General features: G+C 38.6%; 4 protein-coding genes across 8 annotated transcripts; 3 read left to right on the top strand and 1 right to left on the bottom strand.

Annotated features, from left to right (window-relative positions):
• The first annotated feature begins 1,755 nt into the window (after window positions 1–1,755).
• Window positions 1,756–8,342, top strand: LOC104612956 (cytochrome P450 714A1-like). The gene is made up of 5 exons (XM_010280625.3): window positions 1,756–2,202; window positions 4,920–5,146; window positions 5,380–5,627; window positions 7,120–7,507; window positions 7,639–8,342. Exons 1-5 carry the CDS (start codon window positions 1,896–1,898, stop codon window positions 8,062–8,064), a joined length of 1,596 nt encoding a protein of 531 aa, XP_010278927.1. The 5' UTR covers window positions 1,756–1,895; the 3' UTR covers window positions 8,065–8,342.
• Window positions 8,343–8,990: 648 nt separating this feature from the next.
• LOC104612958 (cytochrome P450 714C2-like) lies at window positions 8,991–12,054 on the bottom strand. Its single transcript, XM_010280626.3, has 5 exons — window positions 11,656–12,054; window positions 10,794–11,020; window positions 10,184–10,431; window positions 9,735–10,098; window positions 8,991–9,618 (listed from the first exon to the last, which is right to left on the bottom strand). The coding sequence occupies exons 1-5, from the start codon at window positions 11,951–11,953 to the stop codon at window positions 9,190–9,192; spliced, it is 1,566 nt and encodes a 521-aa protein (XP_010278928.1). The 5' UTR covers window positions 11,954–12,054; the 3' UTR covers window positions 8,991–9,189.
• A 43,265-nt stretch (window positions 12,055–55,319) lies between these two features.
• Window positions 55,320–129,500, top strand: LOC104612959 (Tetratricopeptide repeat (TPR)-like superfamily protein). Of its 5 annotated transcripts, XR_016076157.1 has the most exons (14): window positions 55,339–55,799; window positions 67,182–67,333; window positions 81,433–81,574; window positions 82,282–82,398; window positions 92,164–92,665; window positions 97,309–97,347; window positions 97,637–97,758; window positions 109,019–109,165; window positions 110,313–110,402; window positions 110,529–110,653; window positions 110,838–111,043; window positions 111,788–111,912; window positions 128,824–129,109; window positions 129,207–129,500. XR_016076157.1 is itself a non-coding variant. In XM_010280627.3 (13 exons), exons 1-13 carry the CDS (start codon window positions 55,587–55,589, stop codon window positions 129,007–129,009), a joined length of 2,166 nt encoding a protein of 721 aa, XP_010278929.1. In that variant the 5' UTR covers window positions 55,320–55,586; the 3' UTR covers window positions 129,010–129,500. The 5 variants fall into 5 exon arrangements, 3 of the variants coding, with proteins under 3 accessions (XP_010278929.1, XP_088743589.1, XP_088743588.1); XM_010280627.3 differs by having other exon boundaries at window positions 55,320–55,799; window positions 128,824–129,500; XR_016076158.1 differs by lacking the exon at window positions 55,339–55,799 and having other exon boundaries at window positions 67,194–67,333; window positions 81,441–81,574.
• On the top strand, window positions 71,428–81,552 carry LOC148791951 (uncharacterized). The gene is made up of 2 exons (XM_088887464.1): window positions 71,428–78,366; window positions 81,420–81,552. Exon 1 carries the CDS (start codon window positions 71,442–71,444, stop codon window positions 72,762–72,764), a length of 1,323 nt encoding a protein of 440 aa, XP_088743590.1. The 5' UTR covers window positions 71,428–71,441; the 3' UTR covers window positions 72,765–78,366; window positions 81,420–81,552.
• Window positions 129,501–140,803: the final 11,303 nt, after the last annotated feature.

Raw genomic sequence — 140,803 nt, 5'->3', positions numbered from 1 at the left:
TTTTGGCCTGAAATCATTACTTTAATATATATATATATATATATATTAGATTAGTTTCAACCCAAGCTTGTTCCATTGACCCCTGTGTTCTTATCTTGTATCAATGGACCAGATATAGTCCAATTCAATATGTATCAGCGGACGGTCCAATCCAACCAAATTCATTTTGATTTGGACAGGGTCCACCTCAAATATGAGGCCCATCCTAATACTCCGGCTATATGTTCAATTATGTTAGCCTTTTATAAAAACGAAACCCTGAAATCGGACCCAGCCTGGCCCGTGATCACCCAAGGCCCAAGGTGGATGTAAAGTGCGAGGCATTTTTCACATTTGATTATTATTTGAAGTGAAACATGCAAATAAATGGAAATTAGATAATAGATAGAATAGAATAATAAGTTTGCTAGATAAGCATTCAAGGAATTGGCTGTCATGTTCTAACAGCTGTTTACACTTGCGGAAAGAAAAAGATTAAGTAAAAGCAAGGATTCCAGAAAAACGGAAAACAGCACTATTCATTAAAGAAGAGAGGCAGAAGTAACATAAAGAAGGAAAAAGAGAGAGATAGGGACGAAAGATTCCACAATCACCTGAAAGACAAAAAGAATTGAAAATTGGTTGATTGGTAGACACTAGAGAGAGAAATAGTAATTAAGAAAGGGGCAAGGAGAAAGAAAATACATTTACCATTCTTCCTCTCCTACAAATTTGTTTATAATATATGTGATGATGTATCATGCCATGCTCATGTCCATGTGGAAACTAGCATACAATTGTATATTATGTTTGTTTTTTATCTTTTGGAAGGAAAAGGCCAAGGCACAAGCTCTTGCCTCTTGCACCAGCATGCTGCATGCATATGTACATGCAAATTAGGGGTCCTCACGGTTCGGTTAAATGAACCGTGGGCCCCTTTTTGTAATCGAATTGGTATTACCGGTTTTTTGAAAATTGGTAATTGAAATTGAATCGGTTAATCGGTTGACCTATTTGATTAATCGTTGGTTTTCTATTTTATAAACATTATATTTTAAATATAAATAATATATCACATATTATAAATATATATAATACATATTTATTAATTTATAATATATAAAATATTAAATATATATATAATTTATAGAAATATATGTATACCGGTCGATTCGATTAATCATCAGTTTTCTATATTTATTAACCGAAACTGAACCAATACCTTCGATATTTTTAAAATACTGAACCAAAAATCAAATTGATCAATTCGATTAACCAATTTTTCGATTCGATTTTTTTGGTCAGTTGGGTTTTTCAGTTTTTTAACTTTTTTTACTCACCCCTTATCGCAAATTCAGCTACCAGCATCCACATAGGTAATAGAACAGTAGTTGTGTTAATTAATTCCTTGCATCCACACCCGAAAAGTCTTAATCCATCAAGGCAAAGCACGCGCCTTATCAAATCATCACTCATCTTCACATAAAATAAAATGAATGAATAAAGAAAAAAAGGTTGAGACCAATGCTTGTGAGTAGTGACCATTATCCGACCCACCACCACTACGTCTGGTATAAGCAAGGCATCTGAATTTAAATTTGCATTTGCATCGGTACCATCAATGGTGGGCATGCCTTACAAACCTGTCAGTTCTCCATTGGTTGTACATATACAAGCAACCTTGGGTCCTTATAGCTAGCTAGCTGCCAAACCGAGTCCAATCTTATTATTAGCTTCCACCCCTCAATATTATGACTACAATACAAATTAAAGGCTGCACCAGCACAAAGATAAATAAGCTATCATATATATGAAACACTCAGAGAGACGGAGAAGGAGAGAGAGATCTAGAGAGGTTTTCTGTTCTTTGGGTGGAGTGGGTGGGTGTTGAGCTAGGCCGGAGAAAAGAGAAAAACATGGAGGTGGTGTTTCTAACCGTGAATCATCTGTTTTGGTCCATGACGACAGTGGTGGTGGTGGTGGTGGTTGTTAGCTTGGTGATGTATGTGTATAGCATATTATGGTTAAAGCCTGAGAAGCTTCGGGAGAAACTAAGGATACAAGGCATAACAGGGCCTCCACCTTGTTTTCTGCGTGGGAATGTTCCTGAGATGAAGAGGATCCAAGCTGGTGTAGCGGCAGCCTCTCCCTCTGCTGCAAATTCTCCGCACGACTACGCCTCCATTCTCTTCCCATATTTAGAGCAGTGGCGAAAGCAATATGGTACATCTCTCTCTCTCTCTCTTTATATCTATATATCTATATATATATATATATAGTTTCTTAATTTATTGATTCATTGGCTTATTATTTATTTGAATTTGATGATATATTGATCATGTTGCACGCTATAAATTATAAAGTATAAACAAAACAAGCAAATGGTTGGCATTTCATTACTGTTCAAGTAGCTAGTAGAGAGTTGAAAAGATTCTGAATTTAAAAATGCTTCATTTAACTCAGCAAATGGAGAGCTATGATGAAGAATGGTGGGCACTGAGGTGATTATTTAATTTGTTTTTTGAGCTTGGACTCAAATCGATCCATTAAATTGGATCTCAAGAAATCGTATCTCCATTCATATTAGGATCAAATCCGGATCGGATCCAACCCAATCCAATATCATTAAGACCTGAGGCCGATGATATCATATCTTCATTAAAAGGCTTATTTGTTCAGCAAGTTTCATGAATAACTTTGTAGGTTTATCTTCTGAGCCATTTCTAATCAATAAAACATACTGTGCAAAATAGGATGGGACATAGGTTAGGATTCAATGAATCAATCCAAAATGGAAATGCCAGGGAAGATAGAGTGACGACTGACGAATAAGATAGGACGTATATACGGTATTGGTAATTTGGTATGGATGTCAGACCCGTTTGGTCGAAACTCAAAAAGGACAGAGGTTTCAATTGAGCAATAGTGGGCCCGGTTCATTGTCCATTTCTTAATTTTATTGGTGGGGATGGGTAAGTGAACAGATAGATGTATGTAGGTTTCCAAATCTAAATCTAAATCAGAACTTGGATTCTAACCGGTCCAATTCACTTGCTACTAAGGACCAATCTTGTCGTTATCTCAACTATTCATAATTCATTATCAATGCATCATCCAACCAAGTTCAGTTCACCATGGCTGTAGTCACGTGGCTATTTTTTATTTGCCCTCCAGCTAAGATGGGCCACTAGTACACCATGGTTGCAACCAAGCGAAAGCGAAATCTCCTGACCGGCTGACCGCCCACGAGGAGATGGTCCTCTGTCCTACAGCCCCACATTTAACAATCTTCCTTTCCTTTCACAAGGACAAGAGAATCTTAAGCTTCACATGTTATTGCGGGTTATTAGTTATGTGGCCCCGTTTTTGTCTTTTACACCCATCAATGTTATTCACAGGTGGTTTTAATTATTATTATTATTATTATTATTGATTTTCATTACTTGGGAATTGGGATAATTTTTTTATTAATATTTTTAGTAATTTTCAAGGTATGCATGCTTATATTTATATTAATTTTATTTTAATAATATTTTTACTAAAATAAGTCCTCCCAACATTGTTTCATTTATAGTGTTTAGTGGTGAGCAAATGGGTAGGCTTTACCCAAAATCGAATGAAATCAACCTTGAATCGGCCTTGAATCAACCTTATCCAATATGTTATAAAGTAGGGTCTGGTTCCAAATTCTTGGAACTAACCCCTACTTAGGTCAATTCTAGGGTCTAGGGGTTTATGTTATCGGAACTGACCTAATGAACTAGTCTTCGTTGGCCTTGATGGAACTAGCTTTGGAACCAAACTTGTCTTTAAATAAATCCCAAAATATTTTTAAGATGTGAAAATTTGAACCCAAGCACTTATGGTTACAAATGCCATATTCTCACTTTACCATTGAGTTAGTTAAGTGATTTGATTATTTGTTTTTATTTTAATATTTGAATATGTATAATAAATAATATAGAAGGTAATATTTACAAAATTTAAATTATAATGACACATTTTGAATCATATATTAATATATTTTGATAATCTACGTATTAAATTACTTGATTTAATCAATAAAGATAATACAGTTTTAAACTATACATTCAAGTTGTGCGGTGGGGGGAATTGTGCTGTGGGTGGGGTGGGGTAGGGGTGGGGAGATGTGAAGTCGAACAGGTCAAGTTGCGGAAGGAAGATTAATAAAAGTCTATATACTATTTACAGTATAAAATGAATGGACTTGTCAATATTGACATGGGAATCTGTAGTGGTTATGCATTAATAATAGCTCATGGACAAGTATGATGATAGTGATTAGACCTGTTCATGGGCCGGGCCGGGCCGGGTTCAGGTCGGGCTTTGATTCTTTATTGACAAAAAATGTTAGGCTCGAGCCCGAGTCCGGCCCGACCAACAGGCCTACAATTTGGGCCCGAGCCCGGCCTTGATAAAAAGCCCGAAGCCCGACCTAATAAAAGAAATTCAAAATTTTCTCTATTCAAATAGACATTATCTATTATAATTCAGATGTTTTTTTCCCCTATTTAAATGAATAATGGGCCTACAAGTGAATCAACAACCTTCTCAAATCAAAAAATTTATTCAAATGGACATCACATAGGGTATTTACTTAGGTTTAACTATAGGTCGGGCCGGGTTTACTTAGATTTAACTATAGGTCAGGCCGGGCTATTTTGGCAAAGCCCGAATTCGGCTCGAATTTTATGCAGGCTGGGCTTTTTGGCCTGAGGTTAAACCCGTGGGCTGAAAAGCCTATTCAAACCCGTCCAGGAATCGGGCCGGCCCATCGGGCCACCCGGCCCATGAACAGGTCTAATAGTGATACAAGCAATACATCAGTGCGAGCTCTCTATGAAGCAAAAGTGTTCATTAATTGCTTCAGTTGGCCCATTCCTCTTTTTTATTCAATGTAAAAATGGTTTTTTTCGCAGGTCAAATATACATGTATTCAACTGGGACACGTCAACACCTATTGGTGAACCATCCCGATCTAGTAAAAGAAATGAGCTTGTCGGTATCCTGGGATTTGGGCAAGCCTTTATACATGGGCAAGACACTTGGGCCTATGCTAGGCAATGGCATTCTAAGGTCCAACGGCAACATTTGGGCCCACCAAAGGAGAATTATTGCACCAGAATTCTTCATGGACAAAGTCAAGGTAAATCAAGTTTTAATTTCTCAATACAATTTAAAATATTACAACCGTTTAGTTGGAAGTTGGAACTTGGAAACTTTTGGGTGATGACTGTGTCGAGTGTCGACTGAGGGTTACTGAGCAACATCGTTGGTCTCACTTCTCAAGTCCGGTCGACGGTCGACGGGATAACGACGAGATGAAAACAATTAATTATTGACTTCACAAGTGACCAAGTGCTTTAATTAATTTTGTAGGGAATGATGGATGTAATGGTGGATTCTGCTTTATCAATGCTGAAAAAATGGGAGGATCGAGTGGAAATGGAGGGAGGGATGGCAGATGTAAAGGTTGACCAAGATTTGAGAAACTTCTCGGCAGATGTGATCTCAAGAACTTGTTTCGGGAGCTCCTATTTGAAAGGCAAAGAGATTTTCTCTAAGCTCAGGGCTCTACAAGTCACCCTGTCTAAGCAAGGTTTCCTTTTCTGGGGCCCTGCCTATAGGTATGTATGTATTCACCAGCTTCACCCATTCATTCAATGATGTTGCCAGAGCCAAACAAACATGATGAGCAGTCTTTGTCTACCTTCAATTCTTGGGGAGAAACAAAATTTACATCATTCAAAAGCCTAACTAAAGACAAAATTCTACCTATCCAGTTAAAAAAAACAGGAAATAATTGAGCTTTTCTCCCTTGAGGGCATCAATCATATTTTCAGAATCAAACAAGATCAGTAAAGATGTCCATCCTTGAGGACAATTATTAATTAGGACTGAAATGCACGCTTCCCATTATTTTCATGCATACTAAAAGCTAGCAGGAGTACTAGTAATGTCTATAAAAAATCGTACTAGTAATGTCATGTACTAGAAATATGGGCCTAGACTGGTCTGTGCTGTAGTACGGGGTTAGCCATAGGGGTGTCAGAAAAACTAAGAAATCAAATGCGGTTAACTAAGCCGATTGATTTGGGATTTTTGAAAAACTTAAGGATAGGTTCGGTTTTTGGTTAATCCAACCAATTTCTCTATATATTTTTAATATATGTCATATTTTCTATATATGTTATATATAAATATATACTTATATTACATTTATAATGATCTATTTTTAAATATATTATAAATATAAAAAATCAAATAATCGAACCGGTCAAAAACCAAAACCGATTAACCAGTGGTACTAGTTTGGTTTCTGTTTAGAGAATTGGAAAAACCGGTACCACTGGTTTGGTTTATAAAAAAGTGTCATGGTTCGGTTAACCGAACCGTGGACATCCCTAGTTAGCCAGGTTCTATCTCAATTATTAACTATTTATAATTTAGGCGGAGTGTAGGAGTTATTATTTATTTTTTTGAAAAAATACAAGTGTTTATTGAACAAAATGTTAAAAATAAGTGAATGAAAAAGTATTTATTTCAAATAAGGGTAGTATAAGTATTTTTAAAATGATGTGGTGGGCCAAAAAATGAAATAAGTACTTCAAAATAAGCCCAAAAAATGAAATTAGTACTTATTTTGAAATAATTACTTCAAAATTTGGGGTTTATTTTTCAAACACAAATAAGTACCCATTGGATCCTAAGGCTGCATTTGGAAGCGATATAAATCAATGACCGATGTAAATTTTACATTGGTATGATTTTGTAGGAATTTGTAAAGAGCGTATAATTATGATCGATGTAAAACTTCACTACAATTCAATTTTACACACATTTGGATGGAGTGGAATTTTACATTGATAATTGATATAAAACCTTATCAAGCATAAAGTTTTACATGGATAATCAATGTAAAAACTACATCCACTTTATTGATGTAAAACTTTACAGTCTTCCACCCATTGTGTTTTTAAAAAAGCAACAATCAGTCGATTGTTCAATGTAAAACGTTACCAGTATATTTTTACACCAACAATCAGTCTTTTGAGCACTGGCTTAATTTGAAGTCTCTGTATGTATGTATATATATGATGAATGTTACGTGCTGTGCAGAAATCTTCCAACAAAGAGAAACAGAGAGATAAGGAGATTGGAAAGACAGATCGAATCATTGATACTGAAGGTAATAAAGGAACGAAAGGAAGAAGCATCCTTATTGGGTTCATCAGCAAAGAAAGATCTATTAGAAATGATTCTGGAAGGTGCCATTAATGGCGATGGTCATCATGATACTACTTCAATTCCATGTAATCGTTTCATAGTAGATAACTGCAAGAACATCTACTTTGCTGGTCATGAGAGCACTGCAGTTGCCGCTGCATGGTGCCTGATGTTGTTGGCATTATATCCTCAGTGGCAAGACCGCGTGCGTGCAGAAGTTGTACAAATTTGCGGGGATCATCGTCCCCTCGATGCTGATGCACTGCAAAAGATGAAGACGGTACGTAATCAATCGGTGCTGTGCATTACATAACTCCATTCCATATCGTCGTCGTCTCTGGTTGTTACAATTAAATTAATTCTTCTTCTTGTTCTTCTTCTTTATTGTGAAATATATAATTAATGATGCAGATGAAGATGGTGATTCAGGAGACATTACGTCTCTACTCTCCAGCGCCATTCCTAGCGAGGGAGGTATTCCAAGACACGAAGATAGGGCATATCGTCGTCCCCAAAGGCGTACACTTGTGGACTCTAATCCCAACATTGCACAGGGACCCAGATATCTGGGGAGAGGATGCCCATGAGTTTAAGCCAGACAGGTTCAGCAACGGCATCTCCGAGGCTTGCAAGCTTCCGCAAGCGTATGTACCATTTGGAGTTGGTGCAAGAATGTGTTTGGGCCGCAACTTTGCCATGGTTGAGTTGATGGTAGTCCTCTCTCTCATCATCTCCAACTTTTCTTTCTCCCTCTCTCCTACATATCGCCATTCCCCTTCTTATAGAATGATTTTAGAGCCCGAATATGGTGTGCACCTTCTCATACGCAAAATATGAGACTCCTCACTCGCTACTACTCACTAGATATGCATTTTACTTTGCCTCCCTCCCTCCATCACTCAGTTGTTGGACTTGGGCTTTTGGATACACACACAGGACACAGCTGGTCAGGCCCAGCCTATCATTTTCACTTTTCAGTAAGTTATTAAATTGTTTTTCCTAGTAAATACTTGTTCTTTTATTTCCCGGGTAAATGCATTTATCCATATTCTTTTATTTCTCAGGTAAATACATTTTTGCTATAAAATTCATTATTAAAATGGTCATTTTTGTCCCGTTCAAGTGTTGATAACTTTCCCCCTATGTGCAAAAGTTATTTATCAATCTAGGAGATGAGTATCACTTTCCTAGGTAAGTACTTCCCAGGAAAATAAACTTTCCTTGACCCCCACATAAAACTAAAAAAAAGAACATTAAATTCTTGGTCAGTGGAAACCAAAATCCCATTAACCAACTTTTCCACCTCTCAAAATCCAAAAAAAGAATTCCCCCTTAAGGTTCCGTTTGCGTTCCAGTAAGTTATTTACCCGAATAAATGCAATTACTTGAGTAAGTTTTTTCTAGGAAATACTTCCCCGGGTAAGTGCATTTACCCATGTTCTTTTATTTTCGAAATAAATAAGATAATAACTATTTTAGTCATAAAAATCCATTATTAATAAGGGCATTTTTGTCCAATTCAAATATTAACAACTTTCTTCCTATGTGGAAAAGTTATTTAACCACCTACAAGATACGTATCACTTACATGTATAAATGATACCCAAGAAAATAAACTTTCCCAGATCCCCACATTAATCTAAAAAATGAACATAGGATTCTTGGTTCATTTCCCCCTCTCAAAATCTAAAAAAAGAATGCCCCCTAACAGCTACCTAATTATACTAGAACTGATTATCCATCCTTAAAGTGAATCCGACAAGTTAAAACAAAAAAAGTATCTGGACCACCATATTTTTACTAAACAAGATCAGTACATGACAAAAGATAGACATATATCATGAACACTAGAAATACAGGGGAAAAAACAAAGAAAGAAAACGAGAAAATTTATACAAGCAAAAGCCACTGCTTTATGTTATTTATGTCCGCCAATGTGTATGTGAATTAATGCATCGATCATCACTGTAGTCTTGTGATTAGAAGATCGATTCCATGCTCAGGTTCAATAACCAACCTAAGCGCAGGGGAGTGACGATAGTTGGGAGATAGGGAGAAAGAGAAATTGGTTAAAATGAGAGACAGAAGAATCTTCAATTCTTGCATGGCCAAGTTCTGTCCCAGACAAATGCGAGGTCCTACCCCAAAAGGCATGTAGAGGTATGGGAGCTTGCAGGCACCAGCGATACCATTGGCAAACCTATCCGGATTAAACTTGTAAGAATCAGGTCCCCAATATTCTGGGTCAAGGTGTAACCATGTCACCGAGGTCCACACGTTAACGCTTTCTGGAACATGAATGTCTCCAAATTTCATGTCTTTCAGAGCTTCTCTTGAGATTATTGCAACCGGAGGGTAAAGACGCAACGACTCGTGAATCACCATCGTCAACTGCATTTGCCATGCCATAACAATAACTGAGCAATAACAACTACTAATCGATCGATGATAATATATTTATACAGAATGAAGGAAGAGCTAAGGTATACAAAAATAAGGAGAAGTACCAATTTCATCCTGCGAAGCATATCTGCATCTGGAAGTAGTTTTCCTGATCCACAAACTTGCAATACCTCTTGGCGAACACGAGCTTGCCACTCAGGATGCGAAGCCAGAAGCATCAAGGTCCACAGAGAAGAAACAGCAGTGGTCTCATATCCTGCCAGGTAGATGTTCTTGCAATTGTCAACTATGAATCGATCGGTTGCCTCCGGACTCAGGTCACCCTCTTTCGCTCCTTCCAGAATCGTTTGCAACAGGTCTTTCTCCGGTTGTTTACTTGCTTCGCGTTCTTTCACTACTTTCAGTATCAGCCGGCGTATCTCTTTCTCTAATCGCCATATTTCTCTGTTGCTCTTTGTGGGAACATATCTGTCCGCCCACCACATTATCAACATATGTGTTTGATCGAGTGTGTGTGAGAGAGAGAGAGAGGGAGGGAGAGATTGATACATACCTCATTCCAGGGATCCCAGTGGTCAAACTTTTTTTGGACATGGCGTCTTGAAGAAGCCTCAGCTTTAAGAATATGTCCCTGGCTTTGGAGTAACTGCTACCGAAACATGCTCTTGAAATTACATCTCCAGAAAAACTTCTCAAATCCTCATCAATCTTGATCTCTCCAACTCCCCCACCGTTTTCGATCTTACTCTTCCATAGATTCATGAGCGAAATTGTAGACTCTGTTATCAAGTCTATCATGCCCTACAATGGTTTATTTATTCATTTGAGCTATCACCATTAATTAATATTAACGCTAGTAGAATCTCATCTTATAAATCAAAGTACGTATTAATTAAATAAACTATGGTTTTTAAAACCGACCAGGAGACCGAACTGGTCAGGGGTCCAGTTACCGGGTTAAACGGTCCGAATGTTTGAATCAAACGGTCAGTCCATTCTAATAAAAAAAATAAAAAACAGTCAAAATCATTAAACGGTTCAACCATCCAAATTAATGATTTGCTGATCAAATCAACAGTAGTTTTTTACAAAAAAAAAATCCGATTTTGACCTTAAAATAAACAGTAACAGGAATATATATATATATATATATATGTATATACCTTAACCTTGTCCATATACAATTGAGGAGCAATGATTTTTCTTTGGTGGGCCCAAGCGATCCCATTTGAGGTGAGAATGCCCTGGCCAAGCAAAGGCCCACGGTCCTTGTGTTGATACGAGGGCTTCCCAAAGTTTAGGGACGTGCACACGCTTATTTCCTTCACTATATCGGGCTGGGTCACGTGTAACAGTTGTGCGTTGCCCACAGCAAACATGAATATGTGACCTGTGAATTTATACACTAAAGTTAAAACAATTTATAGCTGAATTAATCCAATTCCAACGTTACCAATATTTTACCAGGAAAAAAACAAAAAACCTTCACCTTCTAGTATTTCCTATAATGAGAAAACGCCATATTTTAACATTACTTCAAATTATAATTTTTCAATTTTCAAGAGCACTATTTTTTATGAAAAAATGATTTTAAACAAACAGACATTTCCTAAAATGCCTTTTTTCCGATATAACACTGATATATCATCATTTTCTGGAGTAACAGCATCTATTCCAAACAGACGCCCAGTTATCAAGAGAGTGATCACGCCAGTCAGTGTTAGTTCTGTAATCTTGGATGTAAGCGATAACGACATCTCCTCCTACAGTCGAGTCCTCCCTCCTGTAGGAGAGATGACTGAGTGAAAGCTGAAACTGGCCGGTAGCTGCCACTTCCGGCCGGCCTCTCCAGTTTCCGACCAAATTAAAGCAGAGATGAGTAATTAAGAAATTAAAGAGAACCATGGTTGTGATGTGATCGATCAGTTAAAAAAACATTTGCGCGGTCGATTGTTGCAATTAATTAACCGGACCACGCCTAGCCATCTCTTAAAATTAAAGAGGGTGATAGTATGTTACTCATACCATATTGGCTTCGCCACTGCTCGAAAAATGGGAATAGCCTGGATGACAGATTGTGCGTCATATTCGATGCATCTTCTTCCCTCAAAGACTTGGCCACCGCCGACTGAGCCCTCTTCATGTCCAGAATATTCCCCAATACGAGTGTCCGAGGAGGACCTCTGATACCTTGCTTTCCAAGCTCTGAGCGGAGCCTCTCAGGCTTCACCCACAGAACGTTATACAGATGAATACACAAGTTAATAAACCCAACTACAACTATGGCAAATGACATCTTCAGAACAATCGAGAGTTCCACCATAGCTGATGGCTGGGGCCTGGGTGTGGTGACGGTGGGAGCTTCTTTCTCTCTCTCTCTCTCTCTCGATTATTGGGTTTGTTTTCACTTGTATATCTCTTCACGCCTCTGATCAGCTTATTTATACCAGAGTGGTAAAATTTTGTGATAAGGAAATGAGTACATAAATAAATGCATGCTTTACAAGATGACTAATTCAGGTTCTTATCTTTTAATAAATTTATAATCATAATAATTAGGGTAAAATATAAAAACTTTCCCTGATGTTTATGATAATCATAAAAACTCTCCTATAATTTTATTTTAGCAAAAACCTCCTCTAAATTTTAAAGATCTTGACAGAAACCTCCCTTCAATAAAATTATGAAATTGCCCCTAATTAATTATTAGGGAGAATAAAATATTTCAAAATGTTGGAATTACCCCTGTTTCCCCTTCCTCTCACAATAGAAGGGAACGACGTGAAATCCTTCCTCCGATCTCTCCTCATTGATTTTTATCATTGATTTCTTCTTCTTCTTCTCTCTCTTCCATCCCCACTGTCCCAACTCTCTTCCAAGTACACCGATTGCTCCGACTCAATCAACTTGATGGAAGAGAGTGGAAGTAGGGAAACAATGTGGGGAAATTGGGAGAAGAATTTCACGTCGTTCCCTTCTATTGTAAGAGGAAGGGAAAGCAGGGACAGTTTTAACATTTTGAAATATTTTATTGACTCCTCGACAATTAATTAGGGACAATTACGTAATTTTATCGATTTTCTATCTGATTCACTGACGGAAGGGTGGTTTTAATTTGTGAAGTCTTTAAAAGTTCAAAGGGGTTTTGGGTAAAGTAAAAGTACAGGATGATTGTCAGAAGAATATTTGACCCCAACAATTAATAATTAATAGTAAAATTTAATACGCAATTTCCGTTTATTTATGGGAAGGAAGACTGGAAGAGTGTGTGGCTGTCTGTGGTAACACTTGCTTTAGCATTATTTATTCACGCTTTGGTTGGTCTAGCAGACAGTCTGAATTAATTGCCTTCGAAACTAACAAAGTGCCAATTTGGGAGTGGAGGTGGGCTCCACACATAATGCCCAGAAAGTTATATTTGTTGAAAATCTGAAAATTCCATATCTATTCGGAATGGCAATTGAACGACCATAACAACTCTGAACGACCATAACTAATCTGAAAATTCCATACAGTTCAACGGTTCAACCTAAAAAAAAAACAGGAAATTTTCTTAATTTTGTCTTCGCCTCACAGCACAGGCATGTATAAAATTCAAAATTAGAAAATAACTGGCTTTAGTTGTTGTTTTTTTTAATTACACGAATTACTTTGACAACTTATAATGAGAAAATTGGGCTTAAAATATAATAGAAATTAAGAGAGTTTTAATTAAGAATGTCGTAAGGAATACGAGTCGCACAAAACCCAAAAAAAAGGTCAAGATTGGTAGGTCAGTCAGTCCATACCAGTCTAACCGTTAGAGTTGTTAGACTGATCCAATTTTTGAAAATCCAATCCCCAAGCCAAGAGATTAAATTGAATGAAATTGTACTCCCCTTCTCTTTCTGTAAGCCGTTTAATTTATAACTACTTGGATGAATGGAAGACTGACCGTCAATATTTGGCCAACAGCGTATGTTTTGGTTAACAGCTGTTGAATTCATCATATTTACATTATTTTGGTTAATAATCCAACCCCCAAGCCAAACGGTGGAGTCAAGAATTTTTTTTCTTGGGTAAAGGTGTAAAATGGGTCATGCTGTGTCGTCGTGTTGGCATGTAGGCTGCCATGAATCATGTCGTCATTCCTAGTGAAATTTGTGAGGGTCAGCCCGGCATGGCCCAAGCTTAGGTGGGTCCGTGCCGTGCCATACCAACGTGTGGGCCTGGGCTGGGCCGAGTTGTAGGCTATGCCGTGGGCTTGGGTCATGTCGGGCTGGGCCATAGGGCAGGCCTTGAGCCTGGGCCGAACCGAGCTGCATTATTCTTTTTGTTTTTTTTTAATTTTGATTTCTTTTTTAAGTAAAATTGTAAAACTAAAATATTTAACTTTCCTATGAACTTTGGGAATTGTGAATTATTTAAAATATTAGGAAATGAGAAATCTAAGTTATTTAACACATAAATGAAGAAAAAATACTTAACCAAATTGAAATAAGAATGATGGAATAACAAATTGGAAGAAAAATAGGAATTTTATTTCATTTAAATTTGAATGGTACAAATTAATGAATTACAAATACAATGATTGGATCATTGCATACTTGGATGAATAAAATACAAAAATGGAATAAATTAATAAAATATAAAAAATACAATATGATTACACATTGAAAATACAAAATTACATTGTTAAAAAATTAAAAAAATATATATCAAATAAATTAAATAAAATTTAAAAAATTACAATAATTTGAAAAAATGAAAAATTCTATACAAGTAGTCAAAATTCATGACTTTCATCATTTGCTTCGGGTGAAATGCCCGGTGTTGTATCATGTCCTCCCTTGTCTTGTAATTCATCTTCTGCATCTAGCCAATCCTTGAAGTAGATGCACATCTCTATGCTCTCATCATTCATGCAGTTTCTTTTGTCATCTAGCACCCTGATACCTGCACTAAAACAAGACTCCGATGGAACTATAGACACCGGAGGAGTTAGTAGATCACGTGCCATGGTGGCGAGAACCGGATAATTTTTCGAGTGTTCACTCCACCAGCCTAAATTATCAAAATTATTTGATACTTCATCTAAATTAGAAAAATTTTCTTTTAAATAAAAATTAAGTTCAATAAATGAACTTGTAGAACTAGCAAATTTTTGCCTTCTACTTATTAAATAAAAGAGTTTTTCTCTTCTACTACTGGGCTCAAGGTCAGAAGTAGAAGAAGAAGATGATGAATTTCCTACAACTTCATATTCATACAAACTGTAAATTTCAAATAATAAATTATTAATTTCTTTATTTTATTTCCTTTATCAATATTCATATTTTCACAATATGTTTCAAATAAAATATCTAAACCATCTTTCCTAATCCTAGGGTCTAATATTGTTGCTAAATAATAAAGGGGAGCAATGTTCACCCAATATTTTTTAAATTTATTTTCCATAATTTCGACAATACATTGAAATTGTGGATTATATCTATATTTAGCAAAACAATCACTAATTACCATTAATTGATATGGTAAATTACAACTAGTTGGATAATAAATTCCAAATAATTCATTTGTTACATCATAAAAATGTTTTAAAAAATCTCTTATACAGAATGTCATTTCCCAGTAAACCTGTTCATGGGCCGGGTGGCCCGACAGGCCGGCCCGACCCCTGGACGGGCTTGAACATGCTTATAGGCCTGTGGGCTTAAATTCGGACCAAAAAGCCCGGCCCACAATAAATTCGAGCCGAGCTCGGGTTTTGTCAAAATAGCCCGGCCCGGCCCGACCTAATATTAAACTTAAAATTAGTTTTGTGGTTATGTCTATTTGAATAAATTTTTTGAGTTAAGAATGTAAAATTGTGTTTTAAAATATAAAAGAAAGGGAAAAATACAATCTTGTAGGCCCATTGTTCATTTAAATAGAAAAAAAAATACTATCTGGATTTTTAATTCTAATTTGAATAGGGAAATTTGTTTTTTTTTTCAATTAGGTTAGTCTCGGGCTCGGGTTTCGGGCTTTTTAGCAGGGCCGGGCTCGGGCCCAAGTTATAGGCCCGTTGGTCGGGCCAGGCTCGGGATCGGGCCGAGTATATTTTCATTAGTGACAAGTGAAAGCCCGGCCCGAGCCCGGCCCGACCCATGAATAGGTCTATTTCCCAGTCTTCCTCAAATAGCATAGGTAGAATTCCACATATGCTTTACATCTAATATAAAGTGTTTATATTTTAAACCATAATTTTGGCATAAATATTTAAACTCTTGTTTTCTTGCCCTGAACTTTATATATATATATATAAAATACAATTTCTAATTTTTGAAATTTGATTTGAAATAATATTCAAAGCATCTTGAATACATAAATTTAAGATGTGACATGCACATCTCATATGAAATAATTTACCATTTAAGCATGGTTTTAATTGAGATTTTAAAATATTTATTGTAGAATCATTATTGCTAGCATTATCAAAACTAATAGAAAACAATTCAAGCCTAGTAAAACTTAAAATTCTTTTATTCAAAAGCCAATTTTCGTTAATGAAATGGCCGGTAACACAAATATAACTAATATTAAATTTAGATGTCCAAACATCCGAAGTAATTGCAACTTTAGAATTAAGATTTGATAACAAAGAAATTAAATTTTGTTTATATGAATAAAAAAATTTTAAAGCATCAATTCTTATAGTATTCCTAGAAACTTTTTTATATTGTGGGTTTACAGAACTACACAACCATTTTCTAACTTTAGATCTTCAGTTAATATAAATGGTTGTTCTGCATGTACAATATACTTAACAAGTTCTTGTCTCATTTTTTCTTGTGAGTATCTAAAAGTACCAAAACTACTCCCCCTCCCAATTTCTGTTTGGGTTGTTTCTCTCCCTTCATCTTCCTCTCGCTCTCGTGTGAGCAGATGTCTGCTCAAATGACACGTACCACCCTTGCTACAATAACTAAAGTCTTTCCTATATTTTTGGCAAACGACCCTTTTCTCCTTACCATCAGTATCCTCTACTTTGAAATTTTTCCAAATCAGGCTACTCAGCTTAGAAGCCCTCCTTTTTCCCCTAGTATCACTACTACCGGAGGTGAAAGTTCCACTTCCATCGACATCAATCGCATCAGTGCTAACATTATCGTGATGCGATTGAATGTTATCCATGGTGAACATGTTGGGGAATCGGTTTTCAGAAGAGCTGACCATCAATTCAAACGCATCGGATTTTGCCAGTTCAAAATCTCAACTTGATTTCAATGATTGAAGCCTTTTAACATCCAAGCCTTCCGAATTGAGATACTTGAGTTGGTTGAGCAAGCCTTCTTCTTGTTGAAAGTCAAAACTTTGATTAAGTTGAGACTTGAGAATTGGAGAATGCAGAACTAGACAATCAGCTAATCAGAATTTCTCAGATTGCAGATAATTGAGAATGTATGATTATGAGAGAGATATAAAAGAGATAAAAAGAATTGTTGAATTGGTGTGATGAGAATGGTTGAGAATAGGACTATTTATAGGAATTGAACATAATTCAATTGCCCAAGATACCCAAAAAACTATTTGTTATTTAGTTGTTGAGAGGGGTATTTTGGTAATTGTAAAGTTACTTATAATTTTACCCAAAATGCTCCCCTAAACTAGTTGTTATATAGCTATTGAAGGGCATTTATGTCATTTTCTCAACCCCATAAGCAAAATACACAAATACCCCCTAATATGGTTGTTTATAGTTGTTGGGGGTATTTCTGTAAAAACCCCCAAAAAAAGCTGAAACTAGCCATTGGGCCCCCTCAGGCAGGCCGAGCGCGGCCCACTACGGGCCTGGCGGGCCGTGCTTCGTGTTGTGCCTTGGGCTGGGCCGTGTCGGCACGTGGGCTATGTGCGACACTACATGTGTTGTCCCATACCGGCCCATGGGCCCTGAACCCCCGACCAAATACGACACGGACCTCCGTGCTAGGCCTGGCTGTTAGACAGTGTATGCCCTTAGCTCCAATCAGAATGATGTACACTATGACATTTAATGTAAATGAATAAAGTACTTATTTGATTCATGTTATCATGGTGTGTTTCTGTGTAATACTCTTAAACTGGACACATATGAGACTCGTGTTAGTTTAGAATCTTCATAGTCGGTGGATAGATCTGGAGAGATTTATCTTGCCAAAGCTGACACTGATGTGCCGCTAAGTTGGTTGGGGTGGCTTGTCTCATCCAACAGGGTGAGACCTGAGGTACATGCAATGTGGGTTTTCTTGAAACCCTTAATCGAACCAGAATTCCAATATTGCCCTGGACCTTGGAGATAGATGGGCAAAACTGGAATGTTACACCTAACCCCTAGACTCGATTATGATACTACACTAGGTGTTGGATTGGGTTGTCTTTGATATGCCAATCAGTGAGATCCTTAGAGGGGGTCAAAACCTGGGTATGTTGGGACAATCCGAGAATTCATCTGAGTCGGTGATCATAGTGACAGGATCAGCCCCTTTGTTGGACAAAGTGAATGATCAGGGATGCACTCTCTCTAATGGAAACCAAAACTGCCAGCAGTCGATTTCAACCGTTGAAATTTATTTTGCAAAATATATTTATATAGAGATATACATATATATTATGGTTTCAAAATGTTTGCAAAAGGTTCTAATTCTCGGGATCCATGTGAGTAGAGAGTGCAGCACTATACCTTGCAGCTAAGGGAGAGGTCATCTCTTGTCGGACAGTGTTTGATCATTATGGGCTGCGAGGTTAAGTGTAAGACCATTGAGGGTAATACCTGATGGGCTAATCTTGCATCTGCCCATAGTCCTTGGATTTTTATAAGGTGCTTGACCCAAGGACCATTTAGTGTAAATGTTGGGTCCATTAAGAGCCCATGGTGATGGACTCAGGGGTTCACTATCTCCTATAGTGAATTCGGCTAGGCCCTGTAACAAAGGTTGGGTTGAACCCATGTGGCTGATGTGTAGATCAATGCTTGGGTCCCACGCCATACAAGGATGACCAACTGGGCAGCAGTTTGGAGGATAAGTGAGCACATAGACTTAATGGGCCTAAAGCCCAATTCAAACTGGCTTAATGAGATTAATTAAAGAGAGGCGCTTCTGGGATTCAGATCAGCAGATAGGATAACGGATTATCCCTATCCACTAAGAGAGTTCAGATCCAAATAGAAATTTGGATCAGGAAACTCCTAATTAGATTAGGAGGGCTGATCTTTATCTGCAGATAAGATAAGCGATTATCCTTATCTCTTAAAGAGAATCCAAATCCAAATACAAGATTTGGATTAGGAAACTCATAATGGGATTAGGAGAACCTCTCTTTAAGGCTATAAAAAGAGGAGCAGGGTGAACCTCCAGTTCATCCATCACTCTACTGATTTAAGAGAGAGGACAGCATAAAGTTTGACTGTTTCTGTCTTCTGCTCTTGCTCTCTCTTGCTATTGCCGCCATACCAATTCGATCTCCACTGTGGGAGCAATCAAGAAGGGTTCTTGATATTACCTTTTGGTAGAAAAGGTAATCAGAAGTCGTGCTCACTGTCCCTCCATCAGATTCTTGCTGAAGAATCAGGTTCTTGCTGAAGAGCCATCCTGTTGATTCTGCTTCATCCTGCACCGTGTCATTTTCGGTGGGAGCAGTCTTTAGATCTTTCCTTGGGCGTGAACACCTTCATTGGAGGTTATTGTTACTTCGTATCAGGTATAACCCACTACTCCCTTTTGGTTTCGGATCTGGTCTGGTTTAGGTTCAAGATTGATCCTTGAAAATGCAGTTTTCTAAAATAGGAAATGTGATTCCCACGTGGAAGAGAGAGATTTTTGAAATTTCACCCAACCTTCTTGTAGGGTTTGGCCATCCATATGATGGATCTCTCATCCCTTCACTGACATGGCTTATGGGCCTTCATGCCATGTCGAGCTGGGCTGGGCCGGGCTGGTCCAAAATCTAGCACGGGCCGGCCCGATTTACACCTCTATTCTTGGGTGCCAAAACCTTACATAAATGAGGGAATAAACATGAATAAGACCATTTGGAAGGCCAACCATTTGGGTCCAGTCCGGTTTTGAAAAGATTGTGTCGTAGAGTTCTAGTATTCAACATTTGCAAGTCTTATCCTCACCCGACTAGATCGGACGAACTCGATAAGTCTTATCAACTCACACGAGGTCCACCTTCGAGTGTAGAATGGATTCTTAGTAGCACGGGCCGGGAAAACACACCAACCCCAACGTCACAAGGTACGCACGATTATTTGCTCACTAGCCTTCTAACACACAAACTTTTAGCTTACATACTAGATAAATAGTTTAAGCATCGAAGCACCTACACCAAATAAGTCACCCTGAATCCTCTGAGCTAGGGTTGTTTCATAAGAAGACCCAACCCAACCAAACCGACCAATCCGGGCCGACCCAACCCGACCAAACCAACCAACCCAGGCCAACCCAACCCGAATCGGTAACCAATTACAATTAGAATTATGTGTCCTTTTTTACTTAGATTAGAAGGTTTCTTAAAATATATAAATTTCAGTATTCTTTCTCTAACATAGCTTGACTTTCTATTTCCTTGATAACTTCTATTCTAACTTGGTCCGCCCCTACCAATTTCAGTCTTCTTTCTCTAATAGAATTATGTGTCCTTTTTTACATCAAATTTCAATCTTCTTTCTCCAATCTACAAATTTATTACCATGGTTGAACTTAGAGCCGAAACCGACCCAACACAGGGTCGGTTTCGGTTTCAATTTTAGATAACCCAACCAAGTCGGGTCGGTTGAAAAAATCTCAATAAACCAACCCAACCCAACCGATGAACAGCCCTACTGTCCAATGAGAATTCAAGTCGTGCACCATCAATCATGAATGCCAAGTTGACTCTAATATAGGTGATATTATTGCATTGGTTAAACAGCTAGTTTAATTAGCACTGTATGATAATACCTGATCCTAGTGTCAGTCATAAATGCCAAGTTAACTCTAACATGGGTGGTATTATTGCATTGGTTAAAACAGTTAGCTTAATTAGCACCATGTGATAGTACCTTATCCTGGTGTCAGTCATAAATGCCAAATCAACTGCTGACTCTGGGTGTCATTGGTCCTAAGCAATGTTTTCAAACCGTAGTTGACTCGGACGGGTCGACTATTCGGCTTGGGAACCGTTTAGACAGGTTCTATTTTATCCCAAATTTAGAATCTGATTTAAAAAAAACTGTTGAAAAAGTTAATAAATCATTAATTTAGGCGGTCAAACGTTGATTTATTAACCCGTTTAATGGTTTTTGATCATTTTTTATTTATTTAATTATTTTTAATTTTATTGTTAAAACAGATTATCCATTCCAATCAGATTATCTAACCATTGATTTAAAAACTGTTGCCCAAAACGGTTCCGTTTCTTTAAAACGTTGGTTCAAAGTCTTAACTCCTAATAATTGAAGGATCCAATCCAACCACCAACTCACTAAGTCTATCGCTCCAGTAAATAATCGGTGGGCTGTTGTTTCGGCTTAATTTCCACACTTGAGGCGGTCATCGATCGTCAAGTTAAGGCGCCACCACTCCGTCTCCCGCTAACATCACATTTCATCAAAATCAGCTTTGATCATTTCCTAGTTTTTAACATGCATGTCATGAAAGCGCCATCATCATGATTCAAGACTTTGGAGCTTGGACCGGCTGGCAGTTGAGCTGTCTGTCTGTTATAATATCCATTGGCAGAATTAGAGAATTAGGCCAAGCCGTGAAGTTGAGGGCAATAAAAATTGAATTTTGGATTTTGGACCCGGACCGAGAGGGGACCAATTAAAAAAAAAAGAATTTTGAATCTCTTATTACACATGACATACCTAACTATATAAACATCAATCTCCTATGTATGGGACCCGGTTATTTTTGTCCTCAGAGCCCAATTAAAGGTAAATTTTTGGGAGAATGACGGTTCAGCCCAGCTCAGAATTTGTAGGCCAAAAGTATTGTTAGGATAGGTGCCATTTCGGAATTGATGCTAATTCATGGGTAAGCGTTGATGCATAGAGTGTTGATTGTTGACATTTTGAATGTTTATAATTCTGCAGTGAAAATCAGAAACCTGAATTGGGCTTGTCCGTACTTTTCCGTAAATTTTTTGGTTAAAAACCGAATTTTTAAAATAAATCAGAAAATTTTTTGGTTTATTTGGTTAAAAACCGAATTGAATAAATAAAATTTTTAAAAATTGAATTTATAAAATATAAAACCAAAACCGAATTTTTCGATTTAGCTTTCGGTTATTTTGGTTTAAACCAAAATTTATTAATATTATAATATATGTGTATATTAATGTATATTATATACATATTATAATATCTTATGTTTTACATATTAATAATATATATTATATTATGTATGATGTAACCGTTTCCGATCACGTATCGTTTTTTTGGCTAAGTACCTCGTCAGCTCCCAAGTGGCCTGTGACTCAGGGGCTGAAGTGGAGCTCCCTTGCGTAGTGCAACCCAGCTGCTCCCTGCAGGAGGTGATCTGCTCATCTTTGTAAGCGGCGGGAGGTGAGGGACCTGCGAGAACTAAATCAGAGAACCCGGCGAGGTCACTCTGATGGCTGTTAGTACTTAGTGGAGAGCTGAGAATGATATTAGAGAATGAAAGAGCTAGAGAGCAGAGGTTACCCATCCTTTTTTCGCCTCTTCTTTGCCTCTCGGGGTGAGGTCTTTATATACTGGAATCCTTGTGGGTTAGGTGGAGCAGTTCCTGGATTCCCGTTGTGATGGGACCTGCTTTCGTGTTAGGTGGGGATAAAGCCACCAACTGGTAAGGTTGCCCATTTCTGCCTGACTCGGGGAGTGGGTGAGTTAATATAGCCGCTATAAGTCGCAATCCCGTAAAATGCGGGGTACGGTGGTGAGCTCCTTGGGATTGTCAGGTTGGCGCCTGTGTTAGGCCGCCAGGTCGTGCTAGGGCCATGCCGCCAGGTCGCGCCAGGGCCAGGCTGCCAGCTCATGCCAGGGCCAGGTCACGCTAGGGCCAGGCTGCTAGCTCGTGCTAGGGCCAAGTCACGCCAGGGCCAGGCTTCCAGGTCGTGCCTGTGCCAGGCCGCGCCTGGTGGGACACCACCAACTTAGCAAAGGCAAGTTGTTGTCAAAGTGGTCTCGGGTGTCGCCTAATTGTTCTGAGGTGCCAGGCTACATGGTGGCGAGCTGCCTGTAGCGAACTGCCTAGTGGCGAGCTGCTTGTGAGGGCTGCATGGTGGCGAGCTGCTTGTGGCACGTTGCATGATGGCGAGCTGCCTAGTGACAAACTACCTGAGGCGAGTTCGAGCTGTCTAACTGTCAAGAAGCTGCACTTAGTTGGCATGATGTGCCAGGTGTCACAATGTCATTGGAGGGCCAAATCCGCCTTCATCAATGTATATAATAAATTTTGATTAATCAGATTTCAAATTCTAAAAATTGAAATCGAAACTAAAATTTTTTAAAACCAAATTAATCAAACAAACCTAGAAAACTTTGATTCGATTTTTCGATTTTAACCAAATAATGCTCATCCGTAGTTCCAGCCAATGTTCTCTCCAACCAAAAACCGAATATCTTTATAATTAAAGGGGACGAAGGACGATCATGCAGGCCTGTCCCCATCATTTGCCACGTATGACACCGTTCAGCCATCCCTTTTTAGATGGATGAATATACGTTTTGTATATGCGCCAATAATGGCAAAATCAGATGGCCAAACCCCATCAGATTAGACTTATTACTTCTTCGTAATTAATTACCATAATATAATGCATTTATAGTTTATTCGGTTAGGTCTCATATTTGAATCCAAAGTCAGTTTAGTATTATATAAATCCAATGATTTCAGTTACATTCAGTAAAGGCAATGTCACAGGGTTCAATACACTCCAAACTTGAAAGTTGAAATAACAATAGCTGCAACTGTATATGTAATCATGGTTTTTAATCGTTTATTATTTTTTTTTATTGTCAGAATAAGTCATTCATTCGAATCAGACAATCAAACCATCAACCCAAAACCGATGGCAAAAAAAATTTCTTTTTTAAAACCATGGCAAAAAGAGAAAGAGAGAACGCAATGTCATGTTGTTAAGGTTGACACTGAAGAAATGCTTATCACAGCAGGCTTTCTCACTTTATCACATGGCAGGAGCTGGATAAAAAAAATGAAAAGGAGAAAGAAATCCGGTGCCTCCAGATAGAAAGGGGAGAGACGGAGAGTTGTTGCATTATAAACATATGAAAAAGCGATTTGAGATTGGGACGCATATCCTCATATGGGCTGTAATTCTTTTAATCCTTATTTTTGGGGCATAGCGCAATAACACATTAATAATTCTCTTTCAAAGTTAATGGTAGGAGGAGGACTCACATCTACCAACTAATAGTGAAGGTTTAGAACTTAGAACTTGAAAAAAAAAAATGAAAGTTGAGATAGTTAAGGCAACTTGAGATGTTCCAACTTCCAAGTCAACACATTAACTCTCATTAGTTAATTGTTGATTTGCAAAACGTGTAAGAAAAAATTATTCTCTCGCTGAATTGCTGATACAATACAATTGGGGTCAGGTCACCACCCCAATCATTTGATCGAAATTAACGTTTTGCGTAGTTTCTAGTGTGGAAACGGGAAAACACCAAAACGTAATTAATTTGCTTTTTTTATTTTCAATAATAAAAAAAAAGGGTAAAAGAAAAACTGTTCCTGAGTTCTCATAAACTATTCCTTTTGTTGGTATCAATGTGAAGTGTTTGAACGGCTGCATCTCTCTCTCCCCAAAACCTGTCAACCATTGAGTCGAACAATCAATCAATTAGTCTTAATTACCAGTAAGAGCTAATTAATACTATATTTTTCTACTTAGAACTTAGAACTTAGAAAGAGGGGGCAGACCGGCGCGTGTGTCAAGGGAAAGTGTGGGGAGGACAACTGGACAACCCATTTTTATAAATGGGAGCTCGAATCCAGTGGACCCGTTGGTCCACAGTCCTTAATTTGCCATGACTTTCAAATAACTAATTCGTCCACAGTTCATAATTGCCAAGGCATCCTTACATATTGGCTTTAAGATGAATCCAGATTTCATACTTACACGGGGGTGCAAATGTGCAAATGGATCGGATCATTCCGATACCCAATCCGAGATACATTCTTATTTGATCAAATTCGGATCACCCCTTTCAGATCGGATTTGGATTTCCTATCTGATTCGATGTGTTATATATTTATAAATATAAATATATATGTTATTTTTTTGTAAATATATTATTTATATTATATTTTTATAAATTTGTTATATTATTTATTTTTTATACAATATATATATATATATGTGATGAAAATAATTAAAAAATATTTATATTTTTTGTTTTTTCTTTGCTTAAATTGGTATATTTTATTTTTTTCTTGAAGAAAATAAGTCAGATCAAATCAAATCCGTTATCATATTTGATCAGATCTTCGGATCAGATCAGATTTGATATGAATAATGTCGGATCAGATCCAAATATTCCCTAATTCAAATCCAATCCAATCTGCTTGCATCCTATCCTTACACAGTCCTCAGTCTTCACAATACTTCAGCCAATCTGCATTGGGAACATATTCCAATCCCATGAACGAAAATATACAAATAAAGAAATATTCTCAATGCACCATTGCAATTGTTGTTATAAGGACGATGTGAGAACAAAGTTTGTGAGAATGAAATCCAATATGACGTATAACTGACATCACCAAATGAATTTTTCTTCAATGACTCAAGTAATAAGACAATTTCTCCAAATGAATTTTTCTTCAATGACTCAAGTAATAAGACAATTTCTCTTTTTTTTTTGTTTTAATTACATTTCAGACTCATTTCCAAAATGACGCAATCATCATCCTTATCACCTCTCTCTCTCTAAAATAATAATGATATAATGTAAACATATTTTGAATTCTTGGAGTTTAACAATTGCATTGGACAACCGGCCTTAGTTTTTTGAAAAATAAATAATAAAGAAAAAGATTCCTAATTACTTTCTTCTAAGTCTGAGCTATATGTAAGGATTAAAGTATCGGTATCGAGTATTGTATCAGATCACTTGGATACGAATATGGGTACGCCTTGGAAACTCATGGATACGAATAAAAAAAATATGGATACACTTGGGTACAGTAGGAAATGCATATAAATTCCATAAATATATTAATAACATTATCTTTAAGGTCAAAATAACCATATTGATGTATAGATATAAAGCAAATGTATATTTTAATGGCATGTGTGAATGGATATATTACAATTACTATAGCGGGATACCTAAAAATCAAACAATTTGTTAAGTAAAAATTTCAAATGTTTTGTAAACAATATTTTTATTTTGTTAAACAATAAACATGTTATTATAAAATTAATTAATAATTTATAAAAATACATAATCTCTTAATATATCAAATATATTAAAATTTATACGATACATATCATATGAAAATTCATAGATTTTAATTACTAAACTAATTATTATATTATTAATATTTTTATTTATATAAATTTTATGAAATAAAAAAATATTTTTGATGTGAAAGTAAATTAGCGGATTTGACAAATTCAATTCAATTTATATTATATTCTAAAGTATTTTATAAATAATATTTGTATTTTTTGTAAATAATAAATATGTTGCTATTTAATGTAAATTAAAATATTAATTAATATTTTATAAAAATTTTAAAATACACATCATGTTCAAATTTACAAATTTTAAGTAGTAAAATAATTATTCTATTATTAATATTTTTATTTATATTAATTTATTGACATTAAAACAAGTTTTTGGTATAAATGTGGATATGAGAAATCATTTATTTTATTATTTTATAAAATAATAATTTCGAATAATAGGATGTCATCTTTAGTTGATGTTAAACATAAATATAATTTATCGGGATAACATTTAGATGTTTGAATGGATAAATGTTATTTTGTATTTCATTAATTATCACAAGATCAAATGTGGCCTACTGGTTGAAGATCCAATTTAAAGTTTGCATGCTAGTTGAGGGGTCGAATCATCCCAATTTGAAATGTATGTATCGACCAATATAATACGATACGAGTAGATACAAGTACATATTAAAAAGATACATACTATTCAAGGGATACAGGTTGAGTTATAACGTATCTAGTATCAACTTGACCCACTGTTTTTAAAACCGGATTGGATCGGAAAAAATAGGAATCGGTCACCTGACTAGTTTCGTTTTTCTCTAAAATTGCTTTTTTCCCTAAAACCGTTGATTTTGATCAACAAACTGCTGAACAAGCCAGTTAATTGTTTAAACCGTTTGAACTGTTTAAATCATTCGAACGGTTTTAACCATTTTTCAAATTTTTTATTTTTTTATTGGAACAGGCCGACTAATCGAGTTGAACGGCCAGACCGTTCAAACCGATAACCGAACCCTAACCGATTCAATCACCGATTCGTTTTTAAAAACCATGACTTGACCGATACATACGCCCCATATCGATATTTAAATTCTTAGTTATATCTTATAAATAAACCCAAATGACCAAATCGTATGCAGCGGGGGAACACCAAATTTTAAAAGCCTGAAGTCCTCTACTAATCTGAAGTCTATACAATCAATCCACTTGATAGGGCGTCAGGTTCTTGTTTTGTGAAATTCCAATCATTCCCAACTCTATCAGCTGTCATTCTTGGGAATCGGACGAAATTGAAAGTTTTGATTATCTCGAATTTATCCAAACAATTTTATCAGCGGGAGAACACCAAATTTGAAAAGCCTGAAGTCCTTGCTAATTCGAAGTATAAAGTATAAACAATTAAGCCACTTGATAGAGCGTCAGATTCTTGTTTTGTGAAATTCCTGTCATTCTTGGGAATCGGGCGGAATGGAAAGTTCTGATTTTCTCGAATTTATCCAAACAATTTTATTAGCAAGTTCATTCCCAATTCCACCTCAGAATTTTCATTTGAACTTCATACCTCCAATCATTTAAAATTTAAAACAACTTCTATAACATCAGTTCCAAGTTAACATGAATACTCGTCAATTCCAAGTTAATATGACTGGAACTTAATATTTCTAGTGAGTCAACATCTCATCACAAATCCAAACCACCATATCATATTTCATTCTGTGATTATAAGAGACATAAAATAGATTTTACTAACTTTCCTATTTACATGTAATTTTACACGAAAAACACCTCACAAAAGCAATTTTATAAAATAATTTTATGAAAAGTACTTTTACAAAAGCAATTTTATAAAAGTACTTTTACATAAAAGTACTTTTATAAAAGTATTTTTTACGAAAGCACTTTATTAAAGTACTTTTATGGAAACGTTTTTATGAAAGCATAAAAGCACTTTTATAAAAGTACTTTTATGAAAACATAAATCACTTTTATAAAAGTACTTTTATGAAAGCACTTTTACACAAAAGTACTTTTATGAAAGCATAAAAGCAGTTTTATGAAAGTACTTTTACATAGAAACACTTTTATAAAAATACTTTTATGAAAGCACTTTATGGAAGTACTTTTATAGAAGTACTTTTGTAAAAGTACTTTTGTGAAAGCACTTTTATAAAAGTTGCATGTTTTGCAATTTTTCTGAAAATTTTTGGTATTTTTTTGCATTTTCTACAATTTTTTGTGCTTTTTTGCATAGTTTCTGCATTTTCTTATATTTTCCTGCATTTCCTATAATTCTATATTTTTTTGCATTTTTTATGATTTTTCTGCAAAAGTTCTGCATTTTCTTCAATTTTTTTGGTATTTTTTGTAATTTCTACAATTTTTTCTGCTATTGTCTGCATTTATCTACAATTTTGCATTTTCGAGTATACGGGTTAACCTGACTTGTTTTTCTTATGTAGTAGTCTTGAGAGAGATGATTCTCTCAAAAATGTTTTTTTTTTTTCGGATGTATAGATTAACCCAACCCATTTTTGTCACGGGGTAGTCTTAAAAGAGATGATTTTCTCAAAAATGTTTTTTCAAGCATATGGGTTAACCCGACTCGGTTCTTTGAGAGAGATTATTCTCTCAAGAATTGTTATTTTTTGGTATACGAGTTGCCCAACCCATTTCTACCACATGGCATTCTTGAGAGATGTTCCTCTAAAAAAATTGTTAATTCTAGGTATATGGGTCAACCCAACCCGTTTTTGCAATGTGACAACCTTGAGAGAGAGAGACAGAGACAGAAAGAGAGAGATGTTCCTCTTAAAAATTATTATTTCGGGTATATGGGCCATCCCCACCCATTTTTGTATTTATAGGTAATTATAGATGGTTCAGAATGGGTGAATGGTGGCTAAGGGTCAATATGGATGGATTAGGTTAGAATGGGTTATGACCCTTTAACAAGAATTGAAGGTGGCTAAAGCTCAATCCACCCATTTGCCACCCCTAGGTGGAGCTAAGATTTCTAAGGGTGGACTGAACAGTAAAAACCCCTATATTTTAATGCTTTTTCATATATATACATACACGAATAAATATATACTCATATACATAAAGTTTATGTATATGTATGCGAGCTGGGTTATCCTCCATTCAGTCCATTGTGTGTAGTGTCCTGGTTTAATTAAAAAGAAAAAAAAGAAAAAAAAAAAGTACGCAAGTATATAAATGGGTAAAATACAAAAATTTCCCCTTAAGTTTTATTTTTACAAAAATCTCTCTTGATTCTTGAACTTTTGAAAAAATGGACAAAAACTTCCTTTGTCATTGATTCAAACGGATAACGTTAAACCGATGTATCAATTTTTTCAAATACCAATTTTACCATTTTTTAAATTATGCATTAATTTCTAACTACAGGCCCTCGCCCCCCGGTCGTGAATGTCAGTGGACCCAGCCAGCGTCCCTACCTACCTCTTATCCTCTAAACGAGTTGGATTCTCCTCCCAAGAAACTGCCCCAACTCTCTTCCAACACGATTTATATCCGCTCCGCACATATAAAATTGAGACCCACAGAAAATACGATGGCCGACATACTATTAACTAGTCTATCATCACTTTGGTTGGTTTGTTTGTAGCAATGTCGGAGGAGGACCGATCCATGATTCTTTTTTTTTATAAGGCTCAGTTCGAAAGGAATACAAATATAAATATTTACAGTGCAAATATATACAAAATAATATAAAATATAAAATTTTTACATTTTACAAATTTGTATTTATACTTCTTCCAAACTAAGCCTAAGTAAAAGATAGTAAAATAAGCAAACAAAAGATTTACAAGTCCTCTGCATAGAGAAACAGATTCAATAACAACATTGTAATAGCTTCAGATTATAGCTTCAGACTTTCTTGAACAAATTATATACATTTGAGCCAGTCCATGAGCAGCAAAAGTAAAAGTTGTAGGAATATAATTAAATTTAACATTAGCAAAAAAATTTCACAGTTGAAAATATTTGATCCACACAACCATGCAACCTCCAATCCAAGCCCAAATTCCCCGACGTCAAAGACGAGACCACCATCTTTGCATAAAAAAAATAAGGGGTAAAAGACTTAAATCACCCTCGAGATTTATGGTAAATACTAAAACCACCCCTCATTTTTAAATTGGATTAAGGCCCCTCTATCAATATTGTTACTAGAGATTGACCCCGTACTAAGTATAAGGTAACTAAATGTGTATATAATTTAGTTTGAAACTTACTATTTAGTTATAAAAAATTAAATTAAATAAATAATATGGGTCTTGCATCTTTGTAATTGACAATCTATTCTAATCTATTTTATTTGAAACCTATTATTAATTTATGTTATTTTTAATTTGATTTAAGATATTAAATGAGATCTTATTGGTAAACAATAACCCACTTTATTTGGTATTTACTATTTATCTAATAAATCTATTTTGAGTTATTTATTTTGAAAAGTTAAATTAGGTTGCTTACTAAAAGTTAAATCAAGTTTGTAGTTAACAAAGTATTTTCTTTTTGAAAAAAAAAACATTTAAAAACAAAATGGGTTTATGGTAATCTTTTAATGGGTCCCACCATTTGTATTTAATAAACTATTCATAAACATGTGTTAAGCTAATAAATAAATGTCTATTGAAAATGTTTAGGAGTGAAATTACCCACTTTTTGAATCATATTTCTTGAATTAATAGTATGTCACGTGTCTGAATGGTGGTAGTGGCCAATGAACTTTAACATCAATTCCTCGGAAAGTGCCACATGTCTAGCTTTTCAGAAAAATGAAAAGGCCCCATGTTTGAATGGTGGGGGGCTATAGCCTGGTAGTGAGTTGTAGGCTTTACCAGGAATTTCTCAAAAATTGCCACATGTCTATATTTCCAGAAAATGAGAAGGCCACTTGTTTGAATGGCGGTGGTGGGTTGTGCGCTTTAACATCAACTTCTCAAAAAATGCCATGTGTCTAGATTTCCAAAAAAAAAAGAGAATGCCCCGTGTCTGAATATATATATATATAGTATCATTAATATATTAATAAGATATTACTAAATATAATATCAATAATTATAATAATATTACAATCATAATAATAATAGTAATAATAATGATGATACTACTACTATTATTATTATTTTTATTATTGTTATTATTTATTATTATTATTATTTGTTAAATAATGAAAAAATAAGTAATTAATTAATAGTGAGTAATTATATGTAATTAATTATTATCAGTAATTAATTATAAGTAATTGTTATCAGTAATTAAATATTTCCATTAATTACTTATCACTGTTAAATATCAGTAATTAATTAAATAGCTATAATTAATGTTCAACAAAACGATTAATTAGTTGTAATTAAGTAATAGGAATATTAAATAATGATTATTAATTTTGATAGTAATTAAATATTTCCATTTATGGGTTTAAATGCATTCAACACGTGTATTAATAACAGTTCGGAATAGTGAGGTTTTTCATGTAAACCGAAAAGTTGTAATCTAGGTCAACCCAACCCGACTCAATTAACAAATTACTTCATCTTTTTAACCCAAACAATGCACTTTGTCGCTCGATACAACGATGAATTTAAAACTGCAACAGGCATCAACTGCCAACAGATGGGTGGTTTACCGCCCATTTCAACCAAAATATAGTAACTTAAACATACCAAGAATGAAAAAACTAAGAAATGAAGAATAAAATGTACAAAAAATTTGAAGAACAAAAACAAGTCGTCGATTGCCCACAACCTTTTCTGTAGACTAAAGACCGAGCATGAACTCTATCCAATAAACAGAAATCTGCAACGGCTAGCCATAAACGATCGCTGGTGTTCGGCGATCATTAAAACACATATTGAAATAAACGTCGAATGGCCACAACGGGTTTTGTAACCTGATGGCCGAGCATAAACTAAATATATCCTAAACCAAATCTATCATATTAACACCATGCCACTGTGGCTGGCCATAAACGAATGCTGGTGGCCGGCGATCATTAAAACAAAGATTAAAATAAAAAAGAACTATAACAGAGAACTACTATATAGAGAATGAAATAAGTATAAAACAGAGAATTTACTAACTAAAAACTATTGAAGAAGCAAAGATAATACACTAACCGATTCGAAGTTAGTTGAACCGGAGACCTTCAATCCAGTACCAATGCTGAAGTTAAGAATTTTCTGAGTAACAGAGTTGTTGTAGAATTCTTTGAGTTGCAGACTTATGAAGTTGGAGAGTTCTCTGAGTTCTTTGAAGTTGGAGACTACAGCTAGAAAGTTTGTTAGACACCTTGAGAGTTATCTAAGCTCCAGACTTCTCTAAAGTTCCAAGTTCACAAAGCAGATTCCTTGAGAGTTTGGTAGAGACGATTGAATGTGCAGAAAATTCAGTTAGAGTGAATGTGCAGGAAGGTTGAAAATGGCTTCATATTGTGCCATTTTTTAGGGGCTTTGTTAGTCTGCAAGTTAGTGGTCTCTCTTCTAGGAAGGACAGGTGTCTAAAATCCTTCCTTTAATAGTGGAATCCAACGGCCGGCAGTGATTGTTGACTAGTACGAATAAAAAACAAAGCGACTAATTGTCTATTTATTTGCATGAAAAAGCTGTCCCGAAAATATAACCTATGCCTATAGATCCACCATGTTCTCAACAAAACCGAAAGAGGGAAGGAAATATTAAGGAGAAATAGAGAAAATAGAACAACCCAAAATGAAAATGAATACAAAAAAGTTCTCGGCCATTCTCAATGGCGCAAAAAAATTGTTATCCCCATCATTTGGAAGTGTTTAGCAACTACTTTATAAATACTTCCAAATCCTCCACTCAATACATGATCTGGCCTGAAATTCTTTGTTTTTATCTTTAGCTCATCGTAAGAGAATGCAATCAATGGATTAGTTTACAACAAAATCATAACGTAGGTCCTCAACATGGAATAAGAAACATAGTCCATTGTTTTACTGGTAAAAAGAAAGTAAACATAAAGAAATAACAGTATCATAATAGAAAAAATAATTAGAAAGGAAAAAAAAAAAAACATCTCCATCTAGAATAAGTATCAAAATGATATCTACTTTAAATATGATAAAAATCAGTCTAGAAGACCAGATTCAAAACGAGTTCTAATCAAAGTCTGCTTATAGAAAATTAGACTAAACTTCTAAATTTTAAAAAGTGTTCATAAAGGAATCAAAAGGTCCCAATAGTTGAACAAAATACAAACTCAAAGATTTTGGGTAAAGTTCGATGTAGGAGTCACTCGAACCTTGTTTCATTTATACTTGTAGGTACAAGAGTTATAGTGGGAAACAAAAGCGTAAAAACAGGGGAGATAAGAAAGATTACAATATAGGAGATAAGATAAACACAATGGGAAACAAACAACGTGATACGTGATTTACAAAGGAAACTGATTCAAGCCTATCTGAAACAGGGATCGCATATCTGATGTGTCCAATACGCTCCCTCAAGCGAAACGAGCCAGAATGAAAGTGAAGCTTGGATCTTAGGAGCTGGAACCGAGAGGAAGAAAGTGGCTTTGTAAAGATGTTAGTAGGCTGGTCCATAGATGAAATATAACGAACTTGTAGCTGATTTTTGAGAATGAGATCTCGTAAAAAGTATAAATCAACTTCAACATGTTTTGTGCGAGCATGAAAAATAGGATGGGCAGCCAAATATGTCGCACTAATATTGTCACAATGTACGGTAGGAGTCGAGGTGTAGGAGTAACCGATGTCATCAAGATGAGAGCGCACCCATAAAAGCTCCGTAACTGAATTTGCTAGAGCATGAAACTCAGCTTCAGTGCTTGATCTGGCAATGGTGGGATGCTTTTTAGAGCTTCAAGCAATAAGGTTCTGACCTAAATAGATGCCATAGCCCCCTGTAGAGCGTCTATCATCAGGGCATCCAGCCCAATCTGCATCAGTGAAAACAATGAGTTGGCAATTAGACATGGACGAGAAGAAGAACCCGAGGTCCAAAGTGCCTTTCAGTTTACGGAGGATTCATTTAACAACAGTCCAATGATCCAAGGTGGGTGCTTGGAGAAATTGACACACTTTATTAACAGAGAATGAGATGTCATACCGAGTCAAGGTCACATATTGTAGTGCACCAACTACACTGCGGTACTCTGTAGGGTTAGCTAGTTCACCATGAAACTTACTAAGAGAAGTAGAGGCTTCCATGGGTGATGAAACAGGTTGCACACCCTCAAGGTTGGTGCGCTTGAGTAGATCTAGTATATACCGGCGTTGTAAGATAAAGAGGCCCGTAGATGATCGATAAGCTTCCATGCCCAAAAAGAAATGCAAAGGGCCTAAGTCCTTGAGTGCAAAGGTAGAAGACAAAGTGGTGATTAGTTCAACAATAGCAGCAGTTGTGTACCCATGACAAATATGTCATCAACATAAATCAAAACATATAGTGACAAGGAACCACGTCGAAGCATAAACAAAGAAGGATCAGCCTTGCTACTACGAAAACCCATATCAAGAAGTTTGGAACTAAGACAGGAAAACCATGTTCGTAGTGCTTGCTAGAGCCCATAGAGAGCTTTATGCAATTTACACACATGAGTAGGAAAATGAGGATCTTCAAAGCCTCAAGGTTGATGTACATAGATATCTTCATCAACCATCCCATGAAGAAATGCATTATTTATGTCAAGTTGATGAATGGGCCAGCCATTGGAAACTGCCAAGGCAAGCATAAGTTGTATAGTGACTGGCTTAACAACTAGACTAAACGTGTCCATGAAGTCCACACCCAGTATTTGTTTGAAACCTTGAGCTACAAGCCTAGCCTTGTAGCGTTCTAAACTACCATCAGCCTTTCTTTTAATCTTATACACCCACTTTGTACCAATTATATTCATAGAGGGATGATATGGAACAAATGATCATGTACCATTCTTGACCGATGCGTCAAACTCTACAGTCATGGCTTCACACCATCGGGAGCACTTAGATGCTTGAGTATAGCAAGATGGTTCTACTTCATCTAGATCAACATCAGCCAACAGTGCAACAGGTATATAATGCTTTGTGACCAAAAGAGAATGAGAAGAGGCCTATTGGGAGCCATCCATACTACAAGTAACCATGCCATGGCTCCGAGTAGCAGTTGTATAGGAAGGAAGCACTAAAGCAAGAGGAGGTGGTGCCACAGGTTCAGTAGAATCCAATAGTTCCTGTACAAGATGAGTTTGACGCAGGGCTGCACTCACACTACTGTCAGTAGGTACGAAAATATTTGAAATATCTCCTATACCCGCACTTGTATTAGATGGCATGTGAAGAGCGGCTGCATTGTTAGAGGTGGTGGGAGAAATAGTAGCAGTCGGGTATTGAAGCAATAGTTGTATTAGATGACAAAGTGACAAGTGGGTGTAGTTGAATACTTGTAGGACTGATAGCTAGAGTACGTGCTGAAATGATACCAGAAAATGAATCATCATCAAAGATAACATGCCTACTGATGTATACACAGCCAAAGATTGGTTCGAGGCAACGGTACCCTTTATGGACGCTACTGTAGCCAATGAAGACGCAGCGGAGAGATCCATATTGTAACTTGTGATTGTTTTATGGGCGTAAATATGGGTAGAAGGTGCACCCAAAAACCCATAAAAGAGTATAATCTAGCGGCTTCTTGAAAAGCTTTTCATATGGAGAAAGAGAGCCCAATGATCGAGATGGCAATCTATTAATCAGAAACACAATTGTCCCAGCTGCTTCCATCCAAAAACTGAGGGGGAGTGAAGAAGTGGCCAGCAATGCTAGAGTGGATCCAATAATATGCCGATGATGCCGTTCTACACAACCATTTTGTTCACTAGTGTGCGGGCAAGAAAACCGATGGTGAATCCCAAGAGAGTCCAAATAAGGAGTTAATTTGCAAAACTCACAACCATTATCAAACTAAAAAGTTTTTATTTTTGTAGAGAACAGAAGCTCAACATGCTTTTGGAACTTGAGAAATATAGAATAAACATCTGACTTCCGCACTAAAGGATAAATCCAAACAAAGAGGCTATAGTCATCAATGAATATGACATAATATTTGAAGTCTTTAGTAGAATCAACAGGAGTATGGCCCCATACATCTGCATATACTAATTCTAATGGACTCTTAGATATTTTATGAGAAGAGGGAAAGTGGAATCTATGACTCTTGCCTTTATTACATGCATCACAAATGGAAGGATTCACTAGACTAGTAAATGGAAGACCATACTTGTAAATAACACTACAAATGACTCTAAGAGCAGCATGTCCCAATATGTTATGCCATCCATGAATGGAAGGGCGTTCACCTACAAACCCTGCCTTGTCTTCAGATGACTCGACTCTATCATTGCTTGGAAACTAATAAAGTCCACCTCTTCTAATTCCTTTGAGTAAAGTTCTCCCCCAAGTAATCCTTAATAAGTATAAAATCACGATGAAATTCAAAGAACAGGTTTTTGTCTCTGGTAAACTGACTTACTGAAAGTAAGTTTTTAGATATCTCAGGCACATGATAAATAATATTCAACATAAATTGATTGTCATGATAAGAAATGGAAGAAGAGCCTATATGAGCAATAGAAAGTCCCATACCATTACCAATCTTAACTCATTCATTGCTGGAGTAATCAGATTTGGTTTGCAAATTCTCGAGCTCAGGAGTCAAATGATGGGTATTTCCCGAGTCTGGGTACCATGCTGGGTCAAAGCCAGTGTTGGTTCCAGTATGAAATACTACTGGATCAGTATACTGTTGAGATTCACCGTTATAAGATAAGTCAAACCTGTGTTTGCAAGTCAAAGCTCCATGGTTGGACTTATTATAGACTTGGCATATGATAGAGCTTTGAGATTTTCCTCGATAATTGCTAGGACCAGAGTTGTTACGCTGGTTATGGAACTGGCCACACCCCCTGCCTCAACCTTGTCCATAGTTATTGTTAAATTGGGCACCATGATGGGAATAAAAAGTATCATATTTTCATCCATAAATATTCATTCTTTTACATTAAATTAGCACTTAATTAAACTCATTACTCTTGTATTTCAATTCAGGGCAAGCAAGAAGGCGACAGGAGGAAAACAAGGCTAATCGGACGATTTTGTACAGTTTCGGCACCATTCAGTAATCTGGGAATAACTCTCACATCCGAACTCCGATTGGGATGATTCAAGATGAATTGGAAATATAAGGAAGAACTCTAAAACTTTCATGTTCTGGGTTTCGACAGATTCGGTCTAAATCGATGTCCAAATCGGGCCCAAAGTCGGAGAAAATTCGTAGAGAAGCCCAGCCCACAGCAGAAGCCCAATTCGCAGAAGAGCCTTGTAGCAGCCCAATTTATTGAAGAAGCCCAACTTGAGTTCAAGAATAAAGATTCCCATCAGATTTAAATTTCAAATGTAATTCTAGAAGGATAAAAAGATTTAGATAACTAGATAAGAGATAGGATAGGATTAGATCAAAATTGATTAGGACTTTCCATTTTTGAGGATAATCTCCTAAGAGGAGTTGGAGAGAGCCCCTCCTAAAGCTATATAAAGGGGGGGCGGACCAGCTTTAGAAGAAATCAAGAAATCCAGCAATCAAGCAAGCAAGATGTCCATCCATCTTGGAAGCAAAGCAAGAAGGAGACGACAATCATGAGCGGCTGAGCTTTTCTTTTCTGATTCAAGGGGAATTGTTGATTCGATTGTGTCATCGTGAGGTTATGTGTTTAATTTAATTTAATTTCTTGCTTTTAATTCAAGTATTCATTGATTCTTGTGCATGTTCTTATGGAAGTTAATGTTGATTACTCTGACAAATTAATTAATGTTGATCTTCCTACTGCTATCCATGATTCGATGATCCGTAATTGTCATGAATAGTGGTACAAGTAGCAATTAGGTTAATATCTTTTTGGGTCAATTGTTCGTGACAGCCTTTGACCAATGTATTGGCATGTTTTAACCTAAAGGAAATCAACGGAACAAGATTTAATAATTGCAGCTATCTCAATTATTTTTATTTTGGTTTAACTATTTTCACGGAGGTTATTGCTATCATTAATTGATATGGAACGCTATCGTGCCCAGTCGGTCATTGATAAGTGTTGATCGAATGCTGGGTTTGGTCAACTAAATTAGGAAAACACGAGGTTTATTATGGCTATCCTAAAATCCGAAGGTTAAATGCTTGAATTGCAAGACTGCTGATTTTTACCTATGATCGATGACCAATTGACTCAATTCGAACCCTTGGATCAGAGTTGGTAAGACTGAATATTCCTTGTTAGTTGTTATTTGCTCTTTTATTATTTTAGAATTTTAATTATTCAAATTTCCCACTCTTTAAATTGTCGCATTCGGCTGAGAAATTAATTACTAGCTCCCTATGGGATTCGACCTGGTACCACTGTTACTACAATTTTGTTGTAAGGTGGGACTAGAATTAATTTTGAGGGATTCAACAACCTGTCAAAATTTTCTTCGATAATTGCTAGGACCAGAGTTGTTACACTGGTTATGGAACTAGCCACACCCCCTGCCTCAACCTTGTCCATAGTTATTGTTAAATTAGGCACCACTATTCTGATTTTTTTTGCTATTGAGGAAAATTGTTCTTAGAACGAGACATGTTGGCTGATGGAGACATGTCATCTATAGTGACATTGTGTTGGGCAAGCCAAGTTTCATGCCTAAGGAGGAGTCCAAAAATATCATCTATAGTAAGTTGATCAGCATCTGGTCTGTTGGTTTTAGCAGTGACCAATGTCTCATATTTAGCACCAAGACCGAAGACAACATAAAGTATGAGATCTTGTTGGGCAACTAGTTCTACCACAACGGAGAGATTGTCAGCAATAGATTTTGCCTTATGCACGTATTCAACTACACTCATATTACCTTTTTTCAGAATTTGAAGTTGTCGGTGCAACTGGAGCACTCTGGCTCGAGATTAATTTGCAAAGGAGCAAGCAAGGGTGTTCCATACATCTACCGCAGACGAGAATCCAACAACTTGGGCCAAAACTCCTTCGGTCAATGAAGCAACTAACCAGTTGAGCACCAATTGATAGAGTTGGAGCCATGAAGTGTATTCAGGATTTGTGATCATTTTGTTGTTATTAGCAGGATCTGGAATTTCTTGTGGAGGAGCCGGTGACGTACCCTCGATCAAACCCATTAACCTATGCACACGTAGAATCGGGAGGAGTTGAGCCTTCCATAATAAGTAGTTCTCTCCATTAAGCTTAATGGGTAGGTAATGAGTTATGTTGGGCAGAGTAGGAAGAGAGGTCTGAATCAAGCTCCCAACAACAGAGTAGGAGCCTGACCCAATTGCAGAGGAAACAGAGTTGTTACTGTTGGTGGCCATATGGCCCTGATACCAAGTTGGACAAAATACAAACTCAAAGATTTTGGGTAAAGTTTGGTGTAGGATTCACTTGAACCTTGTTTCATTTATACTTGTAGGTACAAGAGTTACAGTGGGAAACATGGATCACATATCTGATGTAACACCAGTAGAAAAACAAGAAAGGAATAATAAAAAAAACTAGTCTAATTCTACGAAGAAAACTAAGAGCAGAGGACCAAGAGAAGAACAACAAAAACAAATACAAAACAAAAACCAAGTATCGAATTGTTATGAATTCACTTCAATCTAGTGACAAACAAAACATAAACAATATTGAATATTCTTCTGGAAAATAGACAAATCATATTGAAATTTCTTAGTTATTTTCCGAGTCATGGTCAAAGGAAAATAAATGAACCGACAAATTTGGGTTTTTGAAAAGTAATTAGCAACATGTGATATCACATGCTAATTGATGTGGACGTATTGTGAGAGAAGGGGGAGTTTTTGTTTGATGACATCATCCCATAGGGGATGTCTTAATCCAATTTAAGAAATGAAGGGTGGTTTTAGTTTTTATGAGAAAATTCAAGGGAGGTTTAAGCCTTTTACCCAAAAATAAGATAAAAATACTGCTCTTACCTTGATTTCTAGCAAAAAGAAGTGATCAAAAAACATAAAAACAAAAACATCCTTTAACGCTCCACTTACAAGACGAACTAGACCTACCACCGTAGCCATAAAATAGGCCAGAAAACTAAAAGGACCAGAGGTTTGCAAATAAGACTTCCCTCAAAGGAAGGACAAACACAAAACAAGTATACCAAGGACTATTCCTCTTGAGAACTAAGATTGCCCATAACCGTTTCATTACTTAAATGAACACTTTCTATTTCTCTCTTATTTTCTAGGGAAAATTTCTTAAACTATCCTTGTCGTTTAGCTAATTGACTAACTCTATCCTTACTATTTACATACTGTCTTAGAGCACCCTTAATTTTCTGACAATTGACAAGCTCTACCCCTAGCGTTAGTGTCGGTTAATATTCTGTCACAATCCATGCACATGTAACACCACTTGACCTATATTTTTTTAAACCCAATATTACCCTTTTCTTTATACATTTCACAGTTCAAAAGACTTGTTTCCAATGATTGCAACTCGGTTGAGTTTGGCGCAGCAGTGTCACCGACGCTGGAGAAGGTGGTGGTGGTGTTGTCATCGTAAGTTACACCACTACTTTCTAGGGGATCGAGAGGGTGCATCCAAAGGCATTCCTTCACTATGCCTTAAAGGTAAGGCAGATCAATTAACAAAACCCACAGGGAGGTGGTTTTACTATTCACCTTCTTCCCAACACTGAGCGGCACAAAGTGGTAGCACCCCCTTTCTTTTGATTTCTCTCTTTTCCCTCTCCCTCTCTATCCCCCCTCTCTCTCTCTCTCTCTTCTTCTCGTTCTTCTTCTTCTTCCCCCATCGGTCTCACCTCCCATTTTCAGTTTAAGACCACATCATCGCCGCTACAACTTTTAGCAGTGGTGGTGGTCTGTCACGATCCATCTGATATCAGGGGAAGTGGCGACACTCAAATTCCTTTTTCCAGGGGTTCCCTCTCCATCTGATATCAGAAACCGAGTCATTGTTGCTGACTGTCATGGTCAAATCTTTGCATCATCGAAGTTTTCCCTCTTGGAGATGATCGTGTGTGTCATCGCCGCCATCTCTTCTTCCGTCAATGTTGACACTCCATGGGGATCTGGATTACACTGTTGACCTTGTCGGTATTAGCAGATATGGAGACGAACTCCATTGAGCATTGCATCTCATCAAAAGCTCATAGCCGTAGGTATCGGTCAACTTCTTCTCGATCTTCATCGAAAATCATTCATTCCCTGCCCTCCTCATTTGCTCAAGGAATATCACTTCATTTGCTCAGGCCCTCTAAACAAAAATAAATATTTGTCTATACACCCACCTCTTTGTGTCTTTGCTTCATATTGTACTCTTTCAAACAGAACTCTCTCTCTCTCTCAAACAATCAATCGACTATACCCTCATCTCATCGTCACCACAACAAAAGAGAGAAAGAGAACTTTAGCGAAAAGATTCGCAGCTTTTTTTTGGCTTTTTATAGGACTAACCATTCAAGTTTGATATCTTACCTTTTTCTTGCCTTTTACATTATCATTTTTTTGACAATGGAATTGGTGGAAAGCATATCCATAGAATTTGAAGCCGCTAAGAAGATAATCCTCCACTAGGATTCAACCGTAATGGAGGAGGGTAGGGAACAAATGTCTTTGGTGAAGATTGGGAAGAAGCTAATCGATACCTACAGGGCTGTCGATGAGATCCAATGATCTGATGGAGTCTGTCTCCATATCTGTTGATCCCAACAAGGTCAACGTTTCAATCGTAATGGAGGAGGGTAGGGAACAAATGTCTTCGGTGAAGATTGGGAAGAAGCTAATCGATACCTACAGGGCTGTCGATGAGATCCAATGATCTGATGGAGTCTGTCTCCATATCTGTTGATCCCAACAAGGTCAACGTTGCAATCTAGTGACATGGCCCATCTTGAAGGCTAGTTGTGTAACATATTCATCAATTGGGTTTTATTTTAAAATTTTAAAGAATAGTGGAGGGCAAATTTGACTTTTCATATTTTTCCATTAGCATTTAACGATAATGTCAATTGGCAGAAACAATAGGGATACTTTAAGACAATATAAAAATAGTAAGGGTAAAGTTAGTCAATTAACTAAACCACAAGGGTAGTTTACGAAATTTGCCATATTTTCTATTGAGCCAACAAGCATAACCTCATTATTGGAAGGCCATTATTGAATTGGACTGGACAAGAAACACTTCCAATGAGTAGAGTATATATGCTCTAATTAGGAGACCGGATCTGCTCCTCACACATGGCGCCTCACACCGACTCACAGGCACATCCCATCGTGCATTGGAAACATCTTCCGTACTTATGTGTTATTATCTATGGGAGATATTCCCAATGCACGGTGGGATGTGCCTGTGAGGTCGATGTGAGGCGCCCTGTGTGAGGAGCATATCCCAATTCTCTAACTGGAAGCCCACTCAATTAAATAAAACATTGCAATGTTGGGCAAAGAAAGGGAAACCTAGCTTCAATATATCTTTAGAGAATTAAATGGATGTGTTGTGTGTGCGGACGCTTAGCAAAAGGGGTTGTAGAACAAGTAGAAGTATACGGAAATATTTTGCCAATCCTCCATACCAAGTTCAACATAAATTATAGCTATAGATATGCATGCATGAAGCTGCTACTCCTACGATCTATAGGATTGCTTTAATATGCTTTTATTGATCATCTAGATTAAAGCATCATAATAAGAAGAGGCAACATACCTTAAATACTTATGACGAATCAATTGGTATCATTAAAAGCTTCTACCAATCAACTATAATTCATCAAAATTTATGGAGGGGATCTAATTGGTCCAATGTTCATTTGGTAATTGCCTACTTATCAAGGTGAAACATCCCATACACAAGACAAGTGAACTAGATGACCAATCCAAATACGTCACAACTTCACAGCGAAAATATATGCAGATGACGATGGATGGTGCTCAAAAAATCAGAGCGGTGGTCCAATATTTGGTGTACATACATCCAATTCCTTTTTCTATTTAATTTGATTCCTCTAGCATAAATTCACCTCCAATGCTTCTAAGAAAATATCAGGATGGTAAATGGGGTTTACATGGCTGGTATGTAAACAACCTTATAGCAGATTATGTGTGAACGACGCTCACAAAATCAAATCAATAATGCAACATTTAGCATACATACAATTCCCCTTTCCACTTAATTGTATTCATCTGGCATGGATTCACCTCCAATAGTTCTGAGAAAATATCAGGATGGTAAGTGGGTTTATGTGACTAGTTAATCACAACCTTGTGGCGGGATACGTACGGATGGCGGCAGATGGCTCTCACAAAATCAAATTAGTGGTGCAACATTTGACATACATTAATTCCCCTTTTCAACTTAATTTGAATCATCTGGCATATATTCACCTCCAATGCTTTGTAGAAGATATCAGAATAGTAAGTGGGATTTACGTGACTTGCTCGTCACAAATCCATAATGGGATACATGCATATGGCAGCGAATGATGCTTACAAAATCAAACCAGCGGTGCAACATTTGACTTACATCTAGTTCTCTTTCCTCTTAATTTGATTTCTCTAGCATTGGTTCACCCTAATTTTTTGGAGAAAATATCGGGATGGTAAGTAGGGTTCACTTGACCAGCTCGTCACAACCCCACGATGAGATACGTGCAGACGACAGTAGACAACACTTACAAAATCATATCAGTGGTAAAATATTTGACGTATATCTAGTTCTCCTTTCCACTTAATCTAATTTGTCTAGTATGGATTCAACTTCACTGATTCTGAGAAGCTATCAGGGTGGTAAGTGAGGTTTGGGTAATTGGTTCATCATAACCCTACATCGGAATGCGTGCAAACAACGATTGACAATTCTCATAAAATCAAAATAGTGGTGCAACATTTGACGTACTTCTAGTTCATTTTTCCACTTAATCAGATTTCTTTGGCATGGATTCACCTTCAATGCTCCCAAAAGGAAATCAAGATTGTAACTGGGGTTTACGTGACTGGTTCATCATAACCCCACATCGGTATTAGTGTAATGACACTCACAAAATCATATTAGCAGTGCAACATCTTATGTACATGTACTTTCTTTTTCCACTTAATCGGATTCCTCTAGTGTGGATTCACCTCCAATGCTTCTGAGAAAACATCAAGATGGTAAGTAGGGTTTACGTGACTAGTTTTTCACAACCCCGCGATGGGATTCATGTGAACAGCGTCAAACGATGCTCATAAAATCATATCAGCGATGCAAAATTTGATGTACATCTGGTTTCTATTTTCACTTAATATGATTCCTTTAACATGGATTTCCCTCTAATGTTTCTGAGAGGATATCGAGATAGTATTTACATGATTAGTTCGTCACAACTCTCAATAGGATACGTGCGGATGACACTTATAAAACCATATCAGTAGTACAATATTTGATGTACATCCAATTCCCTTTTCCACTTAGGCCCTATTTGATTTCACTTCTATAAGTACTTAAAAAAAGTGTTGGGACCACACATGTAGTGATAAATAAGCACTTATTCCTAGTTAGCAAATAAGTTAGAAATAGGTGCATACTTCAAGAAGAAGCACTTTAAAAAACACTCTCGAGTGGTTTTCTTAAGCACTTGTAAAAGAAGTGCGTATTCGAATATGGGACAATCTAGTCCCTACATATTTTATATAAATGTTGAGGTTATCCCTACAAGGAGAAAACCATCATCCTTCATTCCAATAGAACACACCCTAAGTAGCAGTGTACCAAGCTTCATTGCGATCGACAACCACCGACACGGCAAAAAAATGCCAATGATCAAGTCGGCGATTACTAACAAGTGCTTATTTCTCAAAACATAGCTTTCGTTTATTTCCTTGAAAATTCAAAGTCTAGTTTTTTTTTTATCAAATTCCGAATATTACTCAAGAACCTACAAATGAATCATTATGAACATGATCATTATGAATCAATTCTGTTTTTCCTCCCCATTTCAAAAAGAAATGCACTTTGCAAAAAACGAATTGCAAAAATCTTTTCATTCATTTTAACAATTGCATTTTGGTTATGACACCTTTATTCTTCTTAATATATTAACAACATAGCACTACTTTTTGGTCTGCAATTGTTTTCTCTTGTGTGTCATTCAGGGTTGTGGCCCAATGAGTTTGGGATCTCAATGGCACTCAAGGCATGTGGAGTTACAAGCAATTTGCTGATAAGAAAATTACTTCAAGGTCAAACACAGAAATATGGCTTTGAACTATGCTTCTTTTGTAATACCTCAATTTTCAATATGTACGTAAAATTTGGAGAAGTGGATGATGCACATATTTTAAGGAAGCCACGTATCAGGGGCTAAGGAAACCATTTTTTCCACCAAATGCTACATTCTAATGTATCACCAACATGTTTTACTTATTCTATTCTTATTAAATGATGCATAAACTTATAGAATTTCCTCCTGGCTAAGTTTTTCCAAGGCCGTATTATTAAGGTAGGCTTGAAAAACCATAATTTTGTTGGTGGAGCAACGTTTGACATATATCTAATTCCCCTTTCCACTTATTCCGTTTCCTTTGGCATTAGTTCACTTCTGATGCTTCTAAATAGTTATTGGGATGGTAAGTGGGTTTTATGTGACCTGTTCATCCCAACCTAGTGGCTAGATACATGCGGACGACGACAGGCGATACTTACAAAATGAGATCTACAGTGCAACACTTGACGTACATTTTGTTCCCTTTCCACTTAAATTGTTTCCTTTGTATTTGATTTACTTCCAATGCTTCCAAGAAAACATTAAGATGGTTAGTGGGGTTTATGTGACTAGTTTGTCACAATCACATGGGGGGATACGTGTAGACGGAGCTCACAAAATCATGTCTATGGTGCAACATTTGACGTACATCTAATTCCCCTTTTTTGCTTAATTTGATTTTTGTGGATTTGATTCATCGCTAATGCTTTAGATAGGATGTCAGGATGATAAGTGTTGTTTACCTGACCTGTTCATCATAACCTTGCATCGGGATACCCGCAGATGGTGACAGATGGCGCTCACAAAATCATATCAGTGTTGTAATATTTGACATATATTAAGTTCCCCTTTTCACTTAATCTGATTCCTCTAAATGGATTTACCTCCAATGCTTATGAGAAGATATCTGGATGGTAAGTGGAGTTTATGTGACTAATTAGTCACAACCCCATAGTAAGATATGCGTGGACAGTAGTAAATGAGCTCAATAAATCATATAAGTGGTGCGAAATTTGACAAATATCCAGTTCCCTTTTGTACTTTATCTCATTGTTATGGCATGGATTCACCTCCAGTGCTTTTAAGACAATCTCAATATGGTAAATGGGGTTTACGTAACCGGTTCATCACAACTTCGCAATAGGATTCATGTAGGTAGCGATGGACGAAGCTCATAAAATCAAATTAACGGTGCAACATTTGACGTGCATGCAATTATCCTTTCTACTTAATTTGATTCTTCTGTCATGGATTCACCTCTAATGCATCTGATAATATATTGGGATAGTAAATGGGGTTTATGTGGCTAGTTCATCACAACCCCATAGTTTGATACATGCGGACGATGCTTAGAAAATTAGATATGCGGTGTAATTTTTCTAATACATCCAATTCCCCTCTTCACTTAATCTGATTCCTCTAGCATTAATTCATTTTCAATGCTTCCAGAAAATACCGGGATGGTAAATAGAGTTTACATGACCAATTCGTCACAACCCCACAGTGGTATACGTGTAGACGATTGTAAACAACACTCACAAAATCATATCAAGGTACAACATTTGGCATATATCCAATTCCCCTTTTTCACTTAATCTGATTCCTCTATTTTAAATTCACCTCCAATGCTTCCAAGAGGATATCGAGATTGTAAGTGTAGTTTATGTAACCCATTTGTCACAAACACGTAGTGAAATAGATGCAAATGGGGGCAGACGACGCTCACAAAATCATATTAGCAATTAAGCTCCTGAAAAAAAAAAAAAAAAACAAAAACAAAAAGACAGATAGAGATAAACATGTTTAACTTCTTGTTGGTGGCATTTCACCTTTGAAAGCCCAAGAAATTAAATAGTTCCACATCACCACTACTTTTTTTTGAGAGAGAAACTTGGTTCAAGGATTTATATTATCACCATATCTTTTTTTTTTTCTATTTGTTATCTTTATCACCACATCTTCTTTTTCTATATTATCATGTTATTATAACATCACATATACATTAAGAAATGAAAAAGAAAATGGAAAATTCCTGATCAGTGCCCTATACTTGGCTCGAGTGACAATTTGGTCCCCGAACTTTAAAATGCGACATCCAGTACCCGATTTTTCAAAATGTGGCAATCCAGTACCCGAACTTTCAAAATGTGACAATTCAGTACTTGTCGTTAACCAGTCCGTTAATCATCTGTTAAGTGGCTTTTGAAAAGTCAAAAATGCACTTCGAATGCCATCTAATTCTCTTTGTCAATCATCCAAACATTGACAATAAAATGAATAGTCACAAATTCTAGATTCCTCTAAACAGTTACCAATTTCTTTGAATAGAAGAGGCAAAGAGTTGGGACTATTTAGTTTTTTGTCAACATTTGGGTGGTTGATAAAGGGAATTTGATGGCATTCAAAGGGCAATTTTGACTTTTCAAATGTCACTTAACAGCAGATTAATGGACTGGTTAACGATAGGTATTGGATTGTCACATTTCAAAAGTTCGGTATTGGATTGTCACATTTTAAAAGTTCAGGTACTAAATTGTTGCATTTTAAAGTTCGGGTACCAAATTGTCACTCGAGCTAAAATACAGGGTACTAATCGGGAATTTTCCCAAAAGAAAAAAAGACAAAGGAAACGAAGATGGCAATATAGAGATATTCATTCTGACCTTTTATAGATGTTATAAGCCATAACAATTAGACCTGTTCATGGGCCGGGCCGGGCTTTCACTCTGGGTTAATAGAATTTTCTAAGGCCCGAGCCCGAGCCCGGCCCGACCATCGGGCCTACAAATTGGCCCCGAGCCCGGCCCTCATAAAAAGCCTGAAGCCCGGGCCTGGGCCCGTGCCCGAAATTTAGCCCATACTATTAGCGGCTGAATAGAGAGAGAGAGAGAGATTATAAGGAAAAGAATAAAAAATGTATATATTAAATTATAAATATATATTTTAATAAATATTATATTATTTATATATTTTATATAATATATAAAATACATTATATATTTTATAAAATATATAATGCTGAGTTGGGCCGGGCTTTTTTGACAAATCTCGAGCCCGACCCGAAACACAGTCGGGCTTACTGTGTTAGGCCCGAGGTTAGGCCTACGGGTCTAATTACGTGACCAAGCCCGACCGGGGTGCGGGCCGGGCCTTCGGGCTATCTGGCCCATGAACAGGTCTAATAACAATGGATGCAACTGCCCCAATGACTACGACAACGGCTAGAAACATCTCTGTCCCATGTTTCCATCCATGCTGACAAGCTGCACAACCTATACTTTCCATTTAGTTTATTTTCAATCCCATTGTTTTCTTCCTTTCTTTTACCCCTACAACAAGAAAACCCTTTGGTACCCTAGTAACAACTTAAATATCCTTTATGTTTTCTTTGGTATTGCTTCCTTGGATCTCTTTCTCCCTTATCTCCAAACCGTCACTATTCAGATATGTTGTACCACCATTTTCCTAAAGCTTTAGGTCATCTAGTTTTCTCTCTTTAGAATAACTTATTTGGCCTTGCAATTTATTCCTTAAAAAAATATGCCTTCTCTTTGTTTACCATTAGCACCAAGATAATGAAACAAAAACACCCATAAAAAATTAAAATTTGCAAAATTAGGTAGGAAAATATAAAATTACCACATCCATTACAACACTCAATAAATATAAATTCATATAAATAAAGATGTAGAAACACTTAAAACTCTTAAATTCCCCAAACCTTAATAAAAAATGGTAGTATAGAATTTCACAAAAAAAATACAATCATGAGTGTTGTTGTTCAATAACCAAACTTTCTAAATGCTAGGATATGGTTGGGAACCCCAAGTAGTGAAAACCCATAAGTTAATTAAATTGGTCCCCATAAATTCTACTTCCTACATCATTGTAGGCAAACAAAGCCCAATGGTACCATTATGCATTGCAATACGAATGTCTTTAAGGAAATGGAAATCCTCATTAATGATATGAATGAAGGCAAAAACATGTGAAGAAATCAACAATCTTTTTATCTTACATAGAAACTATATCTAATTAATTAAGAAGTTGCGGGAAGAAATTAAACATCGTGATAGGCAACTACTTGAAACTTGTAAACCATATCTACCACTTTTAATTAATAGCCTAATCTCCATATGAGGTCATAATAAAAAAATTGCTACTTTCTTAACTATTTCATGAAACAACTCTAAACTTTGAAATGACAGGATACAAGTGATGCAAATATAGATCTTAAAGACTAAAGAGGTTAAGTGGGCTCCACATCTTGAACCTAGAAAACATGATTTCAGTGCATTCATTTGGAATTTGCAATGTTGGAGACTTCTATAGTAAAATCTCCCCCTTTGATGTGGAGAGAAGGGGGATAACCCTTACAATAAACATCTCACAAAAGTTGACAATCTATTCTCAAATAGAGGTTCCTCAATACTTATCCAAAGGGAATTAGTTGATCACGAAACCCATTGAATAAACATATCATGCAAGTGGCCATATATCAACCCACTCATATAAAGTGCAAAAATTGACATGGAACACCAGAAAATCATAGTCAAGACCCCACAACATGAGAGTCTCCTTCAATCAATATTATATATAGTCCCTTGAATCTTACTCTGAAACATAGTAAAAGTGATAATCTTTGTTCTTACAGAGTTCACTTCCCCAATTGACCATCAATATGCTATAATCAACTCTCCCAAGTGAACGTTGGCCCTTAGTTGCAAAATGAGCACCAATCAAATTTTAATTTCACTTGTCCCTCTAATAGTAGGAAAAAAATTATGGAGATGACATATTTTGGTGTAGTCACTTGTATTTTTACCCTTTGTTTTTATTTGGTTTCATTATTTACCCCCATTTGTGTGGGTAGGGTTGCCCATTGTAATTTATATGACTATCTCTTGCAAAATAATAAATACATAAACAAATAAATAAAAAAGACTGACCACTCATACTTAGGGCTTCGCAAATACAATTATAAATTTCTAGTGTTGCCATTGGGTGGTCTGTCGTATTGTTTTTCCTTGGATGGATCAACACTATGTGGTGCATCTTTATCGCAAATCAATTGAAACATAGAACAATGATTGGTGGCATACCTAGGTGAATTATAGGCAATATAATTAATCTTATTCCGTAATATTTATGCTCTAACATCTCATCGATTAACTCCAATTGTATCCTAAAATTATTAATAGATGATATAAAATTGTTGCTTGATTAGGTTCACTATATATTGATGAGAAATTGAATGTTGAGGACCTAAAATGGTAACTCATGTACTTTAGGACAAATACATAGTCATCACCCTTGCAAGCAAAATAGTGACACCCATATTTAGCAATGGATTCAATAGACACGTTAGCATATACATGTTGCAGAGATGGGTAACAACATGTACACTTTCTGCTGGGACCCGAATAACGGGCTTATAAGGCTACCCACCAATGTCATTTATAATTTTACACAAGATCGACTTATAAAATTCTTGCTATTTTATCAACATATAAATCCATGTTAAAGAAATACTCTGACAATTCAAACATATAACACATAAACAACGAGAAAGTAGCATACCATCATTTCTGCAAAGCGCATGTAGAATGGCATTTATAAAAGTGAAATTTCTTCTTCACAAGTTCTACTAGCAAGAGTTACCAATGTGAGCGTTCAATGATGGAGGTGAATACCTTTTGTACATCACATTTTCCAGTAGGTGCCAACTATTGATCCAACTTTGTTGCCATTTCAACATTTGCATACCCCTAAAATATACAATCAGAAATTATAATAAATACTTCATCATATACATACATACATATATATGCATATATACACACACATGTACATATCATACAAATAATCGATAATGTCACACCATATTCAACATGTGATAATGTAGGCACACAGTGAAGTGAAATTTCACTATATTGCATCTCATCGGTTTAAGTATGATAACACATGTATTAATGACCTATTCTAAATGGGCAAGAATGATTGATCAAGTTTTTCAAACATGCAAATATCATTGATTACAACTTACTTCATAAAAAATAAGTACACAAGCATTAATGTTTGCCTCTTTGGACAACCATACATCCATTTTAAAAATAGGGAGGATGTTAAATTTACTTAGAGAAAGATCGTCGATCTTCCACACGTATTCATCCATATTCAATGTATACACAAGTTTAAGTACATATGTGGCATGGGTGCTTGGCTTATGTAGTAAATGAAACATATTGCATTATTACTACCTATTGTCCTTGTGCGAAAACTTCCACATTAACTCCAAGTCATTCGTAGACAACTATTTTTATGATTAAATGATGCTTAGGCCAATGCACCATTTTCGATCTGCCATATTAAAACTATGCATGAGTAAACAATAAATTCATAACATTGCATGAAATTTACATTTCACTTCATCTTTTCCATACTACTCGAGTAGCACAAGCCGCAATGGCAAATTCCTTATCCACCTTCCGACCATCACTCAAAGGTCAACAAAGGGAGACAACAACACTGTTGAGAAAACATTTTCGCTTTTCCAAAGTGTGCCCCATCTATACACACCCAAACCACAAGTATTGGGAGAAACAATAACGTACGAAGCAAGAAAGCTATCCTTAACTGACTACGGGTGAGGCAAAATGTTAGCCAATAGGTGGTGAGGTCAACATCTCATCGTCGAAGGGTGGTACCTCTTCCCTCTGTATTTCATTTGGTTGATCAAAGTCTCTACGCTAGGTCGAACATCAAGATCAATGTCATTTGCTACCAATATTCCGCGCAGTCGATCAACCTCATCCTGCAATTGATCAATCTCTCTGACACAAGAGTTTGCCTAATTGGCATTCTGGCTCAACTGCTCGAACTTAATCGAATCAACACATCATGGACACATGCCCTACAACACCAGGAGCATCCGTCCAAATTAGTTAAAGTAAATAGGGAAATAAAATTAAATAATTCTTCATAACTTTTGCATACCACTGTTATGCTCAAAGTGAGATAACACTTACATGGTTCTATGTGCTTGGACCATCATCAACCTATGCAGTGGAAATAGGCAAGAGGGCTTACATAACAAGGAAATTAAGTGAGTGAAACCAAACCCTCCATATAGACAAATTTTATAAACAAAATCTAATTATAGACTTGGAATGACTAAATTTTATAGCATCATGATCTTCACATGAATTGCCACCAACAGCACCACATGAATCACAAGTGATTAATATGTGACAACAAAATATTTGAATGATGTAATATAAGGTGTTCAGTATGAGATTACAAATGAATTATCCATCTCATCTCCTAACAAACCAACACTGAGCAACCTCAATTTATAATCTACTAGGGTTAGGTTATCAATCACTTGAGAAATAAATAGGGGTTTTTATTATAAATACTATAGTCATAATTTGGGAAAGACCTAAATGAAAATCAAGGCATTACAAATGATAATATGAATAGAATATACAAGGGTTCATATATGGCACTTACCATTCCGGTGGTTATTTTTGTTAAGAAGTTTGTACTGTTGTTACTCCAATTACACATTAAATCGCCCCGTTTGAATAATCGTGGCATGACAGTGGGGTCTGTAGACTTGAACGTTGTACTATGCTTGTACAACTATGCTTGCAAGTGAAGAGTACCAAAGATTTTACTCTTCTAGTAATAACAAAAACAAAATTGTTCAACGCCATATAACATGAGAAATTAAACTAAAATATATATGAGAGAGATTAGCACCCGCTGTCAAAACAACAATATAACCAAACACATAGCCTAAATATAGTGCTCAACCATCGATACTAGACCTATGAACACTATTAGCAACTCTATTAAGGGCATGTAGTATGGATTGATACACACAACACACCTATGAATAATCCCAATGTGCACTAGGTCATTAACATAGTCCACCCAAATAAGGCTCACCTTAGGGCCACCCTAAGAGAACAATACCGAACCAAAGAGATGCAAACAAGCAACTTCACCACGCATTTAATGGCTTCCTATGACTACTTATGCACTATACCCAAAACCTTACTCCACCAAAGTCAATAATAATTGTGTTGATGCATTAGCATTACCACCAAACAAGTGACGAATGAAGTTTGAGTTCAGAATATCCATTTTTGTATCTATGAGTTGTTCGTGTAATCTCAGGCCCAATATGAGCATAATGTTGCACTCAATGAAAGGTATAGATTCACCACCTAGATTGAATGAATTATCCAAATCCCATCACTGAACTAGCTTAAGAATAAGCGTCTTATCAAATGCGATATACAGGATGCACAAGAAGTGTTTGCAAAACCTTCCATTGCTTCGACATGCTTTGTTCTCAAGAACAACCTTGCAATAAGTTCCCTAAGCTGTTTTAAGAACATCTTATGCCAATTCCTCCATATGCCATTGTTTGTAAGTATTTCCTTGACGCATATAGATAATTGTAAATCCGTACAACAATTTACAACCGAATAATATAATGTATCTTATATTTCTTTTAATTTGGTTGTACATATTAAATGGTTGATGGTTAAGCTTATTGATTTAGGGGTATATTTATTTTATTTCAACTAAAAAATAGGACTAATTTACTTTTTTTTTTCCAAATTGCATGCGGATTCAATGGGATTCTAGGAAAAGCAACGAAAGATTAAAGAAAAAGACTAGATGCATAATCCACCACAAAAATTTGATGTAGAACATACATTTGAATTCAATTGATATGTTAAATGAATTCAAAAAAACCCTATGCAGTAGGTATGCCCGTTGTTTGATTGTGTTCCGACGAAGAAGACACGACAAAAAGAATGGAGGGATATATCTCCGCTCTCGTTGATATGCACCAATGAAGAGAATTGAAGACATTGTTGATTTTCCCACAAAGGCGCTGTATTTTAGACTTCAACGGGGGAAGAGGGAGATATCTACGTTTTCGTCGGTGTGCATCGGTGAAGAGGATCGAAGGCATTGTGTTGTAGATTTTTTGACGAAGATGTTTAGGCTGTTCAATAGGGGAATAGGAAAGGGAAATTACTGCTCACTTGCATCTCAAATAGGCATTTTTTGTATTTTAGAATATGGGGTGATGTAGCATTTGTCGATGGGCATTTTAGGTATTTCATAACACATGAATGGCATGGGATTTCTGTAAGTGGAGTGAATTGAGTTTTAATATTTCCATTTGTGGAATCGGGATATTTCAATCGTTGTACACCGCTTTCGACGATAAATATTTATGTGGGTGCCTAGTGTGTAAATTTCCCAAAAAAGAAAAAGAGCTGATCTCACATGAATGTAAGAAAAATGTGTTTGGAAAAATTCCAAAAAATAGATCATCATATTCCAAAGTCTAAACACAAAAATCACGATAATTACCAAACACACACACACAATTCCAAAGTCTAAACACAAAAATCACGATAATTATCAAACACACACACACACAAGAATCACAGTTGAAATAAGCAGGTAACCTTTCGAGAATATAGATAACTTAACCACCACACTGAATCAAGGCACATCGACTCCAACGCACAAGCCCTCCCCAAATATAGATAACTCAACAAATATTTGTTGAAAATAATCAATCAATGCTATTGGGAAAAAATATCTATGACCAGCTAGATTAACTGTGGACATTTATTGGGAAAAAATATCTATGCTATTAATTTGTTTGCAAAACTGATAAAAGTAATAATGAGTCTGTTTATGGACACTTAGGCGCCATTAGGAGTTATTAGGCATCGTATCAGCGTTTTTACAGTTATTAAGGCATGTTTTTACAAGTATCTAATGCGAAAATGATGAACTGGCACGTATGTGGCAGCGTTTATATTCAATAAACGCCCGCGATTCGGATCAGTCTCTTTTTTGCCGAAAAAAAGAAATATTTAAAAGGAAAAATAATCAGTCATTCAGACCAAGCAGCCGTTATCGAGCGCTTTGAGCTTAAAAAGGTCCAAGGTCGTTGATAAGGAGGTGCAGGTGCAGCCACAAAACAACATATACACTCTCTCTCTACAACACCCCACCGCAACCCCGTCCGTCGTCGTGTCTCTTTGACTTCTGCAATCATAGCTCTGTTTCCCGCTATTTTCTCTACCTCTCCATGCGAAAACCTTTTGGCGAACCCTAGCCGGCCGTAAAATTTCTTATTTTACGGCGAAAAATGGAAGCTCTGGCCGAGGGACTGTGGGGCCTCGCCGATTTCCACGAGAAGAAGGGGGAAATCGGGAAGGCCGTCAAGTGCTTAGAAGCTATATGTCAGAGCCACGTATCATTCCTCCCGATTATCGAGATCAAGACTCGGCTTCGGATTGCGACTCTTCTGCTGAAGCACACGCACAATGTCAATCACGCGAAGTCTCACCTCGAACGATCGGTCAGTTGTCAGCGCTTGGTTCAAATTCTCTTGTTTGCATCTTTTTCCCCTGTTCCGTGCAGTCTCTCGTGTTCTCTTATGTTGCTATTCTTTAAAGACTCGAGTATTTTGACGGAAATTTGTGATGCTCGGGATAAGGTTCTGTTTCTGGGTTGTTTAAGGTGTCTCTGGATTATGTTGAAAATGAAACCGGGGGAGCTAACTCTGCAAATTATTTGTTTTCTCCATTACTAGTAGATTTTAAGCATTTGCTTCCATATTTTATATTGCGGATTTTATGCTTTCAATTCCATTTTCTTTCGCGGATCTCAATGTCCATCGGAGAATTGGCTCAGGAGGACTTGGGGGCTGGGGCCAGTCATTTGAACTAAGATAGATTGGGTTCACTTTACTTATGAACTAACCTTGAATGACAATTTTTACATCAAATGCTCTTATTTGTGTACTCCTTGCTTTAAATGGAAATTTTGATATAGTGATACAATCTAGCATATTGAGTGACCTTCTCTGTTGTAGTAACGTTGGCAATTGGCATGTATTTAATCTAATGAAACCTTTTCTGATTTTAGCAGTTAATGGGTGATTTAAAGCTTATACTCTTTATGACCCCATATGAATCCCACTTATGCAACCAACTTTTACTTGTCAAGTGAGATGAAAAAATTATTGTTGTCCAATTTCCAGTTCAGCTGTTTTGGGTTATGCTATTTTTCGGTAATGTGAGTTGTGGGCCATGTTTCTTTTACAAAAAAATGGTTGCTGTGTATTCATTTCTTTTGTCAAATTTGGTTGTTATGTACCATTTCTTTAAGAAAGTGTGAGGTATTGTATTAAAATCAAGAAACAAAAACAGCCATTACAACTAAACACAACTGGGAGCTGTGCATCCCAATGCTTTAATATCAATAAGAATTACTTTACAAAAAGAGTATCATGAACAAAAATGATTATATGGAGTGTTCCTGAACAATCTGTGAGCTGCCACTCAAGAGTGCAATCTTCCCCATAGAGCTTTTAAAATGTCTTCTTCCCTCTTTTTGTTTCCTTTCATTAATTCTTCCATTTCTTTCCTCCCAGACAGTCCAAATCAGCACTAAAGGCATGATTCTCCAAACCACTTTTCCTTTCTTACTCAAGCTAAATAAATACCAGCTTCTAACAGCATCCTCCATGGTTTCAGGAAAACACCACTGTACCTCAAAAAAGGTCAAACAACCTAGCCACAATCTTTTGATAAAAGAACAATGCAAAATTGTATAATTTACTGTTTCCATCTCTTCTTTACAACAAACACAGTTTGTATCATCTACATGGCAACCTTGCTAGAATAAGTTATCAGCAGTCAGGAATTTGTTAACAGTCAATCAAAATAAAAAGCAACCTTTGTGGGAGCTCCAGTATGCCATATCCTAGCTCAAGGAAAATTAGTTTCCTCAAATACAGCGAGCCACTCATAAAAAGTTCCGACTGAAAACATGCCATCCTTGCTCCATCTCCAACTTCTTTCATTGCTTTCATCTGTGCTTGCGCTAATAGAGTGCAGATTTTGCAATAACTCCAAAGCTTAAACTCTTTAACTACTGTGGCCCAAGACATCAATCCACTCACAGAACTTCAAATTAACTCATCCACACTTTTTTCTTTGTTACAGAAGACTCGGTTATTTGTTTCTGCCCAAATAGTTCCAAGGACAGCTGCAGGAATGGTCTTCCAAACATATTTCCCTTTCTTGTTCAGACCTGGCAGCTTCCAACACCACAATATATCTTTAACTGAGCAAGGAATAACCCAACTAATACAATTTGCTTTGAGGAAATGCTCCCAGATTTTGGAAGAGACTGTGCAATGAATACGCAGGTGATCAACAGAAAAGTGATTCTACTTTTTTGGCATATTTTTCAAACAATTAAATATAAATATGAGGCTAAATATATATAGAAAAGTAATCCTACCCTATTTTTAATCGGTAGCTACTATATATGTACCTAAAATATACAATTTACCACTTATATAATAGGAGTCTAAGATGATATAATCAAGTTTGGTTTGAAAGTAAAATAACCTACATTCAGTGGCTCTTTATCCTACATATAATGGAAAATAAACTCAATATGTGTGGTCCTACATAATGTAAATAAATCAATATCTAGTAAGGCCTTTAAAACAAGTCACCCTTGACAAATCTAAAATACTAAGTATAAATAAAACAAAGTGACAAAGTATAGAACTAATTCTTAAATGAATTGATTTGAATTGTAAGAATCCCATAAATTGTAAGATTTATGAACCAAATCATAGGATTTTTGCAAAAAAGGATTCAAACATAAGATTCAAATCAAATCCCTTGGGATTCATGGTTCAAGTTGTGAATCGTATTGTAAATAATAAGATATTGGTCCAAATCTTCATTATGTCTCCAAAGTGCTTTCTTGAATAACTTCAACCTTCTTATACCCAATCCCCCCTCCCCCCATTTCGGGCTACAAATTCTGTTCCAGTTTACTAGGTGTTTTTTTTTTGTCATTTTCACACTCCTCCCATAAAAAATCCCTCAACAATCTTTTTAGTCTCTTGGCTACATTGGAAGGTATAGGGAAAAGGGACAGACATAAGTTGGAAGAGAGCTCAAAACACTTAGTTTTATTTTTATTTTTTTTATCAAGGTGACTATGCTGCCTTTTGAGAGGCATTTACTCTTCCATCCAGCTGATCTTGTCTCCACCCTTTTGATTACAGGATCCCAGATAGATTTGGAAACACATTTCTCCCCCAGTGGCGGGCCTAAATATCTTGTTGATAGTTTCCCAACTTTACAGCCAATTGATTCAGCCAACATATCAATGTTCACCCCATTGCATAAAGTTCACTTTTGTATAGGTTAATTTTTAAACCTAAAACCACCTCAAACCATTTCAAGATATAGCTTAAATTTAACACTTGCTCCCTGTCAGCCTTACAGAAGAAAGTGTGTTGTCTGCCAATTTTAACAAATGGATAGTCCTATCATCATTTTTCAAATCTTCTAACAAGCCTCTTTCTGCTGTTTTTTGAACCATTTTACGTAAAGCCTCCATCATGCAAATAAAAAGGAGGGAAAGTGGATCCCCTTGTCTTATTCCTCTTGAGTTGAAAAATCTATCATGTGCACTACCATTGATAATCCTAGAGAAGCCCACCACGATCACCATTTTGACCCAAAATTAATTCGTTTTAGCATATAATCAAGAAAAGACCAATTAACATGGTCATTGGCCTTCACCAAATCAGCCTTGAGTAACACACCTTCCCCACTTCTTAATCTAGAACCAATCAGCTCACTGGCAATCAAAACGCCCTTGGGTCTTTGAAATTACCTTCCCTGTGACTCTCCTAATCCTTGTGGCTTACAGCTTGGCTACAAGTTTGTAGACTATGCTAATTAAACTAATTGGCCTGAAGCCCTTCAATTCAGCCGCCACTTCTGGTCATTTCAGTTGTTTCCCAACATTCCCATCTCTTGTCTTACAATTGTCTAGAACCTCCCTGTTTTCTGCAAGCATTTCCCTCCGAGGCAGCGTATCGCTTCTCTCCACCCTTCCCCTGAAACAATTCCTGCTTAAGGCGACAACAGTGGGTGCATTCTGGCACCTTCCTCTATCCATCACTAGATTCTTTAAGTTGTTTGCTGTTGCTATTCTTCTTTGAAAATTTAGTCAATTTTCATAGGTATTTTTTAGTTCCGTGCATGCTTCTTTTATTTTATTTTTTGAAATATTTTAATTGTTTAGGGTTTCTTGTGGTAAAATTTCGTACCTACAGAAAAATTTATTCCATTTGTGCATTCTCACACTAGCGGCAGAAACATCTTTAAGGTTATTATTAATAATCCTTTTCTGATATTGTTACTGTTAGCGTAGGGGTATTTCTGTCTTTATACTTAGATTAATGTTGCTGATCTGTAATGTTGTGTTGGAACTAGTGCTCCTAACTTAAATAAGGGCATATATGTATTTTCAATCAGTTTTAATAATATAAGTTTTGTCTGGCCGACTGGGAGAAGGTTATGTTGAGACTTCCAGTTCGAACCAGAATTTCCCCTTCTCTCTTTCTCTCTTTCTTCCACCTTTCTACCTCTTTCTACCTAACCGATCTCAGACAGATAGAATTCTAAGGCAGGCCGAATCATAACATGGTATCAGAGCTGATTGAATCTGCCTAGATTTCTATTCTCTTCGCACCCTATATAGGGTTTCTCCTTTTTTTTTTTTTTCTGCATTCGACTGGAGATAAGGGAAAGGGATGAAAAGGAGTGATCGCCCTCTTCCCTTGGAGGTTTCTATGCCTCTAGTCAGGTCGTGTGTGGTCGGTTGTTGTGGTTTCTAAGATCGCCCTCCCCTAATCGATGAAGAATAGAGGGCCGATCTGTGTGGTGCAGTGGCTGTCGTGTGTGGACTGATTTCCTGCTCGTGTGGTTATTACTTCTGTGATAAGGTAAGAGATCTTAGTGTATGATATCTGTTATGGATCAAATAGGAAGTGTGTTTCAGACCATATGCTAGGGTTTCAGACAGTAATGTGTTAGGGTTTATGCTGGTTTTTGTGTATTTCGAAGGAAGAGTTATAATCATATAGTGGTGAGATTTCAGGTAGTCGTAGGAGTAGGGTTTGTGGTGTAAAGAGCACACTTTTTAGCAACAACAAGTGCTGAAACCAGTGTGATAGGTGTCATCTAGTTGTGTGCAGTGTGCAGAATTCAGTGGTAATAGAATTCAGCAAGTGTGCAGAATCGGTGATAACATAATGGGAGATAACGGTGATTGTAAACCTAGTGTGATGGTGCCTACAGACTACCTGAATGTTCAGATGACCTCCATTAAACTAAATGGAGAGAATTATGTGCCTTGGGCTAAATCCGTCGAAGTCTTTCTGAAGGCAAAGAAGAAGGTAAAACACATAAGAGAGGAGAAACCCTCCACTGACTCTCACGAGTCTGAGGACTGAGAGCAAGAGGATGCTCAGATCATCACATGGTTGTGGAATAGTATGGAACCCAGGATTAGTGTAAACTTCACGTTTCTTGACACTGCCAAAGATGTGTGGGATCATGTGAAGAAATTGTATTCGGGTCAGGAAAATACAACCAGAGTGTATCAGCTGTATCAAGAGTACTTTAACCTGCAACAGGGCAATCAGAGTCTTGAGGAGTACTATGCCAACATGAGAAACATACGTAATGAGTTGAATGTCTATCACCCTCTCACTTCTGATGTCAAGATTCAACAACAACAGAGAGGACAACTTGATGTGACTAGATTTTTGGTGGGACTGAAGTCTGAATATGAACCAGTACGGGCTCAAATATTAGGAGGATCAGCTCTTCCCTCCTTAGAAGAGGTATTTGCTCGACTCCGGAGGATTTCTATCGGATCTACTGAGAACTCTAATATCTCAGATGGATCTGCCTTAGCTGTATCGAGAGGCCGTGGTACTAGAGGTGGAGCTAGGGGAGCTGTTGAAGGGGATGAGAGATCCATCCTATGGACGCCCAAAGATTGCGGAATAAGGGGCGAATTTCAAAAAATTTATCTCTCCCTTCAACTGGGAATCGTATTCCCTATTTAGAAAACCATATTTTCAAGGATCAATCTTGAACCATAAACTGAATCAGATCTGAACCAAAAGGAGTGGGAGAGGATTATACCTGATACGGAGAAATACTATCTCCCAATGGAGGTGTTCACGCCCAAGGAAGGATCCAAAATCTGCTCCCACTGAAGATGGCGCAGTGAAGGATGGAGCAGAATCAACAATGTTCTTCAAAAGAACTTGACCCTTCGCAAGAATCAACTGGACGGCTTGTGAGTACAGCTCCAACCAATCTTTTCCCAAAAGATTGAGATCAAGATCAAATCTTGATTGCTCCCAAGAACTGGAGATCGAACTGAAGGAATGGCAATGGCAAGAAGGTGGTGGCAGGAGAGAATTCGCAGTATGCAGGAAATCTCTCAATCTCTCTTTCTTCAAAGAGAAGAATGCCGTTGATCATGTAAAAGGCTGCCGCCCCCTTCCCCTTTTATAATCTCAAAGGGATCAGCTCCTAATCAGATTAGGAGTTGCTAATCCAAATCATATTTGGGTTAGAAGTCCCTTAGTGATAAGGGATAATCCTTATCTTATCTGCAGATCAGATCAGCTATCTCCTAGTCTAATTAGGAGGTTTCCAGATCTAAATCTCATTTAGATCTTGGACTCTCTGAGTGTATAGGGTCTAAGCTCAATCCTTTTAGCTGACCCACTTCAGAATTCGCCCCCTTTAAATGACTGATCAAATCAGCCCAGTTCGAAATGGGCTTAAGGCCCATTTAAGGTTATGTACTCAAAAAGCCTTCCAAACTGCTGCCCAGTTGGGCTTCCTTGTATGGCGTGGGACCCAAGCATTGATCTACACATCAACCACATGGGTTCAGCCCAACCTTTGTTACAAGGCCTGGCCGAATGCACTGCTGAAGACAGTGTACCCCCTGAAACCCATCAAATGGGCTCTATGGGCCCAACACTTACACTAAGTGGTCCCTGGGCCAAGCCACCTTGTAACACCCAGGGACTGTGGGCAGATGCAAGATTACCCCATCAGGTGTTATCCTCAATGGTCTTACACTTAACCTCTCAGCCCATAATGATCATACACTGCCCGACAAGAGAGGACCTCTCCCTCGGCTGCAAGGAACAGTGTTGCACTCTCCACTTATATGGATCCCAGGAATTAAAACCTTTTGCAAACCTTTTAGAAACCATAATATATATACTTTTATATCTCATATAAAATATACTTTGCAAAAAACAAATCTCAACGATTGAAATCGGCTGCCAGCAGTCTTGGCTTCCATCAGTGAGAGTGCATCCCTGATCATTACCTTTGTCCGACAAAGGGGCTGATCCTGTCACTATGATCACCCACTCAGATGAATTCTCGGACTGTCCCAACATACCCAGGTTTTGACCCCCGCTAAGGATCTCACTGATTGGTACATTAAAGATAGCCCAATCCGACACCTAGTGCAGTATCATAATCGAGTCTAGGGGTCGGGTGTAACTTTCCAGTTTTGCCCATCAATCTCCAAGGTCCAGGGCAATACTGGAAATCTGGTCCAGTTCAAAGATTCAATTAATCCTACACTGTATGTGCCTAGAGTCTCACCCTGGCAGCTGAGACAGGCCACCCCAACCGACTTGGTGGCACCACAGTGTCAGCCTTGTCAGGATAGGTCTCCCCAGACCGACCCACTGGCTGTGAACATTCTAAACTAACACGAGTCTCATGTAGTGTCCAGTTTAAGGGTATTACACAGAAACATACCAAGGGAACATGAATCAAATATGTATCTTTATTCATTTACAATAAACTCATAAAGTACATCATTCTGATTGAAGCTAAGGGCATACAAAACTGTCTAACAGCTGTCTGGCCGTGGTGGTGGTAGTGGTTCTGTGTATGGCCGAAGTGGCAATGGTGGGCCTACTTATAATCGTGGTGGTGGTCGTACTGGGCAGAGATTCAGGGGGAGCCCGTGGTAGAGGGCGTGGCTCAGGCCCGAGGAAGTGCACTCATTGTGGTATGGATGGACATACCATTAACTATTGTTATGATCTACATGGTCCACCCTCAACCTGGGCCAGTCATGCCGCGACCGGTGACTCAAGCTCTAGCTTTAGACAGGAGAATCATTCATCTGATCAGATACCTCCTACACCCACAGATGGTCCCGTGAAGGAGATGGTGAGTGTTCCCCGTGATGAATATGAGAGGTTTATCCAATCACAGCAGAACACGACGACTTTCGCTCACTCAGGTATGGTTTGTCTGGCATCCACACCCAATCCCTGGATCATTGACTCTGGAGCCTCCGATCACATGACTGGAACTCCAATCTGTCACCCTTGCTAATGGTTCCACATCCTTAATTTGTGGTGTTGGTAATGTTGACCTAGATCCTGTATCCCTCTCCTCAGTTTTGTATGTTCCTAAATTGCCTTTTAATTTTATGTCTGTCAGTAAGCTGACCAAATCACTTAATTGCTCCATTACCTTTTATCCTTCTATGTGTGTTTTTCAGGATCTCAAGACGGGGATGAAGATTGGTGGAGGGCATGAAGCTGGTGGACTGTGTTATCTTGATGGTGGTGGTGGTAGAACTTCAACAGCTCTCCAGTCATCCCTTTCTCCTCTCTAGTGGCACTGCCGATTTGGTCATCCGTCGCTAAAAGTCTTGAAGTCTTTGGTTCCGTCCTTGAGTCAGCTCTCTGTTTTGGATTGTGAGTCGTGTCAATTTGGGAAACACCATCGTGTTCCCTTTAGTTCTAGGGTTGGTAACCGTGTGTCGAGTCCTTTTTCTTTAATTCATTCAGATGTTTGGGGTCCTTATAAAGTGATGTCATATAATGGATACAAATATTTTGTCATTTTTGTAGATGATTTTTCAAGGATGACGTGGCTCTATCTAATGAAAGAAAGAAGTGAATTGTTTACCATTTTTCAGAAATTTTATGCTGAGATTCGTAACCAATTTGGTACCCACATCAAAGTTTTTCGTTCTGATAATGGCCGCGAATATTTATCCTCATCATTTCAGGAATACCTGGACCAACACGACATTATACATCAGACCTCATGTACCTACACCCCACAATAAAATGGGGTGGCTGAGAGAAAGAATCGCCATCTCCTGGAAACAGCAAGATCCCTCATGCATCACATGCATGTTCCCAAACCCTTTTGGAGTGATGCAGTGCTTACCTCGTGCTTTTTGATTAATTGGATGCCCACGCTCATCCTTGATGGTCATTCTCCGTTTCATGTCTTGTTTCCCGCTTTGTCTCCATTTCCTCTTATGCCGAGGGTATTTGGGTGTGTCTGCTTCGTCCATAATCTGGGTCTCGGGAATGACAAGTTCGATGCCCGTTCTCTTAAGTGCATCTTCCTTGGCTATTCTCGGACCCAGAAAGGGTATAGGTGTTACCATCCTAGTTCTCGACGGTCCTTTGTGTGTGCTGATGTCACATTCTTTGAGTCTACTCCGTTCTTTTTGGGGTCCGGTGATGCTTCTTCCTCCTCATCACCTCCTCCTCTTCCACTTCCCGTTGTCGACCCTCTTCCCTTGGTTCCAGCCGTGACCAAACCCTTGCCTCCGGTGCCACCACCTGTTGAACGCCCACCTATCCGTCATGTGTATACACATCGCCCACGCGTACCAGCTATTACTCCTCTGGCTACATCTCCGTCGACGGATCCAGCACCAGACCGACACTTAGCATCTGAGCTTGACCTCTCCATTGCTTTGCGGAAAGGTAAACGCACTTGCACCCTTCATCCTATTTCTAATTATGTTTCACTTACTCACCTTTTCGCTTCCCATCGCCAGTTTGTCACCTTGTTATCATCAGTTGTTGTCCCTAAGGATGTCCAGGAAGCCCTTGCCTCTCCAGGGTGGTGCCGAGCCATGGAAGAAGAACTCTCTGCCCTTCATCATAATCATACTTAGGACCTCACTGCTCTTCCTTCTGGGAAGCAAGCTGTTGGTTGTAAATGAGTTTATACGGTTAAGTATCTGCCTGATGGTAGTGTTGAACGCCTGAAAGCGCGATTGGTTGCAAAAGGGTACTCCCAAACCTATGGTACTGATTACACAGAGACCTTCTCATCGGTTGCTAAGATAGGGTCAGTTTATGTTGTGATTTCTCTTGCAGCCATGTATGAGTGGCCACTATATCAGCTTGATATCAAGAATGCCTTTTTGCATGGTGACTTTCTTGAGGAGGTCTACATGGAGCAACCTCCAGGGTTTGTTGCTCAGGGGGAGGATGGTAAGGTGTGCAGACTAAGGAAGGCTATATATGGGCTTAAACAGTCTCCTCGAGCATGGTTTGGTAGGTTCAGCGAGGTGGTAAAGAAGTTTGGTATGAAACAGTGCAAAGTTAACCATTCTGTATTTAGTCATGACTCTCCGGGAGGAAAAATACTATTGGTGGTGTATGTAGATGATATTGTTATTACTGGAAATGATAACATGGGTATTGACAGGCTGAAGACTTATCTGCAGGATCATTTTCAGACAAAGGATCTTGGTAAGCTGAACTACTTCTTGGGGATAGAGGTAGTAAGATCCAAATATGGTATTAACCTGTGCCAGAGAAAATATGTGCTTGATTTGCTAGAAGAAACAGGCTTGTTGGGTGCCAAACCAGCTGAAACACCCATGGACACAAATACCAAGCTAAGCAGTGATATGGGCGAAGTGTTTGAAGACCCTGGCAGATACCGCCGACTTGTGGGCAAACTGAAATACCTAACCATTACTAGACCAGACATCTCATTTGCGGTTAGTGTGGTAAGCTAGTTCATGCAAAAATCTCTGATTCCTCATTGGAATGCAGTTCTGAGAATTGTGAAGTATCTAAAAGGGGCTCCGGGTCGCGGTCTGATATACAAGAGTGGCGGAAAACTTGAATTAGAAGGGTATTCTGATGCTGACTGGGCCGGTTCTATGTCTCATAGGTGGTCTATTACAGTCTATTGCACTTTCCTGGAGGTAACCTGGTGACATGGAAAAGTAAGAAGTAGACGGTTGTGACAAGAAGCAGTGCAGAAGTAGAATATAGGGCTATGGCGCACACCGCTTGTGAATTAGTGTGGCTAAGGAACCTTCTATAGGAAGTAGGGTACAACATCAACACTCCAATGAAGCTCTATTGTGATAATCAGGCTGTATTTCATATTTCCTCTAATCCTGTGTTTCATGAAAGAACCAAGCACATTGAAGTTGACTGTCACTTTGTGAGGGAGAAGGTGCTGAATGGAGAACTAGACACTACACATGTTAATATAGGAAATCAGTGGGCTGACTTATTTACAAAAGGCTTGAGTCGGGGAAGAGTGGACTACATATGTAACAAGCTGGGAGTATATGATATATACTCACCAGCTTGAGGGGGAGTATTAGCGTAGGGGTATTTCTGTCTTTATACCTAGATTAATGTTGCTGATCTGTAACGTTGTGTTGGAACCAGTGCTCTTAACTTAAATAAGGGCACATATGTCTTTTCAATCAGTTTTAATAATATAAGTTTTGTCTGGCCGATTGGGAGAAGGTTATGTTGAGACTTCCAGTTCGAACCAGAATTTCCCCTTCTCTCTTTCTCTCTTTCTTCCACCTTTCTACCTCTTTCTACCTAACCGATCTCAGACAGATAGAATTCTAAGGCAGGCCGAATCATAACAGTTACCAATGGAAAATACTAGTACAGAAGTTGCTATTTGTAGTTCTGTCATGCTTTTTGCTAAAGTATATGGCATATACTTTGTTGCATAATTTCATTTGTTCTAACAGAACATTTATATTTGGACAGCAATTACTTCTGAAGTCCATTCCTTCATGTTTTGAACTGAAGTGTAGAGCATATAGCTTGCTGAGCCAGTGCTATCATCTTGTGGGTGCTATCCCTCCACAGAAACAGATCTTAAACAAGGGTCTAGAACTTGCAGCATCTTCTGGAGATGGGTATGCAATTCTATTATGCCACTTATTGATTTTTGTGCTTAGTCGAATTCATAGTAAAAGTGGTGCTCATAATGTATTTATCCTTCTACATTTTCTGTCCTCCTGTAACCTTTGTATACTATTGTACAGTGCTAATGTAAGTTGTATATTGATGACATTGTTTTTTAGATTTTATTTTTTTCTTATATGAAGAAATGTTCTATTTTGATATACAGTTCAAAGTCATAACTTTTGAAAGTTTCCATTTTTTTGGATATTCCAAGATCACTGTATTTAGTGCTTAAGATAGTAATTCTGTGTTTTTAATATACAATTAAAAGTGCTTATGAAAGGAGTCATTTCTAATTTCTTTTTTTTTTTCCATGGCGGGTTGAACATTTGGAGCTATGTTTTTCATAGAGCACTTCTAAGGAGGGAGGTCATGTGTGTTCCTTCTTGAGAACTTGGAGGATGCTCCTTTATTACCTGATCAGTCTGATGAGTTATTGTAGAAGGAAGAACTAGTAGGAAAAATTTCTCTCTCATCATCTTTCTACTTGCTCTTAATAGAGGGGTTACGGAATCTATCGAGGTTGGATTTATTTGGGGTAGTCATGTGTCCCTAAAGGCTTTTTCTCTCAGAGGTTCATTGCTTGTCTCTTGCTTTTCTATCTCCAATTTGGAAGTTTTTCTGTTCCTACTCAGTTTTAGTTGGGCATATCTATCTCTAGTTTGATTATAGTGTACTGTGGTTTCTTACACGTTTACTTTCGAGAGAGGTCGCACCTCGTGCCTCTCTTTGGGGTGCTGTAACTTTGCTTACATTTTGGTAATGAAGTAACTTTTCAATTATCAAAAAAAATAAAATTCCTTTAGATGTTCACTTAGTCTTGGCCTTCTATTTAGATGTAAAACTGTCCTTCAAATCTGATAATTAAACCTGATTACAACAATAAAAAGAAAAAGAAAAAGAAAAAGAGGTGATTACAGCAGAAGGAAGAAGGAGATGGAGGAGAAGAAGAAAAAGGAGAAGAGAATTCAATGGTTTACTCCTCTCTTTCTTAATCTTTTATTAAACTCACTTAACTATGGCTAATTACATCTTAGCCCTTAAATGGGCGGTCAGCACTTAAATAACCTAAAAGAAACACAAAACAAGTTAATAAGCCCATGATGAAAAAGGCCCATTAACACATAAAATGTAAACATGATGCTACTTAAAACATAAACAAGTACTAGGGCCCTTTTGGCCGAGTCTGTCTACACTCCCCCTCAAGTTGAGCATAGATGTCAGTCATGCCCAACTTGGTTATATAGTGAGTTATTTTTCCTTTTGGAACACCCTTGGTCAAGACATCAGCCAACTGCTCTTCTTAAGTAATGAATGGCAAGCAAACTTCCCCCGAAGCAACTCTTTCCCGTATAAAGTGTCTGTCGACCATTATGTGGTTAGTTCTATCATGCTGGACGGGATTATGTGCAATGTTGATAGCCGCTTGATTGTCACAATAGAGCATCATTGGCTTTTCATAATCAATACCCAATTCTCCCAAAAGTGATCTCAACCACAATCATTCTGACACTTCCATGTGCCATTGCCCTGTACTTTGCTTCAACTGAAGATCTAGCTACTATAGACAGTTTCTTACTCCTCCATGAGACAATGTTCCCCGCTACCAAAGCATAGTATCCTGAGGTGGATTTCCTATCATCAATACATCCGGCCTAGTCAGCATCAATGTATTCTTCCAACTTCACATGTCCATGTTTGGACTGCGTTTCAAGTAATATAAAACTCTTTTTGCAATTACTAAATCTGTATCTCTAGGAGGATGCATAAACTGACTAATGACACCCACTATATAGGAAATATTTGGCCGAGTCATACAAAGATATAGCAACTTCCCAAACAGTCTCTGGAGCACTCCGCTATTAGAAAACAATTCACCATCAGTAGCAGAAAGCTTGTGGTTTAAGCCTATAGGGGTGGAGGCCAGTTTAGCACAAAGTTTGCCAGTCTCTACAAGAAGATCAAGGACATACTTGCGTTGAGAAATGAAGATACCATACTTAGATCTAGCAACTTCAATTCCCAAGAAATATCTGAGATCCCCCAAATCTTTGATCTCAAACTCAGTGTTAAGAAACCTTTTGAGCTTAACCACTTCCTGGGTGTCATTACCAGTAACCATAATGTCATCAACATAAACAATAAAAAAGGTGACCAAGGAATTACTTTTCTTTACAAATAAAGTATGATCAAACTGAATCTGTGTGTAATCAAAAGAAACAAGGGCAGCTCTGCATCTCTCAAACCAAGCTCTAGGAGATTGTTTGAGACCATAAAGGGACTTTTTCAATTTACACATCTTCCCTTGCATTTCCTTTCCATACACTCCTGGAGGTAAAGACATATATAGACCTCTTCATGTAGGTCTCCATTCAAAAAGGCATTTTTAACATCAAATTGATGAAGGGGCCAATCAAAGGTAGCATCTAGAGATAACAAAATTCGAACTGAAGTCATTTTAGCCACAGGAGCAAAGGTCTCAAGGTAATCAATACCATACATCTGAGTATAGCCTTTAGCAACCAATCGAGCATTAAACCTCTCAACAGTACCATCAGAATGATACTTGATAGTAAACACCCATTTATAACCAACTGGTTCCTTACCCTCAGGCAGGTCCACAATATCCTAGGTATGGTTCTTATGCAAAGCAATTAGTTCAGTCATCATAACATCCCTCCATTCTGGTTTGGATAAGGCTTCTAGTACGGACTTGAGAATAACATGTGTAGAAATGGAGGCAAGTAAAGAATAATAGGTTGGGGAAAGAAGGCTGTAGGATGGGTGTTTGGAGATACAATGTGCTATACACTTCTGCTTGCCTTTGCGAAGGGCAATATGAAGGTCAAGGTTTGGAAAGGTAGTAGATGGGTTAGAGGAAGGCTGGCCTGTGACCTTAGTAGTGATGGGAGGTGCATGAGGCTTTGTGGAAGGAGTGGAAACAACTTGCCCATACCTGAGTCTTTGTCTTTGGTACCACCTTTGATAAATAGGATGTGAAGGAAACGTGGGAGGATTAGCAGGAGGAGGAGGGGTAGGAACACGCGAAGGGGACATAGTGGGTGGTGTAACAGAAGTAGATGACTCCATAGAAGACTCAATAGGAACTGGAAGAGGAATAGCCCGGGACATAGCAAATGGCTCCTTAGAATGCTCCCCCTTAGGAGAAGTACCAAAGAAAGGAATAGACTTAGCAAATGTGACATCCCTGGAGACAAAGCGGGTGCCACGAATCGAATCAAAACAACAATATCCCTTCTGTGTGGAGGCATATCCTAAGAATACACACTTGTGTGCCTTAGGCTCAAATTTGTGTCTCTGATGGTTTGAACAAGCACATAACTAAAGGTGTAAAACGGGTCGTGTTTGGCCCATGGGCCAGGTGGGCTATAGGCTATGCTAGGCTAGACCATAGGCTAGGCCTTGGGCGTGGGCCGAATCGGGCCAGACTGTTTTTTTTTATGTTTTTTTGACATTTTTGATTTTTTTTTTTATTTCTTTGCTAAGTAAAACTAAAATATTTAACTTTCCTTTGGGAACTAATTGAAAAATAAGAAATCTAACAAAGAAATGAAAAAAAAAACTTAACCAAATAAGAAGTCAAAGAGATAAAGACTCAAAGTGAATAACAAATTGGAAGAAAAATAGGAATTTTATTTCATTTAATTTTGAATGATACAAAGCATACAATGGTTAGATGAATGAAATATGAAAATTGGAAAATGGAATAAATTAATAAAATATAAAAAATACAATATAGTTACAAATTGAAAATAAAAAGTTACGTTATTAAAAAAATCAAATAAATTAAATTAAATTAAAACAAAATTTACAATAATTTGAAAAAATGCTATACAACTATTGAGTATACAAAAGATATTGACTTCATCATTTTCTCTTATTGTTCTTGACTTTGATCATTTTCTTCAGGTGAAACATTAGGTTGTGTTCTCAGTGAACAGAAGGCTATAGAACAAGCAAAGGGTGATATTTTGATTTTCACATCAACATTCAATCCAATGAAGAATACCATATCTGGGTAAGTGAAATAGTCTGGAAATGTTAGGGAGTGGTATGGAGGAAGGAGAGTTTATCATAGCAACAAGCTGGCGAAGGACCTTGAAGGTTGAGGCTAAGCAGTTTCCTTTTGAAAGCTTTAGGGCGAAAGGGAAGAAAGCTTTGAAAATCAGAGAACTAAACAAGGCCATGGTATTACTGGTCGGGAAAGAAGCTGTAGTTTTTTTCTGGACATTCTTGGAGAAAGCAGTTCAGGTAAGTGGAAAGTTAGAGTGCGAAGAATCAAAAGAGGTTAATGGTAGGAGATTTGTAGCAGAGAGGAGAAAGAACTCTAGAGGAAGGTTTATGGCTTTGCTGCAGTTTTTTGGGGAAGGAAAAAAACAAATGGTTTGTTTTCCTGAAGAAAAGTTGGTGGTTGGATGGAAAGAAGTGTCAAATGTTTTGAAGGACTTCTTTACCCGGGAGGGATTTGGAGAAGGTAGCAGCTCTGAGAAGGAAGAACATTTACAGGTAGGGAATGGAGTTGGTGGAGCTAGGAAACAAGAGCTTCAGGCAGAGGTTGCAGGTATACAAATTCTGGGTAAAGCAGCAAAAGATTGCAGAATGGTTTGCAATGAGCTCAAGAACGAGTGGGAGAAAAAGTTTATAGTAACTTCTACAGTACCTCCAAAAAATTGGAGGACAGTTGCAGAAGAGTTGTTAAAGAAATTAAACTTGAACTTTTCTATCATTTTAACCCCCTTTGAGTCTTGTAAGCCCTTGCTTGAGGTAGTTGGAGAGGAGTTGCAACTCTGTGCTTTGAGTTGTAAATTGAACTCAGCTTCTGTATCTATCACAAAATGGACCCCTCATTCAAACTCTAAGGATCTGCATGCAAGGGACAAAGTAATAGTTCGGATATTGGGTCTACTGTTTCATCTTTGGACCTCAGAGGTGTTTGATTCTATAGCTGCTCTGTGTAAGGCAAGATTGGAAGGTTCCTTTGTGGAAGACCTCCATTCAGCTGCAATTTGCTTGAGTAATGTGCATCTGGAAGATATCCCTCATTCAGTAAAACTGATGGTTGATGGAGTGCTCTATGTAGCCTGGCTGGTTACAGCCATTGAAATTGACTTGTGGAGTGAGGGGAGAAGGAAGAAGGATGAGAAGGTTGAAGAAGAGAGGCTATGTGGAAGTAAGGGATTGGTGTTTTCAAATCTGGTTGACATTTACACTAAAATGGTATTCTTGGGAAAGGATATCTCAAAAGGAAAGTTACCAGCAACCAAGGGGAAAGAGCCATTAGGAGAAGAGGAAAAGGAGGTGAGCTACAGGTCCTATGCTCAGGTTTTGACAGAAAGAGGAGGTAGGGAGAAGGCTACTTGACAGGTTTCACCAAATAAGAGGGGTTCTAGTCAAGGTGGAGAGAAAGGACTGAAACTTTATTTAAAAAAGCAAGGGGGTAAGGTGGTAAGAGAAGAGGGCCACGTGGGCACAAATAGGGAGGGAACTTGTCTTAGCCGTAGGGAGAGTTGTTCTAATGGGCCTAAAAAGAGTTTTATTGCAGCCCATAAGAGGGCAGTTGGGGTGGGCTGAGTTACATCAAAAGCTGATTCTCAATAGGCCCTTAAAGGTGTGTTTGGGTCCGACCCAGTCAGCCCATTTAATTTTAAGTCATGTGACCACTACCACGTGGGTCATCTAAAGGGACTGATGATGGACACTAACTTTTGTCCATCATCTTCTCCAATTCAAAGGGACGCAGGGAGGGGAGGTCCTGGGAGTCTCAGCTCGTTGCAGTGGAGACCTGTGTCAGCGCCGGAGCTGGGCTTGCCGGGAAGACGTAATCCAAGAAACAAAAGAGACGGTTTAACAGGGGGTGTAGCGGAGGAGGACGCTTTTTTGGAACTCAGTGAGGATGATTCTGAGTTTGACGAATCTGAAACTTCAAGTATTGGGAGTGTTCGGCCAGAGAAATCCCTTGGGTTTCAAGGGGATGAAAGTTTCGGCATAGAGCGACTTTTCTTGGAGGAAGACGAAGGCAAAAAAGATGACGGTGAGACTGTTATCATCTCCTCTGAAGCCGACTTGGAGGTGGGTAGGGAAGAAGAGATGCCAACCAGCCTGGGTACTGGACAATGCCTGGGGGATCCGGAAGCTATCTTGAGGTCTCAACAGGTGTAGGGTGGTGCGGTTTTGGTTTCTAATTGTTCTTAGCAGGGGTGTAACCAGTAAGGGGGCGTCAACCTCTTAAGTTCAGCCACCCTTTCAACCTCAGTCTAACACCAAACCTTTGGAAACCAGTTTTTGTAGGTCTAGTCCCAAGACAAAAACTTTCTATTGGTTGTCCTTCAACAAAACCCTCCTCTCCAGGTATGTTTAGTCTTTGATTTTAAGAATACTAATGAGTCTTCTATGAGTGCAATAGATTTCATCCAGTTCCTTCCAATGTCTGCCACAATTCAGCAGGTTCCGGTTAGAGATAAGGAAGAAGGGTTTAATGGAGGGTGTATGGAGGCTGAATGAAGGGCACAAGGTGATAAAATCTGGGATTTAGTCTGTGATTCCTTTGAGGAGCTGACTAGGAGAGAGGTAGAAGATGGTTACACTGAGGAAGACTTGAATCTACAGGAGGCTAGCCAAAGAAAGGGAATGAAAGGAATGAGGGTGAGGGAATGGGGAAGCAATCGATGAATCGAGTAGCTGAAGAGACTGAAATTGAAAGAAGTAGTGAGTATTATATCGTATTCCAAAAAGAAGGGGAAGAAGGAAAAAGATCGTCCAAGAAAGAGGAAGCTTTTGGAGGTAGAAAGATTAAAATCAGATGTTGCAGCAAACTTAGAGTTCAGTGCTAGGGGGAAAGAAGGAAAGGAGCCAAGTAAGGGAGGGTGGTGTCTAGGGTGGAAATTTAAGTAAGCCAATGAAGATTCTGAGTTGGAATGTTAGAGGGTTGGGCAATGCTAGGAAAAGGAGGGTAATAAAGGATTTGATTAGAAAAGAAAACTCGAATATAGTCTTGCTTCAAGAAACAAAAGTGGCAGTTTGGGATAGGAAATGGGTAAGAAGTGTGTGGTGCTTTAGAGGTGTAGGGTGGTCTTTTCTGCCGTCATGCGGGGCTTCAGGAGGTATTGTGACTTTGTGGAGGAAAGAGGTGGTGGAGCCTATGGAAGAGCTAATAGGTCGGTTTACGATTTCTTTCAAATTTAAGGGTGTGGGAGAAGAGTTTACTTGGGTGATGATGAATGTCTATGGCCCGAATAGATATGGAGAGAGAAGCGAAATGTGGGAAGAGCTCTATGATATAAGGGGTCTGTGGTGTTTAGGTGGGGATTTTAATGTGATTAGGTTTACAAATGAGACCAATAACCCAAATCAAGCGATCAAAATTAGCATGAGGAGATTCAATGAGTTTATTAATGAGTGTGGCTTGTTAGAAATCCCCCTCCAACAAGCCTTTTTCACTTGGTCCAACCTACAATCTAACTCGAGATGCTCTAAGCTGGATGGGTTCATCTTTAGTTCAGATTGGGGAGAACATTGGTTAGTTCTGTCAGTTAGGGCCCTGCCAAGAGTCACTTCAGATCATTGGCCGGTAAGCATTGGAACTAGGAATTTCTTGAGTGGGCCTAAATCCTTCAGATTTGAAAATATGTGGTTAACACATCCAGACTTTACCCTTAAGGTTAAAGAGTGGTGGAGTTTAGAAGTGGTGGGTACCCTTGGGAGGGGTGTCAAATTTCACAGGAAAATTCAAAGGCTAAAAGGTAAAATTAAAGAGTGGAAGATGGAGTATTTTGGGAGAGTGGAGGAAAAGAAATTAAGTGTTATTTCCCAGATTGAACTTTTGGATGAAAAAGGACACAACTCTCTTTCAGAAGAAGAAAGGACCTTAAGATGGACTCTAAAGGAGTTGGAAGAGATAGTGCCAAGGGAAGAGATGTGTTGGAGACAAAAATCAAGACATCAATGGATTAAGGAAGGGGATGGTAATACTAAATTTTCCATGCAATCGCTAATGGAAGAAGGAGAAAAAACTTCGTGGAAAAGTTAGAGATCAATGGCGAAGTTGTGGATGATCAAGAGGAGATTGCTAATGTTTTCACGAATCATTTCAGGGCAATTTACAAAAGACAGGGGGATGTGAGGCTTAGAGTGGCCTAGATTGGACTTAGAGGTGGTAAATCAGTTGGAAAAGGATTTTGAATTGGAAGAAATAAAGGGAGTTGTGTTTTCAATGGATAGATCTAAAGCTCCTGGACCTGACGGTTTCATTATGGCTTTCTTTCAGGATTGTTGGGATATCATCAAGTTAGATTTGTTGGCAGTATTTGAGGAGTTTGCGGAGACTTACTTTATAAGTCCAGGAATCAACTCCACCTTCCTGGCTTTGATCCCTAAAAAGGGAGAGGCTGATCAACCGAAAGACTTTAGACCCATCAGTCTAGTGACTAGCATTTATAAAATTTTGGCCAAAGTGTTGTCGTTAAGGTTAAAATCAGCCCTGCCAACTTTTATAAGCCAATCACAAGGGGCCTTTATTCAAGGAAGATAGATCATAGATCAAATCTTGATAGCAAATCAATGTGTGGAGGACTTCAAGAGAAGGGGGAAGAAAGGTTTTGTATGTAAACTGGACTTGGAGAAAGTGTCTGACATAGTCGATTGGTCTTTTCTATTGGAATCCCTGAGGAATTTTGGGTTAGAGAAATGGTGTGGCTGGATTGAGGCTTGTTTAAAAACTTTCCATTTTTCACTTTTAGTTAACGGAGTGGTTAGAGGCATCTTTCTAGATTCTAGAGGGTTGAGACAAGGGGATCCTCTTTCTCCTTTCCTTTTCACCTTGGTAGCCAATGTGTTTAGTAGGCTCATTTCGAGAGCTGATGGGTTGGATATATTTAGAGGATGGAGGGTAGGAAGAGAGGGTATTGTGGTGTCATACTTGCAATTTGCGGATGATACAATCATTTTTTGTGAGTCTGGAGATCCCTCAAAGGCTAGAAACTTGAAAGGAGTAATAAAGTTGTTTGAATGTGTGTCGAAGATGAAGGTCAATTTTGAAAAGAGTTGTGTAGTGGGGGTAAATTTGGAGACGGAGGAGTTGGTTGAGGTAGCAAAGTCCTTAGGTTGCCTTACAATCTAGCTGGCCCTTGAAGTACTTAGGTATGCCTCTAGGAGATAATCCAAGAGAAGGAAGATTTTGGAATTCGGTCATGGAAAAATGCACAAAGAAGCTGGCAGTTTGGAAGAGAAACTACATTTCCCTAGGGGGTCGGATCACTTTAATTAGAGCTACTCTTGCGAACTTGCCAACTTACCTTCTTTCCGTCTTTAGAATGCCACAAAAGGTGATTTTGAAGGTAGAGAAAGTCATGAGGGATTTCTTGTGGGATTCAGGGGAAGGGAGGAAGGATCATGTGGTTAGGTGAAGGAGTAGGGGGGTTTGGGATTAGGCAATCTAAAGAAGAAAAATACAGCATTACTAGGTAAATGGCTGTGGAGGTGGCCTCTAGAAAGGGAGAGGCTTTGGCATAAAGTGGTAAGGAGCGTGCATGGTGTGGTAGACAACGGATGGAATGCTAGTGTATCTCGGCGTGCTACACTGAAATCCCCATGGAAGGCTATTCATAGTATTCTTCCCGTTTTCCTAAACCTGATAAGGTATGATGCTAGTACTGGAGATAGGGTTTTGTTTTGGGAGGATGTTTGGATTGGTGACTGTGCCCTCAAGGACCTCTTTCCCTCCTTGTATTCCATCTCGTGTTTTAAAAGCGAGCCAATTCAAAGGTTCGTATCCTCTTCCTTTTCTTTTGGCATAAATTGGAATTTGGGCTTTAGAAGAAACTTGAGAGATTCTGAGCTTGACTAGGTTGCTTTGCTCCTTAAAACTATTGATTTCGTTTGCTTGGACCCTCCTTCTATAGATTCTCGTATTTGGAAGCCTTTACCTTTGGGATCCTTTTCTTGTGCTTCCTTCTTTGCTTCCTTGTGCTCCTCTCCATTGCCTCAACCTTTTCATGGCAAGGAAGTTTGGTCCAAACCTGTCCCTCCTAAAGTTGGAGCCCTTTGTTGGGAAGTCTCCCTTGAGAAAATCAGCACTTCGAATGTTTTGCAAAAAATAAGACCTAGTCTTTGTATCTCTCCTAATCGGTGCACCCTTTTCAAAGCAAACGAGGAAAGTTGCTACCATTTACTAAACACTTACCCTTTTGTTGTAGACCTTTGGGAAAAGCTTTTTGATCTTTTTGGGTGTAGGTGGACAAAACCGGTGCAGATTTGCAATCTTTTTGATCCTACAACTTTCAGGTGGCCAAAGAAAAGAAGAAGAGTTTTGTGGAGGTGTGTGAGAGTTGCTTTGGTGTGGACTGTGTGGGAGGAACGAAATGCTAGAATCTTTAATGGCAAGGAGTGGGATCAAACTTGTGTGTCAGAAAGTATCTTATGTAGGGCTATAAGTTGGGTAAAATCCTTGGATCTGTTCTCCTCCTACACTTTTGATGACATAAGGAGAAATTGGGAACAACTAGCTAAAAGTTCTGCAGTCAGAAGCAAGCCGATGGTGGATGGGAAGTCTCCTGATGTAGGCGTTATTAAACTAAATTTTGATGGCAGTAGTTTGGGCAACCCGGGGCCTTCTAGAATAGGGGGAGTCTTTAGAAATGATGAGGGTCAGATTGTAACTCTATTTTCTGGTCCTCTAGGGTGGGGAGACTCAGTAAATGCAAAACTCCAAGCTGCGTTACAAGGAGCAGAATATGCAAGAGAGTTGGTAGTGGAGCATTTAATGATTGAAAGTGATTCCAAATTGGTTGTTGGATGGCTAAAAGAACCAGAGACGAGCTTGGCCGTACAGGGGGACTTTGAGAAGATTTAAGTGGCTGACTTCAAATATTTCAGTCCCAGTTCAATGGGAAAGAAGATCGGCAAATGGGCTGGCAGACCTCCTAGCTAAACAAGGAGTACATAGGAATCAACTCTTTTGGGCTCAATTGTAAGCTTTATGATGTAGTTTGGAGGCTGCACCTCGCTCCTCTTAGTGGGGAATTGTATGATGTATACTTAGTTCTTTAATTAATAAAATTATTATTATCATTATCTATCAAAAAAAAAAAAACATTAGGTATAGTATCATGCCCTCCTTTGTCTTGTAATCTATCTTTAGCATCCAACCAATCTTTAAAGCAGATGCACATCTTTAGACTTTCATCATTCATACAACTTCTCTTGTCGTCTAACACACTAGTACCTACACTAAAACAAGACTCCGATGGAACTGTAGACACTAGAGGGATTAGTAGATCATGTGCCATGGCGGCGATAACTGGATAATTTTTTGCATGTTCACTCCACCAGACTAAAATATCAAAATTATTTGTTCCCTTTGAGGTGAAGGAAGAATCACCTAAAGTAGAAAAAATTGCTTGTAAATAAAAATTAAGTTCAGTAAATGAACTTGTTGTCGAGGCAGTGGATTTTTGCCTCTTATTAAATAAAGAAGTTTTTCTCTTCCACTACTGGACTCAAGTTCAAACATGGAATATGCAGCTGTACAAGTTTTTGAATTTTTATTATTCCATGTTACTTCAAATTCATATGAACTATACATTTCAAATAATAAACTATTAATTTCTTCTTTTTTCCAATTTCAATATTCATATTTTCACAATATGTTTCAATTAAAACATCTAAACCATCTTTCATAATCCTAGGATCTAATATTCTAGCTAAGCAATAAAGAGGAGAAATGTTCTCCCAATATTTTTTAAATTTATTTTCCATTATTTCAACAATACTTTTAAATTGTGGATTCTTTCTATATTTGCAAAACAATTACTAATCACCATTAATTGATAAAGTAAGTTACAACTAGTTGGATAATAAATACCCGATAATTCATTAGTTGCATCATAAAAATGTTTTAAAAATTCTCTTACACAAATTGCCATTTCCCAGTCTTCCTCAAATATAATATCAATAGGCATTTTTGCATTATAAAAATCACTAACAATTTGTTTGTGAGAAATGCAACTTTCTAACATAGCATAGGTAGAATTCCATCAGATTGAGTGTAAGCCCTATCATTCACTTTGTCCGACAAAAGGGCTGATCCTATCTCTATGATCACCCACTCAGATGAATTCTTAGATTGCCTCAACATACCCAAGTTTGACCCTTGATGGATCTCACTGATTGGCATATCAAAGACAACCCAATCCAACACCTAGTGCGGTACCATAATCAAGTCTAGGGGTTATGTGTAACTTTCCAGTTTTGCCCATTAATCTCCAAGGTTCAGGGCATAACTGGAAAATGGTCCGGGTTTAGTTTTTCATGCAAATACACACTACATGCACTTCTGGTCTAACCCTAGCAATTGAGACAAGCTGCCCCAACTTCTTTGGCAACACACCAGTGTCAGCCTTGGCAGAATAAACTCCCAAAGTCTATTCAATGACTGAGAGCATTCTAAACTAACACGCGTCTCATAAATGTCCAGTTGAAGGGGTAATTACACAGAAACATACCAATATCAACATGAAACAATAATGTACTTTTATTCATTTACAATAAATGTATCTATATATCAATCTGATTGGAGGTGAGGGCATTACACCGTCTAACAAAGCCAACCAATAACAAGCTTTGAGTCCCTTTCAGTTCTCTACATATTTAGCTCCTTGGCTTTCTGAATTCCTTCTATCATAGCATAAATTTGAGCTCTCAACGAGTCTCCCTCTTCTATAGGGACGAAGAAAAGAGCTTTTACGCCATCTTCATTTCTAAAAGCACCTTCCATGCCTGATGGTCTAGGATTGCCTTCACTACTACCATCAAAATTCAGCTTCATAAATCCAATGGATGGAGGGGTCTAGGATGTTCTAGTAACAACTTTCAATGGAGTAGAGTAAGCCACATTGAAATGGGAGATAGGTTGGGCACATGCCTGGTTACCATGGCCTAGACTTATCATGGGTTATGTTTGGTTCATTAGAAGCTAGGGCTGGGTGTGGGCCTAAACATAAGCCCAAAATTGAGTTTGGATTGGGCTCTGGTGGTTCTGAGCAAAGCATAGGGTATCCAGATTGTAATTTCAAGAAATGGTTGTTTTTGTTTGTTCATTTTTTTTTCATTTTCCCTTTTTATTCTTCATTTTGTTCTTATCTTATCTCTTATTAAAACACTCTTTATCTAAAACTAAATGATTTCCTATTTAACATCAATTTTATACTTGATATGTAGGGGTGCTTAGGGTTTGGTTAACCAAATTGGGCCTTTTTTCCAAACTGAACAAGTCTTTCAATTTTTGGAAAACTGAAAATCGAAACTGAACCAAAACCAATCGGTTAATTGGTTGATTGGTTTGGTTTTTGATTGTTTGGTTCTTCGGTTTTTCAGTTTTTTTTAACTTGTAATATATATTATCAATAAATATATAATTATATAATATAAATACTAGAAATATATGTAATATATTATATATTATAAATATATTTATATAATACATATACTGGTTGGTTCAGTTAATCAGATTTTTCAGTTTGGTTTGGTTTTTTGGTTTTTGGTGAACACCACTAGTAGTAGTTATTCTCCATATATTTTGTTTTTAGTTACTCCTGAAACTGGACCAAAATGTTGAGATTTGAAGTTTTCATCAAAATTTGTCCATTTGTTTTATGTTTTGAACAAGATAGTTGGATGTCGTTTTTATTTTTGTAAATTCCTTAATATTTATTGATTTTTTATTTGTTTAGTTTTTCTGTTCATGCTCAGGTTTTTATCTCTCAGCCAAACTTATTCCAAAACAAAGTTTCTAAGGTTTACCTAAAGAGGAAAAAGCCAACTCCACGAAGAAACCTTACTGACAAAGTCAAATCTAGTTGAATGAGTTTCCATATGTTCATATTTGTTTTATAGGTTACGAGGCATAGGGTATATAAGCTATGAATCACTTTTCAACCATTTTGAGAGATTTAAGTTATGTAAACTTATGTACATTATATCATCTACATCTATGCAATTTCATTTCTTACTATTGTTTTCTAGTTTTCATTTGAAGGTTTGCAGTGAAGTTGTGGACCTGTAACTTCAATTCACAGCTTGCAAATGCTCTGATAATTGAAGGTGATTACCGAAGTTCAATTTCTGCTTTAGAACGTGGATATATATGCGCCACTGAAATATCCTATCCAGAGCTTCAGGTTTGTGGAAGCATAATAAAAATTTTATATGGCAGTTGTGTGCCATCTTTTAATCTTCTTAATATACTGAATTCAGAGGGAGGCATGAGTAAAAGCTATCCACTCTCTCTCTGCTTTATGTGATGCAAAAACCTGGGACTTAGAATCTGTTGTTGATTTTCTTACCAAGTAGACTTTTTTATGTCAAAGTTTGACTTGATTGGTTAATCCTAACAATTGGGTCTGTGTATTTGGGAAAGTCAAGATTTACCTGAGGTGGCTTGAGCCCCACTGTTAGAAGGTCATCTTACACTGCACTTCTAAGAACCTAGGTTCAGACCATGATGAACTGGTTTGACCAGATGCGAAATTGTAAGCAAAGAACTTTGATGGTACAAAGACTTGAGATCTCCTTTGGGGCTACACTAGGTGGTGTGCAGATTCTCATATTTAATTTTCTGAAAGTACAAAGGAGAGCATATAATTTGAATGGTTCAATCAAATGAGTTCTTTTTATGATTATTTGTAAGCAATCAGATGAATCTATGTCCCAAGAGAGTTCCTTTGGTGATCCATTCATTTTTGCCAATTCTTTGAATCTGACTGGTTTCATTACAAACACATGCATATGGGAGGCACTTGGGAGTTTATTCTGTTATCTCCTTTTCTGTGTTGCATGGTGTATGGTTTTATTATTTCTGATGCTTTATCTTATGATGGTGAGCCAGATGTTTTTTGCTACTTCTGTTCTGCATGTGCACCTCATGCAATGGGATGATGTAAGTTTGGTTGAGAGAGCTGTTGAAAAATGCAATGAGGTCTGGGAGTTCATTCAACCTGATAAAGTAAGTGCCATTATTATCATATCTTATTTTTGTAAGTTTTTATATACATGCCTGATGTATAAATGCAATTAATAGATGGAGCTTTGATTGAAAGTTTATAACAAGAATCTTTACAGTTGGTGGTTCATTTGAAAAATATAATGTAAAGCTATAGCTGTATCCTCTAAACTGATCTTTAGGATAGTTGGTGCTTTATGTTTATTATTTTTTATTTGTAGATAATGCTTGATAATACCAATTTGGAGTTGGTATGTGAAAGGAACAAACTTATTTGTATTTCTCTTTGTATCAATCAAACTCAACTATTACTTCGAACCGATTTGACATCTTCCCTGGCTCAGCCAACTGATGGTGGCTCAGATCAACCCACCCCACCAACTGAGCCACCTTCCTTTTCCTTTTTTTTTTATTTATTTTTGATTGGTAACGTTTCAGGTTTTATTGAAAGATGATATGGTATTAGAGGAAGTCATGCCTTGCACCCCAAAATACATATGGGCTAGCCCTTGCTGCCTAACCCCTAAGTTCTTTTACTTGATTGATGGTCCCCCTTTACAGCTGGTTTCTGGTCATACCTTGTCTTGTCAATGTGTCAACTAAACCATTGGCTGATCTAGAGACCCCATGTGAAAGGTTGCTCTTATCTCCCTAGCTTATCATCTCACTTCATTAATTTTTGTTTTGATAAATAAGATAAGATAAATTTCATTAATAGAAAACTAATGCTGTTAGGAGAGGCACGAGCTGCATCCTCTCCTAACAGCAGGGAGAGTCAAAAGATAGAAAACAGATTCAGTCTACAATTGAGCCCAATACAAACTTTCCCTGTTTACCCCTTGTTTTGCAAGACCATCAGCCATAGATTTTGCTGATCTCCCCACCCATTGTATTTTTTTTTTTTGATCAATAAAGATTTCATTAATTCACCAAAGAGGTTACATAAGGAAGACAAACACACTTATCTTTCAAGTACAATCAAGAAAACAAAAGAATAGGTAGAGACAAAAAATTACAACTTAGCCCAAAACATTGAATCCCTTTCTGCCCCTTGTTTAACTAAACCATCAGCTAGAGAATTGGCTGATCTTTTGACCCAACACATTTTAACTTCCATCTCCTACACCAGCCACTCAAATTTCCTCCTCTGATTACTATATCTCCATAAACCGTTGCTGTCTGCATTCAGCCACCCTATCACCACCTCCGAATCCCCTTCAATTAAGAGTTTTCTGATGTTCATCTCCTTGGCTTTCTGGACTCCTTCCATAATTGCAAAGATCTCAACTCTAAGGGAGTCACCCACTCCAATTGGGCCTGAGAACAAGGCAAAAATGACCCCATTCTCATCCCTAAAGACACCCCAATCCCTGATTGTCCAACTACTCCCATCAAAATTTAATTTCATGAACCCAGCAGGTGGAGGTGTCCAAGACACACTCATTATTGACTTGGTCTGTGTGCACTTTGCTATTTCACCCCACTTCGTCAACATGTCATCCACTGTGTAACCTGTGAATAGTTCCGAAGATTTCAGCCACTGTACAACCCTAAAATGAATGATAGCCTTTAGTTCTTCCACCCCTCTCTCAGCCGCTGAGAATATCCTGAAGTTTCTTTCTTCCCATATTGTCCAACATATTGCAGCCCTCAAACCTCTCCACATAGTCCTTCCCCTTTTCCTACGCCACCTAAAAACAGAAGGGGAAAAAAGGCCCTGCAGATCTGATGAAGGGTTCCATCTACACCCAAAGAGGGAAAAAACCCATTCCCAAATTGACCTCGCAAAATGGCAAGACACCAGTAGGTGAAAACCAGTCTCCCCATCCGCTTTACATAGAGCACACCAATGGGGTGACAAGCAAGTATTGGGTCACTTCTTTTGGAGTAGATCACCAGTGTTGAATCTTTCCAGATAGGCTTCCCAACAAAAACTACTAACCCTAGGAGGGATTGCTCTGCACTAAACCTCATCAACAGGGAAAGGGGGAGTTACAAGACTGGTGGACTGGCTTAGGACTTTGAAAAAGGAAGCACAAGAAAAGAAGCCAGTGGGGGTAGGGGTCCAAATTCTAGAGTCCGCCCTTGTGGGTTCTAAGACAACATTATCAAGAAGTTCAAGAAGGCTCGAAATATTTGCAAAGTCTGAATCCCTCAAGGCCCTTCTGAGACCCAAATTCCACCCAAGCCCAGAATTGGAAGAGGACGAGGTAATGAAGGATGAAACTGGCTCATTTTTAAGATCAGATAGAGCATACAAAGAAGGAAACTGATCCTTTAGAGGGGCATTCCCCACCCAAGTTTGTTCCTAGAATTTTATGGAGTTACCGGAATTCAGATCATACCTGATATTGGGGGAGAATACTGGAAGCAGATCGTGAATCGCTTTCCAAGGAGAAAAGCTTGTGGTCCTAGCTTTGATTCCAACATCCCAACCATTGTGCTCCAACCCATGTATACTTGCCACTATTCTAGCCCATAGCTTCTCCTTCTCCAAGGGGAACCTCTACAACCACTTCCCTAGAAGAGCCATATTCCTTCTCCTAACATTCCCGAGCCCCAAATCACTACAAATTTTACTCCTGGACACTACCTCTTAGCTGACTCTATGATCCCTCTTCTCCTCTCCCGGGTAAATTAGCAAGCGTGGCCTTAATCAGTGTAACTCTTCCACCAAGAGAGAGGTAATTCTTTTTCCAAGAGACCAATCTTTTTTCAAACCTTTCCACCACCGGGTTCCAAAAGCTCTCCCTCGTAGGGTTGTCACCTAATGGTAACCCTAAGTAATTCAATGACCACCCTGACACTTCACACCCCAACACTTCTGCACTCTCCCTAATCTCTCCCTCCTCCATATTCACCCCTGCTACACAACTTTTCCCAAAGTTCACCTTCAAGTTAGACATTTGCTCAAACAGTTGTATCACCAACTTCAAGTTCCTGATAAAGCTCACACTAGAAAGGTGTTGTTGGTTCCAAAAAGTGTTTTGTTTGATCTTGTTGCAAATAAGCCCGGGAGTGAAATGGGACCAGTGGGAGGAGGTGCTGGAGACCCTTTCGGGGCTGGGACCATTACTACAGTTAGGTTGGATGGTGCAAATTACTTAGAATGGTCACAATCTGCAAAGATGGCCATTGGTGCTTGTGGGAAATTAGGGTATATCACTGGTGAAGAGGTGAAACCCGAAACTAACAACTCCTGATGGGTACAGGAGAATTATATGGTGATAACTTGGTTGTGTAATTCCATGTTGCCCCATATAAGTAAAATTTTTTTATGGGCAAATACAACTAAGGAAATATGGGATGGGGTTGCAGAAACCTATTCACAGAGGGAGAATGTTGCTAGGGCTTATCAGTTGTGAAATCAAATTATTTCTATAAGGCAGGGAGATAGATCTGTTGCAGCCTATTTTTCAGCCCTTAAAACCCTGTGGCAGGAGATTGACCATTTAGAGGCATTTGCTTGGGAAACCACTAAGGATGCAGCTACCTATCAGAAACATCTAGAGAAGTATAGGGTGTTTGAATTTCTTGTTGGCCTTAATCCTGAGTATGATATTGCACGACAACACCTTCTTTCCAGGGACAATGTTACTCTCTCCCAGGCATATGCCTTTGTGTCAGGGGAGGAGTGCAGGAGAGATGTGATGATGAAAAACCTTATTCCTGATCAGTCTGCCATGGTAAGTGTTGTGAAACCTAAACAAAGTGGAGATCGGGGTGGCAGTGAAATCAAGAAGGAAGATAAAAGAGATTTGATCTGTGACTACTGTAAGAAGCCTAAACACACAAGAGATACTTGCTGGAAGCTTCACCCACATCTTGTGCCGACTAGATTGAAAAATAAGAAGGGAAATGCACACATGGCAGTTACTGGTGACATTCCGGCCCCTCCTACTACAACTGCTCTGGAGTCTGTTGCAGCTGCTGCAATAAGGGCCGAACTTGAGAGGTATGGGCTACTTCTGAACCAGCGGGATACAACCAGTTCCAGTTCAGCCGCAAGCGAACAGCAAGGTACAGGTGGCATTAGTGGAGTCCACTCTACTTCCTTTGCTCACACAGGTAGTTCACACGTCACTGCAAATTATGTTTCTACTTCAGGTAAGGAGGGACCTCCTTGGATTATAGATTTTGGAGCCTCAGAGCACATGACCCAGAGCTCTACTATTTTTTCAACTTACCAGCTCTGTTCTGGCAGAGATAGGGTCTCCACAGCTGATGGATCCCATGTTCCTATTGCTAGGAAGGGATCTGTCAAGATTAGTGATTCTATTTCTCTACCCTCTGTCCTTCATGTTCCCAGATTGAACACTAATTTGTTATCTGTTAGTAGTTTGGCTAAGAACCTGAATTGCTCAGTAATTTTTTCTCCTGGTCATTGTATTTTGCAGGATCTAGATTCAAAGATGACGATTGTGAGTGGTCGTGAAGTGAATGGAATCTACCTCCTGGATGTCCTCCTCATCAGAGTCATCATGTCAGTAGGGATAGTGAGTTAGGGTTTGTGGGTCAAATTATGCTTTGGCATAATCGTTTGGGCCATTTACCTTTTTCTTCTTTGAGTTTTTAGTGCCCAAAACTTTTTGAGTCTGTTAGTTTGTCAAGTCTGGAGTGTGAAGGTTGTCAGCTTGGAAAGCATTGTAGACATTCATTTAAACCTAGTAATAAAAGATGTTCTTCTTCTTTTGATGTTATTCATTCGGATGTGTGGGGCCCTTACCATGTTCCTTCTATGGGAGGCTATCGCTATTTTCTCTTATTTGTGGATGATTTCTCACGATACTCGTGGATTTACCTGATGAGATTCTGCGATGAAGTACCACCCTTGGTGAGGCAATTTTATCAGATGGTACTAACACAGTTTGGAACAAGAATAAAGGTGTTCAGATCCGATAATGCCAGGGAATATTTTGAAAGACACCTTGCCTCATATATATTAGAATATGGTGTTGTCCATCAGAGCAGTTGTCCCTACAGTCCACAGCAGAATGGTGTTGCAGAAAGGAAGAACAGACACATTGTTGAGATTGCAAGAAGCATGAAGATCACATCTACAGTTCTGGTTCAGTTTTGGGGTGATGCAGTTCTCACAGTAGTATATCTGATTAACAGGGTGCCCTCTCGTATACTTGGATTCAGCACCCCATTCAGTCTCCTTTTTCCTCAGGGGGAGATGTTTCATATTCCTCTCAGGGTGTTTGGGTGTGTCTATTTTGCACATATCCTTGGTCCTCACCACTCGAAGCTTGATCTCAAGGCAAAGAAGTGTGTCTTCCTTGGATATGCAGAGAATCAGAAAGGGTACTGTTGCTATGATCCAGTCTCTAGGAGCCGGTTTGTTACCATGGATGTCACCTTTTTTAAATCCATGTACCTCTTCTCAAAGAGTCCTTAGGGGGAGTGTTTTGGGGAAGTGAGTCAGCAGTCTATTCCTCTCCCAGTTCCAGTCCTTGTGTCTACTCCTGTGCTTGACCACCACCCTGTGTCACCTACCTTGCCACCTCCTTTGCGTTCTGCTTCTTAGCATTACTTACGACAGAGACTTTACAAGGAGGTTGATTCCACTACAGCGGAACTCACATCACTTCCTGTCGATTCCTTGGAGACTCCAGATTCGGCTGACATGGATTCAGGTATTCCTCTTGGTCTCGCTACTGTTTCAGTTCCCATTGATCCTACTAACACTATTACAGATAACCTTGATCTCCCTATTGCTCTCAGAAAAGGGAAGAGAAGTGTACTGCTCATTGTATTTTGCTGTACTTATCCTACAGTGGACTTTCTCCTTCCTACCGTGCTTTTCTTTCCTCTCTTGATTCAGTGTCTATACGCAAGGGTGTTAGTGAGGCTTTCTCCAAACCTTAGTGGAAGACAACTATGTAGGAAGAGATGACAACTTTGATTAAGAATCAGACATGGGACATTGTGGATCTACCAGAAGGCAAGGAGACAGTTGGATGCAGATGGGTTTACATAGTAAAATATAAGGCAGATGGAAATATAGAAAGGTACAAGGCAAGACTTGTTGCAAAAGGATACACACAGACCTATGGCATTGATTACTTGGAGACCTTTGCACCAGTTGCAAAGATGACCTCTGTTCGGATACTTCTTTCTCTTATTGCCTCATACTCTTGGCCCTTGTTTCAACTTGATGTGAAGAATGCTTTCCTAAATGGGGATCTACAAGAAGAAGTGTATATGGATCTTTCTACTGGCTTTTACAATGATACTGAAAAGGGAAAGGTGTACAGGCTTAAGAAGTCACTTTATGGCTTGAAACAATCTCCCAGAGCATGGTTTGACAGATTCAGAAAGGCCTTGATTGCTTTTGGCTACACTCAGACTCAATCCGATCACACCTTGTTTGTGAAGCGAAGGGGATCTTTGGTGTCAGTCCTAATTGTTTATGTGGATGATATTGTTGTCACCGGGAATGATCTGAGTGAGATTGATGGTCTGAAAAGGAATCTACATAAAGAATTTGAAATTAAGGATCTTGGAGAACTGAGATACTTCTTAGGCATTGAAGTTGCAAGATCAAAACATGGAATTTTTATCTCTCAAAGGAAGTATGTCTTGGATCTCCTTCAAGAGATAGGGAAACTTGGAACAAAGGCAATCAACACCCCTATTGATCATAACCATAAAATCAATGCATTAGAAGGTGAACCAGTAAAGGATATTGGGAGATATCAAAGACTTGTGGGTCGGCTGCTATACTTGTGTATGACAAGACTAGACATTTCCTATGCAGTAAGTGTAGTAAGTCAATACATGCATGCTCCACGAGTCTAGCTTTGGGAGGTAGTTGACAAGATTCTTGCTTATCTGAAGGGACACCCAGGCAGAGACATATTGTTTACTGATCATGGACAGTTGAAACTAGAGGCTTATACAGATGCAGATTGGGTAGGATGCCTTGATGACAGTAGATCAACCTCAGGAGTGTGCACCCTTGTTGGGGGTAACCTTGTCTCATGGAAGAGTAAGAAACAAACAGTGGTGGCAAGATCAAGTGTTGAAGCCGAATACGGGGCCATGGCACATGGAGTTTCAGAACTTCTCTAGATCCGTTCCCTATTAGAAGAAATTGGTGTATAGGTAGAAGAACCTATGATGATATACTGTGATAATTAGGCAGCAATTAACATTTCCCATAACCCAGTCCAGCATGACCGAACTAAGCACATTGAAGTGGATAGACATTTTATCAGAGAAAGGGTAACTTCTGGAGAAGTTTGTCTTCAATACATTGCTTCTGATCTACAGTTCGCTGATGTTCTCACAAAAGGTGTTGCAAGGAACAAGCTGGAGCATGATCTATGCAAGTTGGGAATGTGTGACATTTACTCTCAACTTGAGGGGGAGTGTTGAGTTGGTCCGAGTTGTTTTTTATTTAGTTAGGAAGTTGTTGGGCTTTAGGCCCATTAGTTTATGTTTTTTCAAGTTGTGATTGTTCAGCAATATTAGTAGCCACCCTACTAAGGGCATCCTTGTAATATCTCATCCTTTAAGTTAAGTATAAATATAATGAGAGGTAGGCGGCTAGGGTCAATTCTGAATCCTGGTTGACTTCCTACTCTTTTCTTCTTCTCCTTTCTTCTCTACTGCTGAAATCTTCATCTTCCCCCTCTTTCCTTTCACAAGAAACTCGACTAAGTCTGCAATTAGTTATTTCTACTCTCTTATTTTGGGGGAAATTGGACCTTTCCAAACTACTTTAACTGGAAAATTAGCCAAGGGGTAGTGGAAGCCAAAGCAAAAAGAAAGAATGTCCAAGAGAAAGACTCAATAGCATTGGTAGTCCAAACTCTACAATCAGGTCTTATGGAATTTAGAAAGACTCCCTGCAAATACTCAAATAAGTTCCAAGATCAATTGCACTTCACACTATGGCCTCTCCGAAGTCCAATGTCCCAGGCAAATCTTGAATTAGATATGGAAACACAATATGGAATTGAAATGTTTGGTTGCATGACAGAGAGAGGTTGGGAAGTTTGAGCTATGGAGGCAAGGTCTTCACCATAGATCTTTCCACGATCTTATTTTATCCCTGCAAGAAACATCATACCATTCCTCCTTGTCTGTGCCTACTGGAACCATCACCAAAGGGAAAATGACATAAGACTAGTTGTCACCCCTCCTCATTATACCTTTTCTCTGATAGGTTCTATTGAGCTAAGTAGCCAACTCCTATTGCAAATGCTCTCTGTTTGATCATTGACTCTGTTCATTTGATCTTTGAAAACCCTGAATTCCTTTAAATGCTTCAATCTTGCCCCCAACAAAAGATGATCTGATATAGATCCTTTGGAATAAAAATCAAGGAATTTAATTCTCAATCATTTAAAGTGTGGCACAGATGAGGGTTCTAAACCACCTGGTCCCACACTAAGCCCCTCTATTTTTTTGGTGGTAAATAAGGTGTTTAAGAGAATCTCGAATAAAGAGGGATTTATGACCCAAGAAAAAAACAAAAATCCCCAATAGGATATAAAAAACACATTTCATCTCGCTCCAAGTAACAAAAAGCAGCCTCAAGCACAAAGGCAAAGCATAAAAACAATCCAATACTTGTCACCAAAACCAACATTTGCATCCGAAGCTCCATGCAATCCCACATTTTATCCGAAGCTTCATGCAATCCCACATTTCACTCCACCTTGACACATGCCAAAACAAACAAGCCCACATGCTGGTTTTCTACCCCCATCACCTCTCCCATTCCCCTAAAAATCCTAGAAGATCCATTCACTGTCTTGGTTAGAAGGCCAAAACCTTGGAAAATTCAGTCTCTGTTTTCTTCTTGCCTTTTCCTCTTGTCAGTTGTCACTTCTGGTTCCTCCACCCAGAACTCTCGAGACTGCTTTCTTTACAATGCACCTCATCAGTTCTAGTGATCAACTCCCTACTGGTCAAATGCTTACCCATCCTTTTTTATTCCAAATGTCTAAATGTGGCCTTGACATTCTCCTCACCTTCCAGAAAGAATTATCAGAGTGACCTAACCACAAGCCTTGTCCACTTGAAACTCCTAGCTATCACTCCATCCAGAGACAATTCAGTTCCTCCAACCTCCCTTCTATGATTTGTTGTAGGATAATAAATTTCTATGCATTGGAAGCACAGATATGCTTGAGTAATTTTCATCTTGTATTTTCTGCTTCCTTTTGGAAATGGATAATTAGAATGGCTGATGGATATAAATCCTATGTTTTGGTATGATCGCCTGTGTAAATAGTCCAGGTTGATGTGTATGCCAGTGTAATATTTGGTACAAGCAGCATACAGATAAAATTTATGTTATACTTTTCCTAGGTGCAACTTGAGACCATGGTTCAAGATATTGACATGCATTATACCAAAAAATGGGTATCATACATATTGATTGGTCAATACATCTTTTTTTTTTTTTTCAGCCTGATAATTGTCAGATAGGCTGATGAGGTTGTGTTCTATCATCACAAACATTCAAAAACCCCAAACCTTCTCTATTTCATCTCTCGGCAGCCTTCGAAACCGATATGATACTCCCCATATAGGTTTGAGGCAAATGATTTATTTCTTGTTGTGAAATCTGTCAATGTTCTGATGAAGAATGCAATGAGTATCTATATTCGGTCATCTCATTCACCAAAACTGTGCATTCATGTTTTTCTGCAGAATTTTACTGTTCACTTCATTGTAATATGATTTTCAGCAATATGGTTCTGATTACCTTTACCGACACTATATTCTTCATTTTTCACATTCAACCAGAGACATCAATGCCTTGGTTTGTTCTTCTACAATGAGCTGCTGCACATGTTCTATAGGCTCAGGATATGTGACTACAAGAATGCTGCTCAACATGTTGAGAGATTGGATGCTGCTGTGAAGGCTGATTTGCAGCAGGTGCAACATATCCAGGGCTTGATCACAGAGATAAATAACATAAATCGGAGCCTCTCTCGGTCTGACTTACATCCTAAGGAAAGATCAGCCCTGTTCCAAAAACAAAGTCAGCTTCAAGAGCAGCTGAGAAATATAACTGGATTGAGTTCAACCGGCAATGATTCTATGGAACTGCCTCATTTTGAAAAAGTGAAACAGAGATGGGGAGATAAGCTAGAGCTAGCACCTCCTCCGATAGATGGAGAATGGCTACCAAGGAGTGCTGTCCATGCACTGGTTGATCTTATGGTAGTCATATTTGGGCGTCCGAAAGGGTTATTTAAAGAGTGTGGAAGGCGTATTCAATCTGGATTGCATGTGATCCAAGGTTTATTTCTTTTCTTTTTTCCTTTTCCCCATTCCCTCTGGGCCACTTATATATTCCATGGATTTGGTTTGTCTTTATTGGTTTATTTGGTTGAGTTCAATATTTAAGCTTATAACTGAAGTTAAATCTCATGCTCATGTTTAATTTGTCATATTATACATTCCATGCAATTCCCCCCCCACCCCACACACACACACACTCCCCTAAATATAAAGTTCCATTTTCTGTAAATACAGCCTGTTGTGTGAGCTTAACTGGATGGTTGATTTGAGAGGTGAGATGGAAGGTACTAAAACTTAAGAATGGTAAAATGGTGGACAGAAGCCTGAGAATGAATTCTGGACCAGCTGGAATAGGTTGCATATTCCTCAATACCAGTGTATGCATGTTTCCAGCTTCCAGTGGTCCCATTGGAGGTTCCAACTCTACAGAAACCACTTTTAGAGCCCCTCCACATGGTGGTAGGTATCTGAAAACGAAATATATTTTCTTATACTAGGGTACTCCATGAATGCAATAAAAGGACTCAAAACATGAATAGTCCATTGGCCATGACAGGCTGGCTGTTAGTTGGCTGCAGAAGGAAGACTCAAGTCTGTGGAAATTCTTAAATGAGAAAAAGAAAGTTAACCAGCTAACTCAGAACATGGAAATTCAGTTTCAGTGGTCCAAGAGGAGTGCTAACTCTGTGGCAGATTCTTTGGCCAAACAAGGGGTGGGAAGAGTTAATCTCTTTTGGGCATTGCTGTAATTTGTTTTCTAATTTTAGGGAGGGTTAAGTGATTTTACCTCTCCCTGTTGTGACATTCTCTTTTCTATTCTTCTTAATAAAAGTTTCTGTTATCAATCAAAAAAAAAAAAAAAAAGAAAAAGAAAACATGAATGGTCCATTGTACTTGAAGCATCTCATCTCATCTCATCTGAACTCAAATCAACTCAGCTAATCCTTGTCCCAAGTTTATGTGGTCGGCTACATGAATTCTGTTCTGCCATTCTGCTTTGTTCAGTGCCATACTCGTTAAATTATTATCCCTTAAATTATTTTGCACTACTTCAACCCAAGTCCTTTTTGGTCTGCCCTTAACTCTTCTAGACCTTTTCAACATGTAATGTATCACTTTGTCTTCCCTATGCTTTAGTTGGTTTTCTCTGCATGTGCCCAAGCCATCATAAATCTACTTTCCCTCATTTCATCACCCATTGGAGCCATTCCTAGGTTCCTTCAAGTAAGTTCATTTTTGATCTTTTATCCTTTCTATTTTTTCCACTCATCCATCTCGATATTCACAATTCTGTCACTGAATTTCTGGATATGTTATTTCTTGACTACCCAACACTCATACAACATAGCTTGCCTTATAATTATGTTTTAGAAATTTCCTTTTAGCCTAAGTGGTATTCTCCTATTACAGATGACTATGGATGCACTACTCTGTTTTGCCTATTTTGCTCTAGTTCCAAGAGCAACATCCTCCTTAAGTTCGCCCTTATTATGGATTATCAAACCAAGGTAACAACAGTGGTCACATTGAGATATTTCTTGCTCTCCAATCCTAAGTGTACCCTCATTTCTGGCTATTATTAAATTCACATTCCTATTTTCTGTTTTAATCTACTTACCACAAAACCTCATCTTTTGATGCTAAATGAAATGAGGGAATCCTTGGGAAGTTTGCATTTTGGATTAGCTGGATCCTTGGGGTGTTGAATCTTTAGGAAGATGATCAGCAAGGAGCAAGGTCTGGGATTGGAATTTTTTTTAACCTGTATGGTGGCAGCACTGTAACTAGTTAGTATTTTTTTTATTGATAACCATGTATTTGTATTTATTGAGAAGAATGAATTTCTTTCTTCCCATAAAGACCAACATACAATCGCCCTAATACACCTCCACATGATCCTTCCTCTTTTCATTGGTTAGTTGCAGTAAGAGGGAGAAAACAGGCTTTGCCCATTCATTGGGGGGTTCCAACTACACGCAAAAAGGGAGAAAACCTATTCCCATATAGTTTTAGCAAAAAGGCAAGATAGCATTATGTGGTAACCAGTTTCCCCATCAACTTTGCAAAGAGTACACCTATGTGGGGATAAACAAGTTTTGGATTTCTTTCTTGGAAACCTATCACTTGCGTTAATCCTTTCCAAGGAAGTTTCCCAACAAAATCTCCCAACTTGAGGAGGAATGGACATACACCAGACCTCTTTAACAAGGAAGGACAGACCAGGAAGAGCAGCTGAGCAGGTGGCTGAGTTAAGGTTTTAAAAAAACGAGGCACAAGTGAAGGGACCCAAGGGAGAGGGGGTGACTAGAAGCAAGCGGCAAGGTGGGCTGGGGAATGGGAATATTAAGAAAAGGAATATGACATTATTGGGGAAATAATGGTTATGGAGATTTCCATTAGAAAGGGATAAACTATGGGCAAGGATAGTGGTTAGCATTCATGGGCTGGAGAGTAATGGCTGGGATCCGGAAATCCTGGCAAGGGCCACAAGAACTTCTCCTTGGAAGGCAATCCATAATCTCCTTCCAGTCTTCTCTCAATGGACCAAGTATGATTTGAATTCAGGTGACCTTATTAAATTCTGGGAACAGACTTGGGTAGGGGATTCTCCTTTGTCAAGCCAATTTCCATCATTGTATGCTCTCTCTGACCTTAAGAATGAGCTTATTTCTTCCTTTCAGTCCCTTCCGATACTTCCTCTGGTTTTGGATGGAATTTGAATTTGAGAAGGGCTGTTGGTGACATTGACTTAGAAGAAACTATGTCCCTCTTGGCAATCCTTGAAAATGTGTTTCTGAACCCCCAAAAGGAAGATTGCAGAATATGGATCCCATCCCCCTCGGGATCTTTCTCTTGTGCTTCTTTCTTTCAGTCCCTTTCTCAGCATCCTACTTCCCTTGGGATGCCTTTCCTTGTTAAAGAAATTTGGTGCAAGCCTATTCCACCTCGGGTTGGGAGTTTTTGCTGGGAAACTTTCTGGAAAGAATAAACACTTGTGATCTTCTTCAAAGAAAAAGACCCAAGACTTGTCTTTCCCCGCACCGGTGTGTTCTTTGCAAAGCTGATGGGAGAGACTGGGTACCACTTATTAGTGTCTTGTCATTATGCAACAACTATTTGGGCTTGGGCTTTGTCTATCTTTTGGGTGTAGTTGGATCCCCCCTTCGAATGCACAGAGTTTATTTTTCCCTCTTTTTTCAGTTGGCATGCAAAGAGGGGTAGGATCATGTGGAGGAGTGTTAGGGCTGCTGTATGTTGGTCTTTGTGGGAAGAAAGAAACTCCAGAATCTTCTCGGAAAAGGAGAGGGAAGCTGAGAACTTAATGGAGATTATCCACTTAAGGGTAGTGCACTGGCTGAAATCCATGGATTTGTTTTCAGACTTTTCTGTGGATATGCTGTTGAGAAATTGGAAAGAAATAGCAAAATCAGTCCAGGTCAAGAGGGTCATTAGTCCTTGGATCCCCCCTTCTGCTGGGTATATAAAGTTAAACTTTGATGGCAGCAGCTTTGGGAATCCAGGACAATCAGGAATTGGAGGGGTTTTCAGAAATGAGGAAGGAAATACTATAGCCCTTTTCTCTGGTCCAATTGGAGAGGGTGATTCTCTCAGGGCTGAGATATCAGCAGCCCTGGAAGGGATCCAAAGAGCAAGAGAACTGGATATTAGGAGGCTGATTCTTGAAGGAGATTCGGAGATAGTAGTAAGTTGGTTAAAGGAAGACAAGCCTGGGTTGTGGAAATACAACAATGAGAGGAAAAAATTTAAATGGCTGGCAAAAGATATTGAAGTTAAGTACAGCTTGGTTAAAAGAACTGCAAATGCCTTTGCTGACGGGCTAGCTAAGCAAGGGGTGTATAGGGCTTCATTGTTTTGGGCTTCTTTCTAATTTTGTTTTGTGCTTGTGGGGGATTTAAGACAGTTTACCTGCCTCTGTTTGATTGTAATACTTCCTAATTAATTCCAATGAAATTCTGTTATTGATAAAAAAAAAGAAATCTATGGACATTTTAAACCATGCCAAAAGTAGATCATACATAGAAAACATGGAAAAAATCCTATGTTTTTACCCCACATCTCTTATAGTGAGAGTCTGTTAACAGCTTTTAAGGATTGTCCTTTATTAGAGAAACTTCTATTATTCCATCTTTATTGATAATTCTGACAGTGCTAGATGCTAATATTTTCACAGCTTCTATTTTTCAATTCTTCCATACTGTCTATTAGATGGCAACTCTCATACATTTCCATGGAATCTTTCCCCTTCCCCTTCTTGGTGAGAAGAATGAAGGCTGGAAGAGTGTATTAATGTCTTGTGGTGGGGTCCACCTGGCACAAAAAAAAAATCATTCACAAATACTAGCAGCAGATGGACATGAGATTATTAAATAAAATGTGGACTCACAACTTGCCTACAAAAAAGCATGTTTTAATCTTTTTGTGATACACCTCCTAAACAACACCCCTTATCTTTGGGGGTGTTGAGCAACAAAGTCTTTGAATGTTGGCTTTCGCTTCTCTAGATGACTGTCTTCTTTGGACTTCTATCTATAAAATAAACCAGCTTATTCTTTACTTGTGAGATGATATAGATAAGTATTTTCTGCAGCCAAAGAGACTGACTTGCTGTGTCATGTGCAGAGGAGTTGGTGAAGTTGGGGATCACTGATGGTATGAGAGGTTAGTTTCCCATTCCCATATCATGATTGACAGTTCTATGTCATCCGACTCTGCCATCCTATTGTATGCAAAGGGAATATGAGCCATCTTTCCTTCTTGTATCTACCAGGCTAAAATAAATGCAACAATCAAAAACTTGGTATTATTGAGGGACCTAGAGTGTTTTGACACATGATCCTCTAAAATTTGAGGCTTTTGCGTTTCTCATCTTTTTCATGTCAGGACTCAAGACAAGCTTTACAATTTTAGAATAACCAACACTGGTTTCACAAAAACTTCTGTTGTGCAGAAGTAGATTTGCAGCATTCGGCCATCTGGATGGCAGGGGTGTATCTGATGCTTCTAATGCAATTTCTGGAAAACAAAGTTGCTGTGGAGCTAACACGGTCAGAATTTGTTGAAGCACAAGAGGTATGTGATAGTGATATGCTCCCAGAACACTGGTTTGCATTTGGTCCATATTCCCCCCTTTGTGGTTGAGTCATTATTATCATAGTAGTATAGTACTATGCTGGTTTTCACTGTTAGGCGAGAGCTTAGATCCATTATGATGGATTTAGAATCACTTTCTCTCGGATTCAAATACGTGTAAATTGCTTGGCTGATTCACTGACCAAACAATGGGTGAACAGGGTTCATTTGTTTTATTGTCACTTACACATAGAAAGCATGTAAATAATAAGGAAATGGATGAGGTGAATAATGCCAGCCTAAGCATTGTGGGGTTTTTCATGCTTGGCATGCTTGTAAATATTTAATCTTCCTATTTAATAAAATCATGCCAATTACTAAAATCTATTATTGAATTTTTTATAGAATTCTGAAGCTTTAAACGTATGTGTAAGAAATCTATATTTGTGGGTCTGGCCTTTTCTTTTCTGATTTAACCTTGTTTTTGAAGGAAAGTAAAAGATGTGATAACTTGGTCTATAGCATATGAGAAAAGACTAATGGGTTCTCATTTATCCAATGTTTTAATAACTCAATTCAACTCAGTCTTAATACCAACTATTTGGAGTTGGCTACACAATTACTGTTCGCCATTCTGCTCTATCTGACAAATTATAGCCTTAATTCATTTTTTATCACTTCTGACCACGCTTTCTTTTGTCTTCCCTTGGTTCTTTTAGAGCCTTCTACTTGTACCAATTAACTCCTCACTGCTGCAGTCACTGATTGCCTATGCACATGACTAAACCATCTCAACTAACTCTTCCTCATCTTGTCACCAATTAGAGCTACTCCTAAATCATTTCTAATAAACTTATTTCTAATTCTGTCTTTTCTAGTCTTGCCACTTATCGATCTCCACACCCTCTTCTCTGCTAAATTAATTTTTTGAACATATTTTTTGATTGCTCAACATTTTGCCCCACACAGCAATGCTGGTCTTATTACTGTCTTCTAGAATTTTTCTTTAGCCTAGTTTGTTTACAGTGCAATTCTATTTGCATTGATGTGAAGGTAGGGGAATGCAGATATTCTGAGCGCAAAATCTGATTTGTTTTTGTTTTAGCTTGTGTTACTTTGTTCGTTTACACGGCAGATGATGTAAAACTAAAACCTGAATCAAAGCAATGTAAAACCTAAAGCAAAGGGAACCAGAATTTGCGTCCTTGTCATTTACACTCTCATGCATTTTTACTAGTGTAAATGAAATTGCACTGCAAAAAAATGGAGCCTTAGTCTCCTTGGTACATTTAGTGGTCTAATCAACATGATAATACTTCATAGACTGCATGCAGGCTAAGATTTCTTTGTATCAATTGCCTTTTTTTGGGAAGAAAAAAATACATCTTTTTTAATAGAAGTATCTTTCTGTGGAGGAATGTCGTATAGAGAGAAATAATTTCCCTAATCCTTTTTTCTAGAAGTAAGATGTTTAATTATCATCTCATTTAAGAAGGCTGTCCGACAAAGAAGCAAAACATTTTTATTTGAAGTCAAATCCAGTGCCTTACTCTGGGGAGTGGGAAGGTTTAATTGCTCCAGGGGGAGAGAAGGTGAACATTCTCCAATTTGCAGATGATACGTTATGCTTTGTGGATGCCTCCCCCTCACAGGTGGAGTTAATCCTTGGGATCTTATTTTGGTTTGAAGTGATTTCTGGTCTTAAAGTCAATTGGAACAAGAGTCAAATTATCCCAGTGGGTCAGGTTTCCAATTTAGCAGATTGTGCAGGAATCTTGGCTTGTCAGATTGAGTCCCTTTCAGTCAAATATTTGGGGCTCCATCTGGGGGTGAGTGGTGGTTCTTCTGCAATTTGGGAGCCGGTAATTGAGAATGGAGAGAAAGCTGGCCTCTTGGAAGGAAAAATACCTTTCATTTGGGGGTCGGGTGACTTTGATTAAGAGTACTCTCTCCAATTTACCCACCTATTTCCTGTCCCTTTTCTCTATTCCAAACAATGTTGCAAATCAGCTTGAAAAGCTCCAAAGGAGTTTTCATTGGAGGGGTTGGGAGGAGGAGAAAAAAGTGCATTTGGTGAGTTGGGAGCTAGTCTGCCTCCCCAAAGATAAAGGGGGGTTAGGCATAAGGAAATTGAATTCTTTTAATTCTGCTCTCTTCTGCAAGTGGATTTGGGGATTTGTGGTAGAAAATGATGCCTGGTGAAGATCTCTCATTGGTAGCATGGTGTGGAATGGGGTGACTGGAGAACGAGGGACCCTCCTCCCAATTGGGGTAACTCTTTGTGGAAAGGGATAATGAAAAATTTTTCAGCTCTTGCTGCTGGGGTCTCAATTAAAGTTGGCAATGGTATTAGGACCAAATTCTGGAAGGACTCTTGGTGTTTGGATGAACCCCTTGCTGATTCCTTTCCTCTCCTCTTCCAGTGTGCTTCAAATGAGGCTTCAGTTGCAGAGTGTTATAGCGTTTCTGGTGGTTCAGTTCTTTGGTCTCCTTCATTTAGAAGGAACCTTTTTGATTGGGAGGTGGATGAGGTTTTGAATCTGTTGACCTGTCTTCAGAATCATGAGCTGGATTACAGTTCAGAGGATAAGTGGCTGTGGAAGTGGAACTCAATGGTGTGTTCTCTGTCAAATCTCCGGCTTCTAACCTCTGTAGTAGGGGTGTTCCTGATTTCCCTTGCCATCAAGTGTGGAATCCCACCAGCCCAACTAAATCTAACTTCCTAGTTTGGACTATGGCTCTTAATAAATGTCTTACTAGAGCAAACCTTGTGAGAAGGGGCATTCAGATTTTGGACCTGTCATGCAGCCTGTGTGGGAATAGTGCTGAATTCACTGACCATTTGTGCATTCACTGCCCGTTTTCTGCTCAGCTGTGGAGTCATTTCCTCAGTTCCATGAACTTAAGTTGGATCATGCCGAGGTCGGTTAAGGAGCTGTTGTGTTGCTGGAAGCTCATGGGTTTGAGTAAGAAAAAGAAGATTGTTTGGAAGATGATTCCTATTGCTGTGTTTTGGTCCATCTGGTCTGAGAGGAATAGAAGGATGTTCTGTAACAAGGCTCTAAGTCTGGAAGAGCTAATTCAGAAAACAGTGGGCAAACTGATGTCTTGGGTGTCTGTGTCTGAGGATTTCAGAAATTGTAATGTGTCAGCTGTTTTTCTTTCTAGTTCCTGGTGGAATGTGTAATTGCTGATTTGATCAATTGGCCTTTTCTGGGACTGATCTCAGCCTCCCTTGTGTATTTCCTATCTCAATAAATATTACTTTACCTTTTCCCAAAAAAATAAAATCCAGTGCCTTGGATGGGACCATCCTTTCCACTGTGGGGAGAAACATCTTAATGGAGAATAACCCATTTGTCTGATAAAGTTTATCAAACAAGTCTAACAATAAATCTTCTTCCTGATTTACATGGGACGCATCCACTGCTGTGTGGTATACATAATGTGGGGGAAATCTGTTGCAATAGTTGGCCATGCATCTCACAATGGATATCTTCCAAGCTCCCTCTCCCCCAATATTATTATTATCTAGTTGAGGGAATGCTTGAGGATCCTCTGCTATAGACGTGCTGCAAGACTTCTGTGCTGATTACTCTCCAAGCAATGACTCTATGAGAGCTTGTGAGGATTACTCTCCAATCTCCGTTATAACTTGCTTGGAGTAGTCTTATTCATCAGCCAGAAAGGCCTCAAGCCTTTCTTACAATTGCACCGTTTGCTTTTAACAATTGCACCTTGTGCTGATTTTTTTTTTTTTTTCAATTTTATGTTGTTAAGAGGTTGGATCCAAAACACTACTTGTCTACTATGAAATCAACTTGGACTCCCTTTCTTTTTTAGAAACCCTTTCCTTCCCTCAAGAAACACTCCTGAATCACAATGTTTTACCAATCATTCTCCATGCTTTACCTAATTGACAAGGGTGATCACAATGTTTTAAAAGCGCAAGGCGAAAAAAGGCGCAGGAGTCAATTTGTGCCTGAGGCACAAGGCACAAGGCGAGGCGCGTGCCTTTTTAAGCAAGGTGCAAAAATAGAAAAAGGCTAAAAATAAAAAAATAAAAAATGCCAAAAACATTCAAAAAAATGCAAAAAAATCAAAAAATTATTAAACATAATATTAATAAAAATATAAACTTTAATTTTAAAATAAATGTTTTAAAAAAACTATTATCTAATATTAAAATACATAAATATAACATGTAAAGCATATTCAGTGAGAATTTAAAAATAAAATCAAATATATAAAACATTTTCAAGCATATAAAACCCCCACACTTTTTTTTTCTCAATTGCATTACTTCAAGCAGCTAATGTGATGTAAAACATATTACATTCCTGATTCTACGAGCTGCCTTTGTACCATGCCCCTCAAGGCAAGCCCAAACAAGTCCACGTTAGGTCTTAAATTCTTAGTTCTCACACAAAAAATAATGGTTTTATAGTTTTAATTGCTTTTTAAGAAGACATTTTTTTAGGATGAATGAATGGACAACATTACCAAATAGGGGGTAATCATGGGCTGGGTTGGGCTTAGTACTAATGATAAGAATTGTTGCCCAAGCCTAGGTACGGCCCGGCCTAGCCTCCAAACCTAAAATATAAGTCTGGGCCGGGGTTGGGTTTTGGGCCTAACATCAAATAAATGGAAATTTAATTATTTATGTTTTTTTTTTGGAAAATTATATTATATGATGTACAATACATGAAAAATTGGTTAATTGGGTCCAAGCTTGGCCAGGCTTGGCTTGGCTTGGCTTTGGGCCTATGACACAAAAAATAAGGTATTGGGCCTTTTGGCTTCAACACATGCTTGTCTGTCCTTATATAGTGTAGAGAACACTGATGTGGGCCCCACTGCAGTGGTCCCCACTGTGTTCGTAGGACAGCATGTGTAGTTATTTGTTTCAGTTATAATAGTGTCAGTTTGAGTCAGTTTGTTAATTTAGTTGTTATTTATTTCAGCTTTTATTTACTTTATTTATTATGTAAGTACTAAGGGCAGATGTGTCCTTTCCATTGTGTACTAAACATAACCTATAAATAATAAGAAAGTGGCGGCGGCAGATCTGTCAGAATTTGTTCCTCCTTTCAACCACTTGTGTTCTCCTGTTTCTCTTCTATTCTCTCTTCTTTCTCTCACTTTTCTTCTATTTTGTAAACCTAAAACCTATTAGGATTCAAGACTGATTACAGTCTTGATCTTCTACTTGGTATCAGAGCCTATCTAGGGCTTCTCATGTGTGTCTAGTCCAGCCGACCACATGAGGACTAGCTAGGGCTGGAAGCTTTGAAGAAGTATTCGGTGGCTGAATCTTGGAGATTACCAGGAGAGGTTCGCAGCAGTTGAAGGCTTGCCGCGGCTTGCAGAGAGTTGGTAATCAGGAAGAAGTAGCGAAGGTTAGGGTTCAGGTAACCCTAGAAGACAGTAAACCGAAGTACATAAGTAAGTTTTTTTTTATTGAGTTTCAGAGATTGCAATCAGTCGAGATAGGTTGGACTTGTCTAGGAGGGGCCGAACTGTGTTCAAGTTTGTTTCTAGGGTTTGACTTGCCGAACTGTGTTTAAGTTTGTTTATAGGGTTTGACTGTTGGGCCGAACCCACCCCCCCTCTCAGAGGTGATTAGTTTTAGGGTTTCATATTGCCCTACGACAAGTCCCACTTGTGCGGACTGCTTGGAGAGTGCAGCTGCGCACTTATTTCAGACCTACAGTTGAAACCCTAATTTTGCTCTCGCAGCAGTGGGCCCCACAGTAGTGATTTCAGAAAAAAAGCATCTCAGATTGACAAGCTGCCTGGTACTGTGCATGCCGATTGATTTCAGATCAGATTTGAGTTGATTTCTTGCATATACTGTGATAGGCGATTGATTTCAGATCAGATTTGTGTTGGTTTCAGATCAGATTTCAGACCTGCTTGTTTTACTCTGATTTTTGTATAGTGGCTCTAACAGTTTGTAGCCATTGATTCTTGATCAAAGATGGAGTTTAAGGGTCAGGGAGAAAGTAGTTTTGGAAACAACAGTTTTGGTGGTGTATCTGAAACCGGGTTTCAGATTACAACTATGAGATTTGATGGGTCAAATTACTTGGAGTGGGCTCAATCAGCCATGATGGCTATTGGAGGAAAGAGAAAACTGGGTTACCTCTTGGGAGATGTTAAAGAAACTTCCAAGGAGGACCCAACATACACCAAGTGAGTTCAAGAGAACTATTTGATTATGGCATGGTTGTGTAATTCTATGCAACCACATATCAGCCGAAATTTCTTGTGGGCAAAGACAGCTAAAGAGATATGGGATGTTGTGAAAGAAACCTATTCCCAAGCCCTTAATGTTGCCAGAGCCTATGAACTGAAGTGTGAGGTGAACAGCCTTAAACAAGGAGAGAAGCCAGTGAGGTGAACAGCCTTAAGAAGGGTAATGCTCATGTGGCCGTGAACACTGATTCAGCATCCTCATCAGGCACATCCCTAGAGACTTTAGCTGCTGTTCGGGCTGCCCTCATACAGTTGGAAAAGGAAGTTGGGAGTTCAGCTCAGCCATCTCAGTCACCATCAGCTCCTGCCACATCTGCATTTGCACATTCAGGTACTCGAGCCTCAGCTTACCATGCTTCAACTCCAGGTAATACTGACCACTGTTGGGTAATAGATTCAGGTGCATCTAACCATATGACTAGCTTGCCATCTTTGTTCACTTCTTATCACTTGTCCTCTGGCCGAGATAGAGTGTCCATTGCTGATGGCCCTCTTGTTCCCATTTCGAGCAAGGGGGACATTAAGCTATCGGATACTATCTCTTTATCTTCTGTCTTGCATGTTCCTAAGCTTGATACTAACCTGCTTTCAGTTAGTAGTATTACCAAACACATGAACTGTTTAGTAACTTTTTCCCTGACCGATGTGTTTTTCAGGATTTGGAGACGAGGAAGGTGATTGGGACTGGCCGTGAGACAAACAGGATCTATCTGCTTGGAGAGAGTTCTCGTCGGGAGGAGTCAGTGGATAAGAAGTCTTTTGTTTCCCAGTCTGTGAGTTCGGTTATGCTTTGGCATAACCGATTAGGTCATTTGTCTTTTAAGTCTTTGAAAAGTCTGTTTCTTGCTTTATTTGAGTCTGTTGAGTTATCAAAGTTGAGGTGTGAGAGTTGTGAGTTTGCCAAACATTGTAGAACCTCTTATACTTCAAGTAATAAAAGGAGTAATTCCTCTTTTGATATTGTGCATACTGATGTTTGGGGGCCATATCATATCTCTTCGATGGGTGGGTACAGATATTTTCTACCGTTTGTTGATGACCATACCCGTTTTTCTTGGGTCTATCTTATGCGTTCTCGGGATGAGGTTCCTGCTCTGACCCAAAACTTCCATCAGATGGTTGTCACTCAGTTTGGGACCAAAATCAAAGTCCTTAGATCTGATAATGCAAAGGAATACTTTGCTCAGCCATTGACCTCCTACCTTCTTAGCCATGGAGTTATTCACCAGGGCACTTGCCCTTATACACCACAGCAGAACGGCGTTGCTGAAAGGAAGAATAGGCATATCTTGGAGGTAGCTAGAAGCATTATGTTTACCTCCAATGTACCTATTCGCTTCTGGGGTGATGCTATCCTCACGGCAGTTTATCTCATTAATCGAGTTCCTTCCCGGGTTCTTGATATGAGAACCCCCTTTTCCCTTCTATACCCAGACGAGGAGTTGTTCATTGTTCCCCTTAAAACCTTTGGTTGTACCTGTTTCGTTCAGCTTCTCGGGCCTCATCATTCCAAGTTTGAACCTAAGGCCTCCAAATGCATTTTCCTTGGTTATGCACAAACTCAAAAGGGTTATTGCTGCTATGATCCGGTTTCAGGGAAACGGTTTGTCTCCATGGATGTCACCTTCTTTGAGGAGACACCCTATTATCCTAGGGTTTCTCCTCAGGGGGAGAGCAGTGAGAGTGGGGCTGTTTTGAGTTTCTTTCCTCAGGGGGAGAGCAGTGAGAGTGGAAGTGGGGCTGTTTTGAGTGGGGCTGGTGGGGCTGTTCTATTACCTATTCCACTGGATGATGAAGGCTGTAGTGGTGAGGGTGGTCAGAGGGAGCCGGAGTTGAGAGTCTATCACAGGTGATGCAGGCAGGTTGATCCTAGTCATCGGCAGTCCCGGCCAGTTCTAGTTCCTTCTGCGGCTCCAGATCCAGAGCCTACTGAGATACCTCTCACTGTTTCCACTTCCTCTCTTGTGGATGACCTTGATCTCCCTATTGCCATTTGCAAAGGGAAATGACATTGCACCACTTCTATAGCTCACAACATCTCACAGTTCTTATCCTATGATCGTCTGTCTCCATCTTACCGGTCCTATCTCACTTCCATTGCCGATGTCCCTATTCCAAGAACAGTGCAAGAAGCCTTATCAGTTCCAGAATGGAAAGATGCAATGCAAGTCGAAATGGATGCCCTGTTGAAGAATAATACTTGGGCACTGGTTGACCCACCAAAAGGAAAGAAACCGGTGGGATGCAGATGGGTGTTCACTGTGAAGCATAATGCTGATGGCTCTATTGAAAGGTACAAAGCCCGGTTGGTTGCAAAGGGGTTCACTCAGACTTATGGTATAGACTACTTGGAGACCTTTGCCTCAGTAGCCAAGATGACCACCATCCGAGTTCTATTATCCCTTGCAGCAAATCATTCTTGGCCCCTGTTTTAGATGGATGTTAAAAATGCCTTTCTGAATGGAGACTTACAGGAAGAGGTTTACATGCAGTTGCCTCCTGTATTCTATGATACAGAGACAGGTAAGAAGGTTTGCCGACTAAACAAGGCATTGTATGGTTTGAAGCAGTCACCTAGAGCCTGGTTTGATAGGTTCAGATTAGCCCTTGGAAAGTTTGGTTATGTACAGGCCCAGTCAGATCATACACTATTCATCAAGAGGGTGGAGTCCTCTCTGACACTACTTGCAGTATATGTTGATGATATTGTGGTGACAGGAAATGACAATCATGAGATTGAGTCCCTCAAACAGCTCCTTCATCAAGAGTTTGAGGTGAAAGATCTTGGTGCACTATGGTACTTTTTGGGTATTGAGGTTGCTAGATCCAAGCAGGGGATTTTTATCTCTCAGAGAAAATATGTTCTAGATCTGTTGGCGAAAACTGGAAAGTTGGGGGCTAAGCCGGCTGATACACCCATCGAACAAAATCACAAGATTAATGCAGAGGGTGGGGAGCCTCTTGAAGACAAAGTTATGTTCCAACGGTTGGTTGGAAAGCTCCTATATCTCTGCCTCACTTGGTCGGATATCAGCTATGCAGTTAGTGTTGTTAGCTAGTACATGCACTCCCCTAGAACTTCTCATCTTCTTGTGGCAGAGAGAATATTAGCATACTTGAAGAGATGCCCGGGTAGAGGTATACTGCTCAAGAACAATAATCACATGAGGGTGGAAGTCTATACAGATGCCGATTGGGCTGGGAGTGTTGATGACAGAAGGTCTACCTCTGGATATTGTGCCCTTGTGGGAGGTAACCTTGTCTCTTGGAGGAGTAAGAAGCAGAGTGTTGTTTCCCGCTCCAGTGCTGAAGCGGAATACAGGTCAATGGCTAATGGAGTGGCTGAAATCTTATGGCTGAGGTCACTACTTGAAGAGTTGGGTATTGACTATGAAAAGCCCTTAATGCTGTATTGTGATAATCAGGCAGCTATTAATATAGCCCACAACCCAGTGCAGCATGACAGAACTAAACATATCGAAGTTGATCGACATTTTGTGCGAGAAAGGGTCACATCACAAGAAGTGTCTTCCGTACATCACATCTAATATGCAGCTCGCGGATATCCTCACCAAGGCTGTACCAAGGAAGAAGTTAGAGACAGACCTATCCAAGTTGGGAATGATAGATATCTACTCCCAACTTGAGGGAGAGTGTAGAGAACACTGATGTGGGCCCCACTGCAGTGGTCCCCATTGTGTTTGTAGGACAGCATGTGTAGTTATTTGTTTCAGTTATAGTAGTGTCAGTTTGAGTTAGTTTGTTAATTCAGTTGTTATTTATTTTAGCTTTTATTTACTTTATTTATTATGTAAGTACTAAGGGCAGATGTGTCCTTTCCATTGTGTACTAAACATAACCTATAAATAATAAGAAAGTGGCGGCGGTAGATTTGTCAGAATCTGTTCCTCCTTTCAATCACTTGTGTTCTCCTGTTTCTCTTCTATTCTCTCACTTTTCTTCTATTTTGTAAACCTAAAACCTATTAGGATTCAAGACTGATTACAGTCTTGATCTTCTACTTATAGATAAAGGGAAGGCCTTCTTTCCAACTCCTAGGGAATGTGTGGGACATAGGACAACGCTCACTATTGAGTGTTCTATTGTTGTTCCATGTCCCATACATTGCCTAGGAGTTAGAATGGAGGCATTTCCTTACTCTGAATAAGGATAAACAACTCTAGAGAACAAGTTTGGTTTGATTCATGGTCAACTTGTGAATACACACACACACACACACATTGCGGGCTAGGCTGAGTCGGGCTGAGAATGATATTGGTCCTACAGTTGGGATTTTAAATCTTTTTGAGTCAAGATATTGGTCCTACATTATTTTGACTAGTGAGCATTTGCATGGTAGGCATGACTTTGATATTGTGTTTGGTGGTAATACCTTATGTATGCATCTTATTCGATGATATGCAGTGGAACAAACAGAATATGAAAAATTGAAAGCATTAAACTTACCTGATATGCCATGTACATTAATTAGTGTGCACATCATATATGCATGTTGCTAATTAATACAATTTAATTTGGTAGAATCTTTTTAAGCATGGTTTCTGTTTTTATGCCTTGCATCAATGAAAAATATTGTACTCCAGTTGTATGGATCCATGGTCGCTAACACTTTCTTTTTGGTTTTGTCTTGTAACGACTTCTATATATGTTTTGCAGTTTTCAAGGAAAGACCAAAATCATTTGTTACTATTGTTTATCACTTTATCTCATAAAGTCTGGTTGAATCATTTCTTTCTTTCTTTTTATTTTGAAAAATCATCCAGGACAGAATATTTTTGATTTACAGACTATTTTATGTAACCTGCTTCCAATTGTATTTTAATCTGATCTTTTTTAGTGACAAAGTTGCAGAGAAATTTAAAATAAGAAATTCTAGCCTGATACTGGGATTTCTAATCTTTTGCAAATTGATTTATAAGAATTGTTACCTGATTATAGGATCATCTTCATTTTGTGCATAAAAAACTATGTTTTGCAGGCCCTATTGCAGATGAAAAATTGGTTTTTTCGTTTCCCAACAATCTTACAGGGATGTGAGTGCATTATTGAGATGCTTAGAGGACAGTATGCACATTCCCTTGGATGTTTTAGTGAAGCAGCACATCATTTTATTGAAGCAGCGAAGGTTTGTTGTTCCAGATCTCCATGCCTTTTCTGTTCGAAAAAATAATAATTCCAACTTTTAACAAACTTAGTATTTTGTATATGATTTACTTCTAATACTGTAATTGCTCTGATGTTTCAATTTCTGATATGTTTTATGCTTAACTGTAATTGCTCAGCGAGTGGAAGCCAGAAGATATAAATCTGCAAAATGAAAACCATAACTAGAAAAATAAACAAGAAATCACAACCAGAACAAGAAACAAAAACAATAGGCAAGAAGATAGGTTTATGTTGTTTTGATGGATAGCCTTCATTCAGGCAGCAACATGAATTAACAATGAACCATAAAAGAATACATTAAATTTTGGAGAGAACCCATGAACCATATAACAGAAACAATGTCTTAAATAAGCCCATCACAGTTCATTTGCTGGACAAGGCACATACTTAATGGCTTGCTGAAATTCTGGGGTGCAACGTGCAAAGCGGGGAACCTGGCTACTACTTATTCGGGTCTTCCCTTGGATGCCAAACAGTGTTTTAAAAGGCGTGGGAGGTGTATGCCTGGAGACACACCTCCAGGCGAGGTGCCCCCAAAACACCTGGGGCCAAAAAAACTCATTTGAAGGGTGCCCTTTCACAGTTTTTTTTTTTTTGAAGGATAAAAGGAAATTTCATTAAACTGAAAAAAGTAGTACATCTCAGAATGTTGGTTGTCTAGTTGACAAACCAACAATATAACAGAACTACACTGTAAAAGAGTCAAAATTACAAGGATTCAGTTCCTAAGTGCTTCAAATACCCCTGAAAACCATAAAATTTACAACTCCCCCTGACATCCCCAAAGCTTTAAGCTCCACCCAATCTCCTCCCTCTTCACCCCATACTTCGAAACATGATCCTCACTATCTCCCTCTTCCTTCCCTCATAACATTCCAACTGAGAATCCTCAACTTCCTCATGGACAACATCCTCAATCTGGATGGTTAGAACGTTGGAAACAATACAACATTCTTCTCATTTTGTTGATTCTCCTTGGTTAAACTTAGACTTTTAAAGTTTGTAAATATTAAAATCTTGGATAAGAATGGGTGACAAAGAATTTTGTATGCCAAGGGAAAATTAACTCTGAGAACTAACTTATTGGATGATGACTTATTTTTCAGCTTACACAGAGCAAATCAATGCAAGCAATGTGCCATGTATATGCAGCTATCTCTTACATCTGTATTGGTGATGCGGAATCATCCTCCCAGGTCTTTTTTCTTCTTTTACAGTTAGAAACTTGTTTTTATCTTAGTGCTTCTTTTTATCCCTGATGCAGTTATTCTATTTTGACTTCGAGTATATTTGATTGTGGAATGTTTTTATGCTGTTTGCAGGCACTTGGTTTAATTGGACCAGTTTACAGAATCATGGATTCTTTTGTTGGAGTGCGAGAAAAAACTTGTGTCCTTTTTGCGTATGGCCTTCTATTGATGAAACAGCATAATCTACAAGAAGCAAGGTAGATATTGTCGTTTAACCCTTTCTGTCACACGGATGGAGGCCATTTTGAAAGACGTTAGTGTAGCATGACCAGTACATTCTACAAAAACATCCTGTTAAATTTAGCAATTCTGGCATTTTTATTTTTGACTGAGGCCTTAATGAATACTTCTTAAACCTAACCAATATACTACTCAATACAGAATTAGATTGGCCAGTGGCTTGCGGATCACACATCAACAATTGGGGAATATTCAACTTGTTTCACAGTATTTAACAATTCTTGGTAGTTTGGCTCTTGCATTGCGTGACACTGGACAAGCCAGAGAGATTCTAAAATCTTCTTTGACATTAGCAAAGACACTTTATGATATTCCAACCCAGATGTGGGTGCTGTCAGTCTTAACAGGTAAACATCCTTAAGCTTGCTCGTGTCAGTGGCTACTGGAGTCTTGCTGGTGTCTGTATAATAGGAAAATTCCTGATCATACCTGTTATGTACATAATACCGGTAATGTCTGGAATCTTCATTTTAACAAAGCCTCTATGTAGGAGCCAGTGTCATCAATGGCACCCATGGTGCTCTCCATGGGATATTTTGAGACTTGGCCCTGCACGATGCCACAAAATGACCATGGCAAGGAGACTTCAATATGGTACTAATCATTGGTACCATGGAAGGTGTTGTGGCCTTTGCAAGAGATATGTTGGAGTTCTCTAAATAATTGTTTTTAATGTATATTTGCACCATGCGAATAGCCTTTACACAACATACTTGTATTGTCTGAAAGCAGAGTTATCACAAAACAAACTTGTATTGTCCAAAAACAGTCATGTAAGTAGATAAACCTACACTATTTGTACTGTTTGCACAGATAACAAATTATCATTGCACATGCCTTTTGGTTGTTTCTCTATTGTCATGCTCACCTCCTTTTATTTGCAATTTATTGGTATGATATGTTCCATCAGTTTGGAGAGTGTTGAATTGATAGTTATGTCACCAAATTGAGTTGGAATTAGGATCCACAGTTCACTGACCTAGTGGATTATCTGCTGCAGCTTTTTTTTTTTTTGGCTTTTTAATAGAGCTGGCTGAGTTGAAATTAGGACACTCAGGTTAGAGTAAAGGTCTTAACTCTTCTTGTTGCAGCTTTGTATCAAGAACTGGGTGAAAGAGGAAATGAAATGGAGAACTCTGAATATGAAAGGAAAAAGTCAGATGATCTACACAAAAGACTTGCAGATGCTCGGTCATCTATACATCATATTGAATTGGTAAGCACAACTATTTCAATTGGCTTCTTTATTTAGTTAGTTCAAGCAGAAAAAATCAGGTACTGACTTATTTTCTTGGAGATTAGGCTGGATCTTGTCTCATTATGACTTTATTATAGAGCAAATCAAGAAAGGAAAAGAAAAGAAATTTGTTAGGAAACACGTAGAGAAATATGGTTAGTTTTTCAAAAGGTTAGCAATTTTGGCTGTGTTTTTGATAAATAGAAAGCATATCTAGTGAAAGGAGAAAGCCATCAATGATGTCATAGAAGCAGCAGTAAAAATTTATTTCGTAAGAATGTTCCTGTCATTTCAAGAGTACTTTGTGGCTTTGTCCTTTCACTAGATGTTATAGTACATGCCAATATCACTACTATGTAATCTATCAAAAGAAAATTACTACTATGTAAATTGTGACAATATGTAATAAGGGCATGCCCAATTTACTAAACCTAGGACCACCTCATGTTGCATGGAAATTGGTATTACCATATTAGTGTTGAAATCTAACCCAAGCACGAGGTGCAGTGCAGGACTCAGTCAGCCTGAAAATATAGGATTTAAGAATATGGTAGATAAAATTGAACTTTTTATGTTAGTAGAAATATGCTGAATTAAAAAAATATGAAAGAAAAGTAGTTTCTTGAAGAGAGAAGGAAGAGAGAAGGAGAAGAAGAGAAGAAGAGAAGTTGAAAAGAAAAGAGAGCAATAATCTGGCCGCCCCCTTCACTTATTATTTATACAGCAGTCGACCCACCATTCTTTGATATCTCTCCACATCCTTTACCAACTCACCATCCACACCATTAATTCTGTGATTTGGATCAATAGGAGTGTCTGCTAGTTTGGTCCCCAGCTTCCCAATCTCCCGTAGTAGGTCAAGTACATACTTTCTCTGTGAAATAAAGATCACATGCTTGGATCTTGCAACTTCAATCCCTAAGAAGTATTTGAGCTCACCAAGATCTTTGGTCTCAAATTCTTGCTGCAATGATTTTTGAGATAATCAATCTCCTCTAGATCATTTCCTGTCACCACTATATCATCCACATACACAATCAGAATTGACACCAGAGCATCTCTCCTCTTCACAAAGAGGGTGTGATCAGACTGTGTCTGTGTGTATCCAAAATGGATGAGTACCCCTCTGAACCTATCAAACCAAGCCCTAGGGGATTGTTTCAGTCCATACAGAGATTTTTTGAGTCTGCACACCTTTCCTTTACCAACATTTTCATAAAAGCCTGCTGGAATGCCCATATATACCTCCTCCTGTGAATCACCATTGAGTAAAGCATTTTTGACATCAAGTTGGAACAAGGGCCATGAATAGGTGGTTGCTAGAGATAAAAGGATACGAACTGAACTCATCTTAGCTACTGGTGCAAAGGTTTCCAGATAATCAACACTATAGGTCTGAGTACCCTTTTGCTACCAACTTTGCCTTGTACCTCTCTATCTTGCCATCGGCCTTATACTTCATTGTGAATACCCATCTACATCTAACTGTCTCCTTGTCTGGGGGGAGATCAACTATTTCCCAAGTTTGGTTTTTGACCAAAGCATCCATCTCATCTTGCATGGCTGTTTTCCACTCAGGTTTGGAGAGGGCCTCAGTAACATTCCTAGGTATAGACACAGAATCTAGGGAAGAAAGAAAAGCACAGTAGGAGGGTGATAAGGCACTGTAGGAAAGATGGTGTGAAATGCAGTGGGTTGTACACTTTCTCTTCCCCTTACGAAGTGCAATGGGAAGATCAAGGTCAGTGGGATTAGCTGCAACAATGGTGTTAGGGACAAAAACATTATCATCATAAAACATAATAGGCTCGGCCTCAAGAGGAATACCTGGAACTGTATCTGCCGAATCTGGAGTTTCAAAAGGGCTGACAGAGAGTGGTGTGGGTTGAGGATGTGTGGAGTCAGCCATCATCTGTCGGCGCTGATATTTCTGTGAGACTACCCGTAGTGGCTCAGGTAATGAAACTAGAGGTCCAGGTGCTGGTTGAACTGATGCAGATGCTGGTTGAACTGATGGAGGCACCAAAGAAACAGGAAGAGGAACAAATTGTGAGTTCTCCCCAAAACTCTCCCCCTAAGGAGAACCACTCGAGAAGAAGGTGGATTCAAAAAAGGTAGCATCCATAGTGACAAATCTGTTCCTCGACACTGGGTCATAACAGCAATACCCCTTTTGGTTCTGAGCATACCCAAGAAAAACACATTTCTTGGCCTTAGGATCCAATTTCTTGCGATGAGGGCCAAGAATGTGAACAAAAGAAACACAACCAAAAACTCTCAGAGGTATATGAAATATCTCCCCATCTGGAAAAAGAAGACTAAATGGCACCTTAAACCCCCAAAGTCCGTGAAGGAACACGGTTAATCAAATGCACGGCTGTAAGAACTGCATCTCCCCAGAACTGCACAGGAATTGAAGCACACACCATAAGACTCCTTGCCACCTCCACAATGTGTCTGTTTTTCCTCTCAACAACTCCATTCTATTGTGGTGTATATGCACAATTGCTCTGATGAACTACACCATGTTCTAAGAGATACGTGGTCAGGTCCTTCTCAAAGTACTCTCTGGCATTATTTGATCTAAAAGCCTTTGTTCTCACTCCAAATTGTATGAGAACCATCTGGTGGAATTGTCGTACCAAGTTAGGAACCTCATCACGTGATCTCATCAAATATATCCAAGAATGTCGTGTATAATCATCCACAAACAAGAGAAAGTAACGGAATCCTCCCATGGAAGGGATATGATATGGCCCCCATACATCAGTGTGAACAATATTAAAAGCATAAGTACTTCTTTTATTACTTGGTTTAAAAGATTGTCTACAATGCTTTCCTAACTGACAACTCTCACACTCCAAAGTAGATAACTAAACAGACTCAAACAACTTTGGGAAAAGACATTTCAAAGAACTAAAAGAAAGATGTCTCAAGTGATTGTGCCAAAGCATAATCTGGTTCATTGACTCTGACCCACTACTATTGCTGCTGCTAACATGATGGCCCTGATGTCTCGGAATCTCATCCAGAAGGTGGACTCCATTCACCTCACGACCATTCCCAATCATCTTCTTTGACTCCAAATCCTGCAAAACACAATTACCATGAAGAAAGGTCACGGAACAATTCAAATTTTTTGTCAAAGAACTAACAGACAGTAGGTTGGTATGAAGTCTAGGGACATGTAAAACAGAAGACAAAGTTATATCATCGGTCACTCTAACTGTCCCCTTCCCAGCAATGGGCATGAAAGAATGGTAGGATCCATCTAATGGACGCCATAAAGGTTGCGGAATGGGTGGGGCGAATTGCAAAAATTTCCTACCTTCTCCCAACTGGGAATCATATTCCCTGAATTTAGAATACAATATTCAAGGATCTACTTGAACCCTAATCAAACCAGATCTGTACCAAAAGATAAATGGGAGGATTATACCTGATCCGGAGAAGCAGTATCTCCCAAAGTTGGTGTTCACGCCCAAAGAATGCTCCAAGATCTGTCCCTGCTGAAGATGACACAGCTGTGGATGGAACAGAACCAGCAGGGTGCGTCCTACACACTGGATCCTTCACAAGAATCCCCTGGATGTACTAAACACTGAATTCTTTCAGTCTTTCTTGCAAGACTGATGTCAAGAACTGGTTTCTTGACTTTCTTTTCTGCAAAGATCAAATCTTGCAACAATGCAGATGGCGGCGGCAGGAGGAGATTTCCAGAAACGAAAAGGCTGAACTGTTTTCTTTTCTGGAGAGAATGAGATCTAATCTCAATTCGCAGGAACCTTTCTTGCTTACCAGAACCTCTTGGATCGAAATCTGATTTCCCTCTCTTGGTTCATTCGAAAATCTCCTCTCTTTTCTTCTTGATTAAGAAATCTCCTAATTAGGAGTTATCCCAATCCAAATCAGTATTTGGATAGGGGATAATCTTAATCCCTTTCCCAGATAGAGTCAGCTTACTCCTGATCTTATCAGGAGGTTACCAGATTCAAATCTGATTTGAATTTGGTCTCTAAGAGTGGATAAGGCTAAGAGCCCAATCCTTTTTGCTAACTTCAATCTCAAATTCGCCCCATTGATGGGTGATCATATCAGCCCACCTCGAAATGGGCTTTTGGCCCATTAAGTATTCAGTGTTTAATTAGTTTCCAATCTGCTGCCCAGTTGGGCTTCTTTGTATGGCGTGGGACCCAAGCATTGATCTACACACCAGCCACATGGGTTCGGCCCAGCCTTTAATACAAGGCCCAGCCGAATTCACTGAAAATCTCAATGAACCCCTTGAGTCCATCGTATGAACCCTATGGGCCCAACACTTACATTAAGTGGTCCCTGGGCCAAGCCATCTTATAAAAACCCCAGGGACTGTGGGCAGGTGCAAGATTAGCCCATCAGGTATTATCCTAAATGGTCTTACACTTAACCTCTCAGCCCTTAATGATCAAGCACTGCCCGACAAGAGAGGACCTCTCCCTCGGCTGCAAGGAACAGTGCCGCACTCTCCTCTCACATGGATCCCGGGAATTAAAACCATTTGCAAACATTTTGAAACCGTACATATATATGTAAATATATTAATTTTGCAAAAACAAAATTCCAACGATTGAAATCAACTGCCGGCAGTTTGGTTTCCATCAGAGAGAGTGCATTCCCGATCATTACCCTTTATCCGACAAAGTGGCTGATTCTGTCACTATGACCACCCACTCAGATGAATTCTCAAACTGCCCCAACATACCCAGGTTTTGATCCCCACTAAGGATCTCACTGATTGGCATATCAAAGGCAGCCTGATCCAGCACCTAGTGAAGTGTCATAATCGAGTCTAGGGGTCAGGTGTAACTTTCCAGTTTTGCCCATCTATCTCCAAGGTCCAGGGCAAGACTGGAAATCTGGTCCGGTTCAAGGATTCAAGTAATCCCATGCTGTATGTGCCTCGGGTCTTACCCTGATGGCTGAGACAGGCCATCCCAACACTTGGTGGCACACCAGTATCAGCCTTGGCAGGATAAATCTCCCCAGACTTATCCAACGGCTGTGAACATTTAAAACTAACATGAGTCTCTACAAATGTCCAGTTTTAGGGTTTTACACAGAATTAAACCAAACAACATGAATCAAACATGCACTTTATTTATTTCCACTAAATAACAAAAGTACATCAAAATGATTGAAGCTAAGGGCATACAAAACTGTCTAACAGCTCCCACTTGCACTTAGGTCCAATCTGGTACAAGCCGGAGTCCCATACTTTCCACGTGTTTCTCAAAACACCTTCTGTGTCAGTGGCTTGGTCAATGGGTCTGCCACATTATCCGCTGATGCTACCTTTTGAATTAGGACGTCCCCTCTACCAACGATCTCCCGCAGTACATGGTACTTCCTCTCGATGTTCTTTGACTTCGAGTGGGCCCGAGGCTCTTTAGCCTGGGCGATCGCTCCATTGTTGTCACACAACAACGGGATGGGTGATGTGCTGGATGGAATCGCTCCCAATTCGTGTATGAATTTCTTCATCCACACGGCTTCCTTGGCAGCTTCACTTGCGGCAATGTACTCGGCCTCGGTTGTGGAGTCTACAGTGGACCCCTGTTTGCTGCTTTTCCAGCAAACAACACACGATCCTTTCGTGAAAACATACCCAGATGTAGACTTTCTATCGTCTGGATCCGACTGGAAATCGGCATCGGTATACCCTAGAACTTGCAGTGAACTACCATCGAATACCAGACAAAACTCTTTCGTCCTTCGAAGGTATTTGAGTATGTTCTTCACAGCAGTCCAATGCTCCTGTCCTGGGTTTGCCTGGAATCTACTTACCACACTCACCGCCTGAGCTATGTCCAGGCGAGTGCACAACATGGCATACATGATGCTCCCCACAGCTGAGGCATAGGGAACGTCTCTCATGCTCTCAATCTCCTCAGAAGTCTTGGGAGACATCTTCTTGGAGAGAGTGACTCCGTGCCTGAAAGGAATGTTTCCTTTCTTGGAGTTTTCCATGCTGTATCTTTTGACAATTTTGTCAATGTAAGCAGCCTGGGATAATCCAATTATCCGCTTCGATCTATCTCTATAGAGTCGAAGACCCAGTATGTATGAAGCTTCTCCAAGATCTTTCATGGAGAACTGCTGTGATAGCCATACCTTGACCGAAGTCAACATTCCTACATCATTCCCAATGAGTAGGATATCGTCCACATACAAGACTAAAAAGGTGATCTTATCCCCACTGGATTTCCTGTAAACACAGGGCTCATCCGGATTCTGCTCAAAGTCAAACGTTTTGACTGCAGAATCAAAACGGATGTTCCAACTCCTAGAAGCCTGCTTAAGTCCATATATGGATCTATTAAGTTTACATACCATGTGTTCCTGATCAGCAGCAATGAAGCCTTGCGGCTGCTGCATGTAGATATCTTCACTAAGATCTCCATTCAGGAACGCTGTTTTGACATCCATTTGCCAAATCTCGTAATCATGGTACGCTGCTACAGCTAGCAGGATCCTAATGGATTTAAGCATGGCCACCGGTGAAAAGGTTTCCTCATAGTCGATGCCTTCTTTCTGAGTATACCCTTTCGCCACCAAACGAGCTTTAAAGGTCTCAATCCTGCCATCGGGGCCCTTCTTCCTCTTGTAGATCCATTTGCAACCAATTGCTTTTACCCCGGAGGGCGGATCCACTAGAGTCCAGACTCCATTGGTCTCCATTGAGTCCATCTCGGCTCTCATGGCCTCCACCCACTTCTGGGAGTCTATGTCTAACATAGCTTCCGCGTAAGACACGGGATCCTCTTCACTAGTCAAGGCTTCCACCAGGTAACTATCCTGGTCATAACCATATCGGACTGGTGGTCTGGATACCCGGGTGGACCTTCTAGGTTGGTCATTACCTGGAACTTGTGGGTCATCTCCTACTGCTCCTGAGCTCTCCTCATCAAGAACTATTTCCTGACGATGGGTGTCCAGGATGTAATCGGATTCTAAGAATCGGGCGTTTCGACTGCAGAACACTTTCTGCTCACTTGGGTCATAGAATAGATAACCCACCGAATCCTTTGGGTAGCCTATAAACAGGCAACGGCTGGTTTTAGATTCCAACTTGTCCGCACTTGTTCTTTTAACGTGTGCAGGACAACCCCAAATCTTCAAGTGTCTCACACTTGGCTTCCTTCCGGTCCAAAGCTCATATGGAGTTTTCGGAACTGATTTGGTTGGAACCCTATTCAGCACGTAGGTAGCAGTCTCTAATGCGTATCCCCAAAAGGATGTGGGTAATTCTGAGCGTACGAGAAGTGACCGGACCATGTCCAACAAGGTCCTATTTCTCCTCTTTGAAACACCGTTGAGTTGAGGTGTAGCAGGAGGAGCTAGTTGTGACACTATCCCATTGGCCTTTAAGTAGTCCCTGAATTCGTCAGAGAGATACTTGCCACCTCGATCTAATCGAAGGGCCTTAATTTCTCTCTCTAACTGTTTCTCGACTTCCTGTCTGAACTCTTTGAACTTTTCAAATGATTCAGACTTATGTCTCATTAGGTACACGTAACTATATCGTGAAAAATCATCTGTAAAGGTGATGAAGTACACGTGTTGATTCCGTGTCCTAACACTCAGGGGACCACATACATCAGTATGTATTAGGTCAAGTGTGCCTGCACATCTTTCAGGCTTACCGTCAAATGGCCGTTTAGTCATCTTACCTTGGAGGCAAGGTTCACAAGTGGGAAGATTTTCTACGGCTAGAAAATCCAAAGGACCATCCTTTACCAGTCTTGTGATTCGGTCGACACCGATGTGGCCAAGTCGGTAATGCCAGAGGCACGTGGGATTTATTGTATCACGAGTCCTTTTCTTGGGATTTTCGACCGACGTAGTTTCGGTTAAGTTAGTTTCCAAAGAAGGATGCAGAACATAGAGACCGTTCTCTATCTCCCCGCATGCGATGAATTTATTATTCCGTTTAACAGTAATCATATTACTAAAGTAAACAGTATATCCATCAGCACACAATTTTGAAACAGAAATTAAATTCCTTCTCAAGTTCTGTACATAAAGACAATCTTTAAGTACAAGGACTCCTTTAAAAACTAATTCTACGGTTCCTATTGCCGCAGCTGCAACACTTGCAGTTGTTCCCAAGAACAGTGTCACTTCACCTTCACTCAACCTTCTGCTAACTTTGAACCCCTGCAGTGAGTTACACGCATGAGTTGAAGCCCCGGAGTCAACACACCAGGACACAGAAGTAACTAACATATTAGTTTCTATGACACAAGTTTCGATATTACCTTTCTTAGATTCCAGGTAGGTAGGACAGTTCCTCTTCCAGTGGCCGGTCTGCTTGCAAAAGTGACAGACATCAGATGCCTTGTTCTTCTTCTGCTTCTTGGGTTTGGTAGTCTTCTTCTGGGGCTTCTTTGCCTTTCTCTTTCTCTTGCCCGATTTGTTAGATTCAGCAAGCATAACCACAGGCTCATCCTTCTTGAGTAAATCCTCGGCCCTCTGCAACATATTGCTGAGTTCCTGGACGCTGACATTCAGCTTATTCATATTGTAGTTCATAGTGAACGCATTGAAGGAAGAGGGCAAAGAATTTAGGATGGCATCCACTTGCGTGCCAAGATCTAGCCCGGATCCAAGAGCTTCAAGTTCGTTGATGTACCCCATCATCCGAAGACAATGGTCATGAACTTTCTGCCCTTTGGTCATCTACGCGGTCATGAACAATTTCAGGACCTTCTGTCGAGTAGAATGGTTCTGCTCCTCATACATTGTCCTTAGACTGTCCAATATGTCCTTGGCAAGTTCGATCTGATCGAACTGCCTCTGTATTGAGTTGTCTAATGAGGCAATGACAAAGCAGCGGGCTAGGGAGTTCTTATCCTCCCAATCTTGGTAGTCCCTCCTACGGGCCTCAGAAGCCCTATCACCCGGACGTTCCGGGGCAGGATTTTTCACTACCTTGTCTAACTTTTCAGAAGTTAGGACCAGCATAAGATTTCTGTACCAGTCGGCATAGTTTGGGCCCTTAAGCTTGTTATCGTCTAGAAGCTTTGCAAATTGACCGTTTGCCATTTTCTGATAAAACAGCAAAATCATTAGTCCACAACCTTAGTTTGATTCATGTTTACCTACATAGATATGGCTTTTAATCTATGTTCCATTCCCATTTGTTCATCTCTGAGATTTCCTTCCTATCTCAGTGACGGAGACGACGAAATGTCTCTGGAAATGTGGGAAATCACATGGGGTGTGTGAAGCCAACTGTTTCAGCTGCATAACCCCACCACCTTTCTGTGACGGATCATATCCACTCATCAAATGAGTTTCCCTTTGGCCTCTGTCAGACAAGGTTCAGAGCCGTTTTCAGGTAAACCCTTCTGTCAGTGAGTGCACACCCATCATATTCAGGTTACGCCAAGGTACCGTGAGAGAGTTCCCATTTTCTGGTGAAGCCCCTCCCACATCGGTCTATGACGCCCCTATCATCTTATGAAACACTCTAACAGATCCAACAGCAAATGGATAGCCCAATTTTATGGTGCGTTTCCTCATTACTGATGGACCCATCATTGTGCTAATGACGGAAGGCCTTTAGAGAGTTCATCATATGGATCTCCCTATCACTTGCATTCATATTTGCTGGAGGGAACAAAATTACGGCCTAGTTCTAATTTAGGTCAAACCAAAGTGGCTCCCACTGACTTTCATAAAGTCAGATTTCTGGTGGGCCTTAATCGGCTAGGGGTTCCGTACGCATCCCTTTTCAGGGTTGTGGGGCCCACCAGGCAAAGAGGGGGGTCATCCAATGACCTTCAGGGACACCATGGCAATGATGTGCATTCAGCCATGGTGTGCGCAAGAGCCACTAACGAGTCATCACGGGCCAAGTACTTATGGCCCATGGTCGCAGCACATCAAACATCCAAACATCACATGTAAAGGAGGAATTGATCCAATCAATTAATTGCTGTAAAGCCCATTCAACGGCCCATTTAAAAACCAAGTCATTAACGATTAATGTCCACTAGGTGTATGGGCTGAATCGCAGATAGCAGTTCGGCCCATACAGCTTATCTCACAATAATGGGCTTTTGCAGTTTTAACCCTTTAAAACTGGGCTTTATAGGTGGGCCGAATTAATCCCTGTAATTGAACATCAGATTTGGAACAAAAGTGTGAGACAATTGGACTGAGAACAGCCCCTTTCGAAACCCAGATTCGGTCCAAACAGTTTTGGTCCAATCTAGTCCGAAATGGTCCAAAACTGATTTTCAATTCAAGAATTAATTATTGAATGATCTGAAATTAATAGTTTTGATTTCTAGCAAACACAAAACAATTATGGACTGTTCGCACCACCTGCAAAACAGAGGTTAATCACAAGGGTTGCAGTTTCATAAACTGCAAATCGCAGAAAACGATTTCTCCATCTGCAAATCTCCTGCGCCGCCATCTTCTTCCATCTTCTTTAATCAAGAAAAATAACAGAAATCCTATTTCTATTAATTACATTCTTGATCAAATCCTATACATTCAGTCTAAAAAATAAAAAAAATTATTTACAGACCGAATTGAATGAAATAAATAAATAGAAAAGAAAAAGGGTGCGCAGACCATCTGCGTTAAAACTGCACTGCGATCTCCAGGTTTGAACAGTCCATTAAATCAAAATAAATAAAGAACAATTCCAAATAAATTTTGGATTTAATAGAAATTAATTTCAGATCAATCGCCCTTAACAAGAAACAGTTTCTTGAAAAAAAGAAGACAATCTGCGCAATCTTGAAAGAACACCTTCTATCCATCTGCGCAGGGTCAGATCTGATTTTCTTTTGGTTCAAGATTCGAACCTGTGGCTCTGATACCACTGAAAGAATGGTAGGATCCATCTAATGGACGCCATAAAGGTTGCGGAATGGGTGGGGCGAATTGCAAAAATTTCCTACCTTCTCCCAACTGGGAATCATATTCCCTGAATTTAGAATACAATATTCAAGGATCTACTTGAACCCTAATCAAACCAGATCTGTACCAAAAGATAAATGGGAGGATTATACCTGATCCGGAGAAGCAGTATCTCCCAAAGTTGGTGTTCACGCCCAAAGAATGCTCCAAGATCTGTCCCTGCTGAAGATGACACAGCTGTGGATGGAACAGAACCAGCAGGGTGCGTCCTACACATTGGATCCTTCACAAGAATCCCCTGGATGTACTAAACACTGAATTCTTTCAGTCTTTCTTGCAAGACTGATGTCAAGAACTGGTTTCTTGACTTTCTTTTCTGCAAAGATCAAATCTTGCAACAATGCAGATGGCGGCGGCAGGAGGAGATTTCCAGAAACGAAAAGGCTGAACTGTTTTCTTTTCTGGAGAGAATGAGATCTAATCTCAATTCGCAGGAACCTTTCTTGCTTACCAGAACCTCTTGGATCGAAATCTGATTTCCCTCTCTTGGTTCATTCGAAAATCTCCTCTCTTTTCTTCTTGATTAAGAAATCTCCTAATTAGGAGTTATCCCAATCCAAATCAGTATTTGGATAGGGGATAATCTTAATCCCTTTCCCAGATAGAGTCAGCTTACTCCTGATCTTATCAGGAGGTTACCAGATTCAAATCTGATTTGAATTTGGTCTCTAAGAGTGGATAAGGCTAAGAGCCCAATCCTTTTTGCTAACTTCAATCTCAAATTCGCCCCATTGATGGGTGATCATATCAGCCCACCTCGAAATGGGCTTTTGGCCCATTAAGTATTCAGTGTTTAATTAGTTTCCAATCTGCTGCCCAGTTGGGCTTCTTTGTATGGCGTGGGACCCAAGCATTGATCTACACACCAGCCACATGGGTTCGGCCTAGCCTTTAATACAAGGCCCAGCCGAATTCACTGAAAATCTCAATGAACCCCTTGAGTCCATCGTATGAACCCTATGGGCCCAACACTTACATTAAGTGGTCCCTGGGCCAAGCCATCTTATAAAAACCCCAGGGACTGTGGGCAGGTGCAAGATTAGCCCATCAGGTATTATCCTAAATGGCCTTACACTTAACCTCTCAGCCCTTAATGATCAAGCACTGCCCGACAAGAGAGGACCTCTCCCTCGGCTGCAAGGAACAGTGCCGCACTCTCCTCTCACATGGATCCCGGGAATTAAAACCATTTGCAAACATTTTGAAACCGTACATATATATGTAAATATATTAATTTTGCAAAAACAAAATTCCAACGATTGAAATCAACTGCCGGCAGTTTGGTTTCCATCAGAGAGAGTGCATTCCCGATCATTACCCTTTATCCGACAAAGTGGCTGATTCTGTCACTATGACCACCCACTCAGATGAATTCTCAAACTGCCCCAACATACCCAGGTTTTGATCCCCACTAAGGATCTCACTGATTGGCATATCAAAGGCAGCCTGATCCAGCACCTAGTGAAGTGTCATAATCGAGTCTAGGGGTCAGATGTAACTTTCCAGTTTTGCCCATCTATCTCCAAGGTCCAGGGCAAGACTGGAAATCTGGTCCGGTTCAAGGATTCAAGTAATCCCATGCTGTATGTGCCTCGGGTCTTACCCTGATGGCTGAGACAGGCCATCCCAACACTTGGTGGCACACCAGTATCAGCCTTGGCAGGATAAATCTCCCCAGACTTATCCAACGGCTGTGAACATTTAAAACTAACATGAGTCTCTACAAATGTCCAGTTTTAGGGTTTTACACAGAATTAAACCAAACAACATGAATCAAACATGCACTTTATTTATTTCCACTAAATAACAAAAGTACATCAAAATGATTGAAGCTAAGGGCATACAAAACTGTCTAACAGGGCATATGTGAACCATCTGCTGTAGAGACTCTGTCTTTACCAAAGCACAACTGATAGGAACTGAAAAGGGTAGGGGCATTAGTCATATGCTCAGATGCTCCTGAGTCTATAATCCAGGGAGGTCCCTCCTTACCTGAAGTGGATGCAGATTTGCAGTTGCATATGAACTACCTGTATGTGCAAAGGAAGTGGTGTAGTTGGCTCTTGCATTCTGTTGTCCGTCTGGAAGGCTAGAGCTAGGTGAATCTTTCTTACTCATAAGCTGTCAAAACCTCTCCAATTCTATTCTTACTGCTACTACTGCAATGGATTCCCAATCAATTTGGGAGAGAGGGGCTGAAGAGTCTCCTGTAGTGGCTACATTTGCATTTTCCTTCTTGTTTCTTATCTGAGCAGGCATAAGATTTGGATGAAGCTTCCAATAAGTGTTCGTGGTATGCTTAGGCTTCTTGCAATAATCACACACCAAGTCCTTATCTTCCCTTCTAGTCTCACTACTCCTCCTGTCTCCATTCGGCTTAGGTTTTGTTGAACCAACCATAGCCGACTGGTCAATCCCAGGCTGTCTCAGCATTACATTCCTCCTACTCTCCTCTCCAGAGACAAAGGTATAGGCCTGAGAGAGTGTCACACCCTCCCTAGAAAAAATATGCTGCCTAGCAATGTTAAATTTAGGGTTCAACTCTGCCAAGAACTCAAAAACCCTATTCCTCTCTACCAATCTATGATAAGTTGTTGCATCATTTACACTTTCTCATACCACGGTCTCTAAGTGATCTATTTCCTGCCATAGGGTTTTCAACATGGAGAAATACACAGCAAGAGGTTTTTCTCCCTGTTTCATACTTATCACCTGATTTCTTAACTGATAGACTCTGGCTTCATTTTGCTTCTGAGAGTAGGTTTCAGTCACTCCATCCCAAATCTCCATAGCAGTATTAGCCCATAGGAAATTTTTTGCAATATGAGGTAACATTAGAATTACACAGTATTAGCCCATGTTCTCCTGCACCCATCGGGAAGAGTCTGTATCAGGTTTCTTCTCCTCCCCAGTGAGATATCCTAATTTTCCACGGGCACCAATAGCCATCTTAGCTGATTGTGCCCACTCTAAATAATTTGTACCATCAAGTTTTACTGTAGTAATGATCCCAGACCCAAAAATATCACTACTACCTCCAACACCTAGTCTCACAGTACCGGTAGATTTCATCTCGGTATTCCAACTCTCCATCTTACTTCAAACAGTTCAACAGTAAGAAAAGATAGATTGGAGACCTTTAAAAAATAATTTAATATCACACACACAGAAACCAACCCTTTCTGAAGAAGAAAACCCTAGTTGGAGGGAAATCTCTCTCCTCCTCACGCCTCCCAACAGAGAGAAAAGTGAATTGATCACTCCGGGAGGCCCAGAAAATTCCAGAAACCAAACCACCCTCTTTAGAAAATCAAAAGAAAACTAACAATACCTGGGCGCCCAAGATCAGATCAAAAACAAAGAGTCCAACTTTTCTAGGACTCTTCCCCGTACTCCAGTTCTTACTGATTTTGATGTCGAACAGTAGATCACCTTCCTGAGGACTAGATCCCACTAAAAACTCCAAGAACTGGGCAATCTATAGCAGATCGATCAGCCCTTTACTACTTCATGCAGTCGGCTGATCTAGGGCTGCATGAGAATGCTTCAAGAAACCCTAGCCGATGCTCTGATACCAAGTAGAAATCTGCTGAATTAAAATATATATATATATATATATATGAAAGAAAAATAGTTTCTTGAAGAGAGAAGGAGAAGAAGAGAAGTTGAAAAGAAAAGAGAGCAATAATCTAGCCGCCCCCTTCACTTATTATTTATACTAAAATAATAGAACAGTACAAAGACAACTATGCCCTTATAGGGCGGCAAAACATAAAACAGCATATATAACACTCAAAAACATAATAAAATTTGGACTCACATAACTACTGTGGTCCCCACCTCCTATCTAACAACTAACATAAAACATCTACTCAGAAAAACATCATAAAACTAATTAATCTTCAACAATGTTTTACTAGTGTAAGAGCACATGCTATGCACATGTGCAAATGCACATGTGCAAATAAGTATTAACCATCCATGATGTATGGTATTTGGATTTAACTTTTATGACTTACACCAGAACCAATGGAATAATTGTTGGAAAAACAAATTAACTTTAGAAGCATAAATTAATGCAAACAATACTTAACTATAAAGATAAATTATACTTGAATGATTACACTTAATGATCAAGTATTACAAATTTGCAGTTCATGTGCAAATTCAGTTCAGTGTCAGTGTCAGCATGTGTCCACAAGAACAGCAGTCATTTTCAGATAGCTATTTATGTAGGTGCCTCCAAATTGTTGTTTACAAATAGTAGGATTGGTAGGTTCTCTAGTTTATTGGTTATCAGGACCTGGGAAATGTCTGTTTGCTAAATTTTCAAGGCTTTGAAAATTGATCCAACACCAATATTTGCAGTACATTAAGAGTGACTTCTAAATAGAAGTATGACTGGGAGATCCTCTTTCAAATACAACGGAGTTATATATGGTGCAGTTCCTGCTAAATCTATAATCTTGGCTTGGGCTTATGGCTTTTAGGGCAATGCTCAGGCTTGTCTGGAGCCTACAGTGCCAAGCTCATGTCTAGCTTATTTAAAGCTCCACTTATGCTTTAAATAAGCTATTTATGTAGGTGCCTCCAAATTGTTGGTGTTTACAAATAGTAGGATTGGTAGGTTCTCAAGTTTATTGGTTATCAGGACCTGGGAAATGTTTGTTTGCTAAATTTTCAAGACTTTGAAAATTGATCCAATACCAATATTTGCAATACATTAAGAGTGACTTCTAAAAAGAGGTATGACTGGGAGGTTCTCTTTCAAATACAATGAAGTTATATAATGGTGCAGTTCCTTGGCTTGGGTGTATGGCTTCTAGGGCAATACTTGGGCTTGTCTGGAGCCTACAGTGCCAAGCTCATGTCTAGCTTATTTAAAGCTCCACTTATGCTTGGGTCAGTTACCATTCAGCAGAACTTGCTTGGTGAAGGGGAAAGAAGAGATCTAAAACCAAAACTAAATCTGGACCAGACCTATTACCCTACCACCCCATAGTAATGAATCAAATAGATCTGTAAGAGATCAAATTTCAAGATGAGTAGGACCAAGGGGCATTGCTGTAGAAACTATCTAAAGCAGAATATTATTTAAGTGTCATATACTGTTTTTACTAGCCAAATTAAATTATTGCTTTGATTTATCTGCATCTGTATATGCACGTGCGTATGTACATATCCTAATATATGGTTATATATACCCTTAATGAGCTGAGGTTTCAATGAGTATGGCCCACTCCAGCTCAACTCAGGCTCATCTAGCAAAAAAAATGTCAGTTTTGGGCTTGAACTTGGCCCATGAACCCTAGACTACAGCTCAAACATGAAGGAGCTGATCTAGCTAAGGTCATTTTCAGCCCCAGCTTGACTCCCCAAGTTTTTTGGGCCATGGCTCATCTAAGGATGGCCCTTTGCTTGTATAATCAACACTGATGGGTTGGGGACATTGTGCATACAGTAATTGATGGAATGGTCTAGATTTTTTAAAGATCAAATGCATTTCATTGATAGAGAGCATATTGATGCTATTCCTACACTAGAGCTGAGAGCCTGAGAGGAAGAGCCGTAATTATCAAAGATAATAATATAGCAAGTGTAATCTGTACATGATGATACTGACTGGCGTATCCTTCAACAATAAAAATAATTTCTCACTACCCCATAGATGGACATGAGAGCTTTTCATTCATCAAGGGAACAAATTTGCTCTGAAAAAATTTTATAATACGTTTTTTTTGGCCTAAAGATCAGTGGCTAATTCATTCTTAAGAAGTTTTGCCCTTTGATATCAGGTTCAATCAGTTTTAGCTGAATAAATGGACACTTAAATTATTCAGTATTTGATCATGATAAGCTTCATCCTGAAGGGTATAGGTACTAATGCTTTTCTGTTCTGTAAACTTACTGCAGATTGACAAAGTAAGATTTGAAGTTCGACAACTGCATGAAATTGACATTAAACGAGTAATTTCTGGCCCATCAATAAGTGCCAATCTTGACATCCCAGAGTCTGTTGGTCTATTAACCCCATTGCCTGCATCATCATCGAGGCTGGTGGATATGGACACTGGAAGACGTGGGAAGAGGAAAATCTAGTTTTACTTGTGCCTTAAGACGGAATCATTTTGGAAGGAATGCTGGGTGTACAACTGTTCTTGCCGCTTCACATTTTTTTTTGCAGAAACGTATGGAAGCGGTAAGAAATATCAATCTCACAATGTTGTATAAGAATGCAAGCTAACCCCAATTCAAGTTTACCAGCTGTGTTGTTGTCTTGTTGATGTGATTATCAGGCCCATAAAGTTCATGCAACACTGTTTAGATTCATTATTACTCTGAGGAAAGAAAATGGCTATTGCAACACTGAACATAGCTTTTTTGTATAGAGCTAATGTAATTATGAGCTAATGTAAAGAAAGAGTACTTCTTAGGTGCTTAGAATGCCTTCTTTCAGATCAGAGTTGATTGTATGTAACCACGTTATTGGCACCAGTATGGGCTATGCATCAATTGTTGTTTAGCTTGGCAATGGTTTGACATTTCATGTAAAACTCACTGATATGATAAATCCTATTGGACTGTCGGAAGCAATTTTTTGAGAGGGGGGGGGGGGTAAACAACGATTTCAAATGCGCCGAATTCTGCAATTTCTTTTCATGAAAGTTAAAAAGTCAATTGTCTATAGATCCCCTTCACACTGTGCAGGTGTATGCTGGTAATCCTGCAATTTCTTTGAGTGGTTTCCAGATGAATGTTCTCTCTTGCGCAGCCATATTTTGTAATTTTACCGATGACGGGCTCAATTCTTTAGAAGGTGAAAAGGTCACAACGAATGCAAAAAAAGATAATCTAGGGCTCATTTGTGACCACCAAAACTATGTTGGGATTCTGAAAACAAGAAGGAAATGCACGGACAGGCTTGAAAAAAGAACGTTTTTGATATCCAGTTGCTGAAACTGATATATGCTGGAGTTGAGAATTTAATGATATGGAGTGGCTAGGCTTTGAAGTAATAAGAGGGGCCATGGAGGAAATTATTTATGGACCACTACTACTATTGTTATTATTATTACTTAAATTCATTTCCCCCCATGTGTAGTAGTGGGTTCTCATACAGAACCAGAGCCAGGCTGATTGAGAAGTGTTTTTGAGCAATTGGTTGTCCTTTTATCGGTGTTGAAGACAAGGAGACATGTTAAATATTAATGCAAAGAATCTTGTTTGGAGTGATTACTCTGGCAGCCCAAGTTTGGGCTGATTTAACTGCATTCAAATCATACGATATTCCAAATCCTCTGGAAAAAAAAATTATAATAAAGAAAAAGGCTCGTAATCTGAAAGTAAAGTCAATTATCCAGTCCAAAGAAAGTGGTAAAAGGCGTTGCCATCAGTTTTCAGTAATGGTGGGTCCGCGTTTTTTAGTAAACAACCTGTTCACGGTTCAATTCCTCCTAATTTGAAAGGACTTAGGAGCAAGCCAATGCTTTTTTTCATTTTTCAGTTTCAGTGATGTTTATGACAGCGTTAGTGGGCCTTTAGTCTGTTTTACTTCCGAGTTCCGACTTGAAAAGTATCTATCAATTCCTGGCCGTTCCCCAGTTGGGCTTACTTTGTCCAGGGGACCATGACGGTGTCATACTCAGCCTAGACTACATAATTAAATGCTATTATGAACTCTTAAAACATTTCACTTCATTTCTCAGAGACGCTCTGCGTCTACCCCCAGCCTAACTTCAACCCTTGTTCATGGCTCATAGTCATGAGGGCATCTTCAATCTAAGCCCAGACTCCAACCAGAGCCAAGTTGTTTTTGTGTTGGGGCCCCAGTGGCAGTCCTCTTGATTGTAGATAGATTGATGTGAGCCACGTGTAAAGAGATAAAAAGAAAGAGAAACCATCAGATTCAATTATTCAAGCATCCACCAATTCAAAATTCAAATCAATGTCGTTCCGTGTTCCGTGTAAGCAACATATTATTAGATACAATAATTGAAATGGTCAATTATTGTAATGGAAAATGGAGTGAATGAGTGAGTGAGAGCCATAGAGCTAACTTTATACAGTTTCAATTCATGTAAAAACTGAAATAATCGAATCGAATTTAAAAAAAAAAAATGATTAATCAAACCAATCGATTTGGTATTTTTAAAAAACCAAAGAACCAGTTCGGAACCAGCAGTTAACTGAAAACTGAACCGATCAAAAACCAAAACTGAAAGATCGGTTTGATTTGAGAATTTTGCTGCCCACGGTTACTGAATGGAACCAGAGCGGTAAATAAAGATAGTAAGGCTCAGTTTAGAAAGAGTACAAATACAAATATGTACAGTACAAATACAAAGGTTTTGCACTGTTCTTATTTGTATTTGTACTTCTTCCAAACTGAGCCTAAGATACAATCATAATGGGCCTAGCTTTCAGGGGCCAGGCAGAAACCCAACTTCGGCTAATAAAAACCCGGCCCCATTTCACAACCACTCCTGAGTTCTTTTCAGCCTGGACCTACAAGATAAAAATATGAATTAGTCTATTGAATGAGAAGTTCTAGACAAATATGGATGTGCTAGAAACTGGAGATTCATCAATATGTGATTCCAAATGGTGGATGAAACTTGAAACACATCATACAAGGGAAATTAGGCCCATAAGAACTATTGCAAGTTCCACCAAAAAACACACAGACAATTGCAGAAGCCTCGTACCCAGCACAAAGGGTTGGAGAACAAAATTATTTGTAGAGCATCTGAGAATAATGGATAAAAGTTTCAGATCCAAAAAGAAAAAAAAAAAAAAAAAAGCAAAAAGAACTGGAATGAGATGTAAAACACGAAATACTAGTTGAATGGAAACCTCCAAAACAAAGTACAACCCAAAGGTTATTTGACGAATCACTGAATTAAAGAGACTTCATTTTCGCTTTTCATGAAGGACTGAGTGGATTGCCTCAGGATTATGTGGTCAGTTGGTCCCATATAAAAATTGAATCGATGGGGTCAAGTGGTGAGTCTGAGTTAACCCAACTCCATATTTTCTACATACATTTTACAACTGGGTAGCAGTCCTCCATCATGACCCACAGACACATAATAACGGCTTAAATTTGATTAGTAAGATGCCAATAGGGTAGAAATGTCCGTTTCAGGATAAGAAAAGAGGTTAGCATCCAAAAAGTGAATAATGGAGAACTTATTTGATCAATTCACATTATACTTATGTGTTGATATTTGGTTTGTTAGGTTACCCATCTCTATATCGATATTTTTGTTAAGTCATTTATCTAGGTAGATGTATGCAATTATCTGATCCATGGTTTTCAAAATCTGACCGGACCGGACAGTCGGACAGGAAAAATCAGATAACCGGTCAGCCTCCCCGGGTCCGGTTATACTAGAAATCAGAAATTTCTAAAAAAACGTTGAAAAAGTCAGAAAATCACTGACCCAGGCGGTCAGACCGTTAAACCATTCGACCCAGGCAGCGGTTTGCGGGTTATCCTTTTTTAATTTCACTGTTTTAAATAAAAAAAAAAAAACAAAACAAAAAATAAAATGACTTGCGGGTGTTCCCCAAATCAAAATCGAATGTTCAAGGCCCTTTAGGGTTAGAACCCCATTTTCGTTCTAACCCTTCCCTCCTCTCAACCCTCATGCCCAACTGACCACCTGCGGCAGCCAGCACCTCCGGTGTTTGACGGCGACACACACCAACCAATGACGATTAACGACTACCAGTGATGGCGAGTTTGCAACGGTGGCCAACATATTTTTTAGCACTTCTAGAGTTCCAAGCTCTAGTAGTAAGAGTTGCAACAGGCGAATTTGCAACGGCGGGCGGCAAATTTGCAGCAATTGTCCTACGAGTTTGCAGTGGACAAACATCTCTAACAATCCAAAGTCGCGAGTTTGCAGCAAGTTTGTCTCTTTTTTTTTTCTTTTGGAAAAACACTAGACCAAGTTGGGTGAGTTCCAGTTTAAGTGCCTTGCTAAGAAAAAAGACGATGATAGAAGCTTCCATAGTGCCATAGCCTACTCAAATTGGTTTCCTCTTCAAGCTACTTGTCTTACTGCGCAATCTTTGTTCTTAATAAATCAATTTCCTCCTCCTTAAAGGGGTCTTTCATTTCACGAATGAAGAATCTTCAGCCAAACATCTCTCACAACCCAAAATCATGGTTTTTACATTCCCTTGGTTAGTGAGCACTGAGTTTTACATAGAGATTTAAGGGTTTATTTCAAGCTATTTTTTCTGTAATTTTTGAATTTTTTTTGTGTTTTTTCTGTATTTTATTTTTATATTTACTATGTGTTTTGTAGTTTTATTTTCTGTTTTTTATTTAATTTTATGTTATTTTTATTATTTATAAATAGATTTTTTATTTTTAATTTATTTATAACATCACGGGTTGAACCATTCGACCTAAACGGTTAAACCGTTTAACCAAAAACCAATCCCTTAACCTTCCGGTTCATTTTTAAAAACCATAATTTGGTCAGATGTTTTTTTTTTTTGAGAAATATTTATTTAGATAAATGTACATAAAAATGTTCTTTTATTTTGCAAGTAAAGTTATATGATGATCAAGGGATAATATTATTGCATTATGGGTAATGTGGAAATACTAACAAATTATGGGTTTCTTTCTTTTGTATACAAACATGAATGGCTACATCTTGCTAGTGATGTAGCAAGTACCACCGTATTGAAAGAAGGATGGGCATAGGAATGGCAATGGAGCGGGGCATCTCTCTCATCTCCGCCCCGAAGTTAAGATATTTTGTCTCGTTTTTGCCATATCCCTGATCCACTTTCTGTTAGGGATGAATAATTCTCAATTTTTTTTCTGTATTAAGGTAATTTTTTAAAAATTATTTATCTTGTGGATAATTTATACATATAAAATAAAAATTTGAGGGTATTTTAGGAATCGAATTATAATACTTTGGGGTACCTCAAAAATAGAATTACAGAATTCTAGGATTTTAAGAATTTAAGAAAACTTAGAGATATTTTAAATATTAATATTAAACTTAGAGATATTTTACCTTCGGGTTCAAAAAATTATATACAAAATCTATACCCACTCAGAAAAAACCTGCCCCATTCAGGACGGGGTGGGGCAGGGCCCAGATTTTACAAGGGAAATTACCATCCCTACATGGGCATTGGGCAGAGAACAGACCACAGACCACAGAGGAAGAGGATGGATGATATGTTCGGATATACCATTTACGGTACGACCATCTGGGTTGGGATTTGGGAACCGGAACCGGGTCCGGGTCCGGGTGACGACAGAGATGCGATGCGCCCATGTTTTCAGGCTTCAGCCCGAGAAGTGGGTACCCCCATTCCTGCAGTTGGGATTTGGGCCCCGCTGCACGCCTACACGCCTACACGGGCCGGATGGATTTATAAACGACGAGCAACGAAACCACCAGGATCCCTCTACCTCTTACCAACAGACAAATCAAAAACTCACACACACAAAAAGAAAAAAAAAATTCAAGTACGGATCTCTTACTGTACCCACACCACCATCGCACCATCTCTCTCTCAATTTGTTTACGAGTTCTATTGACAAATACACCCCCTCCTACTCGTCGTGCCATGTATGTGTCCACCATCATCTACTACAGACTACTGAGTACAGGGATACCTACAAATACAATCCACCATGTATGTGCCCACTGCTGACTGCTCATTCACGCGTTCCTCTCAAAGTCTCTCGTCTGAAGATCCACCTAACATTCACAATTCATGTTCTGTTTTCCATTCAATTAATTTTGTAATTATATGTTCCATTGGATCAATTATATTGTTTCTTCTCTCCTTCCTTTTATTCAGGATTAGGATTAGGTAGGACCATGGATAAGGTAACCTTGAACGTAGGACCATCATCAGTACCAATGGAACAACGACCCATGAATATATACCGAGTGACCAATGGCACTCCACTTCAGAAATCTGAAATTACAGGCCCAAAAAGTTTATATTTTCATGTTCACACAACTAAAGTAATCACATCGATCGATGGTGCAGAAGCAGAACAAATAAGATTAATTGATTTCAATTTTCAAGTGAAGGAGATGAGAAGTTAGCCGAGCCCCTGTCCCTGTAGCCTGTAGTTGTGTAGAGCTGGGAGGAGCAGGAGAGGCGTTGCTGCCCCTATTAATTAAAGGGTAAAATACAAAAACCTCTCTTGAAGTTTTTGACAATCATAAAAACTTCTCTTATAGTTTCATTTTAACAAATATCTTCTCTGAATTTTTGAGAAGCTCAATAAAAACTTTCCTTCTGTTACCTTCTCATACAAAAAAAAAAAAAAAACGTTAGATTGATTTATCAGTTTCTTCCAAATACCCATTCTATCCTTTTATAAATTATTTTACATTCAAAATTACTGAATAACCATGTTTTAATTCAACAAAAAATTAGAAAATGATCGTTAAAAGGAGATTTTTGTCAAGCAAAAAAATAGGATTATTTTAGTAACTTTGTATGTAAAATAATTTATAAAATGATAGAATGGGTATTTAGAAAAAATTAGTGCATCAGTCTAACGTTTTCAGTCTAAGAAAGTGATGAAAGGGAGATTTTATCAAATTTCTCAAAAGCTCAAGAGAGGTATTTGTTGAAATTAAACTAGAGGAAAGGTTTTTATGATTGTCAAAAACTTCAGGGGAGGTAGGCCGAAGTTTGTCAGGTATAATAATAATGAAAGAGGGCAGACTAACAGATCCCATTTGAGTATGACGTCAGATCTTACAATAGGAGGTAGGCTTGTTTGTTAGATATGAGCAACCACAGGCACATGTATGCAAATTGCAATTGAGCGAACGGTAGTCTGGTAGTGGAAAAGTTCTCTCTCCCTTCCTCTACTTCCTTTTCTACCTCTCTTCTTATTCCCTTGCATCGGCTAGCACTGTTCCTTGTCCTCGCATGATGATTGAGTTTTACATCGATGGGATATATTATCCAAACGGCAGCAAAACTGTGACGTATAATTTATGTCGATCAATCAAACATGCAAAGTGTTAAATGGGCCCAACTCTCAAAACACCACATGTGTTGTACTCGATGTAAAATTAGGAAGTGTTTTGTAGTGTGAACAAGATATTGGTGGGCGTAGATCGGTCCACACCATACTCTATGGTAGTGACCAATTTATATCACATCACAATCTACAACTATTCTGAATTATAGACAGACTATGTAGACCGGCCCAGTCCACACTCGCAGTGTCGTTCTGTAGGTGCGGTGTGGATCAGTCAACACCACACTTTTTTATTCAATGTATCTCATATACATTTTATAGATGATCTATTGATCATAAATGTCTAATTTTTGTATTTTATATGATAAATATATTGAAAAAGTCATTGATAAATTAATATTAATCAATAAATATTAATTTTAATAAAAATAATAATAAAATCATTAAAAAATAAAAAAATATATATATTTTAAATATTTTAAAAATATTATTTTATTAGTAAAAACATTAAAAAATTAATATTTAAATAAATAAAAAAGAGTGGAGAAGGAGCATTGTCGGGCTTCTGCTAGAATTAAAATTAAAAAATATTATTTTATTAATAATATATTAAAAAATTATTATTTTAAAATATAAAAATTAAAAAGAAATAAAAGTATGTAGAAGAGATGTATTGTATCAAAATAGAGTGTGGAAATGTTGTGGCCCGACCACATTCACGATATATATGTGTATCCAAGATTTTGGGTTGTGAATAGGAACAGTCTACGATATAGTGTGGACTGGTCTAGTCCACAACCAACCAAATAGAGAATTCATCCCTTGCTGTGGACTAAAATGGTCCATTCATGAGATGAATACATTACCGAATGCCACCTTAGTTTTATACCGTAGACAAACACAGCTTAAGGGGTTTCTGTGACAAAGACCCCCTTGTACTATGACCGTGAGTCAAAGACCCCCCGTTAAATCAGATGACGGAATGCGTTAAATTACCAAAATACCCCACTAAACATTTTTTATTTTCTTTTTTTGCTCTTTTTTCTCTTAAAACCTATTTAACCTATTGTTTTTCCTTTCTCTTTCTTTTCCCCTCCCTCTATCCCGCACAGTCTCGAGCCTTTAATGATACATCTGTCCCCTCTTCCTATGTGAAGAAACCTAGTATTACTTTTGTTTACCACTCAGGCTTGGCTGAGAATAAGGTCACTGCTAGTGGTGTTAGAGATTTGACCCTGTTGTCAGATGGTGGATTTGATTTTCTTGTGTGGTTTAAAGACACTGTGACAACTGGGGATTTTGTGGTTCTAAGGATGAATGTTTTGAGGATAGAACTTTTGTGAAGAAGCTTCTTGCTCACGCTCCTGGAATTGGGCTGCTGTTATTGAAAGCAGTTTAGGCGTTAATGAAGGAGAAGATAAAGGGGATTGGGAAGAAGAGAAACCGGGGAAGAGAGAGAGAAGGAAAGAGAGAAATGTGAAAGAATCTGATGTACCACTGTTGTTTATGTATCCTGAGGTTTAAGGTTTAGCAATTCTCTTCTCAATTCTCATACTCTCTCATACAATATCATATTTATATTGTCATACACTTAACAATTTAGGAGACTTTAAGGTTTCAATCGTTGAAATCAAGTTGAGATTCTGAACCGGTAATCCGGTCATCCAAAAAAGTGCAATTAAATTAAATTTTCTTTTCTTTTTTGAATTAAAGAAAATGGTCGGCTCCTCCTCTCGAAATCAATTCCCCAACAGTAAATTCACTAGCCCGATCTAGAATGTATTTAAAATAGAGGAGGTTGAGGGAAAGGAAAAAATATCCATTTGCCAAAACTGTAGGATTTACTTTAGCTGTAGTAGCAAGGGTGGTAATAGGCACTTGGGTAGACATTTGCTGTTCTATGAGAAACAAGAAAAATATATATACTTTAAAGATTTATTGGATGTTAAGAATAAATTACAAAACAAAGGAGGGCATGACACTACCATACTTGATGAAGTAGATGATTAAAGTCAAGGAGATGGAGTATTTTTTTCAATTTTATTTAAATTATTTATTATTATAATGTATTTTTTTATATTTAAAATGAAATAAAATTCCTATCTTTTTTCCAATTTGTTGTGCATTATGTATTTTGATAAGTATTTTTTTTTATTTTTCAATTTGTTTCCAAAGGAAAGTTAAGTATTTTAGTTTTACTTAGGAAAAAAAAAAACAAAATGTAAAAAAATTATTTTGGGCCTTTTTGGCCCGGTTCGGCCTAGGCCAAGACTCGTTGCCTGTAGCCCAGCCCAATACATCTTGCAACCCGCTTGGCCCAAGCATGTGGCCCGGCACAACACGGCACAGGCCCACATGGGCATGGGCTGTGGGTTGTGCCAGGCCGACCCCCAAGGCCCCAACTTATCCTAGGGGAGGAAAGCACGTAGGGGTGCAATTGGATCGGATCTACATATATATATATATATACATGTTACTTATTTATTTATAAACATATTATTTATAATGTATTTTAATAAATTTGTTATATTATTTATTTTTTATAAAAAAATATGTATATATATGATGAAAATAATTAAAAAAATACTTGTATTTTTTATTTTTTATTTGAATTGGTATATTTTATTTTTCTTTTAAAAATTTATTAATTTTTAAAGAAAACAAGTCGGATTGGATCATATCCGAAGATCCTACTTACCGAGAGGATTCAAATTCAAGTTGAGGCCTATCAGATCCAATAAGATCTTTGGATCGGATCGGCATGAACTGTGTCAAATTGGATTCATATATACCCTTATTCAAATCCGATCCAATCCATTTGCATCCCCAAAAGCACGGCCTGACTTGGTCCATAGGCTGACACAACATGGCCTGCTCTTTAAGTGAACCACAAGTGGGCTTTGTCATGCTAGTCTAGCACGAACCAATTTACACCTCTAACTACAATTGGCTATTACCTGTGGCTTTAGCTCTATTTCCTATAGCTTTGTTAGTAGGACCCGTAAGAGGGGTAGTTCACACCCTTGCCCAATGGGGTCTCTGGATCAAGGGAATTGTGTATTCTATTGTCCAACCTGGTTAGTTGATCTCCCGTTCTCCCATCCCACCCACGGATAGAGTGTCAATCCACGGATTTATTGTGTTTGATTTTTTATAATTAAATCTATCCTTAGGGTGGAGTTAAGATTTCTAGGGATGAGACTGAATCCTATCTTGTAAGTTCATAAACAGTATGCATTTTATAGGGGGCTACTAGTAGAATAGGAAGGCACTACAATTTCAGATTTGAGGTGGATTACATCATTGCAGTCCACTTATCTTTTGGTGTTTGACTGTTTGTTAGAGTCTGACGCTCTCTACAATGTACATATGGTTCTTTCTTTTTGGTACTAAAATGTACATATGGTTCGATCAACCTATTTATGGGTTACGGCAACTCTTATTTTACTGGCAAAACAGAAGGGAAAGCGACGAAACTAATAGATAACTGCGGATGGACGAATATGGATTAGAGATTGGAAGCTTGAATTTCATTGGAGATCATATATATATATATAACGGACTGTCGATCCAGTAGTTATGGAGAGACGGATCTTCTCCTCACACCTGGCGCCTCACATGCATTTAGAACATCTTTCATATTTATCAATTATTATTCACGGTGGATGTGCATATGAGGCGCCCATTTGTGAAGAGCAAATCCCGTCTCTGCTGGGGGTTGCTACTGCCTACTGGTTTTGTTTAATTAAGCTGCTAATCTATTCTCAATGCAATTACCTACTGGTTTGGTAATTGCAATATAATTGTTCTGTTGCCCACCGATCAACTGCTTCTATCTCTATCTCTTTATAAACCGCGCGCAATTCATTTAGTAGTTACTCCCAATTCAACATGTATCATATGTATTGCTTGTAATTACGCCATAGATTATGATGAATTATTAATATTTAAGAGTGAAAAAAAAAGGTATTAGCATATGAGGGCAATTTTTGGGCCCTAATATCAATAAAAGTAATATATTTAAAAAAAATTAAAATTAGGTTAACTTTTTGAAAATAATATCAACTAAGGGTAAAATCATTGTTCATCTTCTTCTTCTTGTGATTTGTTCAATAGCGCCAATGCCGGCCACCAGTCACCACTGCTCATCGTTGGTCGCCACTGCTCGCCGCCGGCCGTCGCCACTGCTCGCCACCGCCACTACTCGTCGCCACTCCGGCTATCTCTACCCACCTCCGACAATGTTGCCAGAGGTGGGCGGAGGCAGAGGCGGCGGCAGCGGCACTGGTGGTCATTCCTCTGCCCAACGCCGCCACTTTCGTTGCCCACTGCCACCTCTGTCTCCGGCAACGTTACCAGAGGCGGAGGTGGTGGCGTTGGGCAGAGGAATGACCACCAGCGCTGCCACCGCTGCCTCTGCCTCCGCTCACCTCCGGCAATGTTGCCGGAGGCAGAGGCGGAGGTGGGCGGAGATAGCCGGAGGCGCTGCCGAGGCAGAGGTGGAAGTGGGCTGAGATAGTCGGAGGCGTTGCCGAGGCGGCGGGCGACTAGCGGTAGGCGGCGATACTATTGAACATATTGCAAGAAAAAGAAGATGAAGAGTATTACCCTTAATTGATATTATTTTTAAAAAGTCAAACTAATTTTGAAATTCTTTTAAATATATTATTTTTATTAATACTAGCGCCCAAAAGTTGCCCTTATATGCTATTATCCCAAAAAAAGAAAACACAACTATGATATTCCAACATACTTACGTACGCTTATTATCATTTAAATAAAAAATAAATAAAAGGGATTGACTATGATATGTAAAAGATATAATATCAAAAAAACAATTAACCAATAAACTGAAATTACAAATTTGATAGTAAGTAAGGTATTATTTATCAAATTTAT

The sequence above is a fragment of the Nelumbo nucifera genome, chromosome 5, assembly GCF_055504915.1.
Source record: "Nelumbo nucifera cultivar China Antique chromosome 5, China Antique-T2T, whole genome shotgun sequence".
Lineage (NCBI taxonomy): Eukaryota > Viridiplantae > Streptophyta > Magnoliopsida > Proteales > Nelumbonaceae > Nelumbo > Nelumbo nucifera.
The sequence above is the reverse complement of the archived record's forward strand: the minus strand, read 5'-3'. Positions and strand labels throughout refer to the sequence as shown.

Excerpts from the sequence above, each read along its gene's own strand:
- LOC104612959 (XM_010280627.3), top strand. The coding sequence starts at position 55,587 with ATGGAAGCTCTGGCCGAGGGACTGTGGGGCCTCGCCGATTTCCACGAG. Across the intron at positions 67,334-81,432 it reads GCAGCATCTTCTGGAGATGG|GTTTGCAGTGAAGTTGTGGA; the intron begins GTATGCAATTCT and ends TTTCATTTGAAG. Across the intron at positions 110,654-110,837 it reads CATAATCTACAAGAAGCAAG|AATTAGATTGGCCAGTGGCT; the intron begins GTAGATATTGTC and ends TACTCAATACAG.
- LOC148791951 (XM_088887464.1), top strand. The coding sequence starts at position 71,442 with ATGTTAGGGAGTGGTATGGAGGAAGGAGAGTTTATCATAGCAACAAGC.
- LOC104612956 (XM_010280625.3), top strand. The coding sequence starts at position 1,896 with ATGGAGGTGGTGTTTCTAACCGTGAATCATCTGTTTTGGTCCATGACG. Across the intron at positions 2,203-4,919 it reads GCAGTGGCGAAAGCAATATG|GTCAAATATACATGTATTCA; the intron begins GTACATCTCTCT and ends TTTTTTTCGCAG. Across the intron at positions 5,628-7,119 it reads TTCTGGGGCCCTGCCTATAG|AAATCTTCCAACAAAGAGAA; the intron begins GTATGTATGTAT and ends CGTGCTGTGCAG.
- LOC104612958 (XM_010280626.3), bottom strand. The coding sequence starts at position 11,953 with ATGGTGGAACTCTCGATTGTTCTGAAGATGTCATTTGCCATAGTTGTA. Across the intron at positions 10,432-10,793 it reads TGTATATGGACAAGGTTAAG|GGCATGATAGACTTGATAAC; the intron begins GTATATACATAT and ends AAACCATTGTAG. Across the intron at positions 9,619-9,734 it reads TGCTTCGCAGGATGAAATTG|TTGACGATGGTGATTCACGA; the intron begins GTACTTCTCCTT and ends TGGCAAATGCAG.